The sequence below is a fragment of the Macrosteles quadrilineatus genome, unplaced genomic scaffold (assembly GCF_028750875.1).
Source record: "Macrosteles quadrilineatus isolate MER2022 unplaced genomic scaffold, UCM_ALF_1.0 Scaffold_3__2_contigs__length_128488019, whole genome shotgun sequence".
In the NCBI taxonomy this organism is placed as follows: domain Eukaryota; kingdom Metazoa; phylum Arthropoda; class Insecta; order Hemiptera; family Cicadellidae; genus Macrosteles; species Macrosteles quadrilineatus.
In genome coordinates, this window is record NW_026542596.1 from 97,406,809 (window position 1) to 97,511,716 (window position 104,908).

Sequence of the window (104,908 nt, forward strand, 5' to 3'; positions counted from 1 at the left end):
TTTCAAGATGGCGGCCGTTCCCCAACTGGGATTTCTTGGGACTTTGTGTGGGCCACTCAGGACATTGTTCTGAACGTTTCCACCAATTTTCGGCCTGTTATCAATTTTGTCCGGGTCAAGGCCATGTTTTGTCTAATTGCACTGGACTAAATGTGTTGAACGCCTTGGTCTAAAAAGACGTTACAGCAAAATTACGCTTATGGCTGTAGCTAATACATCTGTCTCCCAAAACAAAGGCTCTGTAATGTGCAGTATAAGCCCAATCTCTACACCTGAAACTGAATTGACAACTGAAGCGATAGTGGTACCTAAAATTTCTTCTGATCAACCTAACATCCAATTAGATCGCTCTGTACAGTCAAAATTCTCTAATTTAAAGCTAGCTGATCCCACTTTTGACCAAAGTGCACCCATTGATTTTTTGTTAGGATCTGACTTGTACTATGATATTATTCTGGACTCACACAATATAATCAAAGGTCAACCTTCCGCTTTGGCAACCATATTTGGATGGATTATTGGTGGCAAAGTACCAAGCATTTCTTCTACAAATGAAAACTCATACTTTCTGACCTGCTGTGATGTAAAATTTTAGACCTGCTGTAGATAAATCAATCAAAAGATTTTGGGAAACAGAGTCAGTAAACACTAAGAAACCTATCAATCCTGAAGACATTGAGACTGAAAATCATTTTCAAACTACTCATTTTCGTGATGAAACAAATAGATACGTAGTTTCACTGCCTGTAAGATCAGATAACATTTCGTTACCTAACACAAGAGAAATCGCTAAGCACCGTCTAATAAATTTAGAATCAAGACTGAAGAAAACCCCAACGATGTATCAGGAGTATAGGGACTTTTTGAATGACTACATTGCTCAAGGTCACATGAGCATTGCGACTACCCCCTCTACGTACATCATCCCTCATCACTGTGTAAGGAAAGAAGATAGTAGCACTACCAAACTCAGAGTAGTTTTCAATGCCTCTTTCAAACCTAAAAATGATGATAAGTCATTAAATGATAATTTGTTCCCAGGTCCTAAGCTGCAAAAGGATATAACTGAAATTATAACAAACTTTCGTCTTCATTCCATTGTTGTGTGTTCAGATATTAAGCAGATGTATAGACAGATTGTTGTAGCTCCTGAGCAACGGAGTTTGCAGCACATATTTTACAGAACCTTACCAAACGGACCTATTGAGGAGTATGAACTCAACGTTCTCACGTATGGTGTCACATCAAGTGCATTCCTAGCCCAGCGAGTTTTGTTGCAGCTTGTCAAAGATGAAGGAAAGCGATTCCCTCTAGCCTCAAACGCCATTCTGCATCAGACCTTTGTTGATGACATATGCACCAGTGTTGACACACCAGAACAAGCTTTGCAGCTACAGAGTGAACTCATCAAACTGTTAGATTTAGGAGGATTCACTTTACGCAAATGGTCCAGTAATTACAAACCTATCCTAGACAACGTACCAGAAGATCACCGTGAACAACCACTCGTCTTATGTTCAGATGAAGATCCTGGAATGAAAATTCTTGGACTGCAGTACAACTCCTTTGATGATACTTTTTCATACTCGATTAAGCTCAACCCTCTAGTTTTCACAAAACGATCAATGCTATCTGAAATATCAAAAATATACGATGTGCTAGGTTGGATCACTCCAGTTACATTCTATGTTAAGCATCTGATGCAAAAGTTATGGCTTCTTGGTTTGAACTGGGATGAACCTCTTCCAAATGAAATAAGTAGTAAATGGTCTCTGTTCATTTCTACTCTCCCACAACTTTCAAATATTAAGATCCAACGATTCATTCCCACAGCATCCTCAAATTCCACACAACTTATAGGCTTCTGTGACGCTTCTGAAAAGGGTTACGCTGCTAACTTGTACATCCGTACTGAAAACTCAGCTGGAATCAGAGTACACCTCATAAAAGCCAAAAGTAAAGTTGCACCATTAAAAACAATGAGTATTCCCCGACTAGAACTTTCTGCGGCTCAGTTACTTATGCAAATAGTAATTTCAGTAAAACATCTCAATTTTGACCCATCAACAATCATACTGTTTTCGGACTCATCTACTGTGTTGTCATGGCTCAAAACCCCTCCATACAAATTGAAAACTTTTGTTGCCAACAGAGTAATTGACATTTTAGAAGAGACTAACCCAACACAATGGCGTCATGTAGCTTCGAAAGAAAACCCCTGTGATTGTGCCAGCAGAGGCATGCTTCCTGAAGATATAGTTGATTTTGATTTGTGGTGGAAAGGTCCTTCCTTCCTTCATGAACCCTCAACCCAATGGCCATCATCAAATGTTAAACCCACAGAAGAAATTCATCTCCCCGAATTGAAATCAGAATGTTTCCTAACAACTAGTCTCGATAACAACATAGTAATGAAACTTATGGAAAAATTCTCTAGCTTGTCAAAAGTGCAGTTCGTTCTTGCCTACTTGTTACGATTTATCTTTAATCTTCAAAGTCAAAAGAAAGGAATAAGCAAAAGGCAAGGGCCAATAACCGCTCAAGAACTAAACGACTCATTAATGTTATGTGTCAAAAATGTTCAAGAACAATATCTCTCAGGTGAAATACAAAACATAAAGGAACAGAAAATGTGCACCACTAAGTATCGATCTCTAGCTCCATTTCTCGATGAAGAAGGTTATCTCAGGGTGGGCGGACGTTTAAAATACTCCCAACTTTCATTCTCCAGAAAACATCCTATCCTAATACCAACATCATCTCGCTTAGCAACTCTGTTATGTGATCACTATCATAAACTATCTTTACATGGTGGTCCTCGTTTGTCCCAATCTCTCATACAATCAAAATTTTGGATCAGTGGATTACGCCAATTATTACGAGAAAGAATATTCAAATGTAACAAATGTTACATGTTCAAGGCAAAGCCCATGACACCCAAAATGGCTGATCTACCTTCTGCAAGATTTCAAAACCTCAGGGTATTCCTCAATGTAGGACTTGACTATGCAGGCCCATTTGAATTCAAAGAAAGTGATAGGAGAAAAGCTCCACGATCAAAGGGTTATTTGGTAATCTTCATTTGTATGTCCACAAAAGCCGTCCATCTTGAATTTGCTACAAGTCTATCAACAAAATCATTTCTTGCTGCTCTTGATAGATTCTGTGCTAGACGAGGTCTTTGTAAGCAGATTTTCAGTGACTGTGGTACCAACTTTCAAGGTGCCTCAAATCATTTCAAAGAGATTCAGGAGTTTTTAAAACGATCCAATCCAGAGATATCACAGCATCTAGCCAAAAAGGAAATCAAATGGAACTTCAATCCACCTGCAGCCCCTCACTTTGGTGGACTATGGGAGGCCGCTGTTAAATCCACCAAACATCACTTGCAACGAGTAATGGGCACACTTGCTCTCACCTATGAAGAAATGAACACTTTGTTGACACGCATAGAGGCTATTCTCAATAGTAGACCAATCGGAACGATGATCACAGACCCTAACGATGGCGACTATTTGAGCCCAGGTCACTTTATTATTGGATCGCCACTCTTAGCTCCACCTGAAATTGACTGCAGTGACACACCCATGAACAGACTACAAAGATATGAACTTCTACAACAGGCTGTTCAGTGTTTTTGGAAGAGATGGTCACAGGAATACGTTCAAACCCTGATTCCTCGTAGAAAATGGACTTCCCTTCAACCCAATGTCAAAGTTGGTGATGTAGCATACCTCCAAATGAAGAACACCAGCCCACTTGAATGGCCAATCGGGCGAATAGAAGAAACTTTCCCTGGACGTGACGGAATAGTAAGAGCAGTCAAGATCAAAACCGCTCAAGGGACGTTTGTGCGCCCAGTTCACAAGCTGGTTCCTTTCCCTCCCTCTGACTTTGACTCATAAACTACCCTTTCCTTTTTTGTTTTGTTTGATTTTTTGTTTTTACGTTTGCAAATATTCATTTGGGTGGGCGGTATGTAGAGTTTTGAATATAATATCAGAATAAACTACTGATAAAAGTAATGAATGGACTGGCTGGACATTGGTATTTCCAATGCATTCCATTATTGTTGGTTTTATCTATATTCGTTTTCCTTATCTGCCAGACAGTATTGTTCTTGTTTTATGCTTTCACTTTTTGCTCTGTCTCAGTCTACACACTACTGCCTTCTAGTTAACATGTCCTCAAATATATTGTAGTTATAGATTCAAAATGTAGTCTAAATTCTCTCTTTTAATTATAACCAATGTTAGAACATAATAGTACAGTTCAGTGTATCAGTGACAGTGATGTGAAGTGAATGAAGTAAATCTTCAGTATTAATATTTGGATGAAACCTCTACAAGTGAATGGACTGGTAATTCTCTCCTGTCGTCAACCTGCACGCCACTTTTAAGCTCAAGTCATCCCTCTCCTCTACGGGCATCACTGGACCACTAGCAGAGTCTCTCTACGTCAAACCTCTACTCTCCTAGCTATTCCTTTGAGGCCAACCCTCTGCAACCTTCCCAGACGACATCGCCAGCTCCAACCCTCTTACAACCGCTTCGCTACCCACGTCACGACCTCACTTGAAACTCACCACAACCTGGACTTCTCAAGAAAGACTCCGCAAGTAGAAAATAATTTTTAACTTAATTTATTTAGCAATTATTCAAAATACTCTTACAATATTTCTATCAGATTTTTAGGATTTAAAAGTTTTAACCTTCCGGAAGATTTCATTTAATATTCTAATCTAATATAACAGTTCTTGTCATAATTCAATATATCCAATTTTAAAACCTGATATTAAAAAGTGTGTGAACTGAGAAGCAGAGTTTTTATTTCATGCTCTCCGATTGCCTTTGGGTAAAATTAAATTAATACATTTTGAGAATAGAATTTTTAAGATTTAAAATTCTCTACGACTCAACAGACCTGTTATCCCAAATTATTCATAAAGGAAATAACATAGTATTTTTTCATAATGTAGAAATACTTTGTGTATGAATTTTGTTTAATTAAGGTCTTACAAAGTCTTACCATGAGACCTACGGTAACAGCTACTGGAAAATTCACTAAAAATTACTGAAATTCTTAAATTCTCCCCACACCAAATGGCTAATAATACATAAAAAATAGTAATGAACAACCAAATATATACATTTTTAAACAATCTAAAACTATTCCCAGACAAACTTAACAAGATTGACTTTTGAATATGTTCAACTTGAAAACCAACTACTGGGTGTGTCTATATAAATGCCAAGATATTTATCACCGAGACAAATGTCAATGCCAGCTGATACAAGCTAATAAGTAAATTGGTTTATGAGATTGAAAATGGACAAGCTGGATCAAATGTCCAGCATAAAACAATTAGCTGGATTTCCACACGGCAATCTAATTAATTAAACTATTAGGTTAGATTAGTTATGGGGTATTGCCTCATTGGAGGTGATACAGACAAAGGTCACCCAGACTTGGCTACGATACAATTCTCCACCTTCAGTGACACAAACAAATCAAGGTAACAGCTACGAGAGAAATACCTCGACTGACACGCTTCAGTTAAATTTATTTGGTTTGTAATAATTGTTTTGGAAAACATTTTCTTACGATACTTTTTGGCGATCAAACATTAGTAAAGAAGTAAGTATGTGCCTTAATATATCTATGGTGTTCACGGAAGTACAAAAGGCAGGTGGTCTGCCTTAACCTGTATCCAGGGATAAGCCTGTGTGCCTTTAGTTTTTCCAAAATGTCCAGGAAAAGGTAGATTTTGAATTCTTTGGCTGAATTCAAGGGATACTGAAGAAAATAGGTTGCCTGTATGCCTTACAATACATTCAGAGTGTGCAGGAAAAGCTAAAGGTGGTCAATGTGCCCTACAAATAGTACTATTTTCAGGCCATACTGGAGACTGTAATTGGTCTGCATACCCTGCCCTGATGCACTCTGGAGGAAAAGTTGTCTGTGTGTCATATCCAGGGCCTTCAGGAGAGGTTGGAGGTATATTTGCCTCATCCAAGGCATACATGTGAAGTTGGTGGCCAGTGTTCTTACAGGTCATACAGAAATAATTGGTGGTTTGTGTGCCATATCCGGAGCATACCGGAGGAGTTGCGGTGATCTGTGTGCCCTACTATCGGGCGTCCAGGAAACATAGAGACAATGGGTGAAGTGACAGCCAGGTTGTATGTTGTGTTTGTCACCTTGAGTGGAGGTCAAGTGGTCACTGGTCACTGCCGCCCTCACACCACACTGCAAATGCTCAATAGATAACTTTATCTCTTATATCTTATAGATAAATGATCGGTTATTGTATTTTAAGGCTTAATGTATTTTTACCTTTTTGGTCTAAGAAGAATTCAGTGATGTCGAATCTCAAAGGAAAAAAGGACTATCCGTTAGTCTTCTTGATTTGAGAATTAAATTCCATGCCTAGTCAAACCTATTAATAACCTCCTATGTCCCTTGCCATTCTTTATAACTAGGTTGGAGACGGTCGTGTTAATAGGTATCAGTACAGCTAATGAATGGAATTCAAATAGGGACATTTAAGTCTTGAAAACGGACACACCGAAATGATATCCTCCGCAGAATCCACATAGCTTTGGCTACTTGCCAAACCACGACCCTTCCTAGGATTCTCATTTCTCAGTCAGGTATAAAACTATGTCAACTTAAATTAAACCCTCCTAAGAGTCCAATATTAAAACAATAATGTTATATATACATATAGAATGTGTGGATTATGTATTGCTGCAGGGGCGTAACCAGCCCATTGCAAGGTGAGACAACTCCATTGGATACATTTTATCAACTCCTAGTGATGATTCTGTGACTCACTGGGGCTGAACTAGAAATACCATCAGGAGGGGCTAAAGGATCATGGCCAAGTAATTGTTATTAACATACATGTTTAAATAATAAATAAGTTAATTCGTTTTGTGCACAATGATTTATTTTGTTTCAGATAGCATTCCAAATCTATCAATAATGTTATTATATCGACAAAATAGAGGTTTTCATACTAGTGTATTAGGCATGTAAAAACCATCGAAAACGACACCAGACAAGTCATACGTCAAAAATCATAAATTATTTCAAATTCCCCCTACCCCTCCTAAAAAAAACAACAAAAACATGTACGAATATGCTAAATCTCTTACGGAGGTGGTTCTATCGACCTAAATATGGTTCCTATCGATTCACCGTGTATACAAACCTTGAAGATGACTTCCCAAACTACCTCAAATCGCGAATCATGGATTTTATCAAAATTCCTTCTCCCCACCCCCTAAAAACCAAGTTCCTCCATCGGGACTATTAGGGACGGGTAGATGTCTACTTGTACCGGCGTCTAGTTGTACCTGCTGCATTTTGGTGACAGGCGTCTAGTTGTACCTCGTCCAAAGCTGTAGGTACAACTAGACGATGGTGCGGACGTCTAGTTGTACCTACGTCTAGTTGTCTCTGCGTCTAGTTGTACCTCTTAAAAATCTGCAGGTACAACTAGTCGGGTACGCCACCGTCTACTTGTACCTCATACGTCTGCGTCTATTTGTACCTACGACTAGTTGTACCTACGACTACTTGTACCTACGACTACTTGTACCTACGACTACTTGTACCTACGACTAGCTGTACCTACGCCTACTTGTACCTACGTCTAGTTATACATACGGCTAGTTGTATCTCCCCTTCAACTTGTCACCAGTTTAAGGGATTTATTTCATTTCTTTAAAAATCATACAATCTTACAAAAATCTTTTATAAACATCTTGCTACAAAAGCCAGGAAAATTTGGCTTGTTTGCGCTCATTGAGAAACCCCTGTTCTTGATAACAATGTACTGTGTCCCTTGGTCAGTCCTTGTCCATATTATGGATCCATATTACATTTTGGTTTTCCTTATTTCTTGTCAAGATCTGCTATCATTGTTTTTTTCACTTAAACTCTGCCTTTCTATAGAAAACTAACATTAACTAGCTTTAACAACAACTTAAAACAATTATCTTAAATAAATAAATTCAGAGTTTACAAAAACAAGTAATTGAGTATAATGAAGTGTTTTTGTATAGTATTAGTAACGTAGAATATTACATCAAGTTCAAATTAAAAATGTATATGTTATTCTTATGGATATTACGTAAACTGGCGTAGTTTGGTTGTTGATGCATATACTTTGACAAACTAGTTTATTTCACACTTAACTACTAACTTTTCTCAAAAACACATCTTAATTACCTTTTACGCAAACGTAGAAAGCTCACTATTGAAATACCATTGAAAAAATAACCCAGGTATGACTTGTTTTGCGCGCGCTTATTAGTTTTTAGTATAACTAATCTTGGTTTAGTTGCAGACTACATAGCCAGTGTACACATACCTAGCTCAGTATCAAATTTAGTTTATATAGTTTAACTAGCTTCTCTAGTTTGTTTGAAATGGAAAAATTCCAATCACATGTATTATTTACAGTGTATGTTAAATGGAGAAGTCTGTACATTGTATATTTTTGGTCGAGTTTTCAACCACTGGACCTCAACTTCATTGTTCATTGTTCACTGGGAAATCCATTGTAAACTATAAGAAATGCACACTAATCAATGCAAATACTGTACTTTAAGGTTATGTGAAAAAATATTTAAAGGAATCAGCAAAAATAGTAATACATAATTGCTAGGCAGCGGTCTATTGCAATTCATTAAGGATATACTGCTTGTATATTTAATAATATACAGTATGTTTTAATTAAATAAGCGATTTTCGGGACTAGGGCTGGAAAAATTTAATTACAACTATAGCTGACATTTCGACCCTGGACAGCACTGCGTAGCTTTCAGCCTCCAATTAACGTCTGTAAAACTACTAAAACATCGTAGTGGGTGAACAATATTTGCCAATCATACTCAATTGACTCGGAACACTGCAGTTTCTGATTTAATTAAGGGTATTATTAAAAAGTACTCAAGCAGTAATCAATTAAACAGGATAACGAATTGAAGGATAGATACAACTAGACTATAAGGACGCAAAATACGCGTAGGTACAACTAGACGGCGGGACAACGAGACGCGGTCCCTTAGGGACTCATCGGATCTTGACTTCTATTGGTAAAACGAAGTAAAAACCAAAGTTTCATCCCTGAACTAATTTTTTCATTTTTATTTAGTATTTTTCCTGTACTAAAGTCACTGAAGGATGAGCAAAGAAGTCAAAAGAAAAGAAAGGGGCAGAAAAAAAATCTAATGCAGAAAAACTCTAGCCAAAACACAACGAATAAAAAAGACAACATCCCTTGCAAGTTCAAGAAGGATGAGCAAATATGTAAAAAAAGAAAAGGGGCAGCAACAATTAAGAATCTTAAAAGCAGAAAAACTCAAGCCAAAACTCACCACGAAAGAATAAATATTTTATGTTTTTCATCAATACTATTTCTGTTCTAAATGTATGTTCCGCGATCCCAGTAACTAACCGTTGCAGCCAGAGAGCATATTGATATTCGCAACAATGCTGGTCAACAGCTGATGTTAAATGTTATCACAACTCAGGAGTTTGTTATTGAACTTTATTGTAAATATTTTCAATATAGACTGATTGTCTGTATATAAATGTTCGTTAAGTAAATTAAACATATGAAGTCTTACGTCTACCGAAGATAAATTAGCTTTACAGCTGAATTAACCGTGGAAAAATTGAAAGATATCTAGGCTATACGTAAAAAACAAGTAAGTTGTATTTTTTGATAGGTTACCTGGAGTTCCAATGTAGCCTAATTAGTCTTATTTTAACATTTTTGTGTTGTTCATATTAATTCTAAATGTGACTCAGTTTTTAGAAACTATAGTTCGGCCGCTTAGAAAACGACCTGCGCGCTATTGCTAAACCAATGCTAGAGGAGGTCGTTTTCTAAGCGGCCGACCTATAATAACTTCTTCGCACTGGTGTAAATCATATGCTCTAATTTAAAGCATAAAGTAAAGCCTTGAATTTGTTTGTCTCGCAAACCCCTAAGTTCAGCCTTTGAAGCTACACAGCCGAAAATCACATATTAGAGTATGTTTATTTGCAGTTTTTACTAACTATTTTGCTGTTTTTATGTTTTCACCTTATTTCTAAGCTAAGAGTAAAGAGTAAGAGTTCTAGAGTTGAATAAAAATTACATTTTCTTAGATTTAGCACAAAACTGTACGATGCGTCTAACGGCTAAGTCAATTAATTGGTAGAGGAAATCCCATGTCAAATATAGGCTAGTAAACTATTAAACATGAGATTAACTAAGTTTGTATAACTTAAAAGTCTTATAGACCTACAAAGGGTCAGCTTTGAAAAATTGCAAAACTGTAAGTTAATTGTACTATTATTAAATGCAGACCCTTTTACTGTTGGTAAAATTCTTTTTTACGTGTCGGTAATTAAGTTTACTTAGGCCTTCGGTTTTCAATGACTTGAAATGACAAGGTCGTGCATATAGCACCAATTCGTGAACATGAAAAATGTTATTTGTATAATTTGTTTTATTAGGCCTACATATTTTAGACTGACATTCACTATATGTAACGCCATACAGTTATTTTATAATATCACTAGCTGTTGTACCCGTGCTTCACAACGGGAAGATGTACTATTCCGTCTAATCCAAACAAATGTTAAGTAGATCGAATTTATAAACAAAAAGTCACCAATTTTTTACAAAAAAGTATAGCCTAAATTATAATTCTCCTACTGTTTACATTAAAATATATTACTAACATAATTGTCATAACTTGTACGAACAAATTAAGCACCACGAGCAATGCTCGGTCCCCTGGTACTGAAGTTATAAAATAAATATGGTACCTAAAAAGTGAAAGCAACAACTTATCCCAAAAAGAAAAGGGTTGGGTTGGGGGGTGTAAATATATATATTTTAACAAAATGTGGGTGATTGCTTTCCAACCTTTTTTAACATCTACAGATAGGTATGAACGGTTTTTAAAGCAGCGGCTACACTTGCCCGATTCGGTCCGGTCCGGTTCGTTTCGGTCCGGCCCGAATTTGTGAGGGATGGCTACACTTGTACGAATCGTTTCGGTCCAGCCAGAAGAGGTACAGTAGCAACAATTGTACGATATTTTGGAGGACACACACGAGCACGGGGCACAAATACAGCAATACAGAAAGTGTTTAGTAAGGACCGATTAACCAAATAGGCACGGTAGGCACGTGCCTAGGGCGCGATCGAGGCAATTGGCTTTTTTGGGGGGTGCAAAAAAAATGAAAAATTCAAAAAGTTGTGGTTGTATTTGCATGCAATCGCGGTAAACTTCCTATAATCCGTCGCGGCCGTGTAGACATTGTAATCGTCTCCCGATATTGCGGCAAAATTCAGACTATTTTCCGCGGTCGTGTAGACATAATTATCGTCTTCCATGATTGAGGCAATATATGAACATAACTGCCTATATTCTTAGGCCTATGTCCTACAAATAACTATTTTTCCTAATTTAATTCATCACTTTCGTAGCCGAGTGCTCACGGAACCACCCGATCCTCGTCCGAATTTCGGGAGTAGGTGGCTACACTTGTCCGATTCGGTCCGGTCCGCCCCGAATGCTTCCGCCAAAATGCGGATGAATGCTCCCTGGACGATTGTTCCGCGCCGAACCGGACCGTACCGGACCGAATCGGGTAAGTGTAGCCGCTTCCATTTAAAAACATGGGAAGCATTGTTCCGCATTTTTGAGGACCGAACCGAACCGGACCGAATCGGGTAAGTGTAGCCGCTGCTTAACCGACTTCCCCACTACCAACAAAAGGAGGAGGTTATCAATTTGTTTGTGGCGATGTTTTTTTTTCTATGTATGTTCACCAATTTCTCTGTGATTCTTTTACCGATCAGTGTGGTTCCACCACCAAAATAACCAGGAGAGTTTCTATTTGGTACCTTATATATTATGTTTAAGTATAATATTTGTTTCGGTGAAAAATTCTGAAAACCTTAAATATTCAACATTTATTTTGTTTACATTTGTGCAGATTGTTTACATTTAAGCAGAGAAGGCAATAAATAATAATAACATTCCTACAGCTGTTAGTTGAAACCATTTAAATGAAGCTACAGACAATTCTTCATGAAACAGTTGCTTCATATTGATCAATAAACTATTTCTTGCCATGGAGCCTAAATGAATTACATTTAGAAAAATGCATTTTGTTTTGGTTACTATAAAAAATGTATTTTAACGTTTGACCTGATTTGTGTATGCAGTAATTCTGTTTTTAGTATTGAATATTCTGACTTACAAAAACATATATGTTTCAGTGAATAGCTGTATGATATTGACAAATAAAGGTGTATTGTGAAAACCAAAGCATTCGTAAAACAGGTCTAAATATAAATTAAATGCAATTATTCCTTACACGACTTAAGAAGTGTGACAGTGCATAATCGTCAATTGTCTTAAAGTGTTAAATATTTTAATTACTAAACATGCATTTGCAGATGTGGAATGTTTATTGATATTCTCTATCCAGTTACTATATCATATCAATACTATTATGCCTGCTTCGGAAAGTCCTAGAGGAAGATGATTTGCAATTTCGACTAGGCTTTATCTTGATCAAACAAAACCACCTACATGGCTTGCACCACTTTTAGCTGAACCAATCTGTCATATACATATTTCATTTGCAGATGTGGAATGTTTATTAATATTCTCTACCCAGTTACTATAACATATCAATACTATTATGCCTGCTTCGGAAAGTCCTAGAGGAAGATGATTTGCAATTTCGACTAGGCTATATCTTGAGCAAACAAAACCCCCTGTATGGCTTACACCACTTTTAGCTGAACCAATCTTTCATATAATAGCTTCCAAAGGTACTATACGTGTTAACGACCAATTTTCCACTTTTGAGAGATTTTTTAGCGCTGGTGGCTGAGGAATAACTTTCATATTGTTCCAAAAGGCTTGAGACGTTACTGTATTTCTTTTTATAATGTAGAAGTACACCGATTGCAGGAAACGATGATGTCTGACATTTCAATGTATCTAGAAAAGACAATTAGTTTTTCATTAGGCCTAATGTAATGAACAACTCTTATTTCTTAAGGAATATCTAAAAATGTTTATTTTCATACCCATTGATTAAACCTATGTAACCTGTACATGTGACTCAAGCAGTTTTAAAATAATGATTGTTCTGTGGAACTTTTGATTGTTTCAAACAGTTTTGCTTATCAAAAAACCTCAAGTAATTAATATATAAAAAAATTATACAGTCACTAAAAATCATTAAATAATTTATTTTTGTAAAAAATACAACCGACTTCAAAACGCTCTAAAAAGAATGAAATAATTTTAATAAAGTAAACTTTTGTATTAGGCAAGCTCACGTATTTCAAGTCGGCGCGGCTCAAACTGCAAATATGATTGAAATTAAATATTGTGTGTGTATTTTGAAAATCAATAAAATGTAGCTGGATAACATAAATATATAAAAAACATACTGAACTGTTTTATTTATATATTAAAGGAAATATTTTCTTGTATTTTATGTTTACTTCAGAATAAATGCATTATGAAAATAACACACACAAATGTTCTATGAATAGGAAAATAATTTAGTTTGATATTATGATAGGGAAAAGAAGCTAGTTTAGTATTAAAACATTACTTTTCCAAGTTAGAAACATTTAAATGCGTTACAATCTTTTTAAAGATACTCGTTAATACCACTATAATGCCGATCTCTGATTACGGTAATAAAATAACACTTATCGCATAACTATGAAAAAGACATGCAGATTAACCCCTTTAGTTATAGATAGTCACCTGCAATATGGACACCCTCTTTCAATTTTGTATCAAAAATCATCATAGAGCCGACTTAAAATACGTGAGATTGCCTAATACAAAAGTTTACTTTATTAAAATTATTTCATTCTTTTTAGAGCGTTTTGAAGTCGGTTGTATTTTTTACAAAAATAAATTATATTTTTATAGTTAAGGCATTTAAGTATACCTATAGTATTTATAAGCTTACCCTTTGTACGTTTTGAATGTAATATAAATAACAATATTTAGATTTCGTAGTTGTAACCGTAATTTATTTTATAGCCGATATTTTCCCTATGAAAAGAAGTTAAAAATATAAAAACACAATCTATTCATTGGACGTTTTTTCCAATGCACAAATTTATTGTTATAAACTAGGTCTAAGTAGCATTCGGATAGTATACAAAATCTTGAGCATTACCACTTAATAAAGAAGCATTAAAAACAAGTCCAAAAGAGTGTCTTTTAAAATTTATTCCTTTGGTTGCTTTAGAACAGTTAGTTATAATCGAACTACCCCTCAAGACAAAGATAGCTAGTCGAGCAATAGTACTCGAGGTTTTTCAATGGAACTTTGATGTTTTTCAAAGCATCAATTACTTCACTGATTGAATTTCGAGTAAGCTGTCGTGCTGCGTCCAAGGCTTCATATTAATTACGCAGTCAAGTAATTAGTTCGGCGACTGGACAATACGTGTTTGTGTAGCACAGCGAGGCTGCATAGTAGCGTTCAGGGCCAGCCCAGCCAAAGGTCACGGCATAATACACTTGGCATAAACTGGCCGGAAACACCCTCTAGATAGACAAGTCCAGTTTCGTAATATGACAGCCCGACAGCCTTTGATATTACTCAGTCACAGCTGTGGCCGTAACCTACAAGACACGTTGAAAGACACAGCTGACAAGCTGTTAGAGAGATAAAAGATACAGTATGATATAAAGGAGCCATGCTAGTATCAAGTATCACTCCTAATATGCATTGTTCTTAAATTATTGTGGACGGACTCATAAGTTTTGATGTTTGTTTGTTTTCACGTCCAGTGCCTTTGGATGACTGAAATCTGTCACTTGCTGATTGGTTCCTGGAATCTGGAACCCAACTTCAGCTGTCTCTAGTAGACATTCCTGAATTTTTATATGACTAATCAAAGTAATTTTAATTTTAATTGAGGTATAATAGTGGGATTTTGACAAGTAGGGCACTCTTGACATAGTGGATTGCTCTCCAAGCAATCATTACTTCAGTTCTTGCTCGAAATCAGTGCACCATGTCAAAGTCTACTCATTGTCACTAGTCAGAGCTATCCCTCATCGCAAAGACACTGATGGAACTATGCCTTGTTAAACCCATCGATTTGATGGTTAAACCTTAGTATTTGACTAAGCTATGCTATATCTTTTCAAATGTTCCGCTTTTGGCTAACTTCATAGGCCACGTATTGTCTAAGCTAATCGAAGTTACACCCTGTCTTAGTTACGCCTTGTCGGAACTAGACCTTTTGGGGGGTATGCCGCCTTGTCGAAGCTACACCTTGGCAGAGCTGGACCTTGTCAGAACAATACCTTGTTGGAGTTACGCATTTTCTGAGCTACACCTCGTCGGAGCTGCATCTTGTCAGTGCTAGACCTTGTCGGAGCTACGCCTTGTCGGTGCTAGACCTTGTCGGAGCTACAACTTATCAGAGTTACGCATTGTCTGAGTTACACTTGTGGATTTGCACCTCGTCTGAGCTACATCTTGTCAGAGTTACACATACACATTGTCGGAGTCATGCCTGGTCGGAGCTACGCCTTGTCAGAATTACACCTTGTCGTAGTTTATGCCGAGCCGTGTGCCGTGTGCCGCATGTCGTGTACCGTGTGCCGTGTGGTCTAGGGTGGCCTTCGACGCGAGGCGTGGTCGCGGCGTAGGGCGGGAGCGCTGATTGATTTATTCTGATCCAGTTTTGGGTTCACTGCATTTTAACTTGACCATGGACTTGAAAGATCCGTGTTGGGTCTCCGTTGAGAGGTTCAGCTGTTATTCGGGCAATGATCTTCAGCGCTAGGAGAAGGGATACAGTATCAAGAATGCGTTGGGTTTTGGAGAATTTAATAAACACATAGCTTTGTTTTACAACATTTAGTTTTGCACTCTCGTACGTCTTGTTGTAGTATCAGTGTACAAAATATCTTATTTATGATCCACTATAGACTCATGTGAACGCTTTACTAAGCTTCAACGATAACGAGTGTTTGCGACTTGCGAGGAGTGATGTTTTTGTTTAGAATAAAGTAAACTTACCGAACAAGAAGATACTCAAAGACTATCAAACAAACATGTTTAAACATTTATCCCACATACTTATTGAGCACAGTAAAGTTGTTTGTGATTGTAGCCTACTTTACCTATATGTAAATTCTTGAACTGATTGAACTAAGTGTCGATCGGGTTTAGCTTAAAGCTATGCTTCAAGAAAATTAGCCCAGTATTAGCGTGATAACCGCAAAGAACGCTATAATTAGCCTATCAAGATTATATTAGTACAAAGCTCATTTAATCATATTCAAGAAAAGAACATGTCTGAAGAGTCTTATGCAAGTACACATTGATGAATTCATGTCACCATTCTTCTTACAAATCGGTTGACCTTTCATTTTCACTATTTCTACAATACTTTCAAACTGTTACCGTTGTCCATATTTTATTTACCTGTCCGGTAAACATAGATATCAGTATAAGATAGGGAGACGGATCTGTAATAATGAATAAATCGATAGTTAACTATAAAATATATGCAATTGTGCGTTCAATGCTGTCGAACGCCCTCCATAGGCTCCGCTCACCTTTCCCGGACGCGGCCGACGCTATGGTGGTCATGGTGTTTATGTCGATGGCTATGGTGGTCATGGTGTTTATGTCGATGGCTATGGTGGTCATGGTGTTTATGTCGATGGCTATGCTGGTCATGGTGTTTATGTCGATGGCTATGGTGGTCACGGTGTTTATGTCGATGGCTATGTCGGTCATGGTGTATGTCGATGGCTATGGTGGTCATGGTGTTTATGTCGATGGCTATGGTAGTCATGGTGTATGTCGATGGCTATGGTAGTCATGGTGTTTATGTCGAAGGCTATGGTGGTCAGGGTTTTTATGTCGATGGCTATGGTGGTCATGATGTATGTCGATGGCTATGTCGGTCATGGTGTATGTCGATGGCTATGGTGGTCATGGTGTTTATGTCGATGGCTATGGTAGTCATGGTGTATGTCGATGGCTAAGGTGGTCATGGTGTTTATGGCGATGGCTATGGTGATCATGGTGTTTAAGTCGATGGCTATGGTGGTCATGGTGTATGTTGATGGCTATGGTGGTCATGATGTATGTCGATGGCTATGGTGGTCATGTTGTTTATGTCGATTGCTATGGTAGTCATGGTGTATGTCGATGGCTAAGGTGGTCATGGTGTTTATGGCGATGGCTATGGTGATCATGGTGTTTAAGTCGATGGCTATGGTGGTCATGGTGTATGTTGATGGCTATGGTGGTAATGTTAAATTCTCTTCAATTATATATTGCAAGTTATAAACTATTGCACAAAAAGATACATTGCTCGAGAATTACGCGTTACATTTTACTAAAAGTCCCCATAAAACATAACAATACGTTTTCTGATGGTTCTAGATCTTTCTTACTTGAGCACCAGGACGTACGTATTTGAATTAATGTTATATTTGGGTCCATCCGATAGTAGTAGGCCCATGTTAAATTATTTTATATTCTTAGTTATTTTTTATACTCTTTTGGTGTTATACAATTATTACTAAGAAAATTATGAAACATTGTATCTATTTTACCAAAACATAAGTAATTCTTATAAATTTATAGGTATAACTTAAAACACCGGTTAAATACGTTAAGTTGTATTTTAATTGTTTATCTAAATTTAGTATGCTAATTGGTTCCTCAGATTGGAGTGGAACCATTATTTTATTATTATATAGATTTGATCTTTTTATAAGCCTACACCCCTGCAAAGCCTGTATTCGTATTTAACTCGCAAACAGTACGGTAACAGCTAATAGTTTGATAGAATTACTGATAGAATACATACAGTCAGTGTTAGTGTTGCCAACTTATTTCCGCGCACACCATCGTCTGTCTGTTTGTTTGGGCAAAGTAAAACGAGTGCGAAAAGTAAAAAACGAATGCGACAAAGTTAAAGCCTAAAGAGTGTAGGTAACCTTCAATTTTAGTGATATCGATGTAAAAAATATTCGGTGACTTAAGTGAAAAATACTTTTAAAAATGTTGTTAAAACCTTGCAAACAAGTTGGTTTTCCTGCAGTTCATACAAATATGATCCCTTGTATACCAAAATGATCAAACTACAGTCGATTAATTCTACCAATGTTCAACCTTACTAGAAGGTTTTAAAACTCGTTAATTATCAAACAACTTACACACAGTAATTCTCGTGGGGGAGGTGACCACAGTAGCCGTAGACACTCCCTTCCGCCTGACATAACCATAAACTATTGGAAAGTCTCCTTCTCAATTTCCCATGAAATCTAATGACTCTGTTAACAGCTTGGACTTGGACTTCCTAATCCAAGTATCCGGGTAGGCGGGGCCGACATTGAACTTGGCGCTCTTGATCTTGTCAATTACGTCACGTCCAAAACATCTGATAACAGCTGATCGACAATCAACATGTTCAAGATCAGGTGTTACGTTGCTATTTAAATTGTAAATCACATTGTTGAACGAGGAAGTTATTAGTTTGTGCAAATTGATGCATTGACTCCAGTCCTTAGTGTGTGTAGATTGAGGTGCTTTAGATGTAAGTTACCAGAGGGGAAAATTTGTCTTTGCACACGTAGTTAGGGAGTCGTAAAAGTTCGAGGGATTAATACAGTTGATAATTTACTCTGAATTATGTATTGTATTTACTATCTTGTACGTGGTTAGGCAAAAGTATGGATACCCCTCTTGAATGGGTTATACATTTGAAACTAAGCCATACAAACTTTTTGAAGAAGTGCACATTATAGACAGTATGGTTATTTCCCCAGGGTTCCCAAAAATGGGATATCTTGGGGCAGCTTAAAAATATCAAATTATATTAAATGTTAAGCTCTACTCAACGATACCGTATTTCAAAAAGCTTTGTAAAATAAGAATGACAGCGAAAACTAAAGGTCTGTATCTCAACCTAGTTCGACATGGCGGTAATAAAAATTGCGTCGGGAATACATGAGGAATACATAGGTTCTCTCAGGCTGTTGAAAAATGAAGGTTGAAAAATGAAATTGAAAATGTCCCCCATTTTGTACTGGATTTAGATAACGACCCTAGCATTCTCTGGTGTTCTTCTTTTTTAAAACCCCTTGAAATAAGGCATCACTTGACGGCGCTTTGATTTTATTAAGGTTTTTAAATTGTCACAAAATAACCGATGTTGTGGCCGCAGGAAAATTTTTCAAACCAAACACTTGTTACTATTATAAATGTGCACAGAGTTTTAAAGCTTAACAGTTTCTACAAGGTTTTCCTGATGCAGCCCATTGAAAAGTTAAAGAGGGGGTATAGATAAGTAAATTTTTTTTTCAAGAGGACCCCCGTAAATGTACTGTCGATTATTTTTTAAATGATCGCCATGTCGTACTAGGTTCAACCGTCGTTCAACTGAACAAATATACTTAGACCTAACCGATTTCAATGTTTAGTCTAAAGCTCTCAATATATTATAAACCAAAATCCCATACTATCCCAAAGGTAAAACCAATCCACCCTTCACGTTGTGTGTACAATACTTTTTTCTCTATTGTAAATGGTAGACCTGCCTCGTACAATAGGTACAATAGGATCACGATTTCCAGCTGATATTACAACTAGTGATGTAGATACATGTACAAACTGTAACTGGGAGTGGGAGACGTGAAGGTTGGGAGAGTAATGAGGTTGAATGTGTAGACAAATTATGAGTCTCACTGGTAATAAGAGGTGATAAATAACGCATTACACATGAAAAAACTCAATTCATTGTGTCATGTGTTTAGTTGAACCACAGGCTTCAATAGAGAATATTTATTACCTTGTCTGTGGTTGAACTTTTCTGATTGTCACAAAATTTTTTTTAATAATTGAAAAATTCAAAGGTTCCCAAAAATGGTCCAGATGATTTTGAAAAATTATAGTCCTTTAAATTCTGAACAACCACCTGTAAAAATATGGTTTTTAAGTTATTGTAGGCCCTTACATTTTATTTTCTCACAAAAATCCATAAAAAACTAAAAATTGGATTTTCTAAACAAAGTTGGTTTGGATTAAAATTAGTATGTTAGTATGGTCTTAATTATTCAAAAAAATTGTGCAAAATAACATTGTGGTTAAAAGTTACAGTTCAAAGGCTTTTCAACTTTTGTGATTTCCTCTATATAATATCATAGTTACTCCATTTACATTTAATAATTAATAATCACTTAAGTATTAGCTCGTGTTTGACTTAGCCACCATTTTGAAAGTTTGATACAAAATTGTTTTTTGGACTTTTTAAAGTTTTATACAAATGCAACCAAGGGGTTTTGAATCATTAATTACTTTAGCAACATTACAAAATGGGGGATTATGGTTAAACCATATAAAAAAAATGCTACTGGAAATCGTCTTCTTATTTTGGCATGTAAACTGGTTTTGCAGAGACAGCTATATTATTTGTGACACCAGGTATTTATATAAGCAAGAAATACGAGAAAAAACCTTAATTTTTTTAGATAAATAAAGTCGATGAATTAGTCAAATGTAGATTTAATCATCAATGGTGATGGAAAGATCCCGTGGTTGATGATAACTTTCATAACACTAGTAAACGGAAAAGCAAAAGGATCTAGTGTACAAACCCAATCAGAAATTCCAAATGACCAACGCTATCTATGGTCAGAGGCTTGTTTGAATTACATTAGTGTCCAGTGTTTCCCGCGCAAATGTTAACCTGTATCCGGAATGGCGGGAACAATAGGATATGGAACGGGACGTAAAGTAGTCGATAGACAATTGGAATTACCAGATATGACTGACAGATACATGGGCTTGGCTGCTGGTCAGCGAGCGAATGTGTATTAGCACATCTGGGTATACACCAGTAGTCCTTATGATTGAGATACCCCCGCCGCAGCGATCCTGCAGATTAAGCGAATTTCAATTCGTCTGATTGGATTTTGACAAAAATATTTCCATAAAAGGGCATGTTAGTTTTGTATTTAAATAACATTCGTAATAAGAAGCACTTTTAAATTTGCTGCTTAAAGGCAAAATGTTTTTTTGATAAATTTTAATCGTGTATGACGAAATGAACAAAGTTGTAAAATTTCATAAAATGTTTATAAACAAGCCAAATACACCAGTTTATTTATCATCCTTAAAAACAATTTCCAATGTACAGTTTTTGGAATTTTTACGTTATGCGTACCTACATGAACGCTCAAATGTACTTTATTGTTCTAACCTCTACAAAATGGTTTGGAAATAAATTACATAATGTTTTGTTTTGAACTAAAAAAATAGGGAAAAAACAATTTCTACTCCAAACCTCGTTCTCATTGTCCGATCAGGATGGTTCGCGAACTCGTTCAAATAAATACACTTTTGTATCAAATTTCATCAAAAACAGATATCTTTGTACACTAATTATCGTGATATCCTACACACTTACAATGTATGTACATGAATTTCACCAGATTGAGTTTTTAAATCAAATTCAAATTCTTTATTGACTCATAACATCTTGTTTGTTGTACAATGTACATAGATAGGAATTTTGTCAATATTTATGATGATATAAAAGCAATTACAATTATTAAATTTTAAAAATGTAACAGCAATACTGTACAACGAAATCATCTGTCAATTCTTAAAACTAAAACATAAATACATGATGAAATAGCTATCTGGTCTGAATCAAGACAGGATATAGGCTATTGTCCTGTATATAATTTCACTACAGCAAAAAATTGATTAAAAACTATTTCTTAAACAGTGGCGCAGCCTACTCTTCAAAATTATCTTCATATTTCTAACTGTATGCGTAGATTTTCCCTGCGATGTACACGAGCTGAGGAAAAAGGTGTTAAAGAGACAAGCTTGCCTATTAATATGTAGATAGGTAGATACTTAAGTATGAGAGAAATCACTAATTGACAGCAGTACGTTCATTGAGAGGCTCAACTCAACTTGTCAATTTTCAGTATAAAATTGGATACAGGACATAGCTTTATAGACAGAGTGATGTTATCAACTTATGATTTCTGGTTTTGTCTCATACACCAAACCAAGCCATACTGACAGAAAAATGTTCTGAAACTATAAAATATTTTTTCTCACAAATTATTCAAGTTCACAGAACTATGTAAAAGTAAAAATAAAATTATTACAGTAACACCCTCTGATAACTAAACTGCTTAACTATGTTTACTTTGAATGGAAATGTTGCTACCTCTGGACTTGGTACATATTTCTGCGTCTACTTTAATATCAAATCAATGTAAACATAGAGACAGTGTGTCCAACATCTCCGTACCAAGGTTTGGGCGGCGACAATTTGTGATATTCTTTGTATGGTAATCGCAACTTGTGAAAGTCTTTCTGAATTGCTCAACCGGTTAATTAAGTTGAGGACGAATTTTGTTATTGCACCTTCAAGGATGAAAGTGGAATCTTCGAGATTGAGTTGAATCTGTGCTTGTGTTGAGTAGTTGATTGTAGTTTGATTGTCATCTACAATCGGGTATTTGTAATTTTACAATAGTTTCATTAGTTTTGCTTTCAATACAGTAAATTGACAGTTTAGTAAAGTATGATCAATATACTTGGTTACCTAAAGTCCAAGTATATTCGTCCGGTTATATGACAAATCTGAGCAACATTAACCTCTCTATAAAACAAAATGGATATATTCCCATGCCAGGAGAACCTACCATATTTTTGACAACTCTAACCACCTAAATGTTCCTACTACACATGGTAACTGAGAAGGAGTGTGTTTAGTGCTCGTACGGAGAGAATGTCATTATTCTCAGGACAGGTACATAAACTATCCGAGCCACCTTGTACTGTCCTTACTGTTGAGGTCTCGCTCTTGTTAACACGGTGAATAACCAACAATGAATAATGAAATTAATCAAGTCCTTTCTTTGAAATTATTAGACTTAGCCTACCCTTGAGTCGGCGGGTCCTACTGACTTTGAATAATGCAAGAAGGTTTTTTGTTGGAAGTTAAATAAATGTATGTATTTTTTAGGAGGTTTTGTATTTCTTTGCTGTACCATAGATTAAACGTACTCCTTCATATTGTTAATCTGATGGATCAGCACGAGACGATTTTACGATTCGTTTCTATGCGGTATAGATAGGGAATTCGTTGTTTTCAATAAGTACATGAAACACATAATATAATATTTTTTTGCTATATAGATTTTTAGGGTCAATGGCTCTACTCTGCTTGTACGTAATACCAGAGTGCAAGCAACAGATTACGCATACATGTTTAGTTATTTTGCCAACACTGTTGAGGTTGAGATAACGCAGGGATTACGCACCTTGTCATCTTGTTCGTGGAACGACGACAAAAATCCGATATGTTTAATCTCAGAAGTGTGCTCTAGAGTAACCCAGGTCCTGGAAAGGATGTTTCTGGAAAGTCTTCTTTTCTGGTAATATGTGTGTTCTAGAGTAACCCACTGGAAAGGATGTTTATTGAAATTCTTCTTTTCTGGTAATATGTGTGTTCTAGAGTAACCCACTGGAAAGGATGTTTCTGGAAAGTCTTCTTTTCTGGTAACATGTGTGTTCTAGAGTAACCCACTGGAAAGGATGTTTCTTGAAATTCTTCTTTTCTGGTAATATGTTTGTTCTAGAGTAACCCAGGTCCTGGAAATGATGTTTCTGGAAAGTCTTCTTTTCTGGTAACATGTGTGTTCTAGAGTGACCCAGGTCCTGGAAAGTATGTTCCTGGAAAGTCTTCTTTTCTGGTAATATGTGTGTTCTAGAGTAACCCAGGTCCTGGAAAGGATATTCCTGGAAAGTCTTCTTTTCTGGAAATATGTGTGTTCTAGAGTAACCCGGGTCCTGGAAAGGATGTTCCTGGAAAGTCTTCTTTTCTGGTAATATGTGTGTTCTAGAGTAACCCGGGTCCTGGAAAGGATGTTCCTGGAAAGTTTTCCTTTCTGGTAATATGTGTGTTCTAGAGTAAACCAGGTCCTGGAAAGGATGTTCCTTGAAAGTCTTCTTTTCTGGTAATATGTGTGTTCGAGAGTAAACCAGGTCCTGGAAAGGACGTTCCTTGAAAGTCTTCTTTTCTGGTAAGATGTGTGTTCTAGAGTAACCCAGGTCCTGGAAAGGATGTTCCTGGAAAGTTTTATTTTCTGGTAAGATCTGTGTTCTAGGAGGTCCTGGAAAGGATGTTTCTGGAAAGTCTTCTTTTCTGGTAAGATGTGTGTTCTAGAGTACCCCAGATCCTGGAAAGGATGTTTCTGGGAAAGTCTTCTTTTCTGGTAATATGTGTGTTCTAGAGTAACCCGGGTCCTGGAAAGGACGTTCCTTGAAAGTCTTCTTTTCTGGTAAGATGTGTGTTCTAGAGTAACCCAGGTCCTGGAAAGGATGTTCCTGGAAAGTTTTATTTTCTGGTAAGAAAGGATAATGGTTTCTGGAGAAAGGATGTTCCTTGAAAGTCTTATTTTCTGGTAATATGTGTGTTCTAGAGTAAACCAGGTCCTGGAAAGGATGTTCCTTGAAAGTCTTCTTTTCTGGTAATATGTGTGTTCGAGAGTAAACCAGGTCCTGGAAAGGACGTTCCTTGAAAGTCTTCTTTTCTGGTAAGATGTGTGTTCTAGAGTAACCCAGGTCCTGGAAAGGATGTTCCTGGAAAGTTTTATTTTCTGGTAAGATCTGTGTTCTAGGAGGTCCTGGAAAGGATGTTTCTGGAAAGTCTTCTTTTCTGGTAATATGTGTGTTCTAGAGTACCCCAGATCCTGGAAAGGATGTTCCTGGAAAGTTTTATTTTCTGGTAAGATCTGTGTTCTAGGAGGTCCTGGAAAGGATGTTTCTGGAAAGTCTTCGTTTCTGGTAAGATGTGTGTTCTAGAGTAACCCAGGTCCTGGAAAGGATGTTTCTGGAAAGTCTTCTTTTCTGGTAAGATGTGTGTTCTAGAGTAACCCAGGTCCTGGAAAGGATGTTCCTGGAAAGTTTTCTTTTCTGGTAAGATGTGTGTTCTAGGAGGTCCTGGAAAGGATGTTTCTGGAGATAATGAGTATCAGGGATTACGTACCATGTCACCATGATAGTGGATTAACAATGACAAAAATCCTATACCGTATGTTTAATCTCGGTTATTTTTGTGTTCTCTCTTGTTCAAGGATTTTACAAAATAACGAGAACAAAACATGATTAACGAATGGGATTGTTATATTTAGTTAAAGTAGTTTTAAGTAAGCTAAGTAACAAGGAATACAAAGTAAACAACAAAACACCCTCTGCACAATCAAGACAGAAAAATACCTTAAAAAGATGAGACATCTACTGAATGTGTTTCATTTATGAGAACCACATTAATGTTTAATCCTAGCACAAGCCAAGTGAAACCTACAAATCTACAATAATTACCATAACACTTGTAATTACAAACTCTCAGCAGTGAAGGGAAGTACATCAATTACTTCAACATTATTGATTTCCACAGTCAATACTAGATTACAGTTGTACAGAATGTTTCTATTGTATTGTATAGTGTATAATGTATATTGTGTTTGTGTAGGAACGTTGTTGGCGATCTACCAACGCTCGCACGCGCTCAAACAGGATCAACTTTTGGTATTTCCACCTTTCCTTTCATCTAGGGTTGACCTCGTGTGTAAATCAATCCAGTAGAGCTAAAGTTGTAATGCGTTGAGCAATTGCGATCGACATTTTACACAAGCGATTGGGAGTTTGTTGATTCGAGACTTGTCCGTTCCAAGTTGCATTTTTAGTTTGCATACTGCAAGTAGACTTCTTATGAGATTGTAAAATTTGAAGCCCGTTTTGACGTTTCATGTAGCAACGTTTGAGTCCGCCAATTTTGACAAATTGGTTCTATCTTATTGGCCTTCAATATTACAAATAATCAGAACTGCACAGTAAATATAAATTTGAATTTTTAAATTTCAGTTTTCTCTACTCTATGTTCTGTCAGATTTAATCGTGTTTTTTTTAAATTTATTGCTTAGTTGTTATTATTTATTGTTGATTTTGTTTTATAAGGTGGCGCAGTTGTTTATTATTTCGTTGAATAGAAGAAACAAAATTATAAACAACTGCACCGCCTTATAAAACAAAATCAACAATAAATAACAACAATAAAGCAATAAATAGTTAAAAAAACACGATTAAATCTGATAGAACATAGAGTAAAGAACACTTAATTTAAAACCTCAAATTTATATTTACCTTGCAGTTTTGATTATTTGTAGTATTGAAGCTCTCGTTTTATTTTATTTTTATTGAGATTAGGAAAATGAATAGATTACGAAATATCAGATATTTTTTTTAAGTTTGATGAAGTACTTTTCCTCGTGATAAAAAGTATCGTTCAATACAAGTCTCGAAAGTCCCATTCCGGGGCGAGATAATGTTTCCCACGCTCGTCTTCGATTCGCCTGTAAAACTTTTTCTCGCCCCGAAATGGGACTGTCGTGACTAGTATTGAAATATACTATTCCTATCGATGTGCAGAATCCCTTTGTAAATTAAAATAGGCTCAAAAATAAGCACAACATATCAAATTTCAAATCAAAAATATTATATGGGTTTTATGGGTTGCCATGCTGGCGAAGAAATTACAATGAAATATTATAAACAGACAATCAAAACAATTTGATGAAATTCCAATCACATGTTTTACTTACAGCTGGGAGTAAAAATTAGAGAAGTCTGTACATTGCATATTTTTATCAAAGGGACATTATTTTTATATAGTTTCACCTTTTAGGGAGAATACCTGCATGCTCCTATCACTTTATGATTTTTTATGATAATTACTAAAGAAAGATAACTAACTTAGTACGGTAGTACTTGACATTAGTGTTGAATAAGTTGTTATCATTGGGATGAATATTTTAATATGTCATAAAGTTGCGTCCCAAAATTTCGGTAAATTTTCAGGAAATTATGTCTTTGATATTCAAGATGGAGTTAGGGCCTAAAATTGATGCGGGATATTCTAGATTTCGCAGGATTTGATCCAAACGTCCTCAATTTCGTGGCATCGTTATAACGTCTCCACGATCACGGAATTAGTCTTAGATGTGGCGGGAGACGATTATGTTGTCTCGATCGCGGCAACTGTTTACGATGATGCTGCGTCCGCAGGAGTTGCCCACGATCTTTTTCCACAATTGCGGCAAAAGATAATGCCCTCCGTGATCGGGGGAGATGTTCACGATTTTGTCTCACTCACGATCACAGATGTTTATAACATTGTGATCTACAGGAAAATTAAGGTATAACCTATAATTTTACACAAGAGATAGCTTTTAAGAAACACCGGGAGCTTACGAACTATTAATATATCTTAATTACAACGACCATGTAAGGTTTTGTACGAGTAAAATTTAGAGGCGATTGTAATGAAAAAATAATGCTATAATGTTAACAGCTGATTTTATTGTTGATAATACTTCAATGTGTCATACCAACTTTAAAAAAACAAATTATTGTACTTAGTTTGTTTACACGTATGCTACTGTCAGTCAGTCTTTATTGAACACCCCTCGTATTTATGTAATGATTTACTAATGTTAGTTTATTAAGAAACATACCTCAGGCCTCAGGTGTAACCCAGTAACTGAGTAATTCTGTATTTACAATTTTTATATACATATATATATATTTTTTTTGCATAAAATGTCCTAACCCAAGCCAATCTCCGCACAGAACAGACAATCTGTACACAGAGCATACAGTATCCGCATAGCTGGTAATGTATACAAAACAGCGCCTCGTCGGTCGTGTGTGTACTGCGATCAGATAAAGTTAATGAACTTATCAGAGCAGTGGAAATCGATAATTAACAGCCGTTGGCAGCGCTGATGCAAGGTCAGCTGATAATAAACAACGACCTTCAACACCTAAGTGTAATTAAAATATAACCCTTGGATTAAATTTGGCATGTATCCTAAACTCGGCCGGACTGTGATTAAGTGGAGATTACGTAGTGGAACTCTTACAGGATGTCTTCCACGATCGTGATTGAAATTTAATAGGCGTTTGAGGTAAATGTTCTAAATGTAAATGTTCTGGTGATGAATCCAGGATTTGGTAAATGTGAGACATTATAGACGGACATAGTTTGGCTACAAAACACAGGGAAGCTGCAGGTATAGCAGTAAAGATAGGGCTTTTATTCTGATTGGAATTGTGCTCTTGACCTTGAATATAGCACTATTTCTTAGACCTTTTCCTAGTGAGGAATCTATTCTTGACTAATTGTCCAAATTCTCCAGATGTTTTTTAGTCTCATTTGATGAAGGGATTTTTCCGGAGAGGACTTCTATATGACCAGATTTGTGTTCTGGATCGGTTTATTCCCTGTAGTACTTATGCCTGATAAAGAATTTTCCTGGAGAGTATTTTGTTCTGATCAGATGTACGTTCTAGCTAGAGTGACCCAGGCGCTAGAAAGGATATATCTGGAGAATCTTCTGTTCTAAATTATTAATTGTATATCCTGAAGAAAGTCGTGTCTTAAAGATACCTCTTTGTGGATGGATATTTGGTTAGACAAAATTTTTGTCCTGAAGGGATGTTTTTCGGAAAGGGTTTGTCTGGCCAGATTTGGATCCTTTTTGTTATTTATGTCTTGGAGAGACTATCTCTTGGAGTACTTCTATTCTTGACGCATAAAAAATAACAAAGTATAAATTTAATATTACATTATATTTTATTATACGCTATCTATCTATATATTAATAGGCAAGCATGTTTCTTTAAAACCTTTTTTCTCAGCTCATGTGCATCGCAGGGAAAATCTACGCATACCTTTAGAAAGATATTTTCCTGTAGAAGTGCAGAATTCCTTTAAAAATCAAAATAGGCTCAAATATAAGCCCAAAAACTGGATTTGAAATTACAAAAAATAACATGGGCTTTATGGGTTGCCATGTTGGCGACGAAATAACAACAAAATATAAACAGAAAATCAAAGCAAATGGAAGAAATTACAATCACATGTTTTATTTACAGCGTGGGGTGAAAATAGAGAAGTCAGTAATTTTTGGTCGAGTTTCGACCACTGGACGACCTCTAGTATTTATTATTACGCTATATTTTATGAGGTACAATTTGTCTGGGAGTTATTCATATTCTTTAGGGATATCTTGTGTGGGAAGTCTTTTGTTCTGGATAAATTGATGTACTGTAGTTTATAGTGACATCCATGGGTTCTTGCGATATTTGATCATTTGAAAGTCACCAGTGTCGACCTCAGGTCCATCCAAATTTAAATGTTGTCACAGTCAACAGCACGTGTCATAGTACAAACGAATGAACAAAGAGTACATGTACGTGTATGAACGGGGATAGCACTTATCCATTTCATAACTCCGACCCAGAAACGTCTGAGAATGAATGGGTTGCAAAAAGCCGCCCCTGATCCGATGAATGACTAATAGGGGTCTATGATAAGTATAATTTTGTGCAATTCTTTAGAGATCGGCCACCGGGTTGTGTAAGTGTGAGAGAGATAGTGAGGGAGGGGAGACAGGTGGAGCAAGGTCCAGCGTGGAGAGCGCAGTCGCCGTCGACCCGCGGTGCGCAGTGAGCGACAGTCACTATGCGCAGTGTACACGACGAGTCGTAGGGCATGTGCGCGCAGTGTTGTGATTAGTGAAATGGCGCTCCACAACTTCAGTTCCCCGTTTCTCCCCGGGTTCCCGGGGTTGTTCGGATCTCCCGGTTTGTACAACCCCGTGGGTCCTTCGGTGCCTCCTTATCTTCCTCAGAGTCTTCAGCCCCCTAGACCTCCCGAACCTCCTAGGCAGAACAGACAGACGTTTAGCACCCCCAGACCTCCACTCTCCCCGTACCAACCCCCGCGGGCAGCCACCCCCAAGCCGGCTGGGTACTCCGGGTACAACCAGGACACTAGGTACACGAGGGTCAACAGTGGTGCCCCCGGCTCTGGCAAAACCTCCGTCCACGCCGTCATAGACTATGACGACGACTTTGACGACGGTGAGTACTACGATGAGCCCGACCTGGAGGCTCTACCACCCTCTCAGCGTCACAACCCTGTCCCGACCGTGACGCCTATCCAGGGTCCCATTCTGGTGAAGAACGGGAGTGTACCTGTGGTGCCACTGTACTCCTACCCTACTATAAACAACGGGTCTCTCGTCCAGATACCGGTGAGTTGATCAATATATATTGCATAGAGTAGTTTAAAAATACATGATAAGTCAATCACTATTTGACTCATATGCTAGATAAAGCACTACGTAGAGAAATAGGTAATTACTTTTATGTCGCTTAAGGATGGAATACGCAATAGTAGTTTATGAGTAAACTAAATAAACTAAACAGTTTGAATTACAACTTGGTGACACGTACGTATGTAAAATAATTTAATATTTCACCACAAATTTTAACACTTTGGTAAATATTTAAAAGTATTTGTTTCGAAATATATTTTGAATGAAACTCCAGTACTACAGTAATAATTATTGCGTTATCATACTCGCCAACACTCAAATTCGTTACATTTTAGCTATTACATTGGAATAAACCGGTTGGCTGTTAGGTACACAATCAGTCACAATGGGCTTCGATTATCCGTCCTAAATCAGCCGTGGCGAAGTCGGATTAAAAGAAAGCTAGGAAAATCATAGAAAATTATTTAAAAATCATTATGTCTGCAGATTTTTCCCGTTGTAAAACCTATACAAAGCTTACAGCTTGGGTTATGTTGAAATATTTCTGTATTATAGTTGTCATACGACTCGGAATTATCACGCATTGAATGGTACTGGATTGTCCGCAATGAGGGACAGTAAATACGTTAGATAGGACAACAGAACAACGGATATTTAAGACTCTATCGAGAAAAGAAAATGATAACCAAGTTTTTATGTGGGATGTTTATGTTATCTATATTTCTCGCAGGCCTTTTGCACTAGTGTTACACATTATATTTTTCCTACAGTCACTATAAAGCATTATAAATAACTAGTTGTAACCCGCGGGCTTTGCCCCGTTTAACTTCTTAATTTTCAAGATTATCTCGTTCGCATGGCTCAATCACGTCCTGGTTGAAGTTTGTTCGCTACGCTCACTCACCTTTAGGTTGGAGCTCGTTCGCTACGCTCACTCTCCTTTAGGTTGGAGCTCGTTCGCTGCGCTCACTTGCCTTCAGGTTAGCTCGTTCGCTACGCTTAACTCGCCTCCAGGTTGAAGTTCGTTCGCTACGCTCACTCACCTTTTGGTTGCAAATTAGCTGTTTTCATAAATGTAAAAGAAATAATAGTGCTGCACCCTGTTGGTAATCCTTGTAACTTTAATGCTACTGAACATCATAGAACAGAACCAACTTGTTTAATTGAAACAGCTGTTAAGATTCATTAATTCCGAAAGGATTTTTGAAATAAGAATCCTACTAATATTATAAATGAGAAAGTTTGGATGTATGGATGTATGGATGTATGGATGTATGTTTGTGACAAGTGAACGCGAAAAATACTGGTCGGATTGGGCTGAAATTTGGCATGATGATAGCTCACATTCCCGATTAACATATAGGCATATTCTTATTTCAAAAATCCTTTCGGGCTCCGCCCCAGTGGCTCTGGAGTTTCCCATGTTAACCTTATGAGAAATGAAATTATTGAATCTTAACAGCTGTTTCAATTAAACAAGTTGGTTCTGTTCTGTGATGTTCAATAGCATTAAAGTTACAAAAATTACCAACAGGGTGCAGCACTATTATTTCTTTTACATTTATGACAACAGCTAATTTGCAACCAAAAGGTGAGTGAGCGTAGCGAACGAACTTCAACCTGGAGGCGAGTTAGCGTAGCGAACGAGCTAACCTGAAGGCAAGTGAGCGCAGCGAACGAGCTCCAACCTAAAGGTGAGTGAGCGTAGCGAACGAGCTCCAACCTAAAGGTGAGTGAGCGTAGCGAACAAACTTCAACCAGGACGTGATTGAGCCATGCGAACGAGATAATCTTGAAAATTAAGAAGTTAAACGGGGCAAAGCCCGCGGGTTACAGCTAGTATGCCTATATGTTAATCGGGAGTGTGAGCTATCATCATGCCAAATTTCAGCCCAATCCGACCAGTATTTTTCGCGTTCACTTGTCACAAACATACATCCATACATCCATACATCCAAACTTTCTCATTTATAATATTAGTAGGATCGGGAGTGTGAGCTATCATCATGCCAAATTTCAGCCCAATCCGACCAGTATTTTTCACGTTCACTTGTCACAAACATACATCCATACATCCAAACTTTCTCATTTATAATATTAGTAGGATTAGTAGGATTAGTCTTTCAAACACTATAAAACACGTTTTTAGGTTCAGCTGGCAACACAAATTAGCAATTAGCAGCTTTCTGTACTATAAACAGTACAAGGAAGCCACTTTGTTGGGTGACTGTAGGAAAAATAATATATTAAAGACTCAGTGTATCATACTTCTTGGTTTTAATAAAACGTTGGCTCATTTTTCTAAATGGAAAAATATAAGGCGTTAAATCAAAATAAGAAAACACATGTTTCAAAATAAACAGGTCCGGTTGTTATTCCGTGTCTGTTAATGAGCTGTATTAGTTAACCCACGCCTAAAATAATTAATCCCCAGCTTTAATTACTGTACTCCTTTCGAAATGCAGAGTTGTTATTGAGGGAATTGAGAGGGATATACGTTCATGAAAGTTGGTAAAAAGGACTTGAACTTTTCAACGTCCTGATGGGAAAACTATTACTTTCTCCATAGGGGAAGACAACAATTGAAAACACATATTCGTTTCAAATGATTACCCTAATATTACCTGGACCTGTATATTCAATGACGTTGTCAGGTAGTCCAGCCACAGTACAATACCACTACAGGTACGGACCCCGGTCTATGACGTTGTCAGGTCGTCCAGACTCATATTATACCCTAGACAGTGACAGTACAGTACAGTTACAGACACCGGTCTATGACGTTGTCAGGTTGTCCAGACTCATATTATACCCTAGACAGTACCAGTAACTTACAGTGACGGACACCGCCCTCGTTGTCAGGTAATCCAGACTCATATTATACCATACACAGTGACAGTACAGTTACGGACACCGGTCTATGACGTTGTCAGGTAGTCCAGACTCATATTATACCATACACAGTGGCAGTACAGTTACGGGCACCGGTCTATGACGTTGTCAGGTCGTCCAGAATCATAATATACCCTAGATAGTGACAGTACAGTTACGGACACCCGTCTATGGCGTTGTCAGGTAGTCCAGACTAATATTATAACCTAGACAGTACCAGTAACGGCAGTAACTTACAGTTACGGACACCGCCCTCGTTGTCAGGTAATCCAGACTCATATTATACCCAACAAAGTGACAGTACAGTTACGGACACCGGTCTATGACGTTGTCAGGTAGTCCAGACTCATATTATACCATACACAGTGACAGTACAGTTACGGGCACCGGTCTATGACGTTGTCAGGTCGACCAGACTCATATTATACCCAACTCAGTGACAGTACAGTTACGGGCACCGGTCTATGACGTTGTCAGGTCGACCAGACTCATATTATACCCAACACAGTGACAGTACAGTTACGGACACTGGTCTATGACGTTGTCAGGTCGTCCAGAATCATAATATACCCTAGATAGTGACAGTACAGTTACGGACACTGGTCTATGACGTTGTCAGGTTGTCCAGACTCATATTATACCCTAGACAGTACCAGTAACGGCAGTAACTTACAGTTACGGACACCACCCTCGTTGTCAGGTAATCCAGACTCATATTATACCCAACACAGTGACAGTAAAGTTACGGACACCGGTCTATGACGTTGTCAGGTCGTCCAGAATCATAATATACCCTAGATAGTGACAGTACAGTTACGGACACCCGTCTATGGCGTTGTCAGGTAATCCAGACTCATACCCTAGACAGTGACAGTACAGTACAGTTACGGACACCGGTCTATGACGTTGTCAGGTAGTCCAGACTCATATTATACCCTAGACAATGACAGTACAGTACAGTTACGGACACCGGTCTATGACGTTGTCAGGTTGTCCAGACTCATATTATACCCTAGACAGTACCAGTAACTTACAGTTACGGACACTGCCCTCGTTGTCAGGTAATCCAGACTCATATTATACCATACACAGTGACAGTACAGTTACGGACACCGGTCTATGACGTTGTCAGGTAGTCCAGACTCATATTATACCATACACATTGGCAGTACAGTTACGGGCACCGGTCTGACGTTGTCAGGTCGTCCAGACTCATATTATACCCAACACAGTGACAGTACAGTTACGGACACTGGTCTATGACGTTGTCAGGTCGTCCAGAATCATAATATACCCTAGATAGTGACAGTGGACACCTGTCTATGGCGTTGTCAGGTAGTCCAGACTCATATTATACCCTAGACAGTACCAGTAACGGCAGTAACTTACAGTTACGGACACCGCCCTCGTTGTCAGGAAATCCAGACTCATATTATACCCAACACAGTGACAGTACAGTTACGGACACCGGTCTATGACGTTGTCAGGTAGTCCAGACTCATATTATACCATACACAGTGACAGTACAGTTACGGGCACCGGTCTATGACGTTGTCAGGTCGACCAGACTCATATTATACCCAACACAGTGACAGTACAGTTACGGACACTGGTCTATGACGTTGTCAGGTCGTCCAGAATCATAATATACCCTAGATAGTGACAGTACAGTTACGGACACTGGTCTATGACGTTGTCAGGTTGTCCAGACTCATATTATACCCTAGACAGTACCAGTAACGGCAGTAACTTACAGTTACGGACACCACCCTCGTTGTCAGGTAATCCAGACTCATATTATACCCAACACAGTGACAGTACAGTTACGGACACCGGTCTATGACGTTGTCAGGTCGTCCAGACTCATATTATACCCAACACAGTGACAGTACAGTTACGGACACTGGTCTATGACGTTGTCAGGTCGTCCAGAATCATAATATACCCTAGATAGTGACAGTACAGTTACGGACAACCGTCTATGGCGTTGTCAGGTAGTCCAGACTCATATTATACCCTAGACAGTACCAGTACAGTTACGGACACCGGTCTATGACGTTGTCAGGTCGTCCAGACTCATATTATACCCAACACAGTGACAGTACAGTTACGGACACCGGTCTATGACGTTGTCAGGTAGTCCAGACTCATATTATACCATACACAGTGACAGTACAGTTACGGACACTGGTCTATGACGTTGTCAGGTCGTCCAGAATCATAATATACCCTAGACAGTGACAGTACAGTTACGGACACCCGTCTATGGCGTTGTCAGGTAGTCCAGAATCATAATATACCCTAGATAGTGACAGTACAGTTACGGACACTGGTCTATGACGTTGTCAGGTTGTCCAGACTCATATTATACCCTAGACAGTACCAGTAACGGCAGTAACTTACAGTTACGGACACCACCCTCGTTGTCAGGTAATCCAGACTCATATTATACCCAACACAGTGACAGTACAGTTACGGACACCGGTCTATGACGTTGTCAGGTCGTCCAGACTCATATTATACCCAACACAGTGACAGTACAATTACGGACACTGGTCTATGACGTTGTCAGGTCGTCCAGAATCATAATATACCCTAGATAGTGACAGTACAGTTACGGACACCCGTCTATGGCGTTGTCAGGTAGTCCAGACTCATATTATACCCTAGACAGTACTAGTTCAGTTACGGACACCGGTCTATGACGTTGTCAGGTCTTCCAGACTCATATTATACCCAACACAGTGACAGTACAGTTACGGACACCGGTCTATGACGTTGTCAGGTAGTCCAGACTCATATTATACCATACACAGTGACAGTACAGTTACGGACACTGGTCTATGACGTTGTCAGGTCGTCCAGAATCATAATATACCCTAGACAGTGACAGTACAGTTACGGACACCCGTCTATGGCGTTGTCAGGTAGTCCACATTCATATTATACCCTAGACAGTACCAGTACAGTTACGGACACCGGTCTATGACGTTGTCAGGTAGTCCAGACGAAGGTTAAGCGTTTGTCCGCTCACTGGCCTTATTTCTGTTTTGATCACACTTTCACTAACTTGCTCTTCGCGACTTGGCTCGTCCAAGTTACATAACTTTAACTTGCATCCCATGTTTATCTTACCTGAAATTTTCTGTATTTTCAAAATGTTTCTTATACAAAGGTATAACCTAAATTACAACAGAATATTCAAGGTACTGTATATGAAAATATGAACACATAACTTCCTACATCTATCTGCTACATAAACTGTATCTTAATTTCATACATGGGCCCTGTGGTTTTTTGGGTTACGATATATACCGATTGATGGATATAGACACCCCATATCTATATTCCATCTGTAAACAGTTTTAGGGGAAATGAACGTAGTTGAACTGACCAACCTACAGATTACGCTGGTGTCAATTACTGAAGTTTGTGAATACACCAACTTTTTAACTAAGCCATTTGGCAGGTCAACATATTATAAACTATATCAATCTTATGATCACAAACTATGGGAGAAAATAGTTGGTCAGGGAAAATACGTAGCGGAATTTTTGGAGGGGGAAACATCGGGGGATATGGAATACATCCCTGTGTAATGTACATCTAACGTAAAATCATAATTCGAGATGAGAAATGTACTTAATAAAAAAGAACATTATGAAAAGTGTAGTTGGAAAATTGCAAAGATATTTTACCAAACCCCCTATTGCACAATATGTCCATAGCCTTACCTACGGAAGCAAAGATTGTCCTAATTTCATCACTCTATGACACAATTACTTTAATCGCCTTTACATCAAGGCTTCGCTCAAATTTGTTCTACGAATTGCAAACAGCCAAGTCAACCTCGAGCTTTGAGTAAACACTTTGATATTTGCTGTCAGTGTTTGCCTTTCCGTGTTTCTGTAAACGATTCTTGCATTGACATTTGGAGGTGCGATGTTTTGCTAGTCAGGATATAAATTATATTTTAGGTACACTATTTGCTAAACGTACAATTTAGTGTTGTTTCCTAATAAAATACTATAAATTGTAAATATACATACCGGTATACATGGGTATAGTTTCTTTTGGTTTTTCAGTACAGTATATACGAAGGACGTGGTCGCAATTTTGCAACAATTCAAATAAGAAAATACATTGCTCATTTTAACTAAAGGAATTTGCAAGAATAATTTATAAATTTTGGTCAGCATTCGTAGTGGAAATATTACGATAATTTATTCGTTTCCTGTAACACCTTTGTCAGGGTAATGCTATGACAAATCCCAATCCATAGGATAACATTTCAAAAACGTCTTACATACTTTATACTTTATACTTTTCTTTGAAATGGCGACATACCAGACTGCCAAGTATGAATGGAGATGAGTGTGGGATGAGTGGCGCGATCTTGTAGTCTTGTTAGTGACTAAGGCCGACATAATCCTTAGACACAGCTGTTAATTAATAGCCCATACAGCTAATGGAAACTAAGGGGCCTACAGTTTATAGTGGAATCCGAACCACTTTTTGCCATGGTATATACGAATGGTATCTTCTCATAATTTTAATAAAAGATGTTTTACTTTGGAAAATTGTGTAATAAGAGCACCGGTTATCTTCAGAAATAGCTACGGGTAGGCCTATGTATAAATAATGTTACAAGTCAGGAACCCCACGCAACAATAGCCAGGCGCCGTCTCAAAAGGGTTGTTTGTCTCACGGATTCTACGAACGCGCCAGTGACAGACAATAGAAATATGTCAACGGACTACGTGAATAGGGGCTCCAGAACCTTCTACCAGAAGCTTCCTCGGCGATCTGTAAACACCTTTGTCTACGTTACTAGGGGTCTCTAGAATGTTCTACGGCAAGCTTATATAAGGGACCGTCTTCCGGCACTCGGCAGTTGAGTTGAGTTGAGCCTTCCGAGAATCGTCGCGGCAAGCGCCCGTCAGTGTTAGTGACCAGTGCTAGTGCTAGTGGCAGTAACAGTGTAGATACAGTGTAGTGACACTAGTGACAGTGTAGTGACAGTGCTGTGACAGAAGTAGTGATAAATCCTGTAAAAGGTTAGCTGTAAGTAGAATCATTGTAAATTAGAATAGGCTTTAGCTAGGTTAGATAGGGTTAGTTAGGTGTTAGGTAATTGTAATATCTGTAAATATAGAATAATTAGTGTAAATAAATAGTTATTATAAAATCGCCAAGTTTTATTTGTAAAGAACCCGTTAAGCCCGCAACAATTGGTGTCAGAAAGCGGCATTATTTTGGCGATTTTAATTGTAAAATATTGAGTTTAATTTTAGTTGTATTAGATATTTTAGTAAGATTCAGGGTCATCGTTACATAGTAGTAATTTGTGTCGTAAATTTGTTTACAAAGGAAAAAAATCATTTATTGTAAAATTATTTTAATTGTTTGGCATAAAAATGGCTTTCAATGGTGTGAAACTTGATGAGTTAAAAGTAGCTAACCTTAGGAGAGAATTAGAAGAACGAGATCTTGATACTAGTGGAACTAAATCAGCCCTTCAGGCACGCCTTAAACAAGCTTTAATTGATGCAGGTGAAGACCCAGAAAATGTTTTATTTGAAACATCAGATATGAATAAAATGCTTAAGAACTTAGAGTCAAAAATGTCAGAAAATAGTAAAACATTAGAGTCAATGTCAGAAAATAGCAAAACATTAGAGTCAAAAATGTCAAACCTAGAAGCTAATATCGAGTCTAAAATGTCAGAAAATAGCAAAAACCTAGAAGCTAGCATTGAGTCAAAAATGTCAGAAAATAACAAAAACTTAGAAGCTAGCATCGAGACAAAAATGTCAAATGTAGAATCAAAAATGCTGAACAAATTAGGTGAATATTCTAGCAAAGTTGATAGTTTAGAAAGTAGAATAAATGAAATCGATGAGAAAGTTAACTGTATAGAAAAGAATCTAGAAGATAGGTTAGTTGATAAGCTTAGGCAGGAGATGGCTGCATCGGGGAGCTTCACACCTGCGTCATCGGCTAGCACTAGCGAACTTCAGCGGGATAACACCCTAGATACGATCTCCAAACCAGCGCCCACCATTGCTGCCGTTGCCCCTCAGAACATCGTTCCTCACTTCGATGGCAAAACTCCCTGGGAGGACTACATGCTTCTCTTTGAGACAGCGGCTATGGTTCATGGGTGGACCGAGGAGACAAAGGCTTCAGCACTGTGCCTTGCACTACGGGGTGATGCACTAGCTGTTCTGCATGCTATGCCAATGGCGGAGCGGAAGAATTTCGCAGAGTTAGTAAGAAGATTGGACATGCGCTTTGGACATCGACATATGGACCAGCTCTATCGATCACAGCTGCGGAACCGGATCCAGAAGCCCAGCGAGTCACTTCAGGAGTTTGAAGCCGACATTGCACGCCTGGTGAGAAACGCCTATCCATCGGTCACGGATGATGTCTACGAGAGTTTGGCGGTGGATAAATTCCTAGACGGTCTACGTGAACCTGAGACTCAACAGGCAGTGAAACTCGCCAGACCAAAGACCCTGAGTGACGCACTGACACAGGCACTGGAGTTCGAGGCTGTGCGACAGTCGGTGAGGGGCCAGGCTCGAGTCCGCGTGGCAGACGCAGAACCTACAACTCCACTGGACATCGAGGAGCTAGTAAAGAGAGTGCTGGAGGCACTAAAAACTCGTCGCCGGCAGATACGCTGTTGGAGCTGCGGACAGATAGGACATCCCCGGAGTAAATGTCCTTCGACCACATCAGAACCGAAGCAGGAAAACTAAGGAGGGTTGATGGAAAGGGGCAACCGTCAGCCCGCGATTTGAAAGCCCCGAGGAAAAGTGTTAAATTTGCTTCACTGGGAAGTCAGTCGAGCAGTTTCTATGTCGACGGAAAGGTGAACGGGCGTCTCCAAAGCTGTCTTCTGGACACCGGGGCGACTATGACCATCCTGAATCCAAGCACGGTGTCGACGGAAGATATTTCACCAACATCATGGTCTCTACGTACAGCTACAGGTCAGCTGGCTCAGGTCTATGGGCAGACGGTTGCTACCTTTCACATCGGCGGCTGCGTGTTTCAACACTGCGCACTTGTTGCCGACATAGACGAGGACGTGATTTTGGGAACCGATATAATGGTGAAGTTTGGATTGAAGTTGGACATGTCAAGAGGATTAATGACTCTCGGAGATGAAGATGTCATACTTCGGCGTGGAAAGGATATCTCTGCACGCGTCCTTCTATTTGAAGACACAACGCTACCAGCACGCAGCCAAGTCATCGTTCGAACTACTGTCGAAGGAGATTGGACTAGTGGACAAAGTGTTCTTCTGGAGCCAGGAAGTGACAGTGAATCCCAGCTTGGACGTGGTGTCGTTGTCGCCAGATCCTTATTTAACTTAGGACATGAAAATCCGGTGCGGCTGATGAACTTGAATGGTTTTCCTGTGACAATTAAAAGAGGAGTAACGATCGGAACTTGCGTGGCTGTTAATTCGGTGGTGCGTCAACTAAAATCATGTCCGCCATCCCCAAATGGATTGCCGAAAGAGCTGGAAGATTTCGTGGAGAGCACCTGTAAGGAGCTGACGCATCAACAAAGTGCAAAAATTAGGGACTTTGTTACCAGATGGCAAGATGTCTTTGAGTACGGAAGTGGCCCTAGGGGAAGAACGAATGTAGTACAACACAAGATAGACACCGGAGATGCAAAACCCATACGTCAGGCCCCTAGACGACTCCCACTGGCAAAACGTGACGAAGCCGAGGGATTCATAAAGGAAATGGAAGCGGATGGTGTTATCGAGCCTTCTAGCAGCCCTTGGGTGTCACCTGTAGTACTAGTGAAAAAGAAGGACGGCTCAACGAGATTTTGCGTAGACTACCGCCTTCTTAACAATGTCACCAAGAAAGACAGCTACCCTCTCCCCAGGATTGATGACACACTCGACACTCTGGGCGGATGTAGAATATTCTCAACTTTAGACCTCAGAAGTGGCTACTGGCAGGTCGGGCTCGCTCCTGAGGATAAGGAGAAGACAGCGTTCTCTATTGGGACAGGACTTTGGCAATTCACTGTGCTGCCTTTTGGACTTTGTAATGCTCCTGCTACTTTTGAAAGGCTTATGGAGAACGTCCTCAGGGGATTGTCATGGGAGACATGCCTGGTTTACTTGGACGACATTATCGTCCTAGGCAAATCCTTCGAAGACCACCTGAAGAACCTGGAGAATGTCTTCATGCGACTTCGGATGGCTAATCTGAAGTTGAACCCCAAGAAGTGCAACTTGTTCCGCAAACAGGTCAATTACCTCGGCCATGTCGTATCGGACAAAGGAGTGTCTGTGGATCCGGAGAAGATCAGAGCTATCACTGATTGGCCAATACCTCAGGATAAGCACCAGGTTAGAAGCTTCCTCGGGCTGTGTGCTTACTACAGGAAATTTGTTAAGGGATTTGCTAATATTGCAAAACCACTAACCAAGTTGACCGAAGACAAGAGGACCTTTGTTTGGGATAACGACTGCGATAAAGCTTTTGAAGAGCTGAAGACTAAATTATGCAGCGCACCCATATTGAGCTACCCACGATCCGACGGAAAGTTCATATTAGACACGGACGCTAGCAATACAGCCATTGGAGGAGTTCTTTCTCAGCTCCAGGATGGAGAAGAACATGTGATCGGATACTTCAGTAAGGTCCTGTCAGCACCTGAGCGTAATTACTGTGTCACCAGGAGGGAGCTTCTCGCCGTGGTTAAGTCCATAGAACACTTCCATAAGTACCTGTATGGAAGAAGGTTTCTCCTGAGAACCGACCATGCCGCATTGATGTGGTTGCTGAGATTCAAGTCTCCTGAAGGACAGGTTGCAAGATGGTCAGAAAGATTACAGGAGTATGACTTCGAATCAATCCATCGTGCGGGGCCAAGCCACAGGAACGCAGATGCACTATCCAGAAGACCATGCGGGGACAGCTGCGCGCACTGCACACGCAAGGAAGACAAAAGTGCATCGGTTCATCGTGTGACCGCCGTTGACGACGAATGGGATAGTAAGAGAATGTCAGAGGACCAGAAGGAAGACGCCGACCTAAGACACGTTATGCAATGGAAGATGGACAATAAAGGAAGACCATCGTGGCAGGATATTGCTCCATTGTCTAAGAATGTGAAGACCTACTGGGCGCAGTGGAACTCGATTTTAATGGAAGAAGGAGTTTTGAAGCGAGTCGTCGAATCGGAGGAAGGAGGGCACCGCAAACTCCAACTAATAATTCCAAAGAAGAGGGTTCCCGAAGTGCTAAGAGAAGTACACGATGGAATTTCTGGAGGCCATCTAGGGGTACATCGTACACTTGCGAAAGTAAGGGAGCGCTTCTACTGGGCTAATCAGAAAGACGACGTAATAGATTGGTGCAGAAGGTGTGTGACCTGCGCAGCTTCAAATGGCCCTGTCAACAAACGAAAAGCCCCAATGAGGAAATACAACGTAGGTGCCCCGTTTGAGCGCATCGCCATTGACGTAGCAGGACCGTTCCCCATGTCAGATACTGGAAATAGATTTATTTTGGTTGCAATGGATTACTTCAGCAAATGGGTAGAGGCCTATGCACTGCCTAACCAGGAAGCGGTAACAGTTGCGGATATATTAATCAAAGAATTGGTTAGCCGATTTGGCGTCCCGCTCGAACTTCATTCTGACCAAGGAAGAAATTTTGAGTCAGCGGTATTCTCTAGAATGTGTGAAGTTCTTGGTATCCGGAAGACTCGAACAACACCTCTTCATCCACAGTCAGATGGCATGGTAGAACGCATGAACAGGACGATGGGAAGGTATCTTTCAAAGGTTGTCTCCGAACATCAGCGGGACTGGGACCAATACCTGCACCTGTTCCTACTTGCTTATAGGAGTTCTGTCAACGAAACCACCGGCCAGACTCCAGCCAACGTAGTTTTCGGGCGTGAGCTACGTCTTCCATGCGATCTGCAGTATGGATTGAAGCCGGATGAATGTGTGGTTGGCGAGGACTACGTATCGGATCTGCGGAAGAGGATGGACGAGATACACGAGAAGGTTCGTCGCAACATATCTGGAGCAAGTGACAGGATGAAGGAGAGGTACGACGTGAAGGCCGAGAAAGGAGGGTTCACACTTGGTGATCTCGTGTGGCTACATAATCCCCGAAGGCGTCGTGGTTATTCACCCAAACTCCAGAACTCATGGGAGGGACCCTATGAAGTTATTTCCCGTTTAAATGACGTCATCTACAGGATTAAGAAACAACCAAATGGCAAACCAAAAATAGTTCATTTTAACAGGCTTGCACCCTACAAAGGAGATCACGGCCAACAAGTTCGGAACCTCTCAACCAAGCAAAGAGACGTCGTGCCTGAGAGACATGGAAATGAGGGACTGAGGTTGTTATACAAGGACCTCTTCACCTTGCCAGTGGAATATGCCTTGGCACACTGCGTAGCAGAAGACCTGAGAGCGTCGCGAGGTATAGCCACAGTCTTCAGGACAAAGTTTGGAGGGACCGAAGATCTTGAGCGCCAGAACCCCACCATTGGCTCAACCCTTCACCTGAAGCGCAATGGGCAGCATTTGTTCTACCTCGTAACGAAGGAGACGTCAAACAAGAAGCCCTCCTACGAATCCTTGAAGAAGAGCCTGCAAGACCTGCGAGACAAGCTCCTTCGGATTGGAATCAAAAAGCTTGCCATTCCTAGGCTGGGATGTGGTTATGACGGACTGGAATGGAAGATTGTAAGAAAAATGGTGCAGGAACTTTTCGTGGGCACTGGCATCGACATTGTGGTCTGCGTATTCAACCCATGGGGAACCGGAGACATTATTGGTCCAGAAGATCTCAAGCTTCGAGAGAAATCTGTTCTGGGGCAGAACAGTCTTAAGGAGGGGGTAGTGTTACAAGTCAGGAACCCCACGCAACAATAGCCAGGCGCCGTCTCAAAAGGGTTGTTTGTCTCACGGATTCTACGAACGCGCCAGTGACAGACAATAGAAATATGTCAACGGACTACGTGAATAGGGGCTCCAGAACCTTCTACCAGAAGCTTCCTCGGCGATCTGTAAACACCTTTGTCTACGTTACTAGGGGTCTCTAGAATGTTCTACGGCAAGCTTATATAAGGGACCGTCTTCCGGCACTCGGCAGTTGAGTTGAGTTGAGCCTTCCGAGAATCGTCGCGGCAAGCGCCCGTCGGTGTTAGTGACCAGTGCTAGTGCTAGTGGCAGTAACAGTGTAGATACAGTGTAGTGACACTAGTGACAGTGTAGTGACAGTGCTGTGACAGAAGTAGTGATAAATCCTGTAAAAGGTTAGCTGTAAGTAGAATCATTGTAAATTAGAATAGGCTTTAGCTAGGTTAGATAGGGTTAGTTAGGTGTTAGGTAATTGTAATATCTGTAAATATAGAATAATTAGTGTAAATAAATAGTTATTATAAAATCGCCAAGTTTTATTTGTAAAGAACCCGTTAAGCCCGCAACAATAAGTACAACTTTTGTTATACGAATAATGTTTAGCTATTAAAAATGTATTAAAAATATACTTACCGGGTGAAAAAGTTCAGTTAAGTGACAATCAAAGTCCCACACATGAACCGGAACAATCTCTGCCAAAGACGATAGAAATGTATTACCTCAACATACTTTCGTTTGAAATAGCTTCACATTTTGAGACAGAAGAATATAATCCAGAAGACATATTATCGTATTAATCCTCCCAGTATTGAATAAATAAACTAACCAAACAGTAAATTTCACAAAATATTTCGGTTCTAAGATTTGTTCATACATTTTACAATAGGGTGGAAAGGATTAGGTGTGTGTTAAGTTTACTACACACGACCCCAAAACCCTGCCAAAATCGTGAGAAATTCAGGTTTAATATAGTCAAACACTTAAAAGTCAAACGTCCAACCCATCTGTCAAGAAGCTGAGAAGAAGCCATAAATCTTTTGTTGGCAACTTAGCAGACGTCGTCCTTCCCGCATATAAAGTACCAGATCAAAGAGGCAGTACAGCGTTCTGCCGTCGACAGTGTGGCACTTTGTACAGGCTACATGCTGCCATAGGCTACAGTGTGGCACTTTGTACAGGCTACAGGCTGCCATAAGCTACAGTGCGGGTGCTGTATGTTGTAGGTAAGGTACTAAAGGCTTTGGAAAAGGTATGAGTTATAGGGCAAGTTATATAGGGTGTAGGGAAGGTACTGCATGCCGTAGGAAAGATGCTAAAGGTTTTAGGTAACCGTAAGCCACCATTGCTATAGAACAAATGGCATAGGCTGTAGGACAGTTGCTGTAGGCAGGACGGGCAAGACTAAGTGATATACACTAAAGGCAATCTGAAGAGATTCAATATTTTCTTGGCTGCGAAAAAGTGATGTTAAAACTTTGATTTTTATATTTTTTAACATTATATGTTTGTAAATTGTTGTCCAACGATGTTATATAGCGGAAATAAACAAAACATAAGCTATTTTATCATAACTTAACCGAAGGCAATTTCGCTAAAAATTGCTTTAAAAAAGTGTCCTAAATATATAACGTATTGTGGTCAATCTAATATTCAACATTTAATCTCATATTCTTTTAGTAACTTAACATATAATTATTTTTTATATTACCAATATACATGTGAATTAATATTAAAAACAGCATCTAGAGCGTTTTAATAAGGTGCAAATTACTCTGTAAAATACCAAAACTTATAAAAGATATATAACGAGTTATATGAGAAAGGTATTTTGAATTTGTGTATGGAATGAAAACCACGAATTGCAAGCATACGTTTTGGATCAAATTTGTTTTTGGGTGTTGCTAAATGTGTAGGTATGGTAAGAATTATTGAGAAAGATCACCATGAAGGGCATTTTAATACGAATTTTCAAATACACCTTTAAAAAAATACTATGCAAACTAACATTTCGCCGAGAAAAACTTCACTCCCTTACACGCAGGAACCAAACAAAACTATTTGTACTGAGACATGTGACAACACAATTTGTGCAGCGTTCCAAGAAACTCAACAAATCAGCAACTGTCAAGGCGGAACAAGTGGTGAAGGATAGATTCCTCCGCCTTCATTACAACTTAATCAGCACGACCGGAGACAGATCGCTGAAGGCTGATACGTGGAACGATCAAAAATGCATTAGTGTCTAGGAAACTTAGTCAATATTGCCAGGAGGTGGTTCATAATACCTGAGGCTTTCCTAACCATGTTTAAGGACATTCTGTAATTGCATCACCATTTTTTTCGAATAATAATGTCTGTAGAAGCTGAGTGGTATAGAGTGCTAGCCGAAGAATCGGTATTCGGTTCGATCATGAGAAAGGACAGTACTGTATTTTTATGGTTCGACACTAGACACTAGACCATTGATCATATTGTAATCATTGGTCCTGGCGTCAAGCCTAGCTGATCACAGTTATATATATATATATATATATATATATATATATATAAGCTACACGAGGCATCTCAGTCAGTTATCCACCTATCCGTACTCCATACATATGCATACTCATACAGTATTCAGCTTGAAAAACAACATTTTCACAAAAAAATTATAACGAATGTGCACAGATGAGTAGAGCAGTGCAATGTTTGTGAGGGTACGGACCCTCCCCAAAAGAAAGTTGAACCTAACAATCCTGCCTGTACAATAATGGGCCTGGGTCATTTAAAAGCAAGAGCCTACAGAAATAAATCAAATAGTTAAATGAGTGCAAAACTTGATAAATGTTTCTGAGATCGATTGAATTTTAATTGAGCAGTTAAAACATTTGTCAGCATTTTGAAGATGAAGTGTTGTCTTCGTTAACTAAAAGTTCTAGAACTAACACTGACGAGGATTAACTCCCTGCTTATTTCCCTTCAGTAAAAAAACAAAAACAAAAACAAAAAACTGTATATTTTGAACTGATTGTAACATTCGAAATAGCTGATTCCTGCACTTTTTCATTGCCTCAATAACTTTTAATTCCCGTATTATTTTCCTCGTTGCAAATAACTACTACCATTCCTATTGTTTACAGTCAGTGGTTTTACTCTTGATGTTTGATACTGCAATGTCTGATACGTAGGATTGACTATATCTCTTTGCCATCACAACCATGTGTGAAGCTACAACAACAAGAGGGTGTATATAGCTGCCTCCACACATTGTGAAGTAGCTATAAACCCAAATACAGTACTACACAACTTGCTTTACTATCTACGCCTCTTTATCTATATGTAGTGAATGTTTTAACATGTATCTGTGTAGGGTGACACTAGGTTTGTAGTAAAATAAAACTCCTACTGGTCAATAACCTAAACACATTGACTTTGGATGGTAAAGTAAACATCCGATTTTGAACAGCTCTAGTTTTGTCACTGAAATTGGTATGAATTGGAGTTGTCGTCCTAAGCACCTGGAGATACCACAGATTAGTATCCACATAAGAAAGGTGATCAAAATCGGACCACTATTCACATCCACGCACACATCACTTTGACAACCAATTTTTGTGGTTCAGGCGGACGCAAAATGAATAAATCCACAGAAAAACTCAAACTAGAACATTTTGACAAAAACAATACCTTCTCCACGTACTATGTATAGGGGGTGAAAGTAAAAGGCCAATTCTCATTCATTGATTCTTAACTTTTTGAGTTAAACTCTGACGTGTGCGTCCACTAACGTTAATACATAGAGTTTTTGTATTGCTCAAACATTATTGAAACTAAACCAGGGCAGCATGACAAAGTGGGGCGCTTATGACACAATGTTAGCATGAGTAACAGTCTGGTGCTGTATACACCTGCAGCATATAAACTGTATCATGACACATGACACATGATAGACATGGGCGTGGTCTAGCGGGTCCTGACTTGTTTACAGTAGAATATCTAGTTTATTACATGCTACTCATAATGGTACGATCATCGATTAAACATTTGACTGGGTTTACGCTCAATTATTCAATTATCAATACTTTGAGACAGGGACGCACATGTGTGTATTTTAAGCTAAATGTGAATGGAAGATGAGTATGTGAGGTGATCTGTGTTGCTTTATAAGCCAGAAGTATGTTCCTTGTACGTGCTTCAGGCCTCCAATGCATGTCTTCTAATGCATCAAAATCACAGATATAGGGGTTAGGTTAGGTTAGGTTAGGTTATACAAAAAATTGAAATAGATATACAAGTGTCATTTTTTGGGAGTTCATTTATTTTATGAAGACCTCGACCCCTATATCTGTGATTCTGGGGCTGTGTCGCCAGCACTAGATGCTATGCCTGGGGTAGTAGGGACAAGGAACAATACTTCAGTATCAGACTGTATTTTAACCTGTGGCCTCGTGTCAGAGTTCCAACATTTTCACGAACCTGAGCTCTTTTGATAACTATGCGAGCAGTATAACCATTCAGCTACCCAACTAATCGATGTAGATCCATCCAGATTTTCAATTAATTATAATTTTATAATCGCAGCCTATTTCAGAACAAAAATATATCGCAGTTTAATTTATCTAAGACAGAGATAATGTCGATTACCGATTTCAATTGAATGCTCCAACGTTTAGCCAAGCTAAACAGACATTTAATAATGTTGTTAGCTTCACCACCTTTCCCTTAATACCATTCAAAATTTCTCAGTAACAAAAATTAAGGAAGAAAATCGAATTAAAGACCTTAGAACACTATTGGCTCACTGATATTTTATTACAAAAAGATCATCTACATGGAATATCTACTACGGTATTAAAAGTTAAAATTGTAGAACATGTTAGGCGATAATTACTGATTTTAGGTGAAACTCCCAAATCATCCAACTACCCTACCTGCTCACCACGATATCATTCAGTCACAACCCGAGCTTTAGGTATTTCTCATTTATTTATGTATGCTTGTTTTCGTAATTTTTTATTTTAATTTTTAACTCATTAACACGAAAGCCAAATTGAATGAAATGGAATTCTGGCCAGAGGAACCAAACTGTCCTCTTTTAGACAGGTAAATTAAGGGGATATTTAGACAATTGCAGCTTGTATAGCGTGTTAAAGAAATAAGGGCATCTTCCAAAGACCCTAGTCATTGACAAAGAACTTGATTAAAGGTAGCCTATTGAAGTTCATAAAATGTTTCTGTGTTTTGAGTTTCAGTGTGGAAATGCATCATGACTCTGAAAAATGTTAATTTCATAAGCTGCAATAAATGTTTTAATATATCAGTGCTATTGTATAAAATAGTTTAGCAAATTATTTCTGTTGAGGTTTCCTCACCCAAGTTGCATGTAAAGTTTGCAAACTGCTGTACAGTATAATTGTTGTCCGGATTAAGCGAAGTCCATTCATGGGGTCCGGATTAATGACAGTTTACTCTCAATTTTATTTTCGCTAAGATATTTAAGTTTACTTCCTTCACCTTGTCTAATCAAATTTGCGTCTAGTCACCCCATGTAAAAGCTAAATTAATTGTTTTAGTGGTAAACAATTTATTATTAAACTTTAACGAGTAGGACGTGATCCATTTAAGCTGTGTATTTTCTTGCGTAACTCTCGTCATGAAGAATTCCGCAGCTTGATCAAATGTCAAGGAGAGATTCCTGTTTGAAGTTAACGAAGACGTAACTCGGATATTGTTAAGTGAAAATGATTCATAAATTGTTTGCGAAGCCTTCACAAGAGTTACTGTCATGTGTAATAGTCTTATCAGTCACACTTAAGAGCTGTCCACTTAACGTTTTCAATGACTTCCTGTAAGTACTACTGAAAAATATCGACAACCCAAATATAGAACATTTCCTAAAGTTGAATGTAGTATTTCAATACATGGTAAAGTTAGAGTTCGAGTGTTTTAATTAGTCCATATTAAACTGTATGACCTGTTCACAATTACAGCAATTATTGTGGAATTTAGTTTATTGTTTGGGGGTCTTTAAGCAACACAAGTACGATTACCCAAAAGTCTCTGAAATGGAGGCGATTCTATCATAGACGATTCTACACCATAAAAGAGAAGTATCTCTGTGGCGTTTGGTGGTGTAGTTTTCCGAAAGTCATACTAGCGTTTGGATACAACATTCATTAGTGTAAATATGAGCAAACATAGCTACAGTTTTTGTGGGCTTGGAACAACCACGGCATTTTTACAAACCCTAGCTAAAATTGATTGGCAGTATTTTAACTCGGGTCATTGAGTCCACAGTGTTTCGCACAACTATATTTGAATGAACATTGGCTACAGAATAAAACATCTGGGATATCCACCCTTATATCTAAAACTAGCTGTACCCGCGGGCTTTGCCCCGTTTAACTTCATAAATATTCGCATGGCTCAATCACGTCCTGGATGAAGTTCGTTCTCTAAGCTCACTCACCTTTAGGTTGGAACTCGTTCGCTGCGCTCACTTGCCTTCAGGTTAGCTCGTTCACTACGCTAACTCGCCTCCAGGTTGAAGTTCGTTCGCTACGCTCACCCACCTTTTGGTTGCAAATTAGCTGTTGTCATAAATTTAAAAAAATAATAATAGTGCTGCACCCTGTTGGTAATCCTTGTAACTTTAATGCTATTGAACATCATAGAACAGAACCAACTTGTTTAATTGAAACAGCTGTTAAGATTCATTAATTCCTTTTAAATCTATATAAATAAAATTAGAGTTTTGTCTGTACTTTGCTCAGAATTATATACTTTTAGGTTGTTTTTACGTTTTATACATTAAAGAAGCAGAAACGAGTCTTATCTCTATTTCTGTCTGTCTGTCTGTCTGTCTGTCTGTCTGTCTTTCCCTTTCCCCCCTTTCTTTCCCTTTGTCTGTAACACTCAAGATGGCATTTTACGCAATCTTCTCCGTGAAAACCAGACTACCTATCAAGATCCAAGTCATTTTAATGTATTCACTGGATTGGCGAGAGTGTCTTTAGTGATTTAAATATAGCCTCACTACTTTATAAATAAAATTATGGACGTTCAAAAATGCAGTTTTGTGCGATTTTTGTCAAATTTTCGTTCAATTTTTATCACATAATCGTCTATGAAATAACGAACAGCTGTTCGGATCAAGATTATTTTTTCTAGCTGTCAATGATATGTTTACAAATGTTGTTTACAAATACCGCAACCATTTCGAATCACGTTTTGAAAGCAAATCCCAACCAAGTGAGATTAAAAACGTGTTTCTTACACAACGGATTTAATTAATCGCAAGTGCAATAATATAGTCTAATAGTGTAACCGTAAATGAAATTAAATAACTAGACATCGTCCAAATCGGAACCAGAAATTCTTTGAGTATAAAATGTTTCTTGAGTTTTGACAACCAGAAAGAAGACCTTGAATTAGTGTTACATAGGGCTGGGACACTGAAATGATCGTCGCCAATAGCTTACAAAAAAGGTTTCCTCTCATTGACGGCGCTTCAATGGCGGTTGTGTAAAGTGTAAAGTAAAAAATCACAACTGCAGTGGGCGATTGTAACAGAGGTTTAACAGAGGAAGTGCTAAACTCGCTTTTCCAATGTGTCACTTTCTGTTTCTACTCACCGTGTGATGCAATCGCTGGACCATACAGCCAATAGCCCATAGCTCATATCTTGGGTACGTAAGCCTACATATTTATTCATAACAACCTTTTTGACGACGATCATTGATACCGGTACTTTTCCATAGAATACATGGCCTACCTACTTAAGAAATATAATTACAAATGACCAAAACCCCAACATTGTGTGATTTTCGTCACATTTCCTTCTAATGTTAATAGATATACTAATCATTGTTTAGAGAATGCGTAATCTATTAAATAACAAAAATTTGTTTGGGTAAGGTTGTTTTTTTTTCAAACTGACACCGATAAGTTTACGCTATAACTTTTTACGAGAAAATCCAAAAGCAAGAGATCAATAACCTCGGGACTAGATATTAATGTATTTAATTGGTCGGATGTACTATAGTTCTTAGGTAGGTTCTTATGTAGGTACTGGTTCTTTTCCTTAGAACCGTTGGTAGCTGCTAGAATCATTTTTACGTAGGTACCAACACATCACTGTAGTTTACAAATTAGTTATCGTTGGTGTTGCACCTTATTTATTAGAGCCGTCCGTATTCAATTTAAGTGATGTCTTAACTCTGTATAAGTTTTGCTTTTTCTGTCTGGATTCCAAATCTTAGCTTACCCGGGATGCTAAGAAAATGATAACCTATTTGAGTAAAACATTTGTTGGGCTAACCATCATGAATTGTTTACGCCTTTATATGTTTATGTATCAATAGTTCGTGGCTTTTTTTTTATTGTTGTGTGTATGTCTGTTGGTAACGCATTAATGTCCTTATTTCTCAGTGTTTCACGGAATGGACAAGAGCACCTTTGATACTGAAAATGACAACCGGAATAAAGTGTTAAATGGTGAGGTTGAGGTAGTACTTTAAATACGTTTAAGTTAACCGATGTGGAAAGTAACTTTCAATTATTGGCCTACTTTAGGGCTACGCTTCATGGATCTATAAAACATTTTTTAGTTTAATCATTGGACATATGGACCATAACGATCCGGGTGACATTTAATTGCGAAGCATTTATTTTGGCTTGAACTGTCAGATACTGTATTTGCGAAGGTTTATATATAATAGTTTTGCCAGCATATCTGCAAATATGCTAACTAACTGCTGTTCTTAATCTTAATATAAGAAGTTTCAACTGACTACTATAAGATCCCCGTGCGTAGAACGGGCACACAGCTAGTTTTATGTAAAATCATAAGGTTAACATGGGAAACTCCAGAGCCACTGGGGCGGAGCTCGAAAGCTCGATCAGAATAAAAACTACTTAGTTTTCCTATTTAATGCCCAAAGAATCGGTGTACCGAATTTCAGCCTCCTAGGTAAATGGGAAGTGGGAGAATTAGTGATGAGTGAGTGAGTGAGTGAGTCAGTAAGGGCTTTGCCTTTTATATATTTAGACTAGCTGTACCCGCGGGCTTTGCCCCGTTTAACTTCTTAATTTTCAAGATGAGCTCTTTCGCATGGCTCAATTACTTCCTGGTTGAAGTTCGTTCGCTACGCTCACTCACCTTTAGGTTGGAGCTAGTTCGCTGCGCTCACTTGCCTTCAGGTTAGCTCGTTCGCTACGCTAACTCGCCTCCAGGTTGAAGTTCGTTCACTACGCTCACTCACCTTTTGGTTGCAAATTAGGCCTAGCTGTTGTCATAAATTAAAAAAAAAATAATAGTGCTGCACCCTGTTGGTAATCCTTGTAACTTTAATGCTATTGAACATCATATAGAACAGAACCAACTTGTTTAATTGAAACAGCTGATAAAAGATTCTTTAATTCCTTTTAAATTTGAAAAATCATAAGGTTAACATGGGAAACTCCAGAGCCACTGGGGCGGAGCCCGAGGGTCCGATCAGAATAAAAACAACTTAGTTGTCCTATTTAATACCTAAAGAATCGGTGTGCCAAATTTCAGCCTCCTAGGTAAATGGGAAGTGGGAGAATTAGTGATGAGTGAGTGAGTGAGTGTGTCAGTGAGGGCTTTGCCTTTTATAAGTGTAGATTCTGGACTTAATGTACGACACGCCTTTGTTTCGCAAATTAAAGCATTACCCCATAGCGGCCATAACTCACCAGGATCAAGCTGCTGTAGCCTTCACAGATCCCATAAATTTACATGCTCGACATTTCTAGTTGATACAAAAACACGGGGTTTCAAGGCCAAGTAAACACAGCTTGTACAGACGAAGGATAAATTCCAACATACTATCAGCATACACAATTACGCGTAGAGCTACAGGCGGGTGGATGTAACTGGAGTGGTTAGGTGATTCATCGACCATTAGACCTTAGTCACCGTTGGGAGCTGGAAGCTGGTTGTGTAATAATAGGTTTATGGCGATGTCTAGAGTGATCGCCGTTACTTAGCAACTGTTACTGTGAGTCAGATAGTGACTAAAATGTCACGGATCTGGAGCAACAGTCATCGTTGGAAGTTTGTTTTGTAATGAGATAATGTGGGGTTGCTTGTGGGTATTGGTTGGACGGGTTTTTTGTATAATTCTCGGGACGGGTTGAAGCATTTAACCGCGATTTTCCTGCTGAGAAATCTACTGTGGGAGGTGTAGGGCCTACCTCAGTGCTCCGTTCCCCTCCCTTCGTTCTTGCATTAAAATCTTATAATTTGCTGACTATTTCCCTCTTTCCATATCTTGCTACTGCATAATCCCTACAATCTATATTAAATATCTTTTTCAGCTAAACTTAAGTCAATGGTTTGACGACAACTTACTGAAAATTAACACTAAATACTGTAAGTTACTGGTAAATTTATATTGAAGTAAGAATCGAGTTAGGGAATGCGTATCATTCTGGACAAGGCTGAGGTTCACACAACTGCAAGTATAATTTTTTTAGGACTGATCCAAGTCAACAGATTTATACCGCATCCTTGTCAAACACAATAGTAAGCTATGGAATTTTTGCTTCGCAATTTCAGAAACAATGAAAATCTAGACATACTGATAACTGCATATTATGGGCGCATTTATCCCCATCTAGCATATGCCGTTGAAATTTGGGGATTTGAGAAAATCCAGCAGATGGCCGTGAGGACTTTTTTATTTTTCGAAAGCGTTAGTTCTGCAAACAAAACTTTATCATACAAATGAATTTAAATTATAGAATCTTCGACACTCTTAAAACGAAACTTTACTCCTTTTGACATTCCGTTCATCCATTTAGCTTGGCGATACCTTAACACAAAACATAGTGTTTTTCGACGATCAAACACCGCAGATTTGCAAAACAAACTGTTCATTTACCCGCCACTGCCTAAGTTAGAACCAAACCGTCATGTGCGTCAGCGGCCAAGAGTTCCTCATCAAGTGTTGAAAAGTCTAATCCGTATTATTGTAAATGTTAGAATTAGTAATATGATTAGTTATTTTTTTTTTTTTTACTTGACTAATGGAACCTGTATTATTGTTAGTTTCGCAAGTAAAAGAATTGACTTACCTCGAAGATGGATTGGAGCAATTCATTGGAAACTTTAGCCAGTATTTTCGCCAGTTTGACGAAACGGTCGTAATCGTAATCGAAGTCCAAGATTCGAAAGTCTATTACACGTTCAGGCTTTTGCAATTCACGGATGATCCAGATATTCTACCAATTAAAAGCGTATCACTGCTAGAAGGATCTTGGAGGGTTCGCAGCCTAGGGTAACGTCAGATACATAACCGTACGATGGTGACATCACGTGCCATCTCAATCTGACAGTCTGCACTCGCTGTTGGACGAGCTCCAGGTGATTAGGTAAATAGTTCTATCAGCTGACTCAGCCACTGTCTACTACTAGTAGTAGAACATGCTAGCTTACTGCGGGGCAACACGGTACTAGGATGTGATGCTGGTGATGTAAACAATCTTCCACCACGGTAGAATCACGAAGTGTTTGAATTGAGTTCAGCAAGAGTCAGATTAAATCGCTTGATTTTTGTCATATTCTGTTAGCTCTCACTTTTAAATGCAATTTGGACTAGTTTAGGTCAGTATGGAATTTTTTAAATTTGATGTAGGCCTATATGCTTTGAGATTGAAATATAATAGCTGTATATACACGGGCTTCACCCCGTTTTAATTCATAAGTATTAGTAAAATTGTTGATTGGTGAAGTTAAGCTGAAATAAACAAAACAGAATACAGGAATACAAACAAATAATTACACCTGATTTTAATAACGAAATAAATTGAAAGAATAACATACAAATAAGGACAGTTGAGGTCTTTTTAACATTATGTATAAGGAAAGTTCCCTTTGGAAAGCAATTACGACCTTAAAGGGCAAGGTTTCTCGTCATGACGAACATTTTAAGTATATGGTTTATGGGGGTGTGACTTGTAGTTTTCTCAAAAGTTCGTGGGTACTTTAGGCTTTATATATAGATTTCTGTTAGGGAATTATGAAAATCTAATAACTATCCTAACCTTGCCTAGACTGCTCCAATTCGTATTTAAAAGATTTAGAGCACAGACTAAGGAAACAAAAGTACTTTTGCTTCATTAGACTGTGGTTAGAGGCAGCTAACGGATCATTACCCAAGTTTATCCTATAGGCTACCATGGACTATTTGAAACTCTAATAGGATAGAATAATTTTAGTGTTTTACTATTCTTGACGTAACAATCTTCCATAAATTGACGATCTTGTGCCTGACTATGAACTCGTGAGTATGGAACAGTTGTAGTACAACAACAAAAAGAAATCTTTAAAAAAATACCTCATAGGTAAAATAAATTTTAATTTGGCCATTTGAACAATCCAGACTATTCCGTTCTGAACATGCTCTCCCGCGTATCAAAGAATGGGGCCCACATTCTCTATTCAATTTGACTTCATCACAAATACTTGTATTTACAGGATAGCTATAATTGTTTTAATATAGAGCCTGTCATTGACTATATAAACCCTGTAGTCTTAATCCTGCACTAATTGGTTGGCCTCATGCGGTCCCTGCACGCCCGCAGATGTCATCAGCCTCCTCAGATCCCGTCTGGTAGGAGTTCCTCCCACTCAACTTCCGGCCTCACCTTGCATTACCTCTTAATCCGCTTACTGATAGAGCAGCCAACACGAGATCCAGATTACAGATTAATTTTGATTGATAGCTTTAAGATTAGTCAGCGCGTCCTACGTATTTCGATTTCAATATTGAATCAATTAGATCCTACCACTTGAAGAAGGCCTTGGTGATTTTTTTTTAATTTAGAAAGCTGCCCATGAAAATATATTATGTTGCTTAAATTTGGTCAAAATCCACATGGAACAGGCTAGGCCCTAGCCTAGTTCTGTTAGAACATAGCCTACTAGAACAGTTATTTGACATTCAAAATAAATATGAAATGGGGTACGAATTTAAATAAGAGCGAAGGATAAGTGTAGAATGGAGAGAGGTGATCTGTGTGGCTTTGTTACTGACTAAGATCAGCTGTTTCATTAGTCATGATCATTTATTTAGATCCCGATGATCAGAGACAGACTGGTCCAGTTTTGAACCATAAATAAATATAAATAAATAAATACTTTATTGTCTTGACAATATAGATTGTATCGACAGTACAATTAGGTATGGTATTAAATAAAACTCTTTAAATTTTTATGCATTTTTTGTTGAAGTCTTCAATAGAGTAAATTGGATTTTCAGTAAGGATTTGTTTTAATTTTCTTTTGTATTCTTTTAATTTTAAGTTTTGAATAATAGTTGGTAATTTATTGAATAATTTTCTTCCGTTGTAATAAACAGGTTTTTCATAAAATTTTGTTTGGTTGAAAGTAGAAGAAAATGTTTGTAATTTTCTCAAATCATAATTCTTCTCACATAATTCATCATTTTTCAAGAATTTCTCAAAATTGTTCTTTAAAAATAGTAATGTTTCATAAATATAAATTGAGTAAAAGGTCATAAATTAGTAATTTTTAAATAATTTTTTACAGGATTGGCGTGGTTTTAATTTGAAAATAATTCTTAATGCAGACTTTTGCAATTTAAATATTTGTTTGGTTTTTGATGAAGTTGAACCCCATATAGGTATTGCATATCTAATATTGGAAATAATTAGCGAATGATATACAGCGAGTAATGCGTCTTCACTACAGAACATAGACACTCTTCTTAGTATAAAAATAATTTGGGAAAGATTTTTACATAAGTGTTCAATATGCGAGTTGAAATTTAAATTTTGGTCTATAATTAGTCCTAGGAATTTGATTGTTTTTACTTCATCTATATGTTGTTCATCAATTAAAAAAGCTACCTATCGACTTTTTTCAGGATTGATTCGGATAGAAGGTTGCCGTTTTGATAGTTAGATGAGCATTATAACCACTCAGCTACCCAGCCAGTGCTTGTCTATTAATTCTATGCTACTTCCTATACTATGAACACTTATAACTGATTTCTCACCTACAACATACATAATCAATGCTACAAAGTTCACTGCTAAGACGTGAGGATATGACACCCAATAGAAAAGATGTTTTTGGTCTGACATGTAAACTCTGGGCATTACCCCTTTACACCAGATGAGTCCGCTAGACTCCACAACCCAGCTGAAGCATTGCTAGTTAGGTATCACATCTACTTGCCTTTGTAAAGATAGGAATGATGGTTCTGCAATTCTTTGCAGAAGAATCGAGAAATTCCACTTGGCCTCAGATAGTATTATATGGTTAGTAACTGTGATCACACGCTTAATTTAATTATTCGACATACGCAAATTATATATATAACGTGCGTGGACGTTCTGCTATTTATTATAGCTTATCTTTAGTTTCAATACGTGCGTTTGTTTTGGATTAATGGAATTACTTAACCAAATGGACTGAAATTTAACTCATTATGATCCCCTCGGTCAATGCCAAAGTTATATGAACATCCAAGTTTTAGAGCTCCGCGGTGGATATGGAATTGAAATTATTCTCCATGGCAATAATCACAATGCTTACACATGTATAATTTGAAATCCTGGAGTTGATGATATTGATGAACTAATTTTTCCACTGCATTATTTGGTAAAGACGGTGGAATTGGCTAACTCTGGGCTTATTCCGGCCCAAAATTTACAAACCCTGGAACAGATTATGCTTTCTTTACTCAGTGAGCCCCTAACGACTTTGCTCACGAATGTTTTTATCGTAGTTGTTTTTAACCTGCCAAAGCAATAGTTAGTATCAAGATAGGCTGGTAAACTTCCGCAAACCCTCAATTGAAGCTTTCTTTTACAATTGAAAGGCAGCAGGGCGCGGCAGGCCATTGTTCGAGGCGCTAGACGCCTGGCGCGGGCTCAGGCGGCCTTGCTAAGCGGACATACCGCTCTACATATCAGAATACTGTTTATATTAACTTCTTGACTTTATGAACAGTTCAAGAGCTGTCTCAGTGAGGGTACAAATAACTATGTTTATTGTCTCAATCACCAGTCATTTGTAGGAGAAACTAAAACAGTGTGTTCAAATTAAACAAGGTTTTAGGAATGCTTGGATTAGGGTGTAAATTTAACTTTTCTTAGATTTGCCTTTTTTCCCAAGTGTATTGAATTAAGCTAATGGTTAATAAAAGGTGACACGGTAGACTGCACTGAAAATATAGTTTGGGTAGCTGAGTGGTTATACTTTCCAATCCCGAGAAAGGTCAGGACGGTAGCTTTTTGGTGGTTTTAATCTAGTTCAAATTCCAATTGTCCTTGATTCTTGCGTCTTTCTTTTCTCCTGAGTTTCTTGTTAAACATAGGAATGGATATTATAAGGAGTAAAATTTAATAATGGAAAACTCAAGTGGTTCAATTACTCAACCCAATCTAGAGTTGTATTCATTCAACTCACACTTATTTTTTGAACCAACCAATTCAATTTGAACTCAGCCAACTCATGTTAGATTGGCGAATGCTATCAAAAGTCTGAACTATAAAATTCTTTCTTCAGTTAATAAGACAACACTAATACTTAAATTATCTACATCTCAAGTTTGTTTGCACATCTAACCCGAATACAGAATAAATTGTAGTTATTACGCTCTCTACTCTTCATTTTGTAATCCAAGTTCACTTAAGTCACTTAAATTCCATAACTCTAATGCTTAAAACGGCTCTCACTGAACAACTATGCTAGGTTGAACATAATTAAGTGCTGGTTTCCTTTGAGCAATTCCTTTGAGCAATTTTCGCGTCACAGTCAGCGGAAACAACAATGCGTGGTGGATGTTTGTAGGAGTTATCTGGTAGGAATCAAAGGGCAGTGATTGCGGTTATCTTGGCTCTATATGGCCTTGGCCACGCCCTGCCCTGCCCTGGCACCAGCACTGGCAATGGCAATGGCAATGGCAATGGCACTGACAATGTGAAGTTGAGGGCTGTTCACAAAAACCACTGGAATTTAGCTTTTAATATGGAATATCCCAAAAAAGAATTCGTGACTCACCTAGGTTGACCCCAGAACTTATGGCACTCGTGGTTTGATAATTTAACTTGTACTGTTAATACTGTTCTATGAAATGGCAACCATACAAAGTAGGTATTTTAAGCCAAGTATGAATGGAGACGAGTGTAGGATGAGTGGCGCGATTTTGTAGTCTTGTTAGTGACTAAGGCCGACATTCCTTAGACACAGCTGTTAATTAATAGCCCATACAGCTAATGGCAACTAAGGGACCTACAGTTTATAGTGGAAGCCGAACCACATTTTTGCCTTGGTAATTACGAATTGGTATAATTATCAGGATAGTACTGCGGATAGTCGTAGTACTCACTCGTGCGGACGTTAATCCACACCAGGGAGTATCGTATCCAGGTTGAGACAGACCGTAGGGATACTTTTACGGGAGTACGTTTTCACCTAGAAACGCGAAGTAAAATTAATTCCCCCCAAATCACCTACGAAGAATCCAATTAAAATACTTTGAATATGATCCAAGCACTGGGTCGAATCTAGAAATGTCCTTATGTCAACCTATATTTTAATGAGTGTCTGGATTTCATAAGGGACTAACTATAACACTTAGCTCAACTCAAAATCGAACTTTTTCGTAAAAAAAAAATAAAATGGTCTTTCCTAAGCACGAATTTTTAAGAAACAATTCTGGTTTTCAAGACAACTCTTGTCATTAATCTTAATAAACAATACATCAAAAAACTATATAACAAACTCTATATACAACTTATTAAAGCAACTGAGAACAATCTATACTAACAATCTAAACACTCTTTTTGATTTTAGAAATGTGAGCTTGCCTAATACAAAAGTTCACTTTATTGAAATTATTTCATTCTTTTTAGAGCGTTTGAAGTCGGTTGTATTTTTTTACAAAAATAAATTATTGATTTTAGAAATATCCTACTTGCGTAGATTCCACGTTTACTTAACGTTATAGACTTTATTTTTTTGTTTCGAAGGGCCAATTTGTGATGAAAGCTTAATGTAACAACATTTTGTTAGGTGAATAAATAGCATCACTAACACGTTACCCGCTGTTAAACCCAAACAGAGTTCTAAGGATCTAAACCAAATTCAAACTGCGATGTAAAACGATCCTGTGGACCAGGATATTCAACCGTCAAATAATTTATGTTGGAATCCCGATTTTATTGAGCAGTTTCCGCCCTCTGAAAGTATACGTTCTGCGAACGAACTTAATTAAGTTGTTCAGTAGCGAAGAAGGTATAATAATAAGGTATAAGGCGTCATTTGACCGAGAACTGGACGCATGGTGTACAGTCTAGCGGCTATTTACTGGTGGCTAGTGGTTATAATGTGAACCCTATTATACATATCCACTGGCTGCTGGTAATATTTACCAGCGGCTGTTTAGTGGCGGCTGCTAAACAGCCTAATGTGACCGAGGCTTAACGGTTTACGAGTTTTGGCAGTGCGAGTGCAAATGTGAAATTAGAAGGGAAAGACGTAGAAGTGCTGGAATATTATTTTCCGGGATAGTTTTCATCCTTGATAGTATAAAATTACAGGTAATACTATATTGTTGGCAACTGTACCATGTCTGAAAGTACTTCTTTTTGACCCGTGGTAAAGATCAACGTGCGTTTTCAATCAGTGAGAGCTCTTGCTCCGGATTTGTTACGAAAACCTCAACAACAAGATCGACTCGACTTTCACGTTTGTTGAACATCATTGGGGTCGCATGGGAAGTTAAAGACATCCTTTAACGACTACATCGGAAAGGAACTTGCGAGGCAAATAGCATTGAATAAACCACTGTTATAGTCAATGCTAATATGGCAATGGAGGGCGAAGAAGTCCGTAACAGCGGCGTGAAGAAGAAGAGTGACATAACACGACGGCGACGTGATCAAGTGATTGGAAACCTTCCAGGTTCTCTCTCCCGCGTGCTGGTATGTCGTCAAGAGTAATGTAGAGACCTAGACCTACCTTGGCAGAGGTTGACATTGTTGTTGACAAGAGTGAAATTTCATATAACGTAACCATCAAAAGAATCCTACAAATTTGTCTAAAACGTTCAGGATTGAGTTGGGCAAATAACAATATTGAATTTGGGTATGCCACTAAAAAGAAAATGAACGATTATCGTCATGAAGGTTACTGAACATAAAATTAAATCAATGAATTAAAATCAAATGAATGGAACTAAATGTTTTCTTTATTTGACGAGACAAGGTAAAGGTCGTGGGGACCTTTCATTCACTTGCTCTGAGACCTGGGAACACGATGGTCTAGGAAGGTTCCATAATGTCAGTAATAGACTCAGTAGATCTGTTACATCTAACTGGTTTATACTCAGGGTCAACCTAGAAGTTGAATGTCTGGTGGAAGGTTGAAGGCTCAAGATTGACCTTTCCATGAATAGTTTATTATAGAGGAACGTATGATAGAACTTCATTTTGAACCTGAAATAAGATTTTAACTGTGCCTGGACTCTTGTAATCTAAGGAAGGAAATATCGTTTAAGTTTTTGCAGGGTTGATTTACAAATTACGAATCATTATTTTGAGTTTGTTTTCACTTTTAAGTTTAATACTGTGTGTTTATCTTTGTATGCATAGTTGAAAAGTAGAAAAGGATAGTTTTTGACGTTCAAATATTGGAAAATTCACGCTTAGTCCTGTTTTAAATATGCACTTAGCCATAATAAGAAAATGAACATGTAATTACGTTGCCACGCCAAGATTGAGAAAAACCACTCTTTACGCCACTGAAGTCCTGAAACTATATATCCCAGGGCTGTAGTTCCCATCGGAGACAAAAGTAGTTTTTTACATATCTTAACGCAAACTCGGTCAAGTCAAATTTAATATTTCCCTGTTTACCTACCTTTTACCGTACCAGTGATTGAAATTAAAACGAAAACTAGGTTAAAAATCTGAGAAGGGTTCTTGACTTTTCTTTAATATCAAACCGGACCTTTTGCACGCCAGGCGAACACTATTACTCAGATCCACCTCGATCCCCTTTATAGCCTTTTTTCAAGTACATCACAAGTATGTCAATTATTTTTTGTAATATACCTTGAAGCTGCACTTCTACAAGTCTCCCATCGTCAATGAAGCGAATGTTTCGTTCAAGGTCGGAAGAGCCCCAAGATCCTCATGTATGTGACCCACTTGCTGTCGTGAGTTCTGCACGTCACAGACCTTGGGTCTCCGTGTGCACCTGAACACCAGCCACTGCACACTGCACACCTTAGGGTAAACACCTTATCACCTCAACACCAACCACTGCACACTGCACACCTTAGGGTAAACACCTCATCACCTCAACACCAGCCACTGCACACTGCACACCTTAGGGTAAACACCTCATCACCTCAACACCAACCACTGCACACTGCACACCTTAGGGTAAACACCTTATCACCTCAACACCAACCACTGCACACTGCACACCTTAGGGTAAACACCTTATCACCTCAACACCAACCACTGCACACTGCACACCTTAGGGTAAACACCTTATCACCTCAACACCAACCACTGCACACTGCACACCTTAGGGTAAACACCTCATCACCTCAACACCAGCCACTGCACACTGCACACCTTAGGGTAAACACCTCATCACCTCAACACCAACCACTGCACACTGCACACCTTAGGGTAAACACCTCATCACCTCAACACCAGCCACTGCACACTGCACACCTTAGGGTAAACACCTCATCACCTCAACACCAACCACTGCACACTGCACACCTTAGGGTAAACACCTCATCACCTCAACACCAACCACTGCACACTGCACACCTTAGGGTAAACACCTCATCACCTCAACACCAACCACTGCACACTGCACACCTTAGGGTAAACACCTCATCACCTCAACACCAACCACTGCACACTGCACACCTTAGGGTAAACACCTCATCATCTAAACACCAACCACTGCACACCTTAGGGTAAACACCTCATCACCTCAACACCAACCACTGCACACTGCACACCTTAGGGTAAACACCTCATCACCAACCACTGCACACTGCACACCTTAGGGTAAACACCTCATCACCTCAACACCAACCACTGCACACTGCACACCTTAGGGTAAACACCTCATCACCAACCACTGCACACTGCACACCTTAGGGTAAACACCTCATCACCTCAACACCAACCACTGCACACTGCACACCTTAGGGTAAACACCTCATCATCTAAACACCAACCACTGCACACTGCACACCTTAGGGTAAACACCTCATCACCTCAACACCAACCACTGCACACTGCACACCTTAGGGTAGATATGTACGCTAACTGCATATATCTACATAGCTGAAGACTTTAAGACCTCAGTATGGATCCTAAAACACATCAGAATCAGAGGATTCCAAAATCTGAACACCTCAGTACTTGAAAATGCCCAAACACCATATTACACCAGCATAAAAAACATACAATCCTCCCTCCAACGTTTTAAGACAGGAACATCTAGATTATTCAAACTCCTCAATTTCTTGACCTGTTAATACTTCAGTACCCCAAACAAACCATAAACACATCAAATCCTCAAAATCCCAGCATCTTACGATCTAATGACATCCATATGAATATCAAATCTCTACACGCGAACATCGATATTTCTTATGCAATATATGATATTTTAATATACTGTACAACAGTTTTCTAAACTTGTGTACACCTCAGCATCTGAATATATAGACACCTAAACCTAAACATCTCAACATATCAACTTTTCTTCTCATAAAGACAGCAATGTCAACGTAGAGAGGTCTTCCGTATTGTGCAGTTTTCTCAGCACCTTGTTAGGACCATTTGTATGCTAAACCCGTGTAGGAAGTCACTTGGACTTCAACCTCACTCTACCTAATTTACTTACTTACTTTCAATGTATTTTTACACTAGTTAGTGCTTGTGGTTATTTACAGCTTTGTTGTACGCGAGTATTCATCTTTTGGCAAGTATTGGAGTAAAAAGGTTGTACAACATACAATAACAATAATTTGCTGTTACGTGCTTCAGTAATTCCTTTCGTTAAAGTCTCCAGAGATACAAGGCAAAATTCCACAAAAAAACTTCTGTATAGCTTTTATAGCTTGTATTACGTATATACAAGCTAATACAAAGAATAGGATACAATAGAACAGTAATACAAGCTAGAAAAGCTATACAGACAGATTTTTTGTGGAATTTCCCCTTGTATCTCTGGAGACTTTAACGAAATGAATTACTGAAATTATAACTGAAATTAATTACTGAAATTATAAGGAATTGAAACCACAAATGTTTGCTCGTTAATATTTTTTTCGTAAACCCCGCCTACGAATAACATTGTTTAGTACTCTAGAATATAGAAAAATATCAAATGAAATAGAAATACTGTACTATCAAATTTTAACTACTTTTCCATTCTACATAGTCGAGTTTTAGATTTTGGGAATACTTACTTTGCTAGGTGTAGCTAATAATGTAAATATCAGGAAAGGACGTTTTACTTTGTAGCACCGGTGACTGCAAAAAAAATTATTAATAATAATTATGATTCAATTATGCAACTCACATATATACAACATATGTGAGGCATTTCCAGGTGTTAGAAGGGCAGCCTTGACAAAGGAACAATGACTGAACTGATTCCTGGAACATAAACCAACTAACTTGATCAGATCAGAACCAGTGTTTAAATCTTCTGTCATATAAACCAATTGGCAACCTTGAATTTCACTGTCGGACAACGGTAGAATACAAACCAGAGGAGGTCCCGTAGCTCATGTTGGCGTGGCGGTTTCAAGTGCAAAACATCTTGTGCCATGAAAAAATAGTTCATTTTTGTATAATCAGCGCTTTGGGCCTACACACCTCTTATAGATTAAACATCTTCATGGATCAGCTGATGTCATTAGTTAAGTTAGTTACAGTTACAGTTACAGCCAGTTGTACAGTTAGTTAGAAGCAGCTGGTCTTGGTCAGCAACACACACAAGGCATCTCACTTTATTCTACACTTATCCTCCACTAATTTTTGGGTAAAAATACCGTGTGCTCCCACTATCTCCGCGTTCCGCCACCTCCGAATTCTTGAGTGACCCTTATAATCCCGTCACTGCCAGCCCCGTCACGGCTGCGAAGCCCCGTGGATGGAAGATTTCATGAAAATTAAACCCGTGGGTTAGGTTAGGATAGGTCAGGTTAGGTTAGGTTAGGTTAGGTTAGGTTAGGTTAAGTTAGGTTAGGTTAGGTTTGAACGGAAAGTCTTAACGCAGGAAGTAACCGAGGATTATAGGGGTCACTCTGAAATTCGGAGGTAGCGGTACACGGAGGTGGCGGGACGCAGAGATAGCGGGAGGTAACCAAAAATACGCGCCTGGGGTTCTAGGGCGTCTCCATCTTTATTGGTAATAATATAATAATGTGCGCTGGGTCTACCTTATGTAACAGTGCACAGGGTTTTGGCACTTTTAATCTATGGTTTTAGGTCCTCATCATTTAGGGCGTCATCATTTTAATTTTACAATCAAACAGCAAAGCACAGTTCACCCAAACTAAAAAATAAATAGAATTATATCAACGCTAATCGTTACCAACATAAAACACATATAACACGAAATTTTACTGATTCTACACCAGGGTTAGAAGTCTACATGCACCATTCTCAGTCAATGCAATAGTGGTGGGCAAGTGTTACTTTGCGTACCGTCTCGTAAAATCATTACGTCAAGCTACTAACATTTCATGTATCGTCAATCAGCATAAGTGTAAATAAATCTACGTGTTTGTTTTAGTAAATGTACACAATAAATAAACTAGTTTAATCACATCCCCTTGTCTGTGGCTAAATATACGATTACAATCGCGTTGATGGTGACTATTGATGTGTATCCATGACTGGAAGAAATCTTTCTCAAACGATTAAGTTGTAGAACACCACTAAACCTCATAATGTTGTCCTGCAGCAACATTCCTAATGAAGTGTGAGAGTGGCATTCCACCGTTGTCTGTCAGAATGTAGACTTTCTGCTGGGTTATCTGACAGATACGCATACACGTGCAGAGCGAATATGTGACAAACGACACGTTCGCACACACGAGAAAGTTAAGGATAAAATTAAAATGTAAACAATCTAGGAATCAGGTGTAGCCTACAGTCGACTTGATGTGATGGTTCTTCAATTCAAAATACTGCAAAGAAAGTCGATGAATTGTCGAGAAATATTTTTGATACACCTTCCTGAGATGTACAATTTTCTATGGGCTCAATATACGTTCTTTTCACAGTTTCCTATGATGTACATTTTCTTAGGCCTACTGTCTACGTTTTCCTACGGGCTACCGTGTCCACCGTTTCAAAATTGCTCAAGATCTACAAAACAGAAAACAGTTATCTTTGGTCCGTGTACACAGCTTTCTTCGGTCCACAGGTTACTACTTTAGATAGCAACCGAATTACTGTATGGTCCACAAATTACTATATCCACAGTTGCGTGCATCCACAGTTGCCCTGATACACAGTCACATTATCGCCCTGCCTCTCTCCTCTAGCCCTGGTTGTCCCAGGGTCCCTGACATTTGAAAGTGGTTCCCCTCAGACAGCCCATATCTTCTGTCAAAGTCTTTATCAATCTTAAAATCACGGTTGGGGTTTAAAATAATGTGTTTAACTTAGCCTACCAATAATTTGTGTCAGATAAACTTGTTGTTTATTCCTTTTTGTGGTGAATATGTTTTTGAACATTTATCATAACACTATAAAAGTACTAAAACAATTTAAATGGTAAGAACTACATTTAAAAAGTTAAATTTATATGTACTTTTAATTTAAACACAGTACTATAAAATTGTTACTGGCACGTAATAATTTAATTGTTTTTAGAGTTAATTCCCCCATATTATTTTCAGATAATAATCTTTAAGCCCACATAGTGCGAAATCATTTTTAAATAAGAATTTTCTCAATAAACTGACAAATTCAAAACGATTTACACCAACGTTAGAGACTTGGCTATAGAACTGTTCGTTCTATTCCTCAGGTTAAAATAAATTCTCAATTCCATTGTTTATTTATAGTTTCATAAAACATACAAATCGTGAACACTTTTTAAAAATATAGGCTATATATTTGATGTATAATTCGACTCCCAGGCTTCATAGTCCATTGCAGATATAAACAATGCACCCACAATACCAATGTATATTACTTTAATACTTTAAAGCACTAGCGTTGACACCTTTAGCAGTGAATTTTGTGTCCTCCGATTATTATCTACCTATTGTCTTGTCAATGGTGCATATAAACAAGCTTTTCACATTTCGAAAATAACTGTCTGGACCTGTGAATCCAATGACTCGTGCTTTCTTGTAGACAGTATTGACTTTGAAATTAAATTAATGTCTATCGAAAAATATTTTTTTTATAAATTAGTAAAGAAATATACTTACCTTACTTACTTGCTTTATAACTTCAGATCGTTAGCTAAACATCCATTATCAGGTCTGATTCAAGGTAGTATTTTTCTTTTATTTGTCTATTATAATAATTACATAATAATTAACAACATTCAATGCGTGCATGTAATCCGTACCACAGAATAATGGCTGTGTCTGTAGTCTGTAGTCTGTACATACCGGCAATGAACGCTGGTATATACAGCGTGTTTATAAATCTAGTAGCCTACTGTAACAGTTTTACGTTAGGGAACGTTCCAAACCCTGGACTTGTAAGTTGTTATCAAACGTCGTCCATTTGTACTATAAAATTTACTATAGACTCTTTGTAGATACTCTTTACTAGATACTCTTTGTGGCATCTTGGTCAAAACCGATCACGTTTGGAATCAAACCAGCTACCTTAAGAATCCAAGGCGAGTAACACCACTACCAAGTATTTATAATATTTGGTCATTTTTGTTTAAGAATAAAGGTTAATCCGAATGAAGATGGATTTGTAAAAGAAATATACTTCCTTGAGTCAGAACTGAATTTGCTGACCTATATTGTTTACGTAACTAGCTTTAAAACTCGCATAACTGAATAAAATAGTTGTTAAGTTAGATTTTCAGTTCTAACTCCTTACAAACTGTTAACATTGTCTTTCTAAAGCGAGCTCTTAAGAGTGGTGTTGAATGCGATGCCAACTAAATGTTCCTCTGTCAGTTATTAAATTTAGAGTCTATTTAACGTTTTACCATAGATGAAGTTATCTATGGTTTTACTCTTTACTCTCAGGATAAAACCCTGAGGTTTAGTTGTAGTTTTAAGGTTAGATAACAAAAAAGAAATGGAAACTAACCCTCTACGTAAACCAGATCAAACTAACCTTTAAATTGTCTTAAGCTGATTCATGATGATCAAGTCATAGGTCAATCAGTACCAGTAGAATTCCCTTCAATTACCACTCTACCCTCCTCATATAACTTGCAAACTGTAATGTTTGATATCTACCAATCACATATTGCTTACAGGCAGTGACTCACCTGCTACTTTCCCTGATCGTACTATTTGGCTGCCAGACTAACCGACTAACAGCTAGTTTCAGATGCAAATCAGTCCACTCGCTCAAGGACTATGACGTCTTCATATTCCTGTCTCTGTCTTTGTTGCAGTGGCTGTGTCCACTAGTGATGTCATTCTTGCACTGCCTTTTAAATATGTTCACCGGTCGTGCGTTCATTCCTAAACTGGAATGACTGTTATTAGGGAGGCAGTGACCGCTGTTACGTCATGTTGAGTCAGTGCCTTCTGTAATTATTTTCACTTTCGTTTCGCTCATATTACTGTTACTGATGGTTTTCATGGTTATCTACCTGATGACTTGTATTTTATTGATTATTTACGACGTTGGCACGCCTTGGTGCGTATGGTGAAGATGGCGAAAGGGTGGGATTTGAGAGAATAAGATAAATAAATAAATTGAAATGTCTTTATTGTTTGATAAAAGAGCACCGTAAATTAAACATTATTATTATTACTATTTTTATTACCGATTGAGATAGTGGAGCGAGCTGACGTAGTGGCTAGAGCGCGGGACTTCGGTCCGTGAGGTCCCGGGTTCGATCTCCGCCAAGTCACCAATGCATTTTATCTAAGTGATAATGCCGTAACCCCTAGGTCTAGCCTGAAGTAATGTGAAAAACAACCCCAGGCTCGTGAATAGCGTCCTAGGACAAAAAAAATTACCGATTGAGATAGAGACGCCACCTTGGGAAAGCCAAATGAAGCGACTGGGTCCGATTCCAAACCATCAAAAATCAAAAATGAATATGGTCAGGATTAAACATACTCTTTTATGGATTTATCAATATACTCTTTTATTTTAGTCACAATTACAGTTGGTATAATCCGACCGGCTGATCGAGGGTGCGATTTTGGTTCACTATCTGCTTATTCCGACCAACTATTACATCGTTATGACAATTGGATGATACATGTATAACAAGTATTTTATCTCTGGTGGTATTCAACCAAAATGTAAAGAGTAAGCTGTAATATCTACCATTGTAAAAATTCAGTCGATATCGGCTCACTTAGTAAATTTCTTGAAACACACCAAAACCTACTTGAGAATTCTACTCGCACGAATAAAAATCATTGGTTGTCGGTACCATTGTTTGACACAAATTCTTCTGTACTTGATTTTCATGTTATGGATTAAATTCAATGGTAGTAGGTTATATGCAAACGTTTAGATTACATTTCTGCCATACAGACTCAAGAAAACATTTAGGTAAGGTTAATCACAGACCTTTACCGTAAAGTACCGACTTCACATCATTATTACAAGTTTTATACATCATTCTTGAGATATTGAGTTTTATTTATGTTACGGTTCTTACTTCGTGGTCTAGTTCTATAACTCCCTTCTGCTGCAATACACAAACGTCATAAAGCTTTAAACGGTAAAGTATATCCAGCCACAACAATTCCTAAATTCTGAGAATGATTTAAAATATACTACAGGTCGTACAGTGGTCGAAAAATCGACCAAAAATATACAGTACAGACTTCTCTATTTTCACCCTACGCTTTAAATAAAACATGTGATTGTAATTTCTTCAATTTGTTTGAATTTTATGTTTGTATTTCGTTGTTATTTCGTCACCAGCATGGCAACCCATAAGGTCCATGATATTTTTTTATATGTTAAATTAATTTTATGCTTATTTTTTAGTTTATTTTAATTCGTGAAGGGATTCTGCACATCCACAGAAAATATCTTTCCAACAGTATGCGTAGATTTTCCCTCTGATGCACACGAGCTGAGAAAAGGTGTTTTAAAGAAACATACTTGCCTATTAATATACAGATAATCTCAATAGGTAAGTTATTCTATAATGAAATGGTATATGCCTAAATTCTAGTCATGTTAAAATTACGTTTTCTCCATGAAACTCGTCTGTCAAGTTCACCACGTAGCACCACACATTTACCTGTTATTTGCCACAAAAGGTCACCTTTTTTATCTCAGTTAAAAAATTATGAAATAATCCGAGAACAGGTTATTCACTAGTCCACCTTGCAGTGGCAGTGGCAGGAAGTTATGATTGTCTAAATGGTTCTGAGGAGGAAACTGTAACGGGAATAAGGCTAAATACCAGAGTAATTCTCCTTGGCAAATGTAGGATGACACTGATGTTTACTATCGAATGTGTTGCTGGCATTTTGTATCATCTTAAAAGACAATAATTAAGTTGCCACGGGTGTATACGTTGGTTGTGGATATGTTGGTAATGTATAAATTGATTTAAAATTTTACTAATTAAAATAAATCAAAACGAGATCCATGAACCATGTTGCAGAAAAGAATGTTTTATCAACCACACCTTTGTAAAGTAATTGTATAGTTCATTACTAAGATACATCAATAACAAATAATACCTCAATAAAATTATCCTAGGGAATGAGATAATTTTTTATCGATGTATTGCATACTAGTGTAAGATTTGCCTAAAATGGTAATTAAAACCATGCAAAGTCTTAGAGAGGTCGACACAGAATAGGAAAATTATCAATTGAATGAATTAAATATGATCACATGTAAAATGTTGTAACAACACATAAATAAATAGAATAATAACCTAAAATGTTTAAAAAGACACATTATATGAAAGTCCTAAAGTGTAATAATTTTAAAAATCCGATTGTTTCGTAGTGTACAACAGTATAATAGTCGGGTCATTATGCAACAAAAACAATGATGTCCAAAGTAAAAGTACAGTCTTTTAAAAAAACATAGTCCTCGTACACATAACAAATTACCTTCAAATTGTTTTATACAGAAAAAATACATGCCTTAGTGTCACAACCACATTTGTCAGCTGTTTTCCTTTACAAAATTAAATCCCCTCGTAAATCTTATTATGCCACATGTAGTGTGATGATATGACTGACGAATGTACAGGGTGGGTCGCAAGATGTAGGTCATATGGCTGGGCGAGTCTTGAGGTCATAACATAACCTTGCACCTGATATTAACCTGCCCCCCCCCCCTCACCCCGCAATACAAACGGCCCACTGTCTTAGGTAAGGTGTGTAACGTTTAGTGAAAGGAAATTTCCGACATCTTCGATGTAGAGACAGTTGTTTGACAGACAACAGATATTTTAATATAGTAGACTTAGGTACAGAAAAAGTTAAAATTGAAGATGTGGCTGTCACTGGATTACCTAACAATTAGCTTAATCCGTCTTTGCACCGGATTTTGAGACTAATATTATGAAAATAAGACTTTAAAACGCTGAGGACAGAAATCTTGTATTATAAATAATTATTATAGTGTTTTACATATTTTCTATAATCAATGGCATAATTTTAGAATACAACAATTGATATGGATTGAAATATGAATATGGGTCATAAGCTTACACAAAGAGTAAACTATTTATTATATACCTTAGATTTTAAGGACAGTTATTTCATTAAGGACTCGCGTTATAACTTTTCCTAAAGTATGCAAAACCTTATGCAAGAATCAAAAATATACTAGTATTTATATTTGTTTACGCTGTAATTTTATTTGAACTGTATACTTAGCCTAGTTATAAATACGTTCTCGTATGTTGTAGATATTGTAATAGAATAACGCATTGTTGATCAAAATAAATAAACACCAATAAAATAATGCTTGTTATTAAATCATGAACAGTAATTAATTGAAAAAGATTTGTGCCTAAAAATAATATACTCATTGACAGTAGTTGTCTATCTGGGTACAAGATTTCAAGTGTAAGTTACAAATTAATGTAGGTGTTAATATATTTAACCGCATTACCAACCATTTAATCTTACAACAACTTACAATATTACTTACATTTAATAGAACATTCGAATTATGAATTTTACGTTGCCTTTATTTCATATGAGAAATTTCCTCCCCCAGATGAAAATAAAATAAATAATTAAATAAATGGATAATTTTATTTCAAACACGTGTTTAAAACAAATATCGTTAACTTAACTAAATGTATTTTGAGTGGATGGGTTTTCAATAAAGATTGAAAATTTGATCAATAAACAATATGCGTTTAGAGATTGTGAAATGATATTAGGAATTAAAATATTTGCATCAAAATATGGATTACACTGATAATAATGTATTAACACAGTAATAAAATATGTTTATCGTAGTCACAACAATACGTTTGATCACATTGCTCCCTGCACCGCTATGATACTTTTTACAGTACACTCCTGTGTCAACATAGCAACATATGATTTGCAGGCGCGGCAACAATACCTTTGTTGTCGATGATGTAATACTTGACTATGACGTAAGCTGAAGCTTAATTATAAATGTGTTTTATTCGGTAGATTACAAATAAATACACATTTTAGCTTTTTTCAATCCATGGCTTCCGTAACAAAATATATTTCAAAGTTCGTGCGTTTTAATTTCAATTGTTTGATACGAAAATAAATAACACAAAACTAAATGAAATTTAGATTTGTACTCGATTTTTGTAAGATTGGAATACTATGCAGAGTTAAGGTACACGTTATTTAAGTACATTTTATTACATAATGTTACATAAATTTACTGGAGAAAAACTAAAATAGTTCTTTAAGGGGTTTTTTTTACTAAAACATACTTACGATGGCTAAAATAATATTCATAATGATTATATATATATATTAATAAATAATACACCATAGTACCATTTTTAAAATTATTTTTAATGACTATATATATATATATGTAGGTATTTATTTTGGGTGAATTATAATCAGAATCTTTCAAAAACAGAATTATTTTATTAAGTTTAACAATACAAATTAGTTTTTACTTATTTAGAGGCAATTTACAATTATTTCTATCTTGATTAATTATTCTGTAGCAAATGGTCCATAAAATATTCTATTTCTAGATTATCTTCTAAAAATAAGTTCTAGAGTGAACTGTTAACTGTAGGATCTTTTGTTTTAGCCATTAAAAGCTTTTTGGGTTTCCTTATTTATCTGTATATAAATTCAGGGGTTGCATAAAATAAGCTTTATTTTATCAACAAAGGCTTTTAAACATGCTTTGCACACCTGCAAAAGCAAAAATCAAATTACTCTTTACAACATATAAAATCACTTCTAAGATCTTTCTATTGATTTAAATTTGTAATGTTTTTATTTTTTAGTTGCCCATAAATGCTGATACCTTATGCTTTAATCTATATGCCTAACGGTTCAACTATACAGGGTGCTAAAAAAAGGTGGGAACATATTTTACCTAGTGATTCCTTGGGTGAAAATAAAGAGAAAATCAGTATAACATTTTTTTTCCAAAAACGCTTCGTTAACCAGATATCCGCCATTTTTGTATTTTTTTACATAAACATTTATATCTTTGGACTTTGTCAAACGATATTCATAAAACATGGTATGTATGTTAAAGTAGAAGAGACCCATGTAAGAAAAAAATCATCTTGATTCAACTTAAAATTTCAAAATGGTGGCCATTTTAATTTTTTAAACTTAAATTACTCCAAAACTGCTGATTTTATGAAAAAAAAAACGTCTAGAACATTTTTATTTATTATTTTTAATTCCGTATCAAACGAAACCAAGTTCAAAAATATCCAGTTAGAAATAGCTGAAATATTACGATTTTTAGTTGTAAAATGGAAAAAAGGATGTTTGGTTGGTAAAATGGATTTTTAGTTGTCACATTGTGTCATAATATAGCCTTTTTCGATAACAAACACATAACATCAAACAACATAAAGGGGGAGTTTAGCTTGTATATTCAGCGAAACCCTTCATATGAATCCACAAGGAAAATCCGCACTTTTGATTTTGATGAAGAAATTAACTTCAAAGTCTTCCGTTGTAACTGCAATTAATGACATTAAAAGTATTAGAAATTTGCAATATTTATGAGATTTTGATGTGAAAAGTCAGACTGGGTTTGTTTAGTGATATAAAGATAACTGACAGGAAGCAAACCCAGTTCTCATGGTTAATTGTGCGCGCAGTAATGGCAACCTTCAAACATTCAAGGTCAATTGTTTATAACACTTATGACCAGTCGATATGAAACTTGGAACAGCTTAAAGATAGGTTTTTGAAGTTTCGAGTTTTTGAGTTAACTATGCAATGATTAGCTGGGTATCTGTGTGTTAAAGTGATCATCTAGTAATCAATAGGTTGCCTGTTAAATCTTAAGAAAAGGTAGTCGCTTTTTGACGATTTTTTACTTTAGGTTCATATTGCGAAGCCTATGCTTCAATTTGTGGGTGTAATTGGGCATAGTTTTATTTTTAATTTATTATTTATTAATTTAGTTCGTGATTGTTGTTAGTTATAAAATATGTGAGTAGAGAGACACGTCGTAAGGTTGTATTTTGTATGTTTAGTTTGTTAATTTAAAGCTAAATATACTTTCTAAACAAATAAAAAAAACATAATGCGCCTGCAAAAAGCATAATAAGTGCTATAGGCGTAGAAAACACAAACCAATAAGTACAGTACAAATGACTAAGAAGAGCCAAAACCCCACTCGATCACTTCATTAATGCAGATGTGTTCCTTGTGTTTGTATATTAATATGATTATAATAATTAATATGATACAATTAATATGATTACATTAGTATGCTCAATATGATTGCACAATGAGCGTACCACAATGACATGAGTTGCTTTGAGTAGTTTTGTTGCTGACTGACCAGCCGTAATTCTATAGCTATCGAAAAGTGACAGACTTTCTTCTTTTCACAATCGAACCCGCGTCCTACGGATTAGTATGCGAGCACTACATCCAATTAGATTCTCAAATATGGCTTAGTATCAAATATTGACGGCATAGTGCGTTTTAGCGAATTTCCCATATAGGGAATAAGCTATTACCGTAGTATTCATGGTAAGACCTGGGCGCGGGACCGATTTTTTTCCGTTTTGAGGTCCCTAGAGGCCAAAAACACCATCCGTTCAAATTCATATATATATATATATTTATATATATATTTATGTGTCCGTTAGCACGATAACTCGAGCAAAAATGATCAGATTTTGATGAAATTTGGTACAAACGTGTAAACCTACGTTTATTCGAACGAGTTCGCGATTCAGCATGATCGGACCATTGGAACGGGGGTTTACGGGGGGTTTTATGGGGTAAAAATAGGTTTTCCCATTTTTGACCCAAAAAACATAAAATTTAGCAATTTCTTTCCAAACCATTTTGTAGAGCTTAAAAAAACAAATAATTTAGTATATTGAAGCGTTATTATGCGCCTAATGGTTACGGAGAAAATTCAAAAAAATTGTAAATTTCAAATTCCCATGTTATTCTAATGGAGAATAAGTAAACTGCTTGTTTATGAACATATTTTGATCAAATTTGGAAAATATGTTTTTATTTCTTACTAACTATTAACATTTTACAAAAAAAAAAAACAGTTTTACCCTCCCTGATGCAGCAAACCTAAGTACTTGTTAAACTAATTCTATTTAAATCGGGAATAAATGTTATATTTGTAAGTAGACATTTCAGTGTAAATCAAATCAGTCAAATGGAAATTCGCTTAGTCTGCAGGTTTGCTGCGGCGGGGGTATTTGTATGTTACAAAAGTAATTTTTAAAATGTTCTTTCTACGAAAAGAACAATTCTTATAAACAGAAAACTAATTTTAACTTTTCTAGGGCATATGACAGTAGACAGTAGTTGCAGTCAGCAGCCAAAAGCCAGTGTAGTGTTTAATAACTTCTTGATCAGCATCGTACGTGTTATTAAATTACCTGAAAAAGAAAAAAAAGATATACGTCTAATAACACTAGTAATAACATATTCACACTTATACTTTCGACTCACAAGACGGTACATATGAAAGATGGTAAGTGGTGATCGATTTCGAATGGACACTCCAATCATCATCAGACCCAATAGGCGAAACCACCAATAGGCACTTACCATCTTTCATATGTATTTACCGTCTTGTGAGTCAACAGTATGAGTGTAAATATGTTATTACTAGTGTTATTAGACGTATATCTTGTTGTAGTGTTTACTAAAACCCGTCTTCACATATTACAATAAAACAATGACGAGGAGTGCAACTTAAATTACTTTGTTGCGTAATATTAAAGTAGTTATGATTTTGCAATGCAGCTATAACTACTATTCTTCCATTGTATACGATGTTTAATTATATCATATGGATAGTACTTTTGGAGTACCTTACTTTGATACCTTGGTAGTTTCGAGTAGGCAAGCTATCGTTTCCTTTTGTGTATTGAAGTATACAACTCATCTAGGTCAACCAGTTGTGACAAACAGTAGTTAAATAGAACATAGTTAAATGAGCCTATCATAGAATATGCCAAAGATAAACAATTTACAGTTCCAAATATAAAATACCCCCGCCGCAGCAAACCTGCAGGATAAGCGAATTTCCATTTGCCTAATTTGATTTTCAATTAAATCCATTCAAATAACATTAGGTTTAATGAGTACCTAGGTTTGCTGCCTACATAAAGTGTGTATTTAGTAAAATATTAATAGCTTAGTATAAAATAAATAGATTTGCCAGGTTTGATCCAAATGTATCCAGTTAAGCAAACTACGTCATTTTACTTATTCTCCATAAGAATTTTTAATTGACAGTTTTCTCCGTAACCAATAATCATAAAGGAACAACACTTCAATATACTAAATTGTTTGTTTTTTCACTCTATTCAAAATGGTCTAGAGAAAATTTGGGAAATTTTTAGTTTTGATAGTCAAAAACAAGAAAAACGCATTTTACCCCATAAATCCCCCCATAAAACCATTTATTAAAGAAGTTTCTATACTCCTTTTATCTATGATAAAACCCCGTTCCCATGGTCCGATAATGCTAAAACGTAGGTTTACACGTTTGTACAAATTCATCAAAATTGGATAATTTTTGCTCGAGTTATCGTGCTAACGGACACACACACACACACAAATATATATATGTGAATTTGAACGGACGGTGTTTTTGGCCTCTAGTGACTTCAAAACGAAAAAGCAAATCAGACCCGGGTCCAGGTCTTACCATGAGTACTACGGTAATAGCTTATTCCCTATATGGGAAATTCGCTTAAACTTATACAAAAAATCAAATTTTTCTGTTTTTTTTATGAATTAAATCGAAAACCCACCATGAAATTAAAAATTTAAAAAATTAAAAACTCCTAGGAATACAACTGATTAGTACCAAATTTCATCAAGTAGAACTACGTTACAGCCTCAAGTGTAGTCTGTTGCTCTGCACACATTTACACATACATCGTTTAGAAAATCACTTTTTTTGTTCAAAACTGATATTTCCAACCAAAATTCAAACTCTAAAAATATTTTGTCGAAAATATACAAGAAGGTAAAGATCAACACCTAACTATACCAAACAATCACTGTTTAAAATAATTGAATTACTGTATACCCAGAATGTAAAGCGTACATGATAAAATTTGCCCTAATGGAAACCATTTAGTCGACATCGGTGCTCTGAAGACAGAGTCATTTACCATTACATAAACCACGCATCAGAAGGCTTAGATTTTACAGGATTAACTACTTGCTCTAGAAGACTACTTGCACAATCGAAAGTCAAAGTCTATGACAAAACTACACCAGAATAACCCGATGAATCACACGTTATTGTCGTTATTGCGGCTGTTTGATAGAAAAGGGGTTTCCACTCGCCCCAGGTTGTGTATGTTGCGTAACTAATTTAGTGAAGTTATTTAAGTTTTTATCAATCTTTTTGTATCCGCATCATGCAATCCCAACATACCTAAATAGTTCCTGACACAATTGTGTAACCTGAAGCAATAAGCTCGGTATTTCACACTTTTTTATGAAAGAAAACTTGCTGGGTAGACTTCCGTATCTGTTGGCACAAACAACCGAATAAAAATATCGACTGTTCGATTGTTTCATTTGATATATCGTTTGGTTGGTTAGGTTAACCTTACCTAACTGGTAGACTTCCGTATCTGTTGGCACAAACAACCAAATGAAAACATATATTGGCTTGATTTTAACATATGCTATGATTCTTTGTTTTGTTTACATTTACGTCGTTATTTTGTAACCATCATATCAACCCATAAAGCCAATGTTAAAAGTAAAAACTTTGAGAATTTTAAATTATAAAGGCAATTTTAATTATCAAAAATCGAAATTGGTTACATAAACATTTGACAAACAACCTTGGTAAGTTTGGCTAAAATAACTTAAGCCGTTATTGAGTTAAGTGTTAGAAAGATTGCATTGAAGATGATCCCAAAGAGCTTCGCTTCGCTCCACTCAATTACTTTTAATAATCCCAACGTTGAAAGAAAAGTGCCCAAAGTGACATTTTAAAACCGCAACCCACTAAAAATTGTCAAAATAAAGGTAGTTTTTTAACGCTTGTTGGGCCAAACCTCTGTTCACGGGTGGCACACAAAGGTTGACTTCTACACGAGCACAATCTCCACTATAACCTTTTACAATATTCGAGTCTTTTGAGTTTGAGATAAAATCGTGGGACTTCCCAATATTGGAACCTATGACGTCTCCATGACGACTCACCAACACAATACCAGGATGAGCGGCGCGTGTCATCCTGTAGCCGGCAGGAAGTGTGTGTGCGGGTGTGAGTGTGAGTGTGAGCAGTGAGTGAGGTGAGCGACTCAGTCAGTGATCAGTGTGTAGTGAGTTAGCGACCAGCCAGGTGAAGGAAGGTGGTGTGGTGAGTCTAGTGTGCGCCGGTACAACCATGTCGGCTCCGCGACCGCCAACCATCGTAAGTTTATTTATATTAAATTTAATTATTTACTTCTGAGCCTGACATTTCATATCTGTATGGATCAAAATAATGTAGCTACGAGTACATAGTTTGGTAGCGACAGTATAGTTAGTGTTGTATTTCTTTAAGGAAAACTTAAGAATAATAACGATTGTTGACTTAACAATCGAGTAAACATCCCTTCTATATGGAAAATCTGTATGCAGACTGTGCTTAAACTGTTACTCGAGAAGGAGAGAAAAGTCCAGTGAGCCTGCATGTAGTGTGTACAGTTACAGTTATACACATCTCCTTTGAGAAAAGTAAGAATAACTATAAGTTTATAAGACATCTCACCTACTTGGTACAGCTTTAGCCAGTTTGCATTTAGTTTCCAAATGTTTTATTTTGCAAGTGGCGTTAGGCAGTGGACCAATTTCTACTGTAATGCTGTTTATGATAAACATTGAGTAGTATATAGACATTTATTTGTTGTGTTCTAATATATTTGTGCTATTTACTGCATTATCTTTTATAAATATTTACCCTATTGCCTACAGTAGTGGTTTCAAGGGCTATATGAATCCATTAGACCCTGGATATATATATTTAAACATCCATTTCGTCTTAAAAACAACGGAGGTTTCTGGACACAGTTCAAGACGTAAAAATTGCTTTTAAAGTCGACAAACTGCTTAAAAAATAACTCATTTTCCGGGGGAGAGCCCCCGTGCCCCCTCCTAGTGCAGATTACCCCCATTAGCTCCCCTCCTTGACATGGTCCTAGTTAACCACCACTGATTGCCTATATTATTCAAAATGTATAGTTAAGCCAGTTTATAATTTTTCATTTGGCCATTTTTATTATTATAGAGTAAAATATCCTAATTTAAATAGATCCAAACGAAACTTAGGCGTTAAGTGTTATCATATAACTAGGTATAATCCTGGAATAAATACATTCATGGCTTTTTAACTGGACATTACAATAATTAAATCGACTTTAGCTCAATAGGGTTGCCTGAGTCCCTGTGTCTTTGCTAAATCTCCCAGCTTCGTCACCGGATTGACAAACAATTACCAGAATCACCTTCAAACTTCATCTAAGAATTTTATCTTTTGAAATAAAACTAACCTCAGTTTGGTTCAATCAAAATATGGCAACCCTTCCAGCAAGCGCACATTCCACGCAACATCGTTCTAAAAATAAAACACAGGACTAATGCGTTTACCTAAATCCAAACAACCTTCAACAAACACAATCGTGTAATTTATTAGAAAACATGAGTGATTGCATTGGGTAACTTTGACCTTCCATTGACGCTTGAGTTCTGACACAGCAAAGGAAGAAAGTGTGGCTATTCTCGGGCGTGATTTTGACGACTCTCCCACTCTTATATATAGAAGTGAAATCTCTTTAGCCCCCTTATTAGATTAAATTGGTCTGTACTTTCTTATCCTACCACTCTGGGTTTAAAAGATTTGAAATTGTTTGTTAGGATAAAAGGATTTGTTAAGTTCTAAAAATTGTTGTATTAGTGCGAGTTTTGTAGTAAATATTTGCCAACTGGAGGTAATGCTGGGTGATTTAGTGCTGGCATAACTCTTTCGCTGGTACAATTTTGAGCAAAGTCAGTGATGTTTTCGTTTCTAAACTGGACCCTACCACCATTGCAAAGCTACCCCCCATAAATGCGTTTGATCAAAATAATGGTCCTTGATAAAAAAAAAAAAAAAACTGCTGATCTCATTAACAAAGCACTGAGCTTAGCTTCACCGTCTCATCATGCTTTAGCACTTTAGCTTGAAGCATACGACACAAACTTCTCCAATACCCATCTTTTATTTATATTGGGTTGAATTCATTTTAATGACAGCCCCAATAGTGTTAGAATCCTACATATTTATAAGTAAGCATGTCTCTTGAAAAACATTTTCTCAGCTCTTGTGCATCGCAGGAAAAATCTACACATCATTTTAGAAAGATGTTTTCCTGTAGATGTACAGAATCCCTTTACAAATTAATATACCGTATTAAAGAAAAATACAAAATTATTAAAAATAATGGGAAATTCGCTAAAAAAAACACAAAAAATCAATTAAAAATTAAAAATAATAATAACATGGGCCATTGTTGCCATGCTGGTGACGAATATAAACAGAAAATCAAAACAAATATAAGAAATTCCAATCACATCTGTACATTACATATTTTTGGTCGAGTCGACCACTGGACGACCTCAAGTAATAAAATGCATCAAAACTGAATATTTCCCCGGGAAATAAAACATATTTAATTTAAAAATTATATGAACACATAATTTTATATATTAAGAATTTGTTTATTGTAACTTTTTTCCTAGGATGCTAGGTTCTAGTCCTAGATCATTTTTAACATACTTTATGCTAGACCTAGGGGTTGCAGCATTATAGCTTATAAAGCCATTGGTGATTTAGCGGGATTAGAACCCGGGGCCTCAGGGGCCGAAGTCCCGTGCTCTACCACTATACCAGCACGCTCCCCAATGAGCAATATTAGGAATAAATAGAAATAACCTTCTTAGGTTCAACTAAAAGCCAAAACAGTTACAGTATCGATATCAAATATATCCGACCAGCAAGAGTAACATAACTAACCATAGTTTAAAGTGTACAGTCATTTTTTTAACTTTATGGATCAGATGAAGGACATCTTTATTCGGTTACCATTGCCACATGAAGTGCGTTCTGTTGACTAACATCATTTGGCTTTTGTCAATCAAATTGATATTAGTGCACTTGCACATCACCGACATAATCAACATCTAACAAGGCTTCTGACTAACCTAACCTAACCTAACAACAGAGAAGTCTTCTTGTAAACCAAGTCAACGATATAACAAAACCATCTGAAATGGACAGCTAAAATAATCTGTTATGTTTTTATGCGTTGAAGGTGAGTAAGAAACCGGAGTCCGATTCGTTTACAAACAACGACCTCAGTTAAGGAAGAAGAGAAACTGGTCCTGCCTTTTTTGTTAGTCGTCCTCTGATGAAGTCATTACAGAAGTTGATCCTTTTCCTGTCATTCCTAGATTGTTCAACTCGTTACGCAAACCTAAGTACTCACTAAAATAAATGTTATTCAAATATGAACTAAATCTGACCATTTTAAGGGAATAATTTATAAATAATCCACCCAGGTAAATGGAAATTCGCTTAGTCTGCAGGTTTGCTGCGGCGGGGTTATTTAAAATTGTGATTAACTCGTCTAGTCTAATCCTAATGTATATCTCTAGTACAGGACAAGTCTCTTAGGCAAAATAAGCCGTACATTTTAGACCCCCTTAACTTAAAACAACACGATCATAACTGTCCAAACAAGTATTACGATTCAAGTTAATAGTGTTGTATATTGAGGGTCTAAACCAGCGAGCACATAATAATAATAATAATAATAGAGAGGACACGGCGTTTAACCAAATGCACTAAAAGTGTGGCCAAATCCGCCATCTTGGTCCGTCATACAGCCTGAATCCAAGACCCGCGAGCACAGTTGGCATTAAAAACCCCGCGACAAATACACGATCATAAACAACATTAGTAGTTGACAAAAATTGCTGAAATTTTGCACACTTGTAGATCTGATACTGAGGATAACGATGGTGTTAATATAAAATTATTAGCTATGATAGTAATTGATTTATAAATATTTGTATTACTTATGTAGTTTAACTTTTCACATTCAGACATGAAAAAGTTGTATTGCGAGAAAATTTTTTATTTTTTGGTCAGAGTAATTTCGTCAGCGGGAAAGTTGTGGGTAAATAACCAAATTTAACTATCCGATTCACCAAAAATTTTTATCGTGCGTAGTTTTCTAAAAATATCAGGTACAAAAGGGGTCCATTGCGCTGCTCCGCGCCACGCCCGCTGCGCCGCCGGGCCGTCGTCTATAAATTTAGCGTGCAGTGTTTTAATGTTTTATTTATACTGTTGTACTGTAATATTGTATATATTAAAGAAATTTTCTAATATATCGTCTATGGAGAATTTTCAACCGTTTAGCACAGCTTTTTAAGGACTAATTTGCTTTCAATATCATCCAAGATAAACTAAAGATAATTATGTAAGTTAAATTAAACTTCCCAAATATATTTGTAAAATTACACTCAATTTATTGTCCCAGAAAAATTACAGTTTTATTGAGATGTTGCCTGATTTTATTTTTGTGAAGACTTTTGCTACTTATTTTACAGTAGTAGCGAACTCTAACATTGGAATATTTTTGAGTAATAATTTTAATTAGGTACTAAACAAAAATTATTTTTGTCCATATTGTTTCATATCCTGAAAAATGTGTACTATTTGGAAACAAATTTACACCTACACATTGTCCAAGTACTTTGTTCGTCAAGTCCTCAATTACATTGTTTTCCTTTACACTAATATCATAAACTTTTATCTACACTATTCTCATCAAGCATAGCAGACGACCTATACATCGATGCAGACGACTAGCGCGCTGCACATGCCGGGACTACTGTCGGGGAAATAAATATGTGCACTCGAGTTTGAGCCTAAATATCTCTTGAGATGAATTATCCGATTTTGTTGAGACAAAAATTAAATATAAACTGGTTTAAATACATTTTACGTGGTAACAATTTAAAAAATTTCCGTTTACCAGAAAAATTTATATAGTTGAAAGATCCTAAAAAGTATCGATTTTTAAGAAACTCTGCACTAACACTGAAGTTTAAAATTTAATTGTAAACAAACCACTCAGCCAATCTTTCTGAAATTGTGATGGCTTATTGGTAGGTTTATTGTTAACAGTTCCAAGCATTTTAAAAATTTTACTCACAATAGTTTTTATGCTGATGTTTATTTTTAAAACGTATGCTAACATCGTTAATAAGACGCTAAAAATGTCGTTCAAAATGCCATCGTGTTTGTCGTGACACAAGAAATAACACCAATATGACAGATTTATAATGCGAACAAAGATGTTTTTAAACATATATATATTTGTAAACAAAAATTTCTCCCGCGATAGAAAAGAAATCGATTTACTACAGTAAAAACAATCGATTTACTTTAAGATATTTCCAACAATATACTAATACGACAATGTACTTCCAGAAAAACCTAAGTAATTTTTATACAAAAGTATTTTTACATTTAAACAAAGCCTATGTAAAAAACACTGACTCGAAGCATAGCAGACGACCAGCGCGTTGCACACGCCGGCACTAGGCTAGCGCCGCCATCTTTGTCCGTTTCGCCGGCTAGTCAGACTGCCACGCTCCTGCGCTCCGAGTAGCGCTTCTATTTTGTTATGTGTTCGCTGGTCTAAACAATGAGCTTGTGCATGAACAATCAGTTATTGATATCAATTAATTATCACTACTGCTACTACTTGCTGAGCACAGCAATTAAGCTAACTCTTAAATGGCGGGTTTTTAATATTTCAAAACTAAATTTATTCACGACGTTCAGAATCAACTAGAATTTATATACTTTCTGTAATTTTGAAAGATCATCATTATTATTAGGATTTCATCAAAACATGGATAAGATCAGCTATTTCATTAGCCACATGAAAACCAAAAGATCAATGATCTGAGTGGTGTTTCGAACAATTAAAAAGCTATAAAATTGTCCATGATCCATCAAATTGTTTCCTTACTCAAGCAAGTACTCTACTAATCTACTCAACTTTCATACTAAAGATTAAGGCTTAGCACACGATCCAACTGGCGACATTAACATATTCCACGGTTGCTCATGTCATAAACTACTGACATGAGTCATCTTCGTGTAGGATCATGCCTTGAAATATCTTCCTACTTTACTTCACCTATATACAGAGAGACCCACGAAGAGGTTTAGGCGTTTTGTTACTAGCCTATGCGCACCGAAAGCTTTCAAACTTTATACAATTTATAAAGTAGGTTTTGAAAATTTCATATTCCTATAAATTATGGTATGTTAAAAACCACTTTGCTTAACTCATTTTGAAAATTATTTTCTCGAGTTATTATTATCAGATTTATTTTCTGCGTTGCAGTTTTAACACTTATTGTTTTGAACAGCTTTTTGATTGAAGAATATCGATTGAGCCATAAAACATAACCAACCCTCTCAAAAACAGTCATGCTGTGTATGCTGTGCTACATAGGTGAAAAACTTTGTAAACAAGTTGATTTACTTGAAGTTTCAAGTTGATTTAAACTATGTACAACTCAATCAATCAAGAAATTTATTTACAAAATAATTACCAATACATAAGTTTCAAAAGTGCGAAAACCACAAATGGTTTGCCTGCACTAAAAATATTGTTTCTTATATACTATACAGTTTTGTCAGTTCGAATTAGTCAATCAACAAAACAACAGTTCTACTAACCGATTTTTATTAATTAATAAGTAAATGGAAAGCTTCATCCTCGATATGCCCCATATGATCATATGGAGCATGTGATGATCATTTAACAGCTGATTGTTGTATTGTTGTTTCTTTGAATTCCCATTGTCTACATTTTGTTGTTTCTAATTTGCATGCATGGAAGTATATATTACGTACTAAAATGTTCTAGAGACCGTTGTATTTAACCACAACCAGCTCTGTTGCTAGTTTTTTTTATGAGCAATTGTCACAAAACCAAGACTAAGTTGGTAAAATACCTCCAACAAAAATTCGTATCCAAATATGGTTATGGTTTAAACCATTCGATTCCAAACAAACTTCAGACACGAATTGCTATTCATATTCAATTAATGTTCGAGACTAGTTCAGATACATTCAAACAATGGTTTTCAGTTTACGATTGAAAACGAGCTTTTCATAAAACATCCTGTGAGTAAAACCGAAACACACAAAAATATGTCGATATTGGTTAGTATCGATCTCACAAAAGAATGAATCCATCTCACTACTAGTGTAGATATAAAGTCAATGCTACTAGGCTACTTGTTCTGTAGCTGGAGAAGCAAGTATTTGTTATTCTAGTTGGGAGGTAACTTTCACACTGAGCGAAGGCCGCAAAGTTGTTTGGGAAATGTAATAACTAATGCACTGTTCAAACGGATAACATCTCTACTTGTCAAACCAATTTGCTCTAAGATTTGTAAATAATAAATGCAGAAATTGTGATACAAAAATTAGCAAAAGGGTGAAGATATGATTGGCAAAATAGTTCTGTTACCCAATTTAGTTTAATTTCGTACCCAATTTAAAAAACGTGTGAAACCCTTTAAAAAATAGGCAGCCTAAAAGGTAACTCTTTGCATTAAATGTATCTGTCTATAGTAGGCTTACACAAGCATCAGGCAAAGCAAAGCAAGAGATGAGCTAGTTCAGCACAAGTAACAGACGCTGCCTTGGTCTCACAATCAGTCAACCATCGACTCACTAATATGCAGATTTTTTTGCGTACGGAATTTATTAACTTTATCTATTTATTCCATTTTTAGTAACATACAAAGTTACTCTCAAAACTACAGGCCTATTGTGTATCTTAAGTCTTTCTTAAGTTGTATGATTGATATTCTTATCCGTTGACTGAAAGTAATAAAAACTACCAACATTTTCATTATATTTTTGAATATTTGGGACTTAATTATTTTCAAAACGTGTTATGATTCCTGGATTGTAAATCACGAATATTAGGTGCTTAAAACACATTTTAAACTTGTTCAAGATTACTTTGCAATAAAACAAACAACAAATAAACAAACAACTTTGCAATGCTCTTCGACTTAGGATGGATCCAATATCAGATAGACTAACGTAGGTTAAGAAACTATAATGACTTGTATAATATTAATGTAAAGTGATACTTTGATAAGAACTAATCCCTCAAGCGACAAATCGTTTACAGCAAACACACAAACACAATATCATTGTTTGTGTATCAATATCAACACAACCTCTTTCGTGTGCTCCCGCTATCTCCGCGTTCCGCCACCTCCGAACCCAAATCTGTCCCGCCACCTCCGAATTCTTGAGTGACCCTTATAATCCCGTCATCGCCTGCGTTGGTAGCTGTCATTCCATCCACGGCTGCGAAGCCCCGTGGATGGAAGATTTAATGAAAATTTAACCCGTGGGTTAGGTTAGGACGGAAAGTCTTAACGCATGTAGTAACAAAAATTACTACATTATTGGACACATTATTACATTATTGGAGGATTATAAGGGTCACTCTGAAATTCGGAGGTGGCGGGAGGTAACCAATAGATATTTTAGTAGGCTACTAGATTACTAAATATCCCAAATTTATTATAACTTTATCTGAAAACAGTAAAAACTGTAATGAAACATAATTTTAAGAATTTATATGTGCCGATCGTAAGATATGGCTGAATTTATTACTGTTATAAGTGGAGTGCTACAATCTATGTACAGTGAGCAAATTCTGTACATGGGGCAGTGAATATAATAGGTGACTGTAGCGCCACAGCTGGTGAACCAAGGCAGTGATGTCATGGGTCCACGTCCCATCGACAAATAAATTGTATCAAGTCTGTTCATTTTTTTGCTGAGCCGACTGCTCTTTCCTAATTACTTTGACCAATGTGGACGATCAAATTCAAGGTTAAAGGAGGCCGACGACCTTTCTGCACAAAAAAGTAACAGAGACTTTAATGGTCGGTTTTAATAAAGCCTCGTGTGGTACTCTAGTAAAAAAACGTAATGTTTCTGATTATGCTTGACAAAATCGACCTAAACACAACAATAAGGTTTTAATGTTTAGTTTAACATTTATTGTGAATTCCTTCCGTAGTGAACGTTTTCTAGTGAGGTAGATCACGTGCTGGATTCGTCTGGTGACGATCAACAGACAGCCATTGGGTTGCCAATTAGTAAATCTGGAACTTCCGACCAGACTGCTAAGATTGGTAAACAACCGATACATAATCAAACTCTAGATAGCACTACTTATCACTGCCGTTAATACTTACACTCCAAATATACAGTCATTTGGTGGTCGAATGCTATCTTTTAAACTGTAGTTACACTTGTCCTTGTATCTAGAATATCGTATGAAAATTAGTGGTTTTTAAACAAGAACTTTCTTTAAAAGAACTCTCACCCTAGAACGTTAGTAATTTGTTACTACAGTGTAACTATACGTCCCAATCTTTCTCCTGAATATTCAATTTTTTGTTGTTTTACAAATGCAACAATTTTATTGTAGCTTATCAGGACTGTTACTAATTATCTTCAACGTTCTGTAAATTAAGTCAAACTCTTCATCAATTATATTTATCGAATTAAATACGATTAATTGGTAGTACTGTTGTTAAACGTGCTCAGTTTAGTATAAACCCTCAGGAAATATATAACACTGACTTTGGAATTAATTCGGAGTTTTCTGTAGGAATTGTTCTACTTTGAGACTATTCGACCTGTACGTAATACTTTTATATACTTTTCATTGAAATGGCGACCATATAAAGCAGGTAAGCCAATTATGAATGGATTCTGTACACCTGACGTTATGAGATGTATATTGTATTCCGCAGAGTGAGGAAAAGATAAGAGCGACCCGATCAGCTGTTTGATAACAGGTTTACTACTAGGAGGATTATTACTATTGGAGTTTCTTTGGTTCATTCATAATCCTAGTGGACGTTATTACTGTACATACATTAACAGGTACTTACAGTATATAACCGCAGCGGCTTATCGCTACGTGGCAAGCGCTTGTGGCATACAACTCACCTTAACTCACCTGGAAGTAATGATAATGGACAGTAAATAATTATATTGATAATATTTTCTAAATTTGTTAGGCTACGTCATCGGATACTGTAGTGTCATTCATATGCCTTTGCATTTAGATTTAACATGTGTTTTATAATTTAGATTGTTGTGGTGTGTGATGATGACTCTTGTTGAATAATAATAATACCCCCGCCGCAGCAAACCTGCAGACTAAGCGAATTTCCATTTGCCTGATTGGATTTACACTAAAATGTCTCCATAAAAATATCCCCTTTATTCCCTATTTAAATAACATTAGTTTAACGAGTACTTAGGTTTGCTACAACAAGGAGGGTAAAAAGGTTTTTTTCTTGTAAAATGTTAGTAGTTTAGTATGAAATGAATGCATTTTCCAAATTTGATCAAAATATGATCATAAACAAGCAAACTACAACAGTTTACTTATTCTCCATAAGAATAACATGGGAATTTTAAATTTACAGTTTTTTGGAATTTTCTTTGTAACTATTAGGCGCATAATAACGCTTCAATGTACTAAATTATTTGTTTTTTTTAAGCTCTTCAAAATGGTTTGGAAGGAAAATGCTAAATTTTAGATTTTAGGGTCAAAAATGGGAAAAACCAATTTTTGCCCCATAAAACCCCCATAAACCCCTGTTCCCATAGTCCGATCATGCTAGTTCGCGAACTCGTTCGAATAAACGTAGGTTTACACGTTTGTACCAAATTTCATCAAAATCGGATGATTTTTGCTCGAGTTATCGCGCTAACGGACACATATATAAATATAGGTGTATATATATATATATTTGAATTCAAATGGATGGTGTTTTTGGTCTCTAGAGACCTCAAAACGGAAAAGTAAATCGGTCCCGGGTCCAGGTCTTACCATGAGTACTACGGTAATAGCTTATTCCCTATATGGGAAATTCGCTAAAACACATTCTTTACTTGCAACATTTATTAGTATTTTGTATTATCTTACAGATACTATGCGAGGTATATATTACAAGATACAAGATTCTTTATTTGGTCGATTGAACAGTAATGCATAGACCACGTCAAATTGTTTACTGTATTACGACCTGGCTATATTATTTCAATAGAATACTGGCCTCACGAATTCACATGCGAACGAGCATTGTTTTAAAATGCAATTGCAGGTATAAGAGCGAATGCAAAGTGAAGAAAAATGCAAAGATTTCAACAGTAAAAGACTAGGTCACTAGTGGGCCTGACAATGCATTGTAAATCTTTGAAAGCTCGGTAAGAACATGACAGCGACATTAGTATATTTACACTTCAGGTTGACAGGGTCATCCTTGGTAAGGATTTCTTGCGTTCAAACTGTTCCTTCCCCTTTCGTGGTGAAGTATGCTATGATGTAATCAAGTTTAATACCGATGGATGAACTACCAAATTGAAGTTAAATGGAAATCCCACCTATGACATGCTTTATAAAACCGTTGTTTCGGTGAAGTGTGTCTTGTTCCACTTTGTATTCAAGAAACGCTGAAATGGATGAACTCTAGAGTAGGAAGATCACGTCATGTCAAGGATGTCAGTGTCAAAGAATGATGATGTCTGTTGACAAGTGTAGTTCGCACACAATAGCAGAGATGATATGTGTCGCCGGTCCCAGAAAAACCGAAGGCCGCCGTAGTTGTCGTGGGGAACAGGAAATCGCTACCGAGGTCACGTGATTCTCGACACGGACAGCAAGTGTCGCGTCGGCGTCGTGTCGTGTCGCGTCGTGTTGCGGAATCTTAACATATTCATAATTATATTCTTGAGTGTGGCAGATTGCGTGAAAATATAATAATAATATTTTATTATTATATGGTTCTTACCGTCAACGCAATCAGGGGTAATATTCCACATAGATATTATTATTATATTCATAATTGCTAAGCGCCATATTTATTTGTTATAAACATTTCTCTAAATAACATCCGTGATATTACAGAAATATTGCACATGTTTGAGTAATCCAGTATCTTTACTCATTTAGTATGCCAAGTGCATTCTCAGCTAATTCTAAAAACCCCAATTCAGATGCGTTTCGTTAAGCCCCTGAGCTGTAGATAATTATTGAAAGAATAAATTTACTTACGCCAAATGAAACATGTTCTGACTCAAATTCACCATCCAGTATTGAACTACTTGACGTATGTAATTTATTCTTTTTGGCGCCAGACATTTGGCCGAGCACTCCACCTCGCCTCACTTGTTATAAGACGTCGAGGTCAATCCCGGACCTTCTAGGAACTAATCCGGTTAGTAAGCAATTATATAGGTTTCAGGAAAGACTAAATTGATTCTAATTTACTATTGGCATGTCTCACTTGTGAACATTTTCAATCAAGAGGGCTGATTTTGTGACTTCACCGAAACGGTGCTTGAATGGAATACTTAGTTTTCTGTTTAGTTGTTAGTAATGGTAGTGTATTTAAATTTAGTTACTACACCTGTACACTAAACAAGAATTGTATATTTTCCCAACTTTTAAAGGACATTTACAAATTTAAAATCACGTGTCTCTGAATGTGCATTAGGTCGTGGTAGTTATCATAAAAAACATTTGTTTAAAACAATGAGTTTTTAACTTAAATCTTTGACTTGTTTGTAAAAACTGGACGTAGTATGTCGGAAATATGTAAACGTTTGAACTGAGTAAACATTTTAGGACGACTAATTATGAGCTACATAATCTTTTATATAACTCCAACCATCGCAGTGACAACAAATAAGGAAACAGAATTTTAGACACTTGCGCAATCTGTGGCCGGCTCACAGAACTACAACTTCTCAAAAAATGGCGATAGCTGGTCCATATAGATGTATAGGGGGTCTATTAAATAGTGTCTAAAATTTTGAGTATCCAAAAGTCAATACTTCAATGTAAAGACATCAACAAACAACTGTTTCTATTAGCATTTGAAGGTCACAGGAAATTGCGTAAGTCTTCCGACAGACAAAAGCAAGTTCAAAACAATCAGTTAAAGTGCGTCAGAAACCATAGTGATGATGGAGCATGCAAATTCTGAAAAGAGAGTTAGCTAATTGAATATGCACGTATGCGTAACTCACTGACTGACCATATATAACTGTATAGCATCAAAGATTCCCAGCGACGATATGGTCCAGGAAAAACTTGAAAGCGCTTTTATAAAGTTCGGAAAAGCGCCGTTCTTCATCTCGATTGCCTTCGTAGTTGGTAATATAAAGCAGCTGATATTTACTACGATACGGTGATATAGATACTACGATATCAGTGAGACAATGTTAACATTGTCTCACTCTAATTACTTTGTCTCACTCTCTCCAGATTTGCAGCTTGAAGGCACGAAATAGTGAACACGTAACATGTGGACAAGATCGTACGCGCGCGAAATACTTTACAGCACTTGCTGTAAATCAGCTGGTCAGCTGTTGCACTACTGTTGTATCATTAATAGTCCAGTGCAATTAGCTCCAAAATGGCAAAATTTGGGAAATTCAAAAAAAAAAAGTTGAAACCTGTTGGAAATCATTTATTAAGGTCTCCTGAACCCACAGAAGAAAGTCCCAGAAAATCCCATGGGGACTTTTCCGCCATTTTGAAAAATAAGTCGGCCATGTTGGATTTATGCAAGCGTTTACGGAAATGGGTGTTACTAGTAAACTAATTGACTTAAAAACCTCCCGTTTGCATAAAAATGTCTTGTAAACTCCAGGCTAGATATTAAATATAAAAATACCCCCGCCGCAGCAAACCTGCAGATTAAGCGAATTTCTATTTGCCTGAATTTATTTTAAATGAAATCTATTTAAATAACATTAGGTTTAACGAGTACCTAAGTTTGATATTACAGGTAGCCTAATAAAATGTGTTTTTAGCAAAATATTAGTAGATTAATATAAAATAGATAAATTTTCCATGTTTAATCAATATATTTCCATAAACAAGCAAACTACAACATTTTACAATATTCTCCATAAGAATAACATAGGAAATTTTAAATTTGTAGTTTTTTTTAAATTTTCTCCATAACCATTAACCGTACAAAAACATTTTGGGATACTGAATTGTTTTTTTTTTTCTTTTTGTAAGGTATTTAAATGTCTTAAAGAGAAATTAGGACATTTTGTGTTTTGAGGGTCAAAAATTTGAAAATAAATTTCTATCCCATAAAATCCCCTCGTTAAACCCTGTTCTCATAGTCCGATCGTGATGGTTTGCGAAATCATTCAATTTTATCCCGCTTTACACCTTCACACAAAATTTGTCAAAATCAAACAAAAATTACTCAAGGCTACTTCCCTATAGGGAAATTCACTAAAATGTGTTACTTTATTTTTTATACTTTTATTTACTAATTTAAAACTTATTTATTTTGACATATTGTAACTAATAATTAGAATTTTTCACCAAGTATCCTTTTGGTTTGCTGTTATAAGGAAAACTATTAATACAAATTGTAGAGAATAAAATCTCCTTTCAAATACACTAAAAGGGTTTACCTAAATAATATAACCATCCTACTCAAGAACCAATAGAAGCGTTCGATACATTTTCGCTCAGACGCTCGACGGCCTGGCAGTTTTCGTCATATTTCCCTTAAAGCTCCAAAGTTTTGTTTGAACGTTGTGGATATAGTAGACTGGATCATTTACTAGTTAATATTACCACTAGATTAACAGGTCGTCAAGTTTATCTTCAGTAACTGGTAGTGTATTACCGCACCCAACTCCTGCACGGTGACCGCACATATATGAGAATAAGATAACGAGCTTCTTCGGCACAATCAATACTTCTCGCAATTGCCTTTGCAGTTACAGAATATAAGATTAAGTAGATTTTGATGAGCAGGTTGTTGAAGAGTTGTTACAGGTATTAGACCCTGACTAGCACTTAGCTTCCAGCCCCAGTCCGTAGCTGGGAGATTAACACCTTTCCAATGCTGAATTTGATGATAAGCCCTCAGGGTGTATTGGAGGGCTGCTGCTTTGGTTGGGGGAATAGAGGCGAGGTTGAAATTTGCACTAATAAATAATATATAATAATAAATAATAATAAAGTCTCTGCTTTGCTATCGTTCTTATGTACAAGCGGTGCCTTGCAATGTTAAGGCCAGTTTCTTCTCTACTAACACCATATATTTTGGCTATACTGACGGATTCCCGAAGTCCTGCATCGTTTTGCAGCTTCTTCTACGCTGCTTTCTTTCCTTTGCTGAATATGGCATATGTTGTACCGCAACCTGCGTGAATGCGTGTAGCAGGAAAGAAAATGTTGTAACTCACCTAAACCTTCTTGCAGTTTCCTAATATTAAAAGTGCAGTGAGGTTTGTTTCCTTTGGCAGGAATGAGCATGATACGTTGCATCGAGTGAGAGTAATCAACGATACAAGAAGGTCTCATTCTTGTCCCACTAGTACCAAAGTCTTGGTTGGGGAAATATGCAGAGCTGTTGAAACAATGATTGTCTGCGTTAGATGTAGCTTGTGAAACCTGGCATCCCACGTTTGTGAGATGTACAGTTAATAGTGCAAAAAATCTTGATTTGTTGGTGGGGTTAGCAGGGAACTCTTTTTGAAATGTTGGTATTACTAAATCCAATTTCGCTTGGGTCTGATGATGATTGGAGTTTGGAGTGTCCAATCGAAATCGATCACCACTTACCATCTTTTGTATATTTACCGTCTTGTGAATAACAGTATAAGCGTAAATATGTGTTTCAAGTGTTATAAGACGTATCTTTATTTACTTTCCGTATAACTAAATCATCCTCATTTTTCTCATTTTTGACCCTCAAAACCCAAAATTTCCCAATTTCTCTCTAGACCTTTTTAAAGAGCTTAAAAAAACAAATAATTTAGTATATCAAAGTGGTTTTGTACGGTTAATGGTTATGGAGAAAATTTAAAAAAACTACAAATTTAAAATTTCCTATGTTATTCTTATGGAGAATATTGTAAAATGTTGTAGTTTGCTTGTTTATGGAAATATATTGATTAAACATGGAAAATTTATCTATTTTATATTAATCTACTAATATTTTGCTAAAAACACATTTTATTAGGCTACCTGTAATATCAAACTTAGGTACTCGTTAAACCTAATGTTATTTAAATAGATTTCATTTAAAATAAATTCAGGCAAATGGAAATTCGCTTAATCTGCAGGTTTGCTGCGGCGGGGGTATTTTTATATTTAATATCTAGCCTGGAGTTTACAAGACATTTTTATGCAAACAGGAGGTTTTTAAGTCAATTAGTTTACTAGTAACACCCATTTCCGTAAACGCTTGCATAAATCCAACATGGCCGACTTATTTTTCAAAATGGCGGAAAAGTCCCCATGGGATTTTCTGGGACTTTCTTCTGTGGGTTCAGAAGACCTTAATAAATAATTTCCAACAGGTTTCAACTTTTTTTTTTGAATTTCCTTACCCAAATGCTAATTGCACTGGACTATAAATGTAATATTAAAAGTTCACTTCTGTGTAAAAATATGTCACGTTTCTTTACCAATTTATTTGTTTTATGGTAACTGTAGGAAAAATATAATGTGCAACTCGAGTGCTAAGTGCAATTGCTCACTAGTTGCACAATTAACTAGTCCGTGATTATAACATTTTAAATGTTTTTCTCGCGATATAATGGGAACCTCATGATAGATTGGGTAGGCAAGCACTAATGACCACTCTGGCTATAACCGAAGTCCGATTTAACAAAACGCAGTCGTTCAATGTGAGCGTCTTGGTCAGATAATATAGATGTTGCCGGTACATTCTGGAGGGAGAGGACATCATTGGAGGACCTAAGTCCTTCATGATCACATAACGACCAACGGTTGCATATATCTAATCTCTACTGGCTGGACTATGTGACGTAATTATCAATTAACACCTTAATGCCTTTAGATTACATCACAGGCTATGTTGACAGAAAGTATTTAAAGGATTTATAGAAAAGATCAATTATAAAAAGGTACTGAAAAGAGTAAAAAAACTAACTTATAAAAGTACAGATGACATTATTACATGGATAATTGGTGATTGGTGAGACTTGAACCTGGGACCTTGGGATCCGAAGCCACGCGCTTTAGACCAGCTCGCTCCCCTCCCCATAGATTATAGACATACCAGAAACAAAAGAACCCTAGGCCATTTCGAGCCGCGCAAGTTTGAATGGTACGCCACACCTATACCGGCGCGAACCACGAGATATTTTCGTTTCTGCGCAGGTTGTTTTGTTCTTGGGATGTCGGGATGTCTTGATGTCTATAGGACCAGTTGTGTTGTGTTATATACTTCGTTGGTTGTAGCCCACGTTTTATTTAGATTGAACAGTTAGTTAAATTAACCACCCCCAAAGCAGAATGATCATGGACTTTCTATAACAGGACTAAAATGTCACAAAATATTTCTACAAGAACTTACATTTGCACGTGAATTATTTAGGGATTTTTGGGCTGTTACCCTTAGCAATATGGGAGTGCTCTCGAACTCAAATTTAAAATACTGTAGTCCCTATGGCTCATGGGCACTAAGGGTAGAGTTATAATAGTTTGTTGTAATTTTCTTTTAATATTTATTTATTTCAACGAAGCATCTCCCACAAACTTGGCCATCGTCTCCTGCAAGCGTGGCATAGTCGTGAACATTTTCCACGATCGCAGTGAAATCGTCAACATATTCCTGGGTCACGGGGACATCAACATAATCTCGTGCGTGGCGACATTATGATAAACTCCTGCAGTCAAGGAGATTATAATCTTATCCAACGTTCATGGCGGCATCGATTACATCTTCCCCTATCGCAAAGAAATCCTTAAAAGCTTCCTTGACCACGGAGACATCATCATTGTCTCCCGGCATCGCGGCAAACCCGTGATTTTCTATCTTTGTAAGCGCTATTATGGAGCAGTTTATTTTACACTTGTGTTTCTGTAGGCGTTTTCCTTATTCTGCAACAATGTCACACTGTGCCCAATAAACCACAAAACGTCAATATTTCAAAATTTTTTCTCTGTTAATTTATTTTCCTTCGATAGAGAATGTGCCTCTTGCCAAACATTATATAGTTTACAATTAGTCATCTTTTCATTTTGGCTTAGTTAAAAGATTGGCGTATTTTACAGTAACTAGGCTACTTGACATCAGGGCACTCAGTTCTACTTCCAATATGTTCTTAAAAAAATGTCTAGTTCCATCCCCACTCTCCAGTCAAAAGTATGAGCATAGTGTGATACTTGCGATTGTGGTGAGTTTCTGTGACATGGTAGTGACTTTCATATGAAAGTCTAACATCTGTTAGTCCCAGTATTAACAATCTTGTAGTTACACGCCATCTGTTGTTACAGATACTATGGACGGCGTTGTCGCTAGCTCTAGGTCTGGAGATACGAGGGGATGTCATCAGAGGAGTGCCTTGCATCAAGCGATTCCACCAGCTCTTCTGTCCCACCGCAGGCAACAGCTACCCCATGTCAGTATGAAACAGTCAAATATACTAACTAACTAATCTATACTTTAGTGCTCTAACACTTTGATAGTGAAGGCTATTTGGAGAAAAAGAGGTGTGGAGAGAACATTTAAAAACGTACGTTTTTACATGATTACGTACACGTGGTAATCATGTACGTGTCGTGGACACACCAAAATTACAAAAAGCACACACTTTATTGTCAGTAAGTTACCCATATTAATCTTGTAATTCATTTTTTTACTGCAAAACCACCGGCACTACAAAACTAAGGCACATCCCGAACCAGTCTCTAAAACCAACTGATGTTATCGCTGCCAGGATTGCCACTGTCATGGTCCAAAGTAGCAAATTTTGCCATTATGGCCGGGACGTCAAATCGAGGGACAGACCTATTTTGTCATGGTAGTTAGTATGCAATGGGAAAAAATTATTACATGCTCTTTTTTTGTAAGTTTAATAACTATGCATGACATAAAAATATGGCTTTATGTATTTCGGTATGAATAATTAGTCCAAAAACAGCGTGAAAGTTGAAAAATGGACCCTTGGGTCACGTGGTGGTTGTGAATTTCAAGACTTAAAAAATACAAAAAAAAATACCTAGAGACTTCTTAAAACCAAATAAATGTTTGTAACATGTTTTCCACTTCCCAAAAAGTATTAAAACACATAATAATATACTACAAAGTAAAAGGCCAGGGACATTAAAACGTACGTTTCAAAATTTTCACTCTGTGCAGTTTATGCGGAGTTTACCTCTAAGGGCCCTATTACACTTGGTCACCAGGCGACGTCACCGGTGGTCACATTACACTAGGGTCACCGGTTGCGTCACCAGCCTTTGGTGACTGACCGGTGACTCTGCCCCGTTACCAGACGAGTAACCACTGGTGACCAAGATTTGTCGCTGGGCATTGAATCAAATGGCACATATTACACACAGTCACCGGTACGTTGCGTTGCGTCACCACTGTATTTTCGTGTTCTGCAAGTTCAGATTGTTGCCAGTGTAGTGGGTGGACGTACTGATGGAAAAATATGAAGAAATGCTTCTTGCTCTTTTGTTGAGGAAAAGGAGAAGAGCAAGGAAAATGTACGTGCAACCCAAAGGAGAATGTAGTGGTATCTTTTTCACTACTACATTTTGCACTAGATGACTGGCTTACTTTTACTGAGTCTTCTTCCCCTTTTCCTTTCCCTGCATCTCTTCCCCGTTCATTCACTAATGTTTGTTCACTGGACATTAAACTGAAGAGGTAAGACGGGGATAACGTACTTTGTCCTTCAATGAGGTGACAGCGCTGAATGTATGTAGACACTGGAGTGGAGGAACTTTGGGGGTTGGTCTCACTCCAGGTGACTTCTCTGGTGTTGAGGCTGGCTGCCCGTACAGTAACCAGTGACGCCACCGGCGACGTCGCCTGGTGACCAAGTGTAATAGGGCCTCCCCTCCCTCTAATAGATGTTAAGGAGTCTTTGAAAAATTTACAAAACTACAAACGAAACTCATCAGTACTATACTAGGAATAACTATCAATTAGATTTAGCTTTTGTAAGATTGGAAAAAACAAAGATCAGCCACATATGTATGAAGATACAACTATTCAATAAATTGCCAAAAAAGGCATAGATTGTACCCTTTGAACAATTTGTTTCTATTATAAAACAATGGCTTAAGGAAAATGTTTTTTATTCCATAGACGATTATCTGGCCTGTGATATTAGTTCCCTATGTTTTTAGAACATCAATGTTAATATTATTATATTTAAATATTTAATTGTTATCATATTTAGATTTTATTGTTATTATATTTACAGATTTTATTTTTGATCATTGACATGTAAATTGTTAATTAATTTATTTTAGAGTTAGTTATGTTAACAGTTATATTTTTAAAGAGTGATTGCTACTTACTTGGTGCATTTTTGCTGTTAGGCTACTCTAACAGGAAATTAACTGTATGTAATATAAAAAAAGCTTTGTTGATGTCTATTGCAGTACTTGTATTACTTAATGACAAATAAAGACCTTGAATCTTGTTGTGCTCTGTGTACCAGTTTTGCCAATAATATGTATCAGTACAGTTAATTCTTGTAATGTACCAGCTCTCCAGCTCTTGCTTATACCTTCCATATACAGGTCTGATGACCATTTGAACACTGTTAAGAGGCTGCCTACCTCATGAAACAGATTGATGTTAACTTTTGTTAAACTGAATAAGAGAGAAACCCAATGAGAAAATTAATTATTTCTGATCTTATAACCTGACACTTAGATGTAGTCAAATAGTGTTATGAATAGAATGACATATTTTAAATATATTTTAGACTGAGCAATTGATAAGTTAAGTAAAAAATATTTAAATGAGCTCTCATGAAATTATTTCTGTTTCAAACTAGCCTTTTAGTAAATATTAACTAAGACTTTTTGTTTTACAGAGATAGAATTGAATTATTCATAGATGAGAATAAAGCACTAATGAAAAGAATGTACGGGGAGTTTCAAATGACTACGGAGTATGGTCCACCAGCCAGGGAAGTATTCGAGAACCAAAGGAGATCGAGAAAAACAAGAGCTGCAAAGAGTAAAGAGAAGCCAAAACCGAGCAATTCTTCGGCAGTCCCAGACCCTGTGAAAGAGTCGGAGGGATCTGAATCCTACTTTGGAAAACTAAGGCAAACTAGACAGTCTTTCAGGAACAACCAGTCTTCCGACTCTGGAAGGTAGGTGTATTTTGTTTAGGGTACTGTTGAATTCTTGTTTTCACCCAATACAACCTTTTTAAACAAATATGTAATGATGTCTCATTTAGTTAAGATATTTATTATTTGGCAATCCAGAGTTAACAATTTGACTTTATGAAATCTCAATCTGTAATTGAAGAGCTTATCGAAAAAGATATTTCCCCTCAACACGGTCTCTTCTCAATCCCAATTTGAATATTTAAAATCAGCAATCTTGGATAGTAGGTATTTTGAAACATGAATTTAAAACATCACTTCATTGAAGACATCATAGTGTTGTTGCGACAAACTTTTTTTATAAATTGCCAAAGTTGTTGCAAGTAATCATAGTGTAAGAATTTATCATAAAACTGTTAAAGGTACTACCTCTGAGCGCCCATTGACTAAGCTCAGCAGTTTCTTCAGTAAGGGATTTATTTATTAACCACAATAGCAAAGAGGTCAGCTGGGTCCAGTTTCAAAACCATCTAAAGCTGCAGACTTTCTTTGGACTGAATTAGCAATTTTTTTAATATTGTAGTTTTATGTTTTAGAATGGATGCTTGTGAGTCTAAGGTGGAGATCGTCACTCCATACTGGGCAGCCAACAGTGCAGGCAAGATACGAGCCATTGTAAACACGCAGCACTTTGAGCAAGCTATCCACCAGGAAGTATGCTCGTAAGTTGTATACCAACAGATAGTTTTTAAGGAACTCCATAAAACTCATATCGAGTTTTACAATATAAATCTAAAATCTTAAAAAATCAACTATTTTGGATTCTTGTTGAGCAAAAATGTTTAAATACATTAAGTATTTAATTTTATTTTGTCAATAGTTACACCCTTGGTGTGGTTTTATGTTTTTTATAAGGGACCCGTCCAATCCCTGGTCTTGTGAAAACCGTATCAAACTTTTCATTAGACAGCATCACTAATAATTGATAGTCCAATTACAAAAATGGCATCTGGGTTAGAAAAACCAAAACGATACGCTTGTAATAAACATAGCTATTTAAAAAGAGACCATCTCGATACGGTAAGTTGTTTTGTGGTGGCACATTTAGGAATATTGGTATTTTAATCAATTAAGTAAACCTTTTTGTTTTATAACTGGTATATATTCCATGTCAGTGGGTCAGAAGACTCTAAATACAATAGCATAGTCATCTTTGGGGTAACACCAAAGACCGCGTGAACTTACAGGTGGTAGGTAAGTAGGGCTTCTTATGGCAGATTGGTGTCTGACAGTGGAGAGACTAAGCCAATAGGTCTCAGCTTTGGTCAGGGTTTAAGATCCTGTCGACGTCTACTAAAAAAATGTCATTTTATATGTCCTGTGATATATTAGTTTTAAAATAATAAAAACTTAAGATTCGTTTACAGAAGTAGACAGTTTTTATATCCTAACCAGTTAGTTCACATGTAACCCAGTCCGCAGTAACTGTTTAAAATAAAACTTTTACAATATAAAATACATATTCAACCCAAATTCTAACCTGAAAAATCTAAACATAACGTTTATCATACAGTAAATAAAGGGAAAACATTCATATGTGTGTCTTTTGCAGGAAAACTGTAACAAACCGGTGTTCCAACGATTGCGGGTGTGAACAGAAGTACAAGTGGCATCGTCTGCTGGCTTACGACCCAGACAATGATTGTAAAGGCATTTTCATGGACTGGTTCCTCTTTCCATCGTGCTGTGTGTGTCGATGTAACGTCAACTAGGCCTCTTGAGTCTTAAGCATCCAAAGATGAACGAGTCAATGCTTTCTGGAAGTAACCATCGAATAAGTCAATCATTCCTAGTGTTTCTACGATAACACTGGAAGTGTTAATAAGCAAACATTAATTTATTTGTGAACTGATCATCGACCAAACGAGACAGTAACTCCTTGTAATTTAAACGTACCATATAGTTAGTGCTGTAGTGTGAAGTTTTTTGTCTTTGTTTTTGAAGACTTGTCAAATAAGTCATTTTATAGTACATAATTAGTGATACAATAACAACTAAAATTAGTGGTAGGGCTGTATTTATGAATGTAGAATTTATCTGTTGAGATTATTTATATTTTTACTACATTGTTCAGTTAGTTTTAGGTATAGATATTGTACCTAGCATTTTCTCTTTTCAATAAAGGAGTTTAAGTAATGTATACAAATGTACAGATAATTAACGGGCTATAATTTTTACTTTTGCCTTGTTATAAATTGTTAGGAAATTTCCTATCATAAACACAAAATTTTGTGGTACATTTCACAAGTAAACCATTTTTTCTGTCTGGACATTTTTTGCACCCTGAAGAGGTTTAAGTTTGTCCAGGCAAAAACTCACTGGTGTAAAAGCTCCCATAAGATTCAACAATCAAAACAGTCTCGTCAGATGCGGGCTGGGACAGGATCGGCGTTAGTGTGAAAGAAGGCTGACTGGTGGTGCTGTAAGGAAAGAATATTAACATTCTGAGAGCAAACAAGTTAACACTCTCAATCCAATTGGCAATTTTAACATTCTGAGAGCCAACAAGTTAACACTCTCAATCCAATTGGCAATTTTAACATCCTGAGAGCCAACAAGTTAACACTCTCAATCCAATTGGCAATTTTAACATCCTGAGAGCCAACAAGTTAACACTCTCATTCCAATTGGTAATTTTAACATTCTGAGAGCCAACAAGTTAACACTCTCAATCCAATTGGCAATTTTAACATTCTGAGAGCCAACAAGTTAACACTCTCAATCCAATTGGCAATTTTAACATCCTGAGAGCCAACAAGTTAACACTCTCATTCCAATTGGTAATTTTAACATTCTGAGAGCAAACAAGTTAACACTATCAATCCAATTGGCAAATACAAATTTTGTAATAGAAGTTTTGATCTTTTGATGAAAAACTGTAACTGATAAAACAGCAAAAATTATAGTAGGCCTACTGATACATTGTTTTTATTTACTTTTAAACGTTTCTTCCCATGAAATGTAAATTTTTTAGTTGGTCGTGTATAATTCTTGTGAGTAATGCTGATTTATTTCTCGCTCTTGGATTAATTAACTCATATACTTCAAGGACTGTTGGCTTTCCTGAAAGGAAGAGAGACTCTATCCTGGCACAAAAACAAAGCTCATTGTACTATACACAATAATCACAATATTTTACAGAAAGTAAATAAAAGAAACGTCTTATAACACTTAAAACATATATTTACGCTTATACTGTTACTCACAAGACGGTAAATATACAAAACAGATGGTAAGTGGTGATCGATTTCGATTGGACACTCCAATCATCATCAGACCCAATAGGCGAATGTATATTTATGTATATGTATATTCGCCTATTGGGTCTGATGATGATTGGAGTGTCCAATCGAAATCGATCACCACTTACCATCTGTTTTGTATATTTACCGTCTTGTGAGTAACAGTATAAGCGTAAATATATGTTTTAAGTGTTATAAGATGTTTCTTTTATTTACTTTCCGTAAATTTAATAACACGTACAATGCTGATCAAGAAGTTATTTAATATTTTACAGTCACTGGCAGCATTTTTGAGAGATATTTGAGTTACAAAGAAAACTAGACAATCAGGCAATAAACTTGTTAATTCATAACTTCATAATTATTTGTAAGGAAGCTCAAACCTTATTGGTTAA

General features: G+C 37.0%; 2 protein-coding genes across 2 annotated transcripts; both read left to right on the top strand.

Moving 5' to 3' along the window:
* Positions 1-839: 839 nt before the first annotated feature.
* Positions 840-3,905, top strand: LOC128989394 (uncharacterized). Its single transcript, XM_054411283.1, has one exon. It carries the CDS (start codon positions 840-842, stop codon positions 3,903-3,905), a length of 3,066 nt encoding a protein of 1,021 aa, XP_054267258.1.
* Positions 3,906-29,610: 25,705 nt separating this feature from the next.
* Positions 29,611-103,432, top strand: LOC128989663 (protein spaetzle 3-like). Its single transcript, XM_054411631.1, has 5 exons — positions 29,611-30,233; positions 98,405-98,529; positions 100,969-101,253; positions 101,808-101,933; positions 102,824-103,432. Exons 1-5 carry the CDS (start codon positions 29,718-29,720, stop codon positions 102,981-102,983), a joined length of 1,212 nt encoding a protein of 403 aa, XP_054267606.1. The 5' UTR covers positions 29,611-29,717; the 3' UTR covers positions 102,984-103,432.
* Positions 103,433-104,908: the final 1,476 nt, after the last annotated feature.

Excerpts from the sequence above, each read along its gene's own strand:
- LOC128989394 (XM_054411283.1), top strand. The coding sequence starts at position 840 with ATGTATCAGGAGTATAGGGACTTTTTGAATGACTACATTGCTCAAGGT.
- LOC128989663 (XM_054411631.1), top strand. The coding sequence starts at position 29,718 with ATGGCGCTCCACAACTTCAGTTCCCCGTTTCTCCCCGGGTTCCCGGGG. Across the intron at positions 30,234-98,404 it reads GGTCTCTCGTCCAGATACCG|ATACTATGGACGGCGTTGTC; the intron begins GTGAGTTGATCA and ends CTGTTGTTACAG. Across the intron at positions 101,934-102,823 it reads ATCCACCAGGAAGTATGCTC|GAAAACTGTAACAAACCGGT; the intron begins GTAAGTTGTATA and ends TGTCTTTTGCAG.